At 44.0% G+C, this 144,179-nt stretch overlaps 2 protein-coding genes across 2 annotated transcripts in view; both read left to right on the top strand.

Annotated features, from left to right (window-relative positions):
- Positions 1 to 41,573, top strand: part of LOC124596399 (farnesol dehydrogenase-like) — a 60,478-nt gene extending 18,905 nt beyond the window's left edge. Inside the window, exons 3-6 of the mRNA XM_047135526.1 lie at positions 16,963 to 17,092; positions 21,113 to 21,242; positions 32,585 to 32,743; positions 41,388 to 41,573. Of these exons, the coding sequence (XP_046991482.1) occupies positions 16,963 to 17,092; positions 21,113 to 21,242; positions 32,585 to 32,743; positions 41,388 to 41,429 (461 nt within the window). The 3' untranslated portion in view covers positions 41,430 to 41,573. The remainder of the gene's footprint in view (positions 1 to 16,962; positions 17,093 to 21,112; positions 21,243 to 32,584; positions 32,744 to 41,387) is intronic.
- Positions 41,574 to 53,538: 11,965 nt separating this feature from the next.
- On the top strand, positions 53,539 to 119,477 carry LOC124594639 (farnesol dehydrogenase-like). Its single transcript, XM_047133006.1, has 6 exons — positions 53,539 to 53,676; positions 76,539 to 76,710; positions 90,876 to 91,005; positions 93,843 to 93,972; positions 109,742 to 109,906; positions 119,436 to 119,477. Exons 1-6 carry the CDS (start codon positions 53,539 to 53,541, stop codon positions 119,475 to 119,477), a joined length of 777 nt encoding a protein of 258 aa, XP_046988962.1.
- Positions 119,478 to 144,179: the final 24,702 nt, after the last annotated feature.

Raw genomic sequence — 144,179 nt, 5'->3', positions numbered from 1 at the left:
ACACCTGGCAGTAGGTGGCAGCACAATGCACCTAATATGAAAAAGTATGTTTTGGAGGTGTCAGGATACTTTTGATCACGTAGTATACTACGCACAGGGCCTTCTGGTTACCGGCGTATTGACACTCGGTGAATGGACAAACAAACTTTTAATGACTTGTTCGAATTATTTCACTTTTTAATTATGAAAATAGGCACAGTCTGTCACAGAGTGATGTACTTCTCGCAAGTGAGAGACTGTTTGTTTACTCTTAGGACAATGTATCTTTGACTTGTTATATGGTATGTTCTGTGACTATGGAATAAAGTGTTGTTGGACTGCTAATCGCTGCTCTAGTGTGATTCACGACGTAACAATTTGGTGCCAAAACCCGGGAAAGACTTTGCCCGAGACAATTCCACGATTGTTGTAGTGCACGGAATTCTGGACGCACGTCACGCGGCAATACTACGACGGGGTTTACTGCAGCGATTTGTTACACCACGCAACAAGCTCTTCGACGACAACCGCCATCATACACAGCTAAGTTCAATTGAATTATCACGCAACATGTTTTGTAATGCCATTTGTAAAGGCAACTGATTACATTAATGCCGCTGTGTACTGCTATTGTAGCTGTTCGATTAGCGATTTAACGAATTATCAGATCCTACGCTACGCCTGTAGATTGTTTATGACTAGTGCTGCCATCTAGCGACCATCAATTGAACTACTTCGACTAGCGATCCAAAGATAACGCCTTACTAGGACCAGCTGATCGCTAGCCGACACTGCTTTAAACTTTCGAGTAATCGGACGGAATGGACGTGCCAGACCACAAACCAGAAGCGCAATTACACTCTCTAAAGAGAAAACGTATGAGAGAAAGAGCAAACATTACGCGACTCGTGGCGGAAGTTGCAAGGTTGCCCGACACATCGGAAATCGCGGATTATAAATATTACAATGACAGATTGGGAAGCGCGCCCCCCTCTTCCCCCGGGCTTCCTCTCCCCCTTCCCCCCTCCCCCCTATCTCCCCTGCCCGTGGCATCTCTGCTCTCCCCTCTCGCTCTCCCACTCCCCTTCCTCCTCCTCCTCTCTTGGCAGGTCCCCGGACTCGCACACGTCTAGTGAACATTCGCGCGCCGGAGATCGTCGCCTTTTGTGTCTCGTGTGTGTGACGTCGTATAGTGTTTTTGGTGTCCGCCGTCCCACTCCTACGTTCACTTGTGCCGTCGGACTCATCAGTGTTTTGTGCGCCGTGCCAACGTGTTTTCAGTGTTGTTATCGTCACATGTGAACGACTCCGTGTTTTTTATGTCTCTGTGACCTCTCTCTTTTGCCCGTCACTTTGTTCATTGTCATTCACCATGTTTTATACTCTTGTAAAACGCTATGGCTGAAGAGCGGCGTAGTGTGCCGCTGCCAGCCTACCTGAGTTGTACAGGTTTTAAAATAACAATAAAGTAAAAAAAAAAAAAAATTGGGAAGCGTTCTGGACCGCCTCGTTAAATTACATGAGGATATTCACGAGTTGTTAGACGATGGCGAATACGAAGGAGATGTTCCTAAATGCGAAGATTATATAGACACCGCCAAACTCACAATTTCCCGATTGTCTCACGAAATAGAGAAACAGCTTGCGAAATCGGTAGCAGACATAAAGATTCCCGACAATCCGCCGGCACAATCTGTAACAATGAGTGTTCCCACAGCTTCAGTAAAACTTCCGCCGATCAAACTTGAGCCCTTTTCAGGCGATATTGAGACATGGGCGCGATTCTGGGAGCAGTTTGAGCAGTCGGTTGACAAAGATCCGACGGTAACTACAATCAATAAACACATTTTTCTTCGCGGCTATCTCTCGGGAGAACCAAAGCATTTAGTGGACGGTATTGCGGTGACGGCCGAGACGTACGCAGAAACGAAGAGGATTCTCCGAGCGCGTTATGGCAACAAGGATCGAATAATTCAAGCCCACTTAGATTATCTCGAAGCCATAAAACCAATTAAGCTGTCCACCCCAGAGGAACTTAATTCAACATTCATTGAATGCCAGCGACGTATTCAAGCTCTCCGGGCACTTGGGGAAGACGTGAACGGATACGGTCGTGTCCTTGCGCCGAAAATTTTACGCGCTTTTCCGGATGATATATGCCGCCGCTGGATAATTCACGCTAAGCGTACAGGAATATCCGAAGGGGACATTTTGCAACTGATGGAGTTTCTGAACGAGGAAGTCGACGGGGCGCTTACCACGCAGAAGATACGCGGTGAATTTTCAAGCACTTCTAATAACCTTCCCACAGCGTCCACACTTCACGTACACGCGAAATCTAAAAGATCGACTCCGAAGGATACCAGCGTAAAGGAACCATTCTGCGTCTTTTGTGAATCTGACGGTCATTGGGCGCAAGACTGTAAGAAGATCGTACGCGTTAATGATCGAATAGATAAACTGAAACTAGCAAACAGATGCTTTCTTTGTCTTCAACGTGGGCACAAAGTGTCAAATTGCAAAAAGAAAGAAAAGGCTCGGTGTGTTAACTGCAAAAGACTGCATCATAAGTCCATTTGTGAGGAACGAAAGGATATTAGGGGTCCTGCGGGTCAGACAAACGTTACTTCCGTTGGAAAGGTATCTGTCGCTCCCCACGGTTACACGTACCTTCAGACAGCCCAAGTATGCGTCTCAGGACCTACAGGATTGAGCAGGACAACGCGATGTCTACTGGATGCAGGCAGTCAGTCCAGCTTCATAGCAAAATCGCTGATTGATGATCTCAAACTGGAAACGATAGATCGACAAGAACTAACTGTTTGTTCCTTTGAATCAAACCCTACACGCCCACGCCACCGCAGGCTTGTTCAGTTTAGTATGAAGGGGCTTTGGCAGAATTCTTCAGTGCCACTTACTGCCTTCGAAAGTACTCACGTTATTTCTCACCAGCCTTTAGTTCCACAACATATAAAGAGTTTACCAGATGCCCGTAAGATTACGCTAGCAGATCCGAAAACCGATTCAACAGAAGATCTTCCCGTGGAGATTCTTGTAGGAGGCGATTTTTATTGGAAGATTGTGAAGCACAATTCGCCCATACGCATCTCTGAAACCTTAGTGTTAGTTCCTTCTCTGTTTGGCTGGATACTTAGTGGTAACAAGTCACAAGCCTGTGTGCATGCAACCGTGGTAAATTTTGCTCAGACTGACCGATCTCCTCTGCACTCTGACAATGATTTCAGACGCTTTTGGGACTTGGAAACTATAGGGATTACTGCCGATCAGGATCTACCTGTGAACAACAAGGATACGAGACTTCTTGAAGAGTTTAGAGCATCTTTCTCTATAAAGGATCAGCGAGCAGTCGTTACACTTCCCAAAATGCAACATAAAGTGCTTTCGAGTAACAGACCTATCGCGGAAAAACGATTCAAGCACCTCAGGGAAAGATTTCAACGTCAAGAGACATTTAAGCAAATGTATTTCGATCTTATGCTAGACTACATTACGAAGGGGCAAGTAGAGGTCGCTCCCATCCCACTCTCAGGAAAGGAGCTATTTTATCTCCCTCATCATGCAGTGAGGAAGGAGAAATACGGAACCACTAAGTAGAGAATAGTCTTTGACGCCTCATCTCACGAAAACAATGCACCTTCTCTGAATGAGGTATTAGAAGCAGGACCGAACCTATTACCAGAGATTCTGGAAATTTTACTGCGTTTCAGATTATATTCTACGGCTATCGTCGCGGACATCACACAAGCTTTCCTTCAATTAACCTTGAGCGAAAAGGACAAAGACTTGACCAGATTTTTCTGGTTCAAGATTAGCCAGGATCAAACAGGAAATCTTCAAACGACGGACGAACTAACAGAATACCGTTTTAACAGACTCCCATTCGGCCTGACCTGCAGCCCATTTTTACTTTCTGCAACACTAAGAGAACTTGCCGACAAGTGTATGACAGCATTTCCCACCGTAGCGCCACTTATAAACAAGACTGCATACATGGACGACTTTGTGATCTCAGTAGAAGGTGATAATTTGGTGATAACCATATACTATGAACTTGTAACCCTAATGAAATTGATCAGTCTCCCCTTATCAAAATGGGCTACCAACTGTGAACAACTCCACACTATCTGGAGGGCAGAAGGGCGAGAACTCCACACCCCGACTCAAGTTTTAGGTGTAGACTGGAACACCGCAGGTGACTACTTCTGTATCGATCCTAGCGAAATCATTAGAAGGTCGTCAGAAGAGCCAGCCACCAAACGACTCCTTTTACAATGTACGGCTAAATTCTACGACCCACTCGGACTGTTTTCCCCAGTTTCTCTTGTTGGGAAATTGCTATTCCAGGACACATGGTGCCGAGGAATTGGCTGGGATGAACTTATGCCCTGGGACTTAGGGGCACGATGGCGCGCTTGGATATCTAGCTTACCTTCATTGTCACATACACGTGTCCCTAGATGGATAGCTACAGCTCATGGAAGAGACTCTCAGCTGCACATATTCTGTGACGCCTCGGAAAAGGCATATGGAGCAGCTTTGTACATTCGTACTGTCTTAGATGATGACGTCGTAACCCATTTAGTCTGTAGCAAGAACAGACTTGCTCCTATTAAGAAGGTGACATTGCCTCGACTCGAACTTTTAGTGGCAGTAGTTGGGACCAGACTATTGTGTTACTTTTGCCGCGCAACAGACTTTAAAATTGCCCGTGCGATACTGTGGACGGATTCTACAATAACACTAAGTTGGATTCGCTGTGATCCTAACAGATGGAAGACCTTCGTTTGTAATCGTGTAACTGAGGTACAAACACACACGACTCCCACGCAATGGAAACACTGCCCAGGACCAGACAATCCTGCTGACCACCTCTCACGTGGACTCCTCGGCTACCAAATGAATTCTCTGGATATTTGGTGGCATGGGCCGCCTTGGCTTACACGCCCTCCTGAATGCTGGCCAAACAACGATACTCCAACGATGGTACGACTTCCTCCCGAAGAAAAGAGGAAGAAAACCCAGAGCCAAGTTTTGTCGATATCTACGCCAACCGGCCTTTTGAACTTACTTAAATTCAGCTCGTACTGGAAGCTCATTCGTATCACAGCATGGACTCTCCGTTTCAACATTCGTCAGAAGAATAAATCTTCAGGAGAAGTTACAGCCACCGAATTATCAGCTGCCAAAATGTATTGGATTCGAGTGGGCCAGAGAGATTCCTTCCCCAACGAATTACATGCACTTCAGAATAACTTACCACTGCCAAGAGAGTCAAAAATCGCACGATACAATCCTTTCCTAGAAGATGGACTGATACGTCTAGGAGGTCGACTGCAGTGCACTAGCCTAAATAGGGAACAAAAACATCCTGTACTCCTTGACGGTTCCCACCACTTCACACAATTGGTTATTCGAGAGACACACATCCGCCTTCATCACTTTGGTGTTCGTTCTGTACTATCCGAACTGCGAACCGAATTTTGGATCCTTAGAGCTCGTCAGGCAATCAAAAGAATCCGATACTCATGCCTCGCATGCAAGATCTTGAAGAATCCACGAGGGCAACAGATCGAAGCACCGCTGCCACCTGAACGAGTTTCACCTGCCAAACCATTTGCTGTAACCGGAATAGACTTTGCTGGCCCACTATTCATCAAAGTGGGGAAGGAAACGCACAAGTCATATATCACTCTTTTCACATGTGCTACCACACGAGCTGTCCACCTCGAACTCTGTACAGACTTGTCAACGGACAAGTTTCTTATGGCACTTCAGCGATTCGCCGGAAGACGTGGACTACCCCACACGATATATACAGATAACGCGAAAACATTCCACGCCACGAATATGGAACTAGCCCAACTTTGGAAGGCATTAACCACCACAAAATCTTATCAGTTCCTCGCCCACCACAGTATTACTTGGAAATTCATTGTCTCCCGTGCGGCTTGGTGGGGAGGATGGTGGGAAAGAATGGTGGGCACTATAAAGCGTTGCCTACGGAAGGTATTGGGACTCGCAAAGCTCACTGAGGAACAACTGAACACCACCTTGATCAGTATTGAAGCCGCGGTGAACTCCAGGAGATGATTGTGATGCACTCACACCATCCCATTTTCTGACGGGAGAAAAACTTACGACTATTCCGACGGGACCAGAGCCTTCAGCGAGCACGAATTTAACAAAGGAATTCCGACTGAGACAGCAACTCTGTGACAGTTTTTGGAACCGTTGGGTTAAAGAATACCTATTGGAGCTCCGGAACTACCATGAAGTTAAACGCCCATCGGGACGAGTCATCCCCTTTCGCCCTGGCGACATCGTGCTGATCCAAGAGGACCTTCGTCCGCGACATATGTGGAAGAAGGCCAGGATAGAAAAGGTACTACCAGGAAGAGACGGCAGGGTAAGGACGATAATACTCCGGACACCAGAAGGTCACATCATTAGTCGTCCTGTGCAGCTGGCCGTACCTTTGGAGGTCGACCAGGGTGGGGAGGATGTCACAGAGTGATGTACTTCTCGCAAGTGAGAGACTGTTTGTTTACTCTTAGGACAATGTATCTTTGACTTGTTATATGGTATGTTCTGTGACTATGGAATAAAGTGTTGTTGGACTGCTAATCGCTGCTCTAGTGTGATTCACGACGTAACACAGTCATTCAAAAATCGATTCCTGTTCCTTGGCATACCTTAGACTATGCAACTGTAAATCTGAAAGTTTTTTCTTGGTCTCCGTTGTGCGCAGAGCATACTTTATTCGGCTTCTTGATAGGTGTATAAACTGCTTATCAGTTTATTTAACATTTTAAAAATTGTACTTTATAATGTATTTAAATGACTGCACACGTTTTAACTCGTCGGCTGATGCTGTCAGCGGCATGATAATTTTACTGATGACGCACGACAAACTCTTATAGAACGAGGGCTTAGTTAAGTAGCAGAGTTTAACTTTCCTGCTGGGCAAGATATGCAAAAGACACCCTCAAAGAATAGCTCATTTAACTTGTTTAAAAAAATGTTACTTTTTGTTTTTTTACGAGCTTTTCAGTGCTGAAACTGCTCGTATGTCACTTGCAAGCACGTCGGGGTCTTCAAACCACTAAAATAAGTCGGGATATCAACGCTGACGCAAAAAGAACCGCATGTAAGTGCATACCATTCATAGCGAAATTACAACTGAATTTACATCTTAGCAAAATGCTTTATGAAGAAAATCAGAAACTCATTCCGGCCAATACTGAACATTGCTATGGTGTTTTAAAAAGTTTGCCTTACGAAACACAGTTCCTTATCACGCAGGTGTGCGAAGAGTTAGTTCTCATGAAGCCAGTATTCACGACCTAATGTAAAATAAACTGAATTCGTCATCATGTTATGAATAAGTATTCGAGATTACGTTTTAAATGAGCCTTAAAAAGCAACATACTATTTAGTTATTTCAGAATGTAATCCTGGCGTGTGCCACGCAGAAGTAATGTAAATGGGCGTTCGTTTTGTTCAGACAGAAATAATTACTGAAGAATATTTCATTGGTCTTATTCCATCTACAGTTGCAACTGTTGAGTGTTTAACCGACGTTCTCTTGAAGTAGTTGGTAATACGTCAGATTCCTTTGAAAAGCCTGAAGAGTATGATAACGGTTCGAATATGAAATGGAAAAATAAGAGTATAAAAAAGAATTGAAAACCTTAATAGTCGAACATATTTTATTCCATGTGGGTCTAATTCGTTTAATCTTATCGTGAATGATGCGGAGCTGCAGTAGCTATTCCTGTCAACATTTTGAGTACAGTTCTAGAAGTTTCCAGTTTCTTTTCTGCATCTACGGGAATTTTTAAGAGGCATATATGACCGCAAAATCTCTCAGTGGTACCCGTTGGGAAAGTTGAACAAAAGCCGTGGAGCAGTCATAAATAAAGCCACTTTCCTCGGGGGGAGTGGGGAGGAGGGGAGAGGGGGAGATATCGCGAATGATGTTGCAAGTGTTTATCAATTTCCTTCATCATATACGGAGTAAAGATAGAAAGCATATAAAGGATTTCCTATTCCTAATTCAAAATGACTCATTTAACTGCAAGATGTAGAGGTCTTCGTCGATACAAAAACACGTGTCTTGAAAATCCACTGTGACCCACACTTACCTTGTTTCTGATATTTTCGTATAAAATATGAAACACTGTATCTGCTGAGGACAACGTTCTCGCATATTTGAATATCATGCACTCGGATGTGGTTCTTTCACGAACCAGCTTTAAGTGAGCACATCTGAGACTTTTTGAATAATAAAGCGGAACAATAACGTAACAAAACTAAATTACACGAAAATTAAACATAAATATTTGTGTTGTTACGAGAACGGATGCAAGGTCCCATGTAGAATACATACAAATATCGTTCAGCGGACCATGTTTCTTTCCAGAAATATTACTTACGAGAGACTGTGTAGGTGCCCATAAGGTTTATCTGCATAGACAAACGAGATGTATTAATTCATATAGACGCCAACTGAATGGGTCAAAGATATATTACTTCGTATTACGCTGCATTAATTTAATGAGAAGGGCGGCGGAAAAATTAAAGAAGGTGTACTTTCATTTTTTTACAACTCTTTTCTTGTTTTAGTGCTAGAACATAAGTCGTCTGTTGTCCGCCGTGGTGTACGGACGTATTTTTGTTCTCCGTGAGTCTAACAATTATAAAGTGGATAGCTCTACGAGATTCATGTATACTTGCTCCCGTCTATGCGCATCATGAACGATTGCAGCAAGCCTCCGAATGCATGGGAATAATCCTCAAGAAGACGACAGCTGCATCGTCATCGGCATTGTCGTCCTATGAGAGAGAAGAGGTAGTTATCATTAATGGAAATAGTTGAAGACTCATCATTTCAAATTCAAGTTGCAGAAGGGTTGAAAGCAGTGTCTGTCGTCGTATCCTGCATGATGTTTGTGTTAAAGAATAAACTTTACCAACTGAAAGGCGCTGCTGAGAACTATACTACCACCACACCTTTCTCTCTCCGCAACATCATATCCTTACAAATACCTGAAACATTATTTAATGAGTGGGAAAATAATGGGCTACGCGACATGGATGCTCAAATAACCAAAGGGATATTACATGTTTAGCACCACTTGTTCTGACCAAGACGTGAATTCGAACGAACAGCTAGCATAACTCTCTCTCTGCTCGTTGTTGGCATAACCACGACGGCGTATGCTCCGTAATAGTTCATAATTCGCGTAAGTTTCTAATAATATATGTATATTGTCCCCACTCTATTTTACGCAAGCAGTCGTTTTTGACTGCGCTTCTTCGGGTACTGAAGACATTTTGTAATGAAAGTATAAGACACTTCCTGTAATGGCTGCCACTAGACCATGTGTCCATGTTACTACTGCGCCTCTGACGCCTGCTAATCTCAAAACTACTTGAGTTTGCTGGCTGTCAATAGCCTACTGGACGGTGAAGGCGAAGTACCACTGCACACGCGGACAATGGAGGGATAATTGAGGCGTTGTTTTCAAAAAGGGGATATGTCACTCAATTGATGTTCTGAGATATATTGGAAAAAACTGTATAATTCTGAATAGCATTTTTACCAAACCTTATAGTTAGTCCCAAAGACTCGTGAGGAAGAATGCAATGCTATACCAACAATCTGTAATCATAGGATGAAGGCAACTAATAGAAAATGGAATTAAAAAATGACTGACATATCCAGTTTTTGATTTAAACAACAGTCGTTGTGCTGAAATATTGACTTAAGCGGCACAGTGTCTCCACTCGGCGTTTTGATATGCCATGGAGGGCAATAATTAAGCTTTCTTGCATAGCATAGTTTCCTTGAAGCCAACTTTAACCTGCAGATACAAGTGAATTAGTATCATAAAACAAAAATCTACATAATCGTAATGCTGTAACTCTATTAAATATATGCTTTAAATAATGCCTTAAAGATTTTACAAAACGTGGATCAAAGATGTACATAATTCGGGAACGAAATGGTTAATAAAGTAATATTACAGTGGTCAGGCCAGTTACCTTATAATAATAATTTGCTGTCCTTCCACGATTGGTAATGGAATTTGCGCGTGGTCTCCTTGCTTTTGGAAAGATGGGAAGAATGTAAGCACTCAATTACCCATACTGTCCATCTTTGTTGGGCATATTGTTGTATTCTGTCAACAATAGTTCCTTCTGAGCAAATGAGAACTTCTCAAAACATATACGCCGGCATGTGTAAACAGGTATTAGCGTATTATTAACCTATATACTCGGCGAATAACATATTTTCACCGATTTCATATATTACAACAGAAACATAAATTTCGACTTTGTTTTCATGAAAGGAATTTATATTCACACTTTAGTACAATGTTTCTACACAACTTGCTTCTGCTACAGCATATTACATTGTATTGTTGTTTTTGTTGTGGTCTTCAGTCCTGAGAATGGTTTGATGCAGCTCTCCATGCTACTCCATCCTGTGCAAGCTTCTTCATCTCCCAGTACTTACTGCAACCTACACCCTTCTGAATCTGCTTAGTGTATTCATCACTTGGTCTCCCTCTACGATTTTTACCCTCCACGCTGCCCTCCAATACTAAATTGGTGATCCCTTGATGCCTCAGAACATGTCCTACCAACCGGTCCCTTCTTCTTGTTAAGTTGTGCCACAAATTCCTCCCCCATTCTACTCAATACCTCCTCATTAGTTATGTGAGCTACCCATCTACTCTTCAGCATTCTTCTGTAGCACCACATTTCGAAAGCTTCTATTCTCTTCTTTTCCAAACTATTTATCATCCATGTTTCACTTCCATACATGGCTACACTCCATACAAAGTGTTTCATAAACGACTTCCTGACACTTAAATCTATACTCGATGTTAACAAATTTCTCTTCTTCAGAAACGCTTTCCTTGCCATTGCCAATCTGCATCTTATATCCTCTCTACTTCGACCATCATCAGTTATTTTGCTCCCAAATAGCAAAACTCCTTTACTACTTTAAGTGTCTCATTTCCTAATCTAATTCCCTCAGCATCACCCGACTTAATTCGACTACATTCCATTACCTTCGTTTTGTTTTGTTGACGTTCCTCTTATATCCTCGTTTCAAGACACTGTCCATTCCGTTCAACTGTTCCATATTACATTATGTAGAGATAATTCAAACAATGAACATTGTATGACTATTTACCAGCAATCTGCACCTGTTTCCCTCCTAGGAACAATGTTTCCTTTCCGGTTGGTATGCTCCAAATCCTTCACCTTCTTTTATTTAATCACATTCCTCTTCCACAGTTCGGGGCGTCTTTTTTTCCTTCTAAATTCATGTAAATCGTCTTCGGACTGGTCTGACGGTTCCGTCACCGAAGTCATTCGGAAATCTCACAGCTGATTACTGCAAACCGCTGCAGTGCTGCTCTTACGCCTCACGTTCTTTCGTCCTATATAGGGACTTGTATCTGTGACAAGTCCTCTTTCTGCACAAAACGTAATTTCAGCACTGATTCTGACAGGGAAAAATCGCTCAACAGATGCCGAATCGTGTGGAAATACCAACTACAGTATTACTCCTATACCCCAAAAATGATGACACGTCCCGTTTCTGATCTCAACGCCGCAATTACTAGTACACAGTATTGGCTGGTACTGCTGGCCGCCACTGCTGTCCCTGTATGGAAAGGACTTAGCGTACCCGTTCGTCGTGCGTCTCACATTGATTTCTGCGGTTTTTTTACGCAGTGTTGCTTTTCTGTTAGCACTGACAACCCTATGCAAACACTGCTGCGCTCAGCCATTAAGTAAAGGCCGCCGGCCACTGATTTGTCCATAGTGAGAGGTAATGCCTGAAATTTGGTATCTCGGCACGTTCCCGACGCTGTGGCTCTCGAAATATTGAACTCGCCAACGATTTCCGAATTGTAATGTCCCTGCCATTCCGCGTAATCACGCCGGAAACCTTTTGTCTTGAATCACCTGTGTACAAATGACAGTTCCGCCAATACACTGCCTGTCCTTTGTATACGTGATACTACTGCCAACTGTATGTATGCACATAGCTATCCAATGACTTTTCTCACCTCTCCGTATCAGTTACGTCCCCTCCCATCCTCAGCTGTTACGGAGATTGTGCTGGCGCAGGAAAAGAGCGCACACGCTGATGACCGAATTGACTTAAGAGAGAACTGTGTGCGTGGGCACAGTGTCTTACTGGGAACACAACTACCTGACGTTATAGGAATAGCAACAGCATGACTTGAATGATCCTTTCAATGTGCCCTGAGCTGTTAAGCTTTCCCTGAACAAGCACTGGGTTATTGGACGTTACGGATTTCCCGCTCATGATTCCCAGACTTGGCCCTGTATAATAAAATTTTCACTCTACAGCGGAGTGTGCGCTGATATGAAACTTCCTGTCACATTGAAACTGTGTGGCGGACCGAGACTCGAACTCGAGACCTTTGCCTTTCGCGGGCAAGTGCTCTACCGACTGAGCTACCCAAGCACGACTCACGCCCCGTCCTCACAGCTTTAATTCCGCCAGTACCTCGTCTCCTACCTTCCAAACTTTACAGAAGCTCTCCTGCGAACCATGCAGAACTAGCGCCCCTGGAAGAAAGGATATTGCGGAGACATGGCTTGCCACAGCCTGGGGGGTGTTTCTAGAATGAAATTTTCACTCCACAGCGGAGTGTTCGCTGAGCACTTGCCCGCGGAGGGCAAAGGTCCCGAGTTCGAGTCTCGGTCCGGCACACAGTTTTAATTTGGTCCTGTATGTTTTTGCCTTGTGCTCTTTTAGAATAGGATAAAGCCATCGCACCGCAGGTAACACCAGTTTGTCGACAAGAAGCATAAACAGTAGTCACACCGCAGCCACACAGACAATCAATGCTGAGACAGTAGAAAAATATAGCCTGGACAGGTGGCGTATCACTTTCCATCCTTCATAGACAAGGGACAGACATGGAACTCCAGATTTACGTAAATGCTAAGCAGGTCATATGAAGGCAGCCAGCACCTCCACTCTCATGTACATCCTGGAGTCGAAGACACAAGGAATCAGACTATTTGAATGGCGTCAAGAAATTACCGAATCCAGCAACTGCCACTATGGACTCAGCCTTCTGCAGCATCTACTTGTTCCAGAGGACTCCATGTAAGCCGAAAATTGTCTCTGATGCTGATATCAACCGTGAACATTACTTTATATAGCCTACGTTACATACAGGGTGAGGTGTATTTTCACCTCAAAAGTAATTTTTCACTTGTTAATCATATATTTAACAGATAGTGACCAGACACATATTAAATGAAGACCAACGAGTTTTGGTAACTTCATAAATCACCCACATAAAGGATTTTACTTTTGTATTGAACGACCAGGGAACCACGACACCAGTCACGAAACGACACCCGCAGCGAGCGATTATGTGGTTTTCTAAGTCCAGTTTTAGGCAAAAAACTGCTAATGGTCGCAAATGACACACTGCATACAACACTGTCCCTAATCTCCAATGAAGTTACTTGTTTAGTTACCATGTAGGAACTGAAGTCAAATCTGATAGTTCAAAATGGTTCAAATGGCTCTGAGCATTATGGGACTTAACATCTGCGGTCATCAGTCTCCTAGACTTAGAACTACTTAAACCTAACTAACCTAAGGACATCACACACATCCATGCCCGAGGCAGGATTCGAACCTGCGACCTCATCAGCAGCGCGGTTCCGTACTGAAGCGCCTAGAACCGCTCGGCCACACTGGCCAGCTCTGAGAGTTCATTAAACACTGATGAGCCAAAACATTGCGACCACATGCTTAATAGCTTCTTTGTCCGTCTTTAGAACGAAATACGTCACTGAGTGTGCGTATCGCGGATCCGACAGTTTGTTGGTGGCTTTGTGGAGGTGTGTGACATTAGATGTCTACGTACAGGTCATGTAATTCTCGCAAATAACGGGCCCCTGATTTGCGCACGTGGTGGTGATACCCGATAGCGACCCAGATAGTTTCCATAGTATTTGCATCAGGCGAATTTGGTCGACGAGACATCAACGTGAGTTCACTATAATATTCCTCAAACCACTGTAGCACGATTCCTGCCCCGAGACACGGACACTGCTGAAAGATGACATCGCCGACGGGGGAAGACATCAACAATGAAGGGATATAACGGTTTTGCAGCTGTCAGCATGTGTTCCATTACCATCGCAGGTCCCATGCAAGACCAGGAGAATGTCTCCCAAAGCATAATACCGCTCCCACCAGCCTGCGTCTGTGGCGCACTGCACCTCGATGACGACGTTTGTGGAGACGACCAGCGACCTAATATAGCAAAAAAGTTACTCGCCCGAAGAGAAGACATGCTTCCACTGATCGACGGTGGAATACCGATGGTCCCGTTCCCACTGCAATCACAATCGACGATGTCGTTTTGGGTCAACGTGTGAACACTTACGAGAGGTCTGTTGCGGAGCGCCATGTTCAATAATCTACGATGAACAGTGTGCTCCAAAACACCTGTGCGTGCACCAGCATTGTGTTCGTTCGGCAGAAATGCCTCAGATCTCCATCTAGCCTATTTTCCAGAGTAAACAAGTCCCCGAACCCCACGTTCTATCAAGAGTCGTGGACGTCCAATCATTTAGCGCCTAGTGATAGCTTCACTGTCCTTCTACATCTTTCCGTAGATGCTCACACAGCAGTAGCACGTGGACATTCGATCAGATTCGCCGTTTTCGAGATACTTGTTCACAGGCTCTGCGTAATAATAATCTGTCCATATTTTCACTAGCGTGATCTCCCGTCATTGTCTGCTCCCCTTACATTCTTTTGTTACAGCGTCACGGGCGAGCATTGCCACCAGGCGGCGTCCAACGGCGTGACAGGCAGTGGTCATAATACTTTGTCTTACCGCTGTAATTGTTTTAACTAATTTTGGGTGCGCCTAAAAGTTCGATCCTTGTTGGAGCAACATTTATCTAAGTGTTTGTGAGGAAGGATAATCGTTAGTGGTGATAAGAATGATATGAAATTATCTCTGATGGTGGAAGAGGTGATAACAACGGAAATCGCTAACGAAGTATATCACAGCTTTCAGTGTCAGCTGGAGAGCAGCAGCAGGAGTTATCACTGCCGAGAACAGTGACGATCTTGTGCCTTTTTCTACAAAGTGGCTGGAGATTGTCTGAACTTCAGGTGCAAATCTTTCTGGACAAACGAGAAAAATAAATGCGTAAAGAAGGGAAACGACAGAAATACGGTTTCTTGTCTTCCATCGACTGTCCACACTAGGCACTTAAAACGTAGTGTTGTCTTTCTTTCCTCTCATGGGCCACTTTCTGAGAACAGAGACTTCCAGATCGAAGTGAGAACTAGGAATGGCAGCAATCTGAGATTGAACGTGCGTGGAAAAAGACCTACATAATGTGAGAGTGTCTTGTACTGTGTGTCATTATTTTCAAAAACTCGGTGTGTCATTGTTTTCAAAAGCTGTTCTTCTGATAAATAATAATCATCTTCAGATCCCTCAAGAATTATTTAAACACGAATTTCCAATAGCTTCGCAGCCCATGAAACTTGAGACGATCTTCAGTAAAGTGGAATCATTGGACCAATGACTGTGATCAAGGGACACAACTATAGATGACGCAAGGTGTGTGGAAAGAACATTTGTGAGGTGTGCGTGGAGTGTACATGTTGACCTGCAATGTCCACATGAATTGTCTGGCTGTTACAGCCACTCCACAGCATTTTTTTCGGTAGTAATGGCGAGTGGAATGGCAATCCCACCACTGGTATAGTGAAAAACAAGAAACACTCTCATACTGCGACGTTCATCCTGTTATCCTGTCTTACTACGATGCCTGCAAAAGAATTAACTGGTAGCCAAGATCGCAGGAATTCTTTTTATTCCATGATTACCGCTTTCGGCGAAACTAAAACCACCATCATCGGATCCAGGGAGGACAGAAAACACTATAAAAGTGGGCTTGGATTATACTTATATAACATGTGTACATACAAATTTAGTCACATACCTTTGGACACATACAGGTTACAATATCAAGGCAAACAATGGTGATATTAACAGTTGCCTATAACACCCAGGACTTACAAAATTGTCGCAAGGCCTGCGTGTTATTGGCAACTATTAGTATCACCATTGTTTGCTTTGATGTTGTAACCTGAATGTGTCCTAAGATCCGATGATGGCGACTTTCGTTTCGTCGAAACCGGTAATCATGGAATACAAAGAATTACTGCGGTCTTGGCTACCAGTTTATTGTTTTACAAGCATCTAGGTTGCTCCCACATGAGCACAATGTGCTCCCTACAAAATTACTACGATGCCACCTTGCATCGCCGGGTTCCTGGGTTCGATTCCCGGTGGGGTCAGGGATTTTCAATGCCTCGTGATGACTGGGTGTTGTGGGATCTCCTTAGGTTAGTTAGGTTTAAGTAGTTCTAAGTTCTAGGGGACTGATGACCATAGATGTTATGTCCCATAGTGCTCAGAGCCATCTGAACCACCTTACATCGTACTGACGGAGACCGTAGTCCGTCTATACGTGTGAAACACACTGGTCGATCAACATATCGATCCTGGCTTCTTGATTGTGCTGCATCCTGCAAACCACCTTACGAAGTGTGTCGAAGTGTGGTTGAGAATACTTTGGGTATCTCTACCATTTGCCCGACTTGATGTTCCTTTCGCAGATGGCGCACAGGAAGAACAAAGTCTGTGAGCCTCTGTATCGTTGAAATTTCTCCTCATAGGCAGTTGACAAGATTTATGTGGCAGGAAGTACCCTTCTTTGCACCTACACTCTCCGGATGTTAATAGCAAGCTTGTCTTTTAACGTCCGCCACAGCCGTTGCATGAGCTAGTTGATATGGCAAAACTTTTAAGCTAGTACAGTACAATTTCTTTTCTTTGTGGTGACCAGAGGCCAAGACGGAAACCTGGAAGCGCATCCTGGACGTGAACGTGCTGGGTCTGAGCATCTGCACCAGGGAGGCCGTGCAGGACATGCTGAGCAGGGGCGTCGACGACGGCTTCATCATCCACATCAACAGGTGGGCTTGTGATACGTCTTGTGACACAAATGTACTCTTATTTCTATTATGTTACGTATATATGTTATTTCTGAAGTTTTCAGTCTAAAATACATAGTTCTGGCACAGATTTCCGATCGTGAAGAAAACGTTTGAAGGAGTTTCTCACCCCTACTGGAAGGAAAAGCAGAAGCAATCATGGTCGATGCTTAAAAAAAAAAAAAAAAAAAAAAAAAAAAAAAAAAAAAAAAAAAAAAAAAAAAAAAAAACTAGTTGAGAAAACCGTCCCGAAACACCTATGCTACAAAATGCCAGTTTCCTGCGCAGGTACCCCGACATCAATATGGGAAATGATCACCATGCACACGTACACAGGCCGCAAAACGGGTTGGCATACTTTGGATCAGGTGGTCGAGCAGCTTCTGGAGTATAGCCTCCCATTCTTGCACCAGTGCCAGTCGGAGCTTCTGAAATGTCGTAGAGGTTTGAAGACGTGCAGCGATACGTCGACCGAGAGGATCCCAGACGTGCTCGATTGGGTTTGGGTCTGGAGAACAGGCAAGCCACTCCATTCGCCTCATATCTGCTCCACGATGGCAGCTCGGTGGGGCCGTGCGTTATCATCCATCAGGCGGAAGGTGGGACCCACTGCACCCCTGAAAAGGCGGAGATACTGGTGCAAAATGACGTCCCAATACGCCTGATCTCTTACAGTTCCTCTGTCAAAGACATGCAGGGGTGTACGTGCACCCACACCATCAAACCACGACGTCCATACAGGCCCCTTTCAAGGACATTAAAGGATTGGTATCTGGTTCCTGGTTCACGCCAGATGAAAACCTGGCGAGAATCTCTGTTCAGACTATACCTGGACACCCCCGTGAACATAACGTGGGGCCACTGTTCCATTGACCATGTACTTTTTCTTGACGCCAGGCTTTACGGGCTCTCCTGTGACCAGGGCTCAGTGGAATGCACCTTGAAGGTCTCCGGGCGAATAAACCATGACTGTTCAGTCGTCTGTAGACTGTGTGTCTGGAGACAGCTGTTCTAGTGGTAGCGGCAAGGTCTTGAGCAAAGCTACCTGCAGTACTCCGTGGCCGACTGCGGGCACTGGTGGTGGACGTCCCGTACTATAGCGCCTGGACACTTTTCCTGTCTGCTGGAATCGTTGCCATAATCTTGAGATCACACTTTGTGGCACACGGAGGGCCCGATCAACGACCTGCTGTGTTTGACGAGCCTCCAGTCGCCTTAGTATTCTACCCGTCATAACGTCATCAGTATGTGTTCTTTGAGCCATTTCCAACACATAGTCCTCATTAAGACGTCTTAAAACGACTGCACACTTACTCGCTGCACCATACTCTGACATGCTCCAACACAGCTGTGCGTATGTGGACTGTTGCCAGCGCCACCGTGCGACGACTGCAGGTCAAATGCGCCGCATGGTCATAACCAGAGGTGATTTAAACCCGCAAACCGACCACCAGAGCGTTGTTTCACCATGTATCGGCATTATCCTTAATTTATGAGCAAGAGTGTATTTAGTTTTTTGAGGCGACAGTCATTAATAAGGTTTAAAATACACTGAGGTGACCAGTAGCATGGGATACCTCCTGACGTCATTTTCCTGGCGTAGTGTAGCAACTCGACGTGGTATGGTCTCGACAAGTCGTTGGAAGCCCCTTGCAGAGATATTGATCAACATTGCCTCTATACCAATCTATAAGTGCGAAAGTGGTGCCGGTGCTGTATTTTGTGCACGAACCGACCTCTCAATTCTGCCCCCTAAATGTTCGGTGAGATTAATGTAGGGTGGTCTGGGTGGCCAAATCATTCCTTCGAATTGCCCAGAAGGAGCTTCAAACCAATCGCGAACAGCTGTGGCCCGATGACATGGCACATTCTCATCCATAAAAATTCAGTCGCTGTCTGTGAACATGAAGTCATAAGGTCCGTAAGTGGCTGCAAATAGTCTCAAAGTAGCCAAACATATCATTTCCTGTCAGTGACCTGGTCCACCCCATGTAAACACAGCCCACACCATTATAGAGCCAACCCCACACCACCATCTTGTGCAGTGGCTTATGGACGACCTGAGTCCATGACTCTGTGGGGCCTGCACCCCACTTGAACCCTACTATCAGCTCTTACCAAATGAAATCGGGACTCATCTGACCAGGCAACGGTTTTCCAGTCGTCTGGGGTCCAACCATTTTGGTTACGAGCCCAGGAGAGGCACTGCAGTGTGCTGTTACCAAAGACATTCCTGTCGGTCGTCTGCTGCCATAGCCCATTAATTTCAAATTTCGCCTCACAGTCCTAACGGATACGTTACCTCCCACGTTGATTTCTGCGTTTATTTAACGCGGAGTTGCTTGTCTGTCAGCACTGACAACTCCACGCGAATGTCGCTTCTCACAGTCGTTAATTGAAGGCTATTGGCCACTGCGTTATCTGCAGAGAGAGGTAATGCCTGAAATTTGGTGTTCCCGGCATTCACTTGACACTGTGGAGTCGGCTGGAGTGGCCGAGCGGTTCTAGGCGCTACAGTCTGGAATTTCGCGACTGCTACGGTCGCAGGTTCGAATCCTGCCTCGGGTATGGATGTGTGTGGTGTCCTTAGGTTAGATAGGCTTAAGTAGTTCTAAGTTCTAGGGGACTGATGACCTCAGAAGTTAAGTCCCATAGTGCTCAGACCCATTTGAACCATTTTTTTGACACTGTGGATTTAGAAATATTGAATTACCTAACCTTTCGAAAATGGAATGTCCCATGTATCAAGCTCTAACGACCATTCAGCGTTCAAAGTCTGTTAATTGCCGTCTTGCGGCTATAATCACTTTGGAAATGTTTTCGTATGAATCACCTAAGCACAAATGAATGACAGCTCCGCCAGTTCTCATCTGAGCGTATAAGGCAACCGACCACTTGTACGCTATGTTAAATAAGCCGAAGCTGCCCGACACCAACCGACATGATGTATTTTGTTCAGATATTGTAACTCAGTGTTTTCATCGTGCAATCTGAGGTAGATCTTTACTATTGTACTCAGAATGATAGCGTCCAGTGTCGTCACAGTCAGGTAAACTATTTAATTCCGAACTACAGCGCCTGTTTGAGTGAAAATTGTTTTCACCCTACCTACTTCGTCTTTCAATCGAGTTCATTGACATTGTATAACTGCCAGAGAGACGGGTGGTGCCTCAGTTGTAAGTGATAACGTGCTAGTGTGTAAAAATGTCATGGTCTCTTTTGTGTGAATCTTTGCTCAGAACGATATCAGAAGATGTAGCAGGTTAGCAAAGAGACCTCTCACAGTTTCTCCGATCATTGGGCCAAACCAATGAGGGCTTAACTTGAACGGTAATTATAACAACGCTATGTATGAAGTATTCACAGCCTTCTTGGCACATTAACAACCAATTACCCCTGATGGATGTGATGGCTGTAATGAACGAAAGCTCTTGATGGATCAAGAAAGTCGAAAACATCTTAAATATGATGTCATCAAAAGGAACTCTGTTCCCATAATAACACTGTGTCGTTATTATTACCTTGGAAACGTAAACCAACAATAAGCGAGGCTGAAATGTTATTAGTATATGAATATCCAAATTATGTTGCCATGTGGAGTGTAAAAATATCCATCGAAAAGAGTGGCAAAAATCGAATGTTAAGTTCACGTAATTTGTTTCTATCAGTTTTATGAATTAATATGACCATGGGTCTTATTAGTATTGCATAGAACGGGCTAAATACAATTCAGTAAATCATAAACGGTGGTTGACGTGCTGGCTCTAGATCACGAAAAGTAAGAAATTGTAGTGAGAGAGGAATAACAATCAATAGGGAAAAAGGTTTGGAAGATAAGAAAGTAGCAACTTACGAAACAGGCAGAAAAGTAGCGTCGTGCATTTCGCTGCTGTATCATTACTTTAATTAATCATCCAAGATTGAGCCTCAGGTACTGATTTCCCACGCATCTCAGATGTCGCAGATTGTTTCTGATGTGGCAACCTGTTTCCTAATTTTCAGTGTTGCGGGACACACACTACCGACATTAGAAGGTATGGCGATGTACTACGCCAGCAAGCACGCCGTAAAAATACTACTCGAAGGTCTGAGGAAAGACCTGGTCACCAAGGGCAGCAAGATACGAGTTGGGGTAAGTTATCTTTTAGATGCCGCACATGTCTAACGGACAAGAACGCGTATGCTTTTACATAACTGATAGTTGCATATCACTACTGTTATGAGTCTGTTTATCTGTCCCAGTGTTCCCGACAGAACTCTTTTTGCAAATTATCTGGGAACATGTATTCCAGCAGTCCTTTGTAATGCATCTAGTAGCATCCACTAGTTCTCATAAATCAAGAAGAAAAAGGCAGATATAACAAATAAAAATGCTATAAGACGAATTGAGTGCGCGTAACTAAAGTGTAAGACGCATCACATATGATTCATAAAACAAGAAAAGAATACCGGATGAATAATCAGTGTTTGAACACAGACTATATTGTCCACGTCCAAACTAGTGTAGGTCAATTAACATCAAAGCAGGTTTACATAACCACCAGTACACGGCGTTCGTTATGATTACTTTGTGCTCCATGTGATGGGAATGCCATTTGTCTTACATAGCTGGTCTTTGAATGACTCTGTTTTGTGCCAGCAGAAGAGCCAACACCGTGTTACGAGTGGAGGCCGAAGTGCACGCGTTTTAGCTCACGCAGGCTGGCGTGAGGAGGGAAGAACTATACTGACGTGAGGTCTGGAACATGACAAGGAATGAGAATTCAGAAAGCGGACGTAATTAGTTTCATACTTAACTTTAATCCATTGATGATGAACGTCGCTCTTGACGGTACATGATTCACAATATATCTGTACTTATAGTAACTGAATATGGCGCCTTGCTAGGTCGTAGCAAATGACGTAGCTGAAGGCTATGCTAAACTGTCGTCTCTGCAATTCAGAGCGTCTGTAGACAGTGAAGCAAAGTCTGCTGTACAACTGGTGCGAGTGCTAGGGAGTCTCTCTAGACTAGACCTGCCGTGTGGCGGCGCTCGGTCTGCAATCACTGATAGTGGCGACACGCGGTTCCGACGTATACTAACGGACCGCGGCCGATTTAAAGGCTACCACCTAGCAAGTGTGGTCTCTGGCGGTGACACCACACTCTGGGTCTGAGTTAAAATGCTGCTAGCTACAGCACGGCTATAGTGAGCATTCCAAACATAATATATGGGATCAAGTCATAAAATCAGGGTTCCCGTATTTTGTGGTGCATTTGTAACTAGATTCTTCCAGAAAGTAAAATGTTTATTATAAGTGTCGAAAAACAGAAAGGAAAGCAGTACTTGCGGAGCGAGTGAGGAAAGTTTGTAGCCCATTCCTAGTGTTTTTTTCGGTCTGCACATTCAGCATGCAGTAAAGGAAACCAAGGAGAAATTCAGGACGGGAATTGCAACTAGAGAAAAATAAATCAGAACATTTTAGTTTTGAAAGAAGCAGGACTGTAGCAGAATGAACAGTGTCTTGAGAAGAGAGCTGTAGGAAGCACATTAACAAAAGTAAAAGAAAGCAAATGAAATGTAAGTTTAAAAACTGGTCTAGGGGTAGCGTCTCTGATTCATAATAAAAACGTCTTCGGTCCTGGGTTCGATCCCCGCCACTGCCTAAATTTTGATAAATAATCAGCACTGGCGGCCGAAGACTTCCGGCATAAGAAGTCAGCCTCATTCTGCCAACGGCCTTGTCAAAGAGGTCGGAGGAGCGGATAGAGGCTCAGGGCACTCTCTTGTCCTAGGGGTGGGAAATTGCCCCTAAAGGCGGAAGAATCAGCAATGATCAACGACATGAGGATGCAGAAGGCAATGAAAACCACTGCATTAAAGACACGTAACGTGTATCCACAGGACATGTGGCCTGTAATTGAAGAAGTGTCATGATGATCTCTCCATTGGCAAAAGATTACGGAATAGTCCCCCATTCGGATCTCCGGGAGGGGACTGCCAAGGGGGGGGGGGGGTTACCATGAGAAAAAGATTGAATAAGCAACGAAAGGACGACGTTCTACGAGTCGGGGCGTGGAATGTCAGAAGCTTGAACGTGGTAGGGGAACTAGAAAATCTGAAAAGGGAAATGCAAAGGCTCAATCTAGATATAGTAGGGGTCAGTGAAGTGAAGTGGAAGGAAGACAAGGATTTCTGGTCAGATGAGTATCGGGTAATATCAACAGCAGCAGAAAATGGTATAATAGGGGTAGGATTCGCTATGAATACGAAGGTAGGGCAGAGGGTGTGTTACTGTGAACAGTTCAGTGACCGGGTTGTTCTAATCAGAATTGACAGCAGACCAACAACGACAACGATAGTTCAGGTATACATGCCGACGTCGCAAGCTGAAGATGAACAGATAGAGAAAGTGTATGAGGATATTGAAAGGGTAATGCAGTATGTAAAGGGGAACGAAAATCTAATAGTCATGGGTGACTGGAATGCAGTTGTAGGCGAAGGAGTAGAAGAAAAGGTTACAGGAGAATATGGGCTTGGGACAAGGAATGAAAGAGGAGAAAGACTAACTGAGTTCTGTAACAAGTTTCAGCTAGTAATAGCGAATACCCTGTTCAAGAATCACAAGAGGAGGAGGTATACTTGGAAAAGGCCGGGAGATACGGGAAGATTTCAATTAGATTACATCATGGTCAGACAGAGATTCCAAAATCAGATACTGGATTGTAAGGCGTACCCAGGAGCAGATATAGACTCAGATCACAATTTAGTAGTGATGAAGAGTTGGCTGAAGTTCAAGACATTAGTCAGGAAGAATGAATACGCAAAGAAGTGGGATACGGAAGTGCTAAGGAATGACGAGATACGTTTGAAGTTCTCTAACGCTATAGATACAGCAATAAGGAATAGCGCAGTAGGCAGTACAGTTGAAGAGGAATGGACATCTCTAAAAAGGGCCATCACAGAAGTTGGGAAGGAAAACATAGGTACAAAGAAGGTAGCTGCGAAGAAACCATGGGTAACAGAAGAAATACTTCAGCTGATTGATGAAAGGAAGAAGTACAAACACGTTCCGGGAAAATCGGGAATACAGAAATACAAGTCGCCGAGGAATGAAATAAATAGGAAGTGCAGGGAAGCTAAGACGAAACGGCTGCAGGAAAAATGTGAAGTCATCGAAAAAGATATGATTGTCGGAAGGACAGACTCAGCATTCAGGAAAGTCAAAACAACGTTTGGTGACATTAAAAGCAACGGTGGTAACATTAAGAGTGCGACGGGAATTCCACTGTTAAATGCAGAGGAGAGAGCAGATAGGTGGAAGGAATACATTGAAAGCCTCTATGAGGGTGAAGATTTGTCTGATGTGATAGAAGAAGAAACAGGAGTCGATTTAGAAGAGATAGGGGATCCAGTATTAGAATCGGAATTTAAAAGAGCTTTGGAGGACTTACGGTCAAATAAGGCAGAAGGGATAGATAACATTCCATCAGAATTTCTAAAATCATTGGGGGAAGTGGCAACAAATCGACTATTCACGTTCGTGTGTAAAATATATGAGTCTGGCGATGTACCATCTGACTTTCGGAAAAGCATCATCCACACAATTCCGAAGACGGCAAGAGCTGACAAGTGCGAGAATTATCGCACAATCACAATAACAGCTCATGCATCGAAGCTGCTTGCAAGAATAATATACAGAAGAATGGAAAAGAAAATTGAGAATGCGCTAGGTAACGATCAGTTTGGCTTTAGGAAAAGTAAAGGGACGAGAGAGGCAATTCTGACGTTACGGCTAATAATGGAAGCAAGGCTAAAGAAAAATCAAGACACTTTCATAGGATTTGTCGACCTGGAAAAAGCGTTCGACAATATAAAATGGTGCAAGCTGTTCGAGATTCTGAAAAACGTAGGGGTAAGCTGCAGGGAGAGACGGGTCGTATACAATATGTACAACAACCAACAGGGAATAATAAGAGTGGACGATCAAGAACGAAGTGCTCGTATTAAGAAGGATGTAAGACAAGGCTGTAGCCTTTTGCCCCTACTCTTCAATCTGTACATCGAGGAAGCAATGGTGGAAATAAAGGTTCAGGAGTGGAATTAAAATACAAGGTGAAAGGATATCAATGATACGATTCGCTGATGACATTGCTATCCTGAGTGAAAGTGAAGAAGAATTAAATGCTCTGCTGAACGGAATGAACAGTCTAATGAGTACACAGTATGGTTTGAGAGTAAATCGGAGAAAGACGAAGGTAATGAGAAGTAGTAGAAATGAGAACAGCGAGAAACTTAACATCAGGATTGATAGTCATGAAGTCAATGAAGTTAGGGAATTCTGCTACCTAGGCAGCAAAATAACCAATGACGGACGGAGCAAGGAGGACATCAAAAGCAGACTCGCTATGGCAAAAAAGGCATTTCTGGCCAAGAGAAGTCTACTAATATCAAATACCGGCCTTAATTTGAGCAAGAAATTTCTGAGGATGTACGTCTGGAGTACAGCATTGTATGGTAGTGAAACATGGGCTGTGGGAAAACCGGAACAGACGAATGTTGAAAATTAGGTGGACTGATAAGGTAAGGAATGAGGAGGTTCTACGCAGAATCGGAGAGGAAAGGAATATGTGGAAAACACTGATAAGGAGAAGGGACAGGATGATAGGACATCTGCTAGGACATGAGGGAATGACTTCCATGGTACTATAGGGAGCTGTAGAAGGCAAAAACTGTAGAGGAAGACAGAGATTGAAATTCGTCAAGCAAATAATTGAGGACGTAGGTTGCAAGTGCTACTCTGAGATGAAGAGGTTAGCACAGGAAAGGAATTCAATTCGTGGCGGGCCGCATCAAACCAGTCAGTAGACTGACGACCAAAAAAAAAAAAAAAAAAAAAAAAAAAATGAAATGTAGTAGAATTAAATCAGGGATTAGATTAGGAAAAGAGACAATAAAAGCAGAAGATCAGTTTTGCTATTTGGGGGTCAAAATAACTGATGACGGTCGAAATAGGGAGTATTCTCAAAATATTACGTAAGGTAGCTCTTCTACAATAATCTCTTTTATTGTTCACGAGTCTAGTCTAATAAATGTCGATGTATGGTGTCAGACGAGAACGGGAGGGAAATTCGCCACACTAATGGCGAAATTCCCTCCAGAAGTACGCTTTATTATACAATAAGATATCACAGCATTTTTAAGTAATTTAAAATTAATTCTTTGTCGTTTCACTCGCAGCACATATTTATACACTTCAGCAGTCAAAATAATAATTTATTTATACTTACAGTAGCGAAAACGGACCTCAAATGGTGGAGATGGAAAATTGTCCCCTGTCTCAGTGTCAGTCTTGTCACGAAATGTGTTCCACTACTGATTGTGAGGACAATAAGTAATTTTCTGTGCTACCACTAGATGGCAACATAGAATGGGCATACTTTGAATCAGGTTTTCTCATGATAGCCAACAGATGGAAGTGACTGCTATCAGATCTGTTGCAATAGAAAGGCAAATACGGCGAACTTCCCTCCCTGACAAACATCCCTCCCTCTACCCTATATAACATGCAGGTTGGCAAAAACAAGAAACGCATTGCTGAAGAAGAGGAATTTGATGACATAATGTAAACTTAAGTGTTAGTAAGTCCTTTCCGAGGTACACTGACAAAAAAAAATCGCAACGCCAAGAAGGAGGTGCGACATACACGAAAGTTGGTTGGCGTCTGAAAAATGATGTCTGTTCACATTCCGCGCCACTAGGAGCATGCCAATCACGTTTTCTTTAAATACACGCTGTAATGGTAGAGAACTTTAGTTAAGTCTGAGACTGAACGTGGCGAGTTTATTTTATTCAAGAATGCATTTAAGACTAAGTTTGAACAAGATCGTGTAACAGGGCTACGAGAAGCCGAATGTTCCTTCTGCAATATGGCAGAAAGACTTGGCCATTGTAAATGACTGCTGGCAGCGGTGGCCACGAGAATGTACACGTAAGAAGAATGGACTCCGGACAGTCACCTGATACGAATCGGTTTCTTCAAGGACACAAATTAATTAATTAATTAATTAATTTTTTTACAGTTACTACTTCATATCTAAGAATTCATCTATTGAGTAGAAGGAGTTGTCATTCAGAAAATTTTTAAATTTGATTTTAAATGTTGGTTGGCTATCTGTCAAACTTTTAATACTATTTGGCAAATGATCAAAGATTTTTGTGGCAGCATAATTCACCCCTTTCTGAGCCAAAGTGAGATTTAATACAGAATGGTGCCTATCATCCTTTCTTCTAGTGTTGTAGCTATGCACTTCGCTGTTATTTTTGAATTGGAATGAGTTATTAATGACAAATTTCATAAGTGAATAAATGTATTGCGAAGGTACTGTGAATATCCCGAGTTCCTTAAATAAATGTCCGAAAGATGATCTTGGGTGGGCTCCAGCCATTATTCTGATTACACGCTTTTGTGCAATGAATACCTTCTCTCTTAATTGTGCAATGAATACCTTCTCTCTTAATGTCGAATTGCCCCAAAATATGATGCCATATGAAAGCAGTGAATGAAAATAGGCATAGTAGGATAATTTACTGATACGTTTATTACCAAAATTTGCAATAACCCTAATAGCATAAGTAGCTGAACCTAACCAGTTCAGCATATCGTTAATGTGTTTCTTCCAATTCAATTTCTCATCAGTGCACACACCCAGAAATTTTGAGTATTCTGCCTTAGCAACAGACTTCCGTTCATAGTCTGTATTTATCAATGGTGTTATGACACTTACTGTACAGAATTGTATAAACCGTGTTTTCTCAAAATCTAGTGAGAGTCCATTTGCAGAGAACCACTTAATAATTTTCTGAAAGGCATTATTTGCAATTTCCTCGGCTGATTCTTGCTTCTTGGGTGTCATTACTATACCTGTATCATCACATAATGAACTAACTTTGCATCTTCATGAATTTAGAGTGACAAGTCGTTAATATATAGTAAGAACAATAAGGAACCCAAGACTGAACCCTGTGGGAGGCCAGTTGAGAGCCTGCAACCATCTTGTGTTTCTGCTAGACACACTGGATCTACTACTGAAATTATCACCTGGGGTGTGATTCTGTATGACAGGAACACTCTCGTGTTCATCCCACGCACCCTGACTGCAAAATTGTGCGTCAGTCTGGTGATTCGGCCTGGTGGCTGCCATTCATGAACTGCATTTCCGGGGATGGTTTCCAACAAGATACCGCAGTTGTAACTCAACATACTCTGCTGAGTGTCGACATGTTACCTTGGCCTGTGCAATCACCAGATCTGTCTCCATTCGAACATATAGGAGACATCATCGGACGATAAATCTCTCATCATCCACAAACGGCATTAACCGTCCCTGTATTGACCAACCAGTGGCAACAGGCATGGGACTCCATCCCACAAACTGACATGTGACACCTGTACAATACACTGCGTGGACGTTTCCATAGTTGTGTTCAACTTTCTGGTGGTTACATATGCTATTGATGTTACGACACTTCATATTTGCAACGGCTTTTCTCGCGCTTACACTAACCTGCGATCTTGGAATGTTAATTGTTGTGTACATAGTTCCACGTAGTCAGCGTGTACACAGCTTTCCCACTAGAGCGCGCCCCACTAAGCACAACAGCGCAGGCGCAGCGCTCGTCCGTCTCCGCACTACGAGATGGCACTGCCTTAGAGACGGACCAAATTCTGCTTCCGCCAATCGGCGTATTAATATGTAACATAGCCAATGAGATTGCTGCTAACGTAGAACCTTTTCTCCTCGCGGATCACACTCGTGCAGTGATACCTGAATGTTCGAGGTATTATAATGAGTGTACAGACCTCCGATTGGTCAGTCTGCATTTGTCTGCACCAGTCTGTACCAGTCTGCATTAGTCTGTACCAGTCTATAGTCAAGTTTCAGTCTGCACCTAAGAAGATTATCATATTCCAGTACATAGCCATGAAGATAAATGTAGACACTTTGTCAAGTATCAGAGATATGTGAGAATAAGATTCACGTACCAAGACCAAAGGAACTTCAGATTGTCAATTGTAAATTGCATCCAGAATCAAGTTATGTAATGTCTATGCTTTTCATTATTTTAATAAATGTGTGTGAAAATTAATCAAGTTCTGTTTAAAGTTGGTCACCGTCAATCTGCTACTTTAAGCATGCAAGTGGCATTTCTATCGTCTGACCTAACGGCAGAAGATAAACACGCCACGATAAGACCCCGAGACATATTGCTGATACTCGCAACTTTGTTAGTGCGACAAGTCAATCTGTTGGTGTGTGTACCGAAGGTCTTACAGTACGCGCACCACGTTAATCATTTAAATATGTTATCTAGACAAATGTATTCTGAAATTCCATTACTCTGCATCAATTACATTTTATTGTTGTCGTATATTTCCGTCATTGTATTTCTATGAAGTATAGCCTTTAACGAATGTGAAACGTGGGCGATACACAGTTTGAACAAGAGGAGAATAGAAGCTTTTGAAATCTGGTGCTACAGAAGAATACTGAAGATTTGATGGGTAGATTACGTAACTAACGAGGAGGTACTGAACGGAACTGAGTAGAAAAGAAATTTGTGGTACAACGTGACTAGAAGAAGCGATCGGTTGGTAGCACACATTCTGAGACATCAGTCGATCACCAGTTTCATACTGGAGGGTAAAAATCGTAGAGGGAGACCAAGAGATGAATACAGTAAGCAGATTCAGAAGGATTTGGGTTGCAGTAATTACTCAGGGATGAAGATGTTTGCCCAGAGTACGGCAGCATGGAGAGCTGCGTAAATATCAGTAACACGAATAAGGGGCAACAGTCATGTACACAACAGCGAATGGAAATTATTAAAATTTTCAAAATAAAAGCATATTCCTGTTTACATCTACATCTACATCTACATCTACATGATTACTCTGCAGTTCACATTTTAGTGCTTGGCAGAGGGTTCATCTAACCACAGTCATACTATCTCCCTACCATTCCACTCCCGAACAGCGCGCGGGAGAAACGAACACCTAAAACTTTCTGTTCGAGCTCTGATTTCTCTTATTTTATTTTGATGATCATTCCTATGTAGGTTGGGCTCAACAAAATATTTTCGCAATCGGAAGAGAAAGATGGTGACTGAAATTTCGTAAATAGATCTCGCCGCGACGAAAAACATCTTTGCTTTAATGACTTCCATCCCAACTCGCGTATCATATCTGCCACACTCTCTCCCCTATTACGTGATAATACAAAACGAGCTGCCCTTTTTTGCACCCTTTTGATGTCCCCCGTCAATCCCACCTGGTAAGAATCTCACACCGCACAGCAATATTCTAACAGAGGACGAACGAGTGTAGTGTAAGCTGTCTCTTTAGTGGACTTGTTGCATCTTCTAAGTGTCCTGCCAATGAAACGCAACCTTTGGCTCGCCTTCCCCACAATATTATCTATGTGGTCTTTCCAACTGAAGTTGTTCGTAATTTTAACACCCAGGTACTTAGTTGAATTGACAGCCTTGAGAATTGTACTGTTTATCGAGTAATCGAATTCCAATGGATTTCTTTTGGAACTCATGTGGATCACCTCACACTTTTCGTTATTTAGCGTCAACTGCCACCTGCCACACCATACAGCAATCTTTTCTAAATCGCTTTGCAACTGATACTGGTCTTCGGATGACCTTACTAGACGGTAAATTACAGCATCATCTGCTAACAACCTAAGAGAACTGCTCACATGGTCACCTAGGTCATTTATATAGATCAGGAACAGCAGAGGTCCCAGGACGCATCCCTGGGGAACACCTGATATCACTTCAGTTTTACCCGATGATTTGCCGTCTATTACTACGAACTGCGACCTTCCTGACAGGAAATCACGAATCCAGTCGCACAACTGAGAAGATACCCCATAGGCCCGCAGTTTGAATAGAAGTCGCTTGTGAGGAATGGTGTCAAAAGCTTTCCGGAAATCTAGAAATACGGAATCAACTTGAGATCCCCTGTCGATAGCGGCCATTACTTCGAGCGAATAAAGAGCTACCTGCGTTGCACAAGAACGATGTTTTCTGAAACCATGCTGATTACGTATCAATAGATCGTTCCCTTCGAGGTGATTCATAATGTTTGAATACAGTATATGTTCCAAAACCCTACTGCAAACCGACGTCAATGATATAGGTCTGTAGTTTAGTGATTAGTCTCTTCCTTACTAGTTTTCCCTCCTGAATCTTTGTTTTTATGCGCAACGAGATACAAAACCTGTATTACATTTATATTACATTAACATCTAAGGTTGCAAAAGGCGTGAATTAATCCGGAAATATCTTTGAAGGTTATCTGCCTTTAAAGTAATATTGCTGAATTTATTTCGCCTTTTCGTTTCTTCTGCGGTGTAATGTAATATGCGTGAAATGCACCGTAAATGACGGTTTAAACTCTTGCACCACAATTTCGTACTGGAAACCGCTCCGTGAACGGTAAGTGCCGAACCGCTCTCGCCTCTGAACACAACTCAGACTGTGACGTCACTAGAAGCAGTTGCAAGGCCCTTAAGAAAGAGAGGCCTCGGCACGTAAATTGTAGCACGTGACACTCCAGGTCTTACTAGTGCCACCAGCCATCTACGGCGGGGAGCGAGGAACTATTTCAGATCAGTTTAATAATTCGCGTTCAAATGCATGCAAGTACTCGATACCACGCGACAAAATCGAGATCTTTAGTGGGTAATTTTTCAATGAGATATTGATTTCCCATGAGACCAGCAGGGAGCCGAACGTTCCAGAAGTGTGGCGGACAAGCCTGCTAGTGTGATGTCTCGTGTTGGTTGCAGGGCCCGCATATCTCTTTGGCCCCAAAGCAGTCGAGCAGCTGCTTTCACGTATTCATCAGCACAGTCCGTGACAACACAGCCGAGTCTGCAGTTACGGTGGTGTCGCCGTAGTAATGTTAGACTCTCATAGTTCTGCTTACAAGCCCCGGGATAAAAGCGGTCAAATCCGTATTTGTGCTCAAACCACGTGCCCCATGTGTGCTATCCGTGTTAGTCTCTCTGACTGACCGAATTTCAGAAAGAGCGGAGGGGGGAGTTGGGAAAGTCGCTGCAGACAGCGCCTCTCTGTCGGGTAGGTGATGGCTACAATATATATATAAAAAAAAGAGGAGAGAAAATGTGAATATAACACAAGAACGTCTTTGAACAGCCACCTTTAACGTACAATAACGTACAAACCACACGATTAAATACTATATTACTTATAAATCAACAAATTTTTGGTCTGAACATTTAGCCAGTACAATTTCTAGATGCACTATATATATATATATATATATATATATATATATATATATATATATCTGTGTGTGTGTGTGTGTCTGTATGAAAGAAGGAAAGAGGAAATTCGAATTTTCAAAATTTTGATTCTGAACCTACACTTACTTCATGTTCAACACCTCCTGTTACAGGAAGTTTCTCCAGGATTAGTTCAAACTGAAGGAGTATCAAACGGAATGGCTACTATGCCAAAGGACTTATCCGCCATATTGAAGGATATGCCAGCCCTGGAATCGGAAGACATAGCGGAAGCCGTTGTTTACATGTTGTCCCAGCATCCTCGTGTTCAGGTGTGTTACATGCACTATAGAATGCGAATTTGTATTTATACTGTTTATGGCTTGATATCTTTGCGTAATATTAAGGTTTCCTTATATAAAATACTTTAACAGTCCAGATGGCAATATTTTAACAATTATTGATGACTAGTTTCGGCCGAACAATCAGCTATCTTCAGATCAATTAATAAATGAGTGCAGTGTCGAATCACAAAATTGGATCAAGAACACATTGTCGTCAATATAACTTTACTCTAAGAGAATACGAGATTTCGTATATCTTTTCCTAGTAATCTCGGATAGTAAGATGTTTGTATGGTAAATATCTAGTATTAAGGAATCCAAAATAACAAATCCAGGTATTTCTATGATTTTACATAAAGATTACAGTGTATTTATGATGCGTGTATGGGAAGCGTTGTAGGGGAAGTTGGGTATAATCGGGTAGCTAAGCAGAAAAGTAGATAACGTTGACAGCTTTCATTGTTGGGACTTCAAATTTATTTCAGTGAAAGATAAACAAGGCATGAACGACATATATGAACTATGTGGATATATTTTTATGGTCTAAATTATATTTAATATAACTCAGCGCTGTGCCCTATACACTTATACAACATACCTTGGGGCAAAAGAGGTACTCTGTGGAGCACAAACGGGCATTTTTTTTATATTTCTTGTCTGGGGTATAGGATACACCGATACTTACGCAAGTCATCTTCGACCCAACCTGTAGAAGCCTCATGGTCCCACGCCTACACTTTATAAATACTTTACCCAATCATCTGATTTTCTTGTTAACTATTAGGTCTCTTTGAAAAGAAGACGTTTCATTCTCATCTTTAGAAGATCTGCTTGCCTCACATGTCTTCAGACTCTTCTGACTCTTCTTTTTATGGTGTAGACCCGGAGCGTCCCGTAAACCATGGACCTTGCCGTTGGTGGGGAGGCTTGTGTGCCTCAGCAATACAGATAGCCATACTGTAGGTGCAACCATAATGGAGGGGTATCTGTTGAGAAGCCAGACAAACCATGGTTCCTGAAGAGAGGCACCAGGCGTTTCAGTACTTTCAGGGCTAACAGTCTGGATGATTGACTGATCTGGCCTCGTAACATCAACCTAAACGGCCTTGCTGTGCTGGTATGGCGAACGGCTGAAAGCAAGGAGAAACTACAGCCATAATTTTTACAGAAGACATGCAGCTTTACTGTGTAGTTAAATGAGATGGCATATTCTTGGGTCAAATATTCCGGAGGTAAAATAATCCCCCATTCGGATCTCCGAGCTGGGACTACTCAGGAGGACTAATCAAAAGAAACAAAAGCTGGCGTTATACGGATCGGAGCGTGGAATGTCAGATCCCTTAATCGGCAGGTAGGTTAGAAAATTGAAGAATGGAAACGGATAGGTTAAAGCTAGATATAGGGGGAAAGTGATGTTCTGTGGAAAAAGGAACAAGAGTTCTGGTCAGGTGAGTAAGTGGTTATAAATACAAAATCAAATAAGGGTATTGCAGGAGTGGGTTTAATAATGAATAAAAGTAGGAACACGAATAAGCTACTACGAACACCAAAGTGAACGCATTAGAAAATAGACAGGAAGCCCACGACTGCCGCCGGCCGAAGTGGCTGTGCGGTTAAAGGTGCTGCAGTCTGGAACCGCAAGACCGCTACGGTCGCAGGTTCGAATCCTGCCTCGGGCATGGATGTTTGTGATGTCCTTAGGTTAGTTAGGTTTAACTAGTTCTAAGTTCTAGGGGACTAATGACCTCAGCAGTTGAGTCCCATAGTGCTCAGAGCCATTTGAACCATTTTTGAACCCACGACTGCCACAGTAGTTCACTTTTATATGCCAACTAGCTCTGCAGATGATGAACAGACTGAAGAAATGTATGGTGCGATAAAAGAAATTATTCAGATAGGTAAGGAAGTCGAAATTGTAGTAGTTATGGGGGACTGAAATTCGATAGAGGGAAAAGAAGAGAAGGAAAAGTAGCAGGTGAATATGGAATGGGAGTAAGGAGTGAAAGAGGAAGCCGCCTGGTAGAGTTTTGCACAGAGCATAGCTTAATCTAGAGCTAACACTTGGTTCAATAATCATGAAAGAAAGCTGTATACATGGAAGAAGCCTGGAGATACTGGAAGGTTTCAGATAGGTTATATAATGGTAAGACAGAGATTTAGGAACCAAGTTTTAAATCGTAAGGCATTTCCAGGGGCATATGTGGACTCTGACCACAATTTATTGGTTATAAACACTAGACTAAAACTGAAGAAACTGAAAAAGATAGGAATTTAAAGTGATGGGACCTGGATAAACTGAAAGAACCAGAGGCTGCACAGAGTTAGAAAGCGAGCATTAGGGTACGATTTACAAGAACAGGGGAAAGAGAGAGAGAGTAGAAGAAGAATGGATAGCTTTGAGAGCAGAACTAGTGAAGGCAGCAGAGGATCAAATAGGCAAAAAGACAAGGGCTAGTAGAAATCCATGGGTAAAAGATGAGATATTCAGTTTAATTTATGAAAGGAGGAAACATAAAAACACATGGTGCTGTTTTCCTGTTGTGCTATGTTTTTACAGTGCCTGTTTTTCTATACAGTTTATCAACTTCAACCATATACAACTTGTTGTTGTTGTTGTTGTTGTTGTTGTTGTTGTCGTCTTCAGTCCTGAGACTGGTTTGATGCAGCTCTCCATCCTACTCTATCCTGTGCAAGCTTCTTCATCTCCCAGTACCTACTGCAACCTACATCCTTCTGTATCTGTTTAGTGTATTCATCTCTTGGTCTCCCTCTACAATTTTTACCCTCCACGCTGCCCTCCAATAATAAATTGGTGATCCCTTGATGCCTCAGAACATGTCCTACCAACCGATCCCTTCTTCTGGTCAAGTTGTGCCACAAACTTCTCCTCTCCCCAATCCTATTCAATACCTCCTCATTAGTTATATGATCTACCCATCTAATCTTCAGCATTCTTCTGTAGCGCCACATTTCGAAAGCTTCTATTCTTTTCTTGTTTTAACTATTTATCGTCCACGTTTCACTTCCATACATGGCTACACTCCATACAAATACTTTCAGAAACGACTTCCTGACACTTAAATCTATGCTCGATGTTAACAAATTTCTCTTCTTCAGAAACGCTTTCCTTGCCATTGCCAGTCTACATTATATATCTTCTCTACTTCGACCATCATCAGTTATTTTGTTCCCCAAATAGCAAAACTCCTTTACTACATTAAGTGTCTCATTTCCTAATCTAATTCCTTCAGCATCACCCTACTTAATTCGACTACATTCCGTTATCCTCGTTTTGCTTTGGTTGATGTTCATCTTATATCCTCCTTTCAAGACACTATCCATTCCGTTGAACTGCTCTTCCAAGTCCTTAGCTGTCTCTGACAGAATTACAATGTCATCGGAGAACCTCAAAGTTTTTATTTCTTCTCCATCGATTTAAATACCTACTTCGAATTTTTCTTTTGTTTCCTTCACTGCTTGCTCATTATACAGATTGAATAACATTGGGGAGAGGCTACAACCCTGTCTCACTCCCTTCCCAACCACTGCTTCCCTTTCATGTCCCTCGACTCTTATAATTGCCATTTGGTTTCTGTACAAATTGTAAATAGCCTTTCGATCCCTGTATTTTACCCCTGCCAACTTCAGAATTTGAAAAAGAGTATTCCAGTCAACATTGTCAAAGGTTTTCTCTAATCTACAAATGCTAGAAACGTAGGTTTGCCTTTCCTTAATGTATTTTCTAAGATATGTCGTAGGGTCAGTATTGCCTCACGCGTTCCAATATTTCTACGGAATCCAAACTGATCTTACCCGAGGTCGTCTTCTACCAGTTTTTCAATTCGTCTGTAAAGAATTCGCGTTAGTATTTTGTATCCGTGACTTATTAAACTGATTGTTCGGTAATTTTCACATCTGTCAGCACCTGCTTTCTTTGGGATTGGAATTATTATATTCTTCTTGAAGTCTGAGGGTACTTCGCCTGTCTCATACATCTTGCTCACCAGATGGTAGAGTTTTGTCAGGACTGGCTCTCCCAAGGCTGATGGAATGTTGTCTAGTCCCGGAGCTTTGTTGCGACTCAGGTCTTTCAGTGCTCTGTCAAACTCTTCACGCAGTATCGTATCTCCCATTTCATCTTCATCTACATCCTCTTCCATTTCCATAATATTGTCCTCAAGTACATCGCCCTTGTATAGACCCTCTATATACTCCTTCCACCTTTCTGCTTTCTCTTCTTTGCTTAGAACTGGATTTCCATCTGAGCTCTTGCTATTCATACAAGTGGTTCTCTTTTCTCCAAAGGTCTCTCTAATTTTCCTGTAGGCAGTATCTATCTTACCCCTAGTGAGATATGCCTCTACATCCTTACATTTGTCCTCTAGCCATCCCTGCTTAGCCATTTTGCACTTCCTGTCAATCTCATTTTTGAGACATTTGTATTCCTTTTTGCTAGCTTCATTTACTGCCAGTTTTATATTTTCTCCTTTCATCAATTAAATTCAATATTTCTTCTGTTACCCAAGGATTTCTACTAGCCCTCGTCTTTTTACCTACTTTATCCTCTGCTGCCTTCACTACTTCATCTCTCAAACCTACCCATTCTTCTTCTACTCTATTTCTTTCCCCCATTCCTGTCAATTGTTCCCTTATGCTCTCCCTGAAACTCTGTATAACCTCTGGTTTAGTCAGTTTATCCAGGTCCCATCTCCTGAAATTCCCACCTTTTTGTAGTTTCTTCAGTTTTAATCTACAGTTCATAACCAATAAATTGTGGTCAGAGTCCACATCTGCCCCTGGAAATGTTTTACAATTTAAAACCTGGTTCCTGAATCTCTGTCTTACCATTATATAATCTATCTGAAACCTGTCAGTATCTCCAGCTTTCTTCCATGTATACAACCTTCTTCTATGATTCTTGAACCAAGTGTTAGCTATGATTAAGTTGTGCTCTGTGGAAAATTCTACCAGGCGGCTTCCTCTTTCATTTCTTAGCCCCAATCCACATTCACCTACTACGTTTCCTTCTCTCCCTTTTCCTACTACGGAATTCCAGTCACCCATGACTATTAAATTTTCGTCTCCCTTCACTACCTGAATAATTTCTTTTATCTCATCATACATTTCTTCAATTTCTTCGTCATCTGCAGAGCTAGTTGGCGTATAAACTTGTACTACTGTAGTAGGCGTGGGCTTCGTGTCTATCTTGGCCATAATAACGCGTTCACTATGCTGTTTGTAGTAGTTTACCCGCACTCCTATTTTTTATTCATTATTAAACCTACTCCTGCATTACCCCTATTTGATTTTGTATTTATAACCCTGTATTCACCTGACCAAAAGCCTTGTTCCTCATGCCATCGAACTTCACTAATTCCCACTATATCTAACTTTAACCTATCCATTTCCCTTTTTAAATTTTCTAACCTACCTGCCCGATTAAGGGATCTGACATTCCGCGCTCCGATCCATAGAACGCCAGTTTTCTATCTCCTGGTAACGTCCTCTTGAGTAGTCCCCGCCCAGAGATCCGAATGGGGGACTATTTTACCTCCGGAATATTTTACCCAAGAGGACACCATCATCATTTAACCATATAGTAAAGCTGCATGCCCTCGGGAAAAATTACAGCTGTAGTTTCCCCTTGCTTTCAGCCATTCGCAGTACCAGCACAGCAAGGAACTTGATGTAAACAAAATATTTACATAAAAATTATGATTTCCATACTGTTATAGCTATGCCTGAAATTAAGTAATTTTATGTGAAAGGTTGTGTGTATGTGTGTGTGTATGAGTGTGCATGTATTTACATGATGTTTCACTTACGTTTTCTTTTTTCCTCATATTCTTCACTATCAAGTTCTGTGTATTGAGTTGTCACTGGCACTGTTTACCAATTGTAAAAACAAGATGGCGGACAGTCGAACAGTTGATGATGTTAAAACAAGATGGTGGACAGTGGAACAGTTGAAGATGTCATTGGCAGTAGTTTTGCGTAAATAGTTTGTTTACATTAAGTTGTATATGGTTGCAGATGACAAACTGTAAAGAAAAACAGGCACTGTAAGAATGTAATATAGCAGGAAAACGCACCATCTGGTAAGAAGGTATGAATACGTAATTTTATGTGCTCTTCAGGAATGTGTAATTAAGATTTAAAAACTGACGTTTAAATGTATATAAACAGTAAAGAAGTTTGCTTATGTTTAACAACCACAAAATAAAACACCCACTGATGATGCTGCAACTGCAGTGAAACATGTCTGGGACAAACAACAAAATTGTGTTTTGCTAAAGGTGGACACTACCCAAAAACATATCTATTATTAAAGCAAACACAGACGAAAGAGCTTCAACCTGAAGATGAATTTCGATCTCTAGGCAGCAAAGTAACCCATTATGGACAAAGAAGGATATAAAAAGCAAAACAGCACTGGCGAAAAGGACATTCCTGGCCAAGAGAAGTCTACCAGTATCAAAGATTGGACTTAATTTGAGGAAGAAATTTCTGAAAATGTAGTTGAACACAGTACTGTATGATAGTGAAACATGAACTGCGGGATAACCAGGAGAGAAGAGCACTGTAGCATTTGAGATGTGGTGTTACAGAAGAATGTTAAAAAATTGGGTGGGCTGTTAAGGTAAGGAGGTTCTTGGCAGAATTGGAGAGGAAAGGAACATGTGGATAACATTGAGAGGAAGAAGGGACAGGCTGACAGGACGTCGCTTAAGACATCAGGGAATAACTTCCGTAGTACTAGAAGGAGTCGTAGAAGATAAAAACTGTAGAGCAAGTCAGAGATTGGAATATATCCAGCAAGTAATTGAGGACGTATTTTGCAACTACTACCTTGAGAAGAATAGGTGAAGAGGTCGGCACAGGAGAGGAATTCGTAGCAGGCTGCATAAAACCAGACAGAAGACTGATGATACAAAAAAAAGCCCACGACAATGAGAATATGCGGAATGGATTGCAAACCTCACATTGTAGAAGGGACGAATTCTGACAAACACACACCAGTTCACTAATCTCATTCACATTAAATAAAACGCTAGGTGAGGATAATCCATTGTGGCACTGAAAGAATCACAAGGATAAACTTCTCAATTTTTTTAGAGCACTGCCAATCTCAAATCTGTTTTCAAGCTGTTTTCCAGACTGTTTACCTTTACAGTTGAAAGCGCTGCTGTGTATTTGTAGATGGAACTGACTGATCTGCAGTGTAGTTCTCTTTTCATAGACAAACCCTTTTACGTTAAAATTGTCCAGGATACCTACATTGTTTTCCTGAAGTAAAGTTTCCACATCTCCAAATTAAGTTGTAAAACTGACACCATACTTCGCTCACCATATGCATGTGAAAAGTCTTTTCTCGACTATGAAACTAAATGAATGAGAACTACGTTGCAACATGAGTGCGAAAATTCGTGAAATCGTCTGTGTCTGTCCACATGCTGAGAGTTTGTATCAGATAAAAATTATACTACGTATGCTTGGGTGTCAAAAATAATTAAATAATACCGAAAATTTGTTTTGCGGTTGAGAAATGTGAAATGCAGTCATATGCAGTGCGACTCCTTTGCCATTTACATGCAGTACGTTCACAGTTTTCCCCCTCCTGATGCTTAGAGGACGGAACGCTATTCGTTGCAGTGGTGTTTGTAGGCTCTCACAGTTCTAGTAACAAAGAGGAAGGTGCATTAGTTCGAAAATTTCGGAGTGCTAAAAAAAGATTGTCAACACTCACAGCAAGTACTGACAACCATCTAGTGAACGTAAAGACCTGACAACTGATTCCTTAGTCACGATAATGCTTGGCACAACCAATCAAATATTTGGCTTTTATATTTAGTTGTAACAGGCTCCAAAAATTCTAGGTCACACATCCTATATCCTCAGACGTTGTTATTTGTATGCATTGTTTATATAGTGACTCATCTGGAAGGTGAGTAATTTTCTATGGACAAAGGGCTACTATGGTCGTGCGATTGTTAATATGCGTACTTGCCAGAAAGCGTCTGGAGAGAAAAATGCTTTATTGAGTGGACTCCATTGATAACACATGAACTAAGTATAATGGAAGTTATTTTAAAAAACTGGGGCTGTCTTACAAATAATGTTTCCTAATTACCTCTGAATTAAGTTCATACTTAATGACACTGAGAGTCAGACAACGCCTCTTCTCAGGAAATCAAGCTATTATTTATAAAAATAATAAAAATAAAGCTCTTCTACTACTTCCTCTGCACTTTTATTATTAGGCTATTTGTGATCTGTTACGTGTTCCATCTTCCTCTTGGTCTACCTGGATCTGTTTTGCCTTCTGTTTTAAAGTTCCTATTCTTTTGCACTCCACGTTTCCAACTCCTTACGAATATCTTCATTTCGCATTTGATCTGTTCTCTTTCATTCCTTCACCTCTCTAATAAATCTCATTTTTATTCCTTGTATCTGATTTCCTTGCCTTTTGTTCAATACCGATGATTCACTTCCGATTCATTTCCATGTAATAGAGATGGCAAAGAGTTTTATAAAATTACAGTCCTGTTTCTTTTTTACATGTGTAAGCTTGTATAGGCATAAAACTAAATCACTTTCAAGACCTTAACACCATCCTCACGTCTTGTTGCAGGTGCACGATGTAATTGTGATGCCAACTGGCCAACCGATCTAAGATAAAGATAGATGCTATATCCATCTGTTAACGATCGCATAACGTTAATATTTCTCAGTGCTGATATGAGAAGAATAATGCTATATTGCTATTGTATAGTTGGAAATATTTTATACAATAAATAGTTCCTTGTTAAATAGTGTCTCTGTGTGTGTTATTTTTTTATACCCAGCTACATTTTCCATAAATCTGTCCAAGTATACTACATTTTAAAACGTTCTTCTACAGAACGCTAGCGTGTATATTGTTTTGATAACTTACGTCATTCAAAGCCGTTTCAAGGCAAGAGGACGTAGGTACTCGATAATTTCTTGCATATATTATGACATATTTGACGTTTATTCTCTCTATGGTGCTTTACCAGTAGACCCCAAAAAATGTCTGTAAGACGACAAGCGAGATTTCTAAAACAGTTGGTTCCATTTTTAGCGATATTTTAGGTTCACAACAATAACCGCAGGGTAATACTTCGCAAGTGTCATTTAGTACAACGTGCCAAAATGTGGCTACTAATTTAGCTGTAATTTCTGCACAAGTAGATACAAGGCACTAACTGAACAAGCCGTCGATTTTTCACTTTTCACACGTACACACATAGACACGGACTCGGAACTCTATATTTTTGTGTACCTTATGTTACTGTTGTTGTCCGTCTGGTCTGCAGATTGCTCTGACGTAGCTTTTCACGTTAGACTAAATTAACAAACCTGTTCATCTCTGTGTCACTACTGCAACCTCGAATAAGTATTTAAGCCTCGGTCTTCCTTTTTTATAACCCACTCACCCCTCCAGCACCAAACTGACAATTCCTTGATGTCTGAAGATGTCTTATCACTCGAACCCTTTTTTTACACAAGTTTTTCCATGAATTTCTTTTTACCCCAATTGTCTCAGTACTTCTTCATTAGTTATCGGAATCATCGATGCAACATTTGGTATTCACTTCTTATCAGATCCATTAATCGTTCACTTTTCAGTTCCTCCACGCAAACACTTTCAGGAAAGACTTCCCGTCACTTGCTGCATTCCGTGTTAACAAATTTCTTCTTCTTAGAAATGTCTTTCTTGCTTTTGCCAGACCACATTTTATATTCGCTGGCATCGTCAGTTATTTGCCGCCCAAATAGCGAACATCATCTACTACTTTTAGTGTCTCAATATCGTAGTTAATTCTATCAGCATAATCTGATTTAATTCGACTACTTTCCATTAATCTTCGTTCAGGTTTGTTGATATTCATTTTGCAACCCCTCTTCAAGCATCAGCAGTTGCTCCAAATCCTTTGCTGTCTCTCACAGAATTACAGTGCCATTGGCTAACCTAGAAATCCTTATTTCTTTTTCCTAAACTTCAATCCCTGTTCGAAATTTCTCGTTGCCATCCTGAACTGCTCGCTCATAGTACAGATAAAATAACACAAGGCGAACGCTACAACACCCTGTCTCGCACCTTTGGCCAAGTTCTACCTTCCTGTCATGTCCATCGAGTCTTATAACCGCTGTCTGGTTTCTATACAAGTTGCAGAAAATGTTTCGCTCCTCTCTCTCTTAAAAATAGCTCCACTCTTCCGGTTTGTTACCATTGTTTTCAGGATGTTGGTTCTCTGGCAACTGACAGAACTGGAAATCAGAACTGGAAATCCCCCCCACAAATAATCCTATTTCACAATCACTCTGCTCCATCTCCAGTTCATCCGGTATTTCACTGCGTCTGTATGGGTGAGAATGGCACACGTATACAAAATCGATGCTTAGCTAAGAAAATCAATCAGAATAATATCTGGAACGGTTACACGGACCTACACCTGTTTAATGGCTACCTGTACTAGCTAATATAGGAGCACTTGAAATCAGGAGAAATCGAATACTATTCAGACAATATAGTGAAATACTGTCGAACCTAACTCTTTGTAACACTAGGACCTAACCCTATGACAAATATGTGAAGGGATATTGCCCTGCGATCCAGGAAGTTAACGGAAAAGATAGTGGAATAGAAGCAAGGTCGAGAATAGAAGCCTGGGTGATGATCCAAACATATTGGAAGCGGTAACGACCGTAAAATACTTAGGAGTTACTATCCGGAGCGATCTGGAATGATCACATAAAACAAATAGTGGGAAAAGCAGGCGTCAGGTTGAGATTCATAGGAAGAATTCTAAGAAAATGTGACTCATCGACGAAAGAAGTAGCTTACAAAACGCTTGTTCGTCCGATTCTTGAGTATTGCTCATCAGTATGGGACCCTTACCAGGTTGGATTAATAGAAGAGATAGACATGATCCAGCGAAAAGCAGCGCGATTCGTCATGGGGACATTAAGTCAGCGCGAGAGCGTTACGGAGATGCTGAACAAGCTCCAGTGGCGGACACTTCAAGAAAGGCGTTACGCAATACGGAGAGGTTTATTATCGAAATTACGAGAGAGCACATTCCGGGAAGAGATGGGCAACATATTACTACCGCCCACATATATCTCGCGTAATGATCACAACGAAAAGATCCGAGAAATTAGAGCAAATACGGAGACTTACAAGCAGTCGTTCTTCCCACGCACAATTCGTGAATGGAACAGGGAAGGGGGGATCAGATAGTGGTACAATAAGTACCCTCCGCCACACACCGTAAGGTGGCTCGCGGAGTATAGATGTAGATGTAGATACTAGTCGAGAGCTTTAACCTATCGCGAAGAGTATGGACTACCGTAAACCGTGTGAAGACAGGCGTCGAAGATGGTAGGGAGATGAGGACGACATGGGGGTTCTCGAGCTGCCCTCACTGTCAGTGTGAACTCAACCAATCAATGGACCACCTGATCGAGTGCACTCTTCATGGCTTTAATGATGAACTTGAGAGCAGACATAAATTCCGGACAATGCCATCGACTGGCTTAAAAAAGTCTTATTGTGTAAAATGTTGTATTCTGTAGTGCTGAATCTGTGTTATTTTATGTTGTAATCTCCTTTTTTAGTATTCGCCTTGTAAGTGCAGAAAGAATTAATAAGGTAAAGTTCATAGGACATCACGGAATAAATTATATAGTAATCGAGGAATCTATAGAGGGAATTGATGTAGATGGGTGAAAGAGATTGTAATATACGTCAAAGAAGTGATTGAAGACGTTGTGTGTAAGTGCTACTTTGAGATGAACAGTTTATGAGTTTGGTACGGGAGACAAGTACGTGGTCGACCACATCAAACCGGTGACAAGACTGAAGGAAAAATAAAGGCAGGCGTAAAGTACCCATAAATGAACAAAATTTTCGTGCGCCAACGCTTCTCAAATAATGCGACAGGTGCTCAAAAATATCAGGTATTAGCGGGAATACTTTTGCAATTAAAGATACGAGCAACAAGAGTACAATGATAGCTCATGTGAGTGCAAATGCATTACGCAAACTTCTCTTTCCCTAACAAAAATTGTAATGAGTGTGTTACTAGATGACTCGGAATGTCTGCTAAATAAAAATTAACTGTCAATTTAGATAATTCTCTACTATTGTTCTTTCGAATTCTAAATCTGAACAAAAAGACATGCTGTTATGAAATAAAAAGCTTTGTGAAATATATGCAGTTCTGTCTTACAGTTCACCAAGTACCTAAAATTTTAGTTGTCTTCTTGACTGAATTGGCTCTACCAACATAGGAACGGTAGAATGACCAGAACAGAAAACTTAAGTAATAACTAATTGAAAATAAAGAACACTTTAACAGAGATCACAAAGACACTTGTTGTAGCTGGCATTCACACTCATACAAAACTTTTTGAAGGAGACCATCTTTACGCCAGTGACTGGTATAGGTTTTTACTACACTACTGCAATTTTGGCCTTAGGCCATTGTCAAGTGATATTATTGCTTTAAGCCATGTCATCGTAATGTAAGCTGACACATTTGTATGTCGTTGTCAATCCTGCCCTGTGTAACAACGACACGAATGTATTTAACAGGATTGAGAACGATATACAAACGTGTCAGCTTACATTACGTTGACATGGCTTAAAGCAATAATATCACTTGGTAATGGCCTAAGCCCGAAATTGAAATAGCGTAATAAGAACCTATAACAGTCACTGGCGTAAAGATGCTGTCCTTCAAAAAGAGATCACAAAGTTGAATCACAGTTAATGTGAGGCCCGTTCAATAAGTAATGCAACGCTTTTCTTTCTGAAAGCAGATTAGTTTCATTCAGGATTCCAACACATCATATTTTTGACCACCCTTTTGGCTAGAAAACCCAAATTTTCAACATTATCTCTGTTCAGTGCGACTGCCTTACGCTACCTTGCTAGGATGGCTGCATCAACAACCTTCCCATCGTCCACTTACTGCTTCTCCTGGTGTGCGTCCTTCATTGACCCAAACAGATGGAAGTCGGAAGGTGCAGACATCCGGGCTGTAGGGTTCGAAAGGAAGAACAGCCCGATGAAATTCTGTGAGCTCCTCTCAGGTGCGCATACTTGTGTGAGGCTTTGCGTTGTCATAGAGAAGGAGTTAGTTTGCATTGTTGTGGCGATGAACACGCTGAAGCCTTTTCTTAAATTTCCTGTGGGTAGCACAGTACACTTCCGATTTGATCATTGCACCATGAGGGTGGACACCAGACAGAATAATCCCTTCAGAGTTCCAGAAGACCGTAGCCATACCTCTACTTTCTGAGGGTCTGGCTTTGAAACTTTTTCTTCGGAGGAGAGGTGGTGTGCCGCCACTGGACAGTCTGCCGTTTTCTTTCTGATTCCGAGTGATGAACTCACGTTTCATCGCCTCGGTCGATACTCGACATAAACTGTCACGATCGGCCTGGTAACGCGCAAGCAATCCCGCACAGATGATCCTTCGTTGGTCTTTGTGGTCTTCTGTTAGGCCGCGAGAAGCCTAGCGGGCGCACAGCTGGGAGTACCCCAACAGGTGGACGAGTGTGTCAGTATTACCAACACAGGCGCCAGTTGAGCAGCGAGGTATTTTATTGTGATCCGTCGATGACCTCGAATGAGAATGTCCGCACATTCCATCATAGTACGGTGCGCGGCCGGACGGCACACGAGAGATAGGGCAGGTTTACGCGAGTTGCTGCGAGGATGACAGACGCCTCACCAACCGGCTCACCCTGATTTTGTTCACTGCCAAGTCTCTGTAGACATTCTGCAAGCGCCTATGAACATCTGCGATGCTCTTGTTTTCCGCCAAAGGATATCAGGTCTCTGGTGGGAATTCGCCCCCATTACAGGCGCCATTTTGAAAGCAATGTATAGCGTCGTCACCTATCAGAACTTCAAGAAACTATAGGGTCTGAAGCGACGATATTCCACGATGTCGCACAACGAATTCCGCATTTTTCAACCGAAATTGGCCGAGAAAAAAAAGTGTTGCATACATATTGAATACCTCTCGTACATTTCGTTTCTTATGAGCAACCTTTATAGATCTCCTTATAACCCAAGTAACCCAGTGATATGTAAGTCTGCAGGCTTTCGTGGCCGTTGTCACTGAATTTAAAATCTTCTGGGTTATTAGGCCGCGTCAAATTTCTTCTAAAACGATCGACGTTTCGACCCCTCTGCTGTGATCTTCCTCAGGATCTTCTGGTGGCCACTCTGCACTAGCAGTACTGGACACCAGAAGATCCTGAGGAAGATCACAGCAGAGGGGTCGAAACGTCGACCTATTTAGAAGAAACATGAAGCAGCCTAATAACCCAGAAGATTTTAACTTCAACCCAGTGATACGTCACCCCTCGTACATTTCGTTACTTATGAGAAACCTTTAAACATCTCCTTATAACCCAAGTAACCCAGTGCTATGTCACATTATGTGACGTGCAGGACAAACAATCAACACAACTTGGTATCCAAGCTGGAGTACTCCAGGGAAGCATCTTAGAGCCCATCTTGTTCAACCTGTACATTAACGGATTCACAACAACACAAAATACGACGTTAGCCATCTAAGCGGATGACACAGCCATCCTTGTGCAAGATTGGAAACCGTCGAACATTAATTCACGAATACAGACGGCACTCAGAACTGCCGAGCCTTGGTTGGAACGATGGCATATTAAAGTAAACGTCGACAAGTGCGAAGCAGTTCTGTTTACACGCAGACTGAAAATACTGCGCAAACATCAACGCAGTAGACAGATACCGCTACATACACGATAAATATGTTTCAGAGAGAAAGTCTGTTGTAACTGCGACCAGGACGGTCGCGGGGTAGCAATGACGGAAGGCGCGGCGGGACCCACGGAGACGCCCGCGAACAACAACACAACAGGAGAGGACGGACACGACCAGCGTAGGACGGAACGAATACAACAAGACCGAACAACAGAGTCACAAGGAAACATACACGTCCACTCGTACACAGAACGAGAAAGTAAGCTGTGTAGCGCGAAGCGAGGTGTACACCGACGTGAGCGAGATTAGACTGACTGGCTGAGCTTTTTTTTTTCCTTTATTGATTTTCAATTCCCCCCGAAGGGGGCGGGCTGGCAGCGGCTTAGTACGCTGCTCTACGGCCTACAGGCTTTTATTTTAAAGAACGGAAGAAGAAAAGAAACAAGAAAAACAGGCGATAAAACGGTGACGTCAAGTGTAAAATGGCGGAAAAATGCGGAAAGATAAAACAGAAAGCAAAAGGAGTTGGCAACGTTAATAAAAGACACAGGATTCAGACAAGTAACATAGAACACACACAATTAAAAAACACAGCGACAGCCTGGTTTCTGTTCGCAAGAGATAAAAGGCACACCCAGCGACAGTATGATGGCCGTTCGCAACACTTCCCAAAAAACATAACACAGAACACTCACTGTAAAACACGCACTGTAGAACACTGCACGAAAGTGGCGGCACAAAGATGACACTCCCGGGCCAAAGGCAGATGGGGGGGGGGGGGACCTGGAGGAGGGGGAAGAACAAGGAGGGAGGAAGGAAAAAAACGAAAAAGAGGGGGGGGGGAACAAGGAGGGAGAGGACCAATAAAGGGGGAGAAGGGCAGACGCGAGAGGGAATGAGAGGAGGCAGAGGAGGGAAATGTAAAAGGACTCGGGGGAGAGAAGGGGGCAAAGAGAGGGGAGGTGGGGAAGAAAGAGGATGGAAGGGGGGAGAGGGAGCCCGGGAAAAGGACAGAGGAAAGGAGGGGGAGTGAGATCAGAGTTGATAGGAGGGATAAATGGAGGGAGAGAGGGCATCATCCGGGAGGGGGAGTTGATGGAAGCCACCTTGGAAAAGGAGATGTAGGGTGTAGAGATGGAGGGTAGGGGGGAAACAACAGTGAAGACGTGGCAGGGGGTCTGGCTGAGCGAGTGGCCGGCGCTTAAGTACGCTATCGAGGGCGCCGCTATTGGCCGCTGGGACCACGTGTTCCACTGTGGCGCCCTCACACTAAAAGTGGGCCAGGAGGCGCGTGCCCTCACAGCTTAAGGCGCGATGGTGCAGAGACCTCTAGGGGTGTTCGACGTCCATGCCGTCTGGCGTGGAATCAAATTCCGCGGCGCACGGTACCAGATCCCCTCCCCCCCCCCCCCCTGAAACTTGCGCGTAGGGGCGGAAACACCCCGGACAGTGCCGATGTGGGTGGTAGTGGGAAGAGGAACTGGGCGTATCAACTGCTAGCGGCGGGGAGGAAGGGATGCCCGAGGTATCCATGACAACCGATCCAGAGTCCAGGGCGAGGGAGGGAGCAGCTGATCCACCCAGAGGCGGAAAGGGCCGGCGGCAGGCCGGCGGGGAGCCGGCAACCGGGGTCTGGGACGGCGACTCGAGGACCACGTCCGTACCCGAAGGAGGTATGGAAAGAGGTGGCGGCGCGAGGCCCGAGGCAGCAGGAGGGCGGAGCTGATTGTGATGGCAGCGTTCCAACCCTTTCGACGTCTGCACCGACGTCACCCGCCGCCCATGGGCCACGACGACCGTGGCGGGTGTCCAACCCGACTTGGGCCCGCACTCGTGGGCCCACACGGCCCTGCCACGGGCATACCGCTGCGAGGGCCGGGAGTGAGGGCGGGAGGAGGACGGCAGCAGCAAATGGAGCAGGGTCCATGGCTGTCGCCCATGAAGGAGCTCTGCCGGACTGCGTCCATCAATCGGCATAGTGCGATAGGTGCTCAAAAACAGGGTGAGGGCCACCGTGGTTGGAGATGTGTCGACAGCCTTAGCCAACTGGTGTTTAAAAGTGCGGACAAGCCTCTCTGCCACGCCATTGGATGAAGGGTGGAAAGGGGGGCTACGGATAAGCTTGATACCGTTGGCCCGGCAGAAGTCGTGGAAGGAGGATGCTGTGAATTGGGGACCATTATCGGAGACCAACGTGTGGGGCAGGCCTTCAATGGCGGAAACCCGGGCCAGGGGCGTGAGTGTAGCCTCCGTGGTGGTGGATGCCATTCGGACAACATATGGGTATTTGGAGTAGGCATCAACGATAAGTAACCACATTGACCCCAAAAATGGGCCACAAATTCGACATGGATGCGATCCCAGGGCCGGCGAGGCACAGGCCAGGGTGCAAAAGACTGAGGGGGGGGGGGGGGGGGGCGGACTTGCCTGGTGACATGCACAGACTGTATAGCAACGGACCAGGCGCTCAGTATCGCCATCGATGCCAGACCAATACACATGCCGGCGGGCCAAAAGCTTCATACGGGACATACCCCACTGCCTGCGGTGTAACAAACTGAGCACCCAAAGCCGCAATTCCGGAGGGATTACCACCTGGTGGGCATCTGACTCCGTGGCCAACAGAAGGACATCATCGACCACAGTGAGTCTGTGGGACAGGTGGCGCCAGGAGCTGAAATCGGACAGCATCCGACGAGTAAAATAGGTTGGCCACCCGTGGACCACGTAGTTCAGAACTTGCTGCAAGACAGGGTCGCGGCGGGTAGCCGCAGCAGTGTCAGCAGCCATAAGAGGAAAACCGTCCAGTGCATCCTGGAGGGCGGAATCTATGTGAAAGCAGAGGACTTCCTGTTGGTCAAAGGCAGGATCAGGGCCCGCTGGGAGACGTGACAAAGTGTCCACATTAGTGTGGTGGGCGGTGGGCTTATACCGGATGGTGTAAGCGTAATTACGTAAAAGCAGTGCCCAGAGCTGGAGACGTTGAGCCGTCTTCTTGGGAAGGTGAGAATGGGGTCCGAAAAGTTTAACCAAGGTTTATAGTCCGTCAGGAGGGTAAACTTTGCCCCAAAGAGATAGGAAAGAAATTTTTGAAAGGCGAACACGATTGCCAGGGCCTCCTTCTCAATTTAAGAGTAGTTCCGTTGCACTGGGGTCAACGTCTTAGAGGCATAAGCGATGGGCTGTTCAGAGCCATCGGCATTCCGGTGCGCGAGGACGGCCCCAATGCCGTATGCCGACGCATCAGCTGCCACAACCAAGGAGCAATCCGGAGAGAAGGGAGTAAGGCAAGGGGCGGACTTCAGCATCGCCTTTAAACGGAGAAAAGTCTGGCCACAGGCAGGAGTCCAAACAAAAGGTACCCCTTTGCGACGCAAGGGATTGAGGGGTTGTGCAACGGAGGCAGCCTGGGGCAAGAACTTTAAGTAATAAGTAACCTTGCCCAGAAACACCTGCAGTTTCGATAAGTCCTTGGGACGAGGAAGGGCCTCAATCGTTGCGACATTACGATCCGAAGGGCGAATGTCATCTTTGCTAAGCCAGTGGCCCAAGTATTCCACTTCTGATTGAAAAAAGCATCACTTGTCCAGCTGACAGTGTAGACCAGCAGACTGCAGAGCGTGAAATAAGGCGCAGAGGTTTTGCAAATGTTCCTGGCGGGAACGCCCGGTGACCAAGATGTCATCCAGATAATTCATACATGCAGGGATAGGCTGGGTAAGCTGCTCCAGGAATCGCTGGAAAAGGGCCGGCACTGCTTGTACTTATACAATCCGAAAGGCGTGTTGATAACCATGATGTTCTGAGATTCGGCATCCTAGGGCAACTGGTGGTATGCCTCGGCCAGGTCGTTCTTGGAAAAATGCTCTTCCCCGGCAAGCTTGGCAAGAAGGTCTTCCTGTCGGGGAATGGTGTGTCAACGAGGGACTAAGTATTGGCTGTAGCGCCGAAGTCCCCACACAGCCGAAGGGACCCACTGGGTTTCCGTATGACCACCAGTGGTGTCGCCCATGCACTATAGGTTACAGGTTCCAGCACGCCAGCGGCCTGGAGCCGATCAAGTTCCTGCTTGACCGCTGGCCGTAAGGCCACCGGAAGGGGCTGGGCCCGGAGAAAGCGAGGCTGTGCATCCGGCCGTAGGGTGATGCGCACCTGAAAGCCTGAAGCAAATCCGAGATCCGGTGCAAACAACGACGCAAAAGCGGAGCACAGATCGTCCAAGTCCTGAAAGGGAACAGCCGTGGAAACGACCTTAACTTCGTCCGAAATTTAAACGCCAAACAGGTGAAACGCATCCAGGCCAAAAATATTCGAAGCCGACGGATGGTCGACGACAAAGAGGGTAAGGAGCTGGGGAACATGCTTGTATGTCGCCTGGACGACGAACTGCCCACGAAGGGGAATGGAACTGTCTCCGTAGGCGACCAAACGGCGAGAGGGAGGCGACAACGCAGGAGGGCCCAGCCGTGTATATGTCACCAAATTAATCAGGGAGAAGGTGGCCCCAATGTCGACCTGAAAACTGGCATCTTCTGTGAAAATGCGGAGCGGGAGGAAAAGCTTCTGCGCTGATGGATCATCCTGTGAGACGACCGATTGCAGAGAATGGACGGTATCTTGAGGCCCAGGAGGAGCAGGACTGGATCGAGTCGAGCGACTACGACAAACCGATCGGATGTGGCCCTCCTTGTTACACAGCGTGCACGTTTTCCAGCGGTGGGAACAATCAGCCCGCGAATGAGCAGTAAAGCACTGTGGGCAAGACGGAAGGGGGCCGCGCGACCGGCGACGAGGGTCGATCGAAGGCCATAGAGACGTCGGAACACGAAGAGTCCCGACGGCGCTGCCCTCTGTCGGAGGGACCACGTCGACATCACGAGGGAGGAACCCGCTGGGACGCCACGATCGCTGCCACCTGCGGTCGCGCCGTAAGACGCTCGTTTGCCGCTTGGGCAATTTCCAAGGAGTGGGCAATGCGGAGAATGTCTTCCAAGGAGGGGTTGTCGAGTTTCAGTGCCGCAATACGGACCTAAGGATCGGGAGCCAGCTGAACCACCACATCCCGGATCAGGGAGTCCGCATACGAAGCCTTACACTGCTGATTGTGGCACGTAAAATGGCATTGACGGCTGAGACGCTGCAAGCCCGTGACCCAGGAATTATACGATTGACCATGCTGTTTATGGTACTGGTGGAACTCAAGCCAAGAGGCGACTACATGGTAGCGTTGGGAATAATAGTTTGTCAGCAAAAGGCAGATCTCCTGGAAAGAGAGAGCCACAGGATCGGACAACTTGCGGAGAAGAAAGAAGGTGTCCGGAGAGACCCAAGACAAAAACAACGACCGCTGCAAGGAGTCGTCAGTGACTTGAAAAGCCGTGAAATGTCGTTTCAGCCTATGAAAGTAGGTTTCCCAGTCCTCTTTAGCGTCATTAAAGGGTGGAAACTACGGCGGACGCGGGAAAGCTTCGGACACCCGAGGACCCTGGAGCTGGCGCGGTAACACGTCCCGGGCATCGACTTCGTCCGTTAGCAACTGCAGCGACTTTTGTAAGACGTCTGACTGGAGCTGCTGCTTCATGAGCTGCTGCTGTTGCTCCAGAAGACAGACCAACTTCGCCTCCACACCAACGACCACCATCATGCCGGTGTGGGCGTGAAGGGGCTCCACCTCTTAATAATAAAAAAAAAGGTATGTCACGTATCTGTTTGAGTTTTCAGAGTACAGGACCGTTTTGCCACCTACACACAGTTCCAGTGATAGACGGATCATTGATCTAGACGCAAGACGTAACACGCTTAACGCTTACGGCTACTCTGATAAATCGCCGATACCTAGACAGAGCTTCTGCGACAACCGGGCCCGTGGCTTTGACAGTTGACGCAATACCCTTATCGTTACTTCGGCAGATCGCCGGTACCGGCAGGAATGTTCACAGTCTCCGTGGACTCGTCTAGCTAGTCCCACAGTCGAGCCAATAAGCCAGTTCACACAGCGATGGGGATCGAGAAATACAAGGGACGCGTCGCACTGGTTACTGGCGCCAGCGGGGGCATCGGTTCTGCCATAGTGCAGGCGCTGCTGAAGCATGGACTCACCGTCGTGGGAATGGCCAGGAGGGTCGAAAAGATTAAGGTAAGAACTCTTCAGCACTGCAGTATATTCGGGACAACACATTTGTTACCCACGTAGCATCCAAATGCTCAAGGCACTGTGCTAAGGCCACTGCTAATTCATAATATTTAGTAAGAATATACTTTGTTTCATTAACAGTAATATCAGGAGTAGAGTCTAGTAATTTCATAACAGGATTGGGGCAAACAGTTGAAGTGTGATAGATGGACATATCGAGTAGATGAAATGCAAACATTCGACCGTACAACATTTGATAATCTTCGGTGCAGAGCGCAACTATCGACAATTTAAAAGAAGCCGTAGGCGTACCACGCTTATTTTACATGTCCACAGATTTTCGTGGGCGATCAAAGCAGAGCAGGTTGTAAATAGGCTGTTTAGGTTTTTATGTTGCTGACGCCACGTAGCGCTCTCTATTAAAATCACTGACTGTGCTGTGTGCAATCTGTGGATGGTTAGACTCATTGTTGCTAGTGTAGCGTTGGGCAGTTGGATGTGAACAGCGAGCAGTGGTGGGTGTCGGGAGAGTGATGCCAGAGAGTTTTGAGAGGTTACTATGAGCGGACGATCTGGACGTGAAGGTAAATAATTTGTTTGTTCTCTATCAAAATCTTTCATTTGCTAACTATGCCTTTCAGTAATTAGTGGTTTCAGTAGTTAGAGTGTTTTATTTAGCTGGCAGTATTGGCGCTCGCTGTATTACAGTAGTTTGAGTGACGAAGATTTTTGTGAGGTAAGTGATTCATGAAAGGTATAGGTTATTGTTAGTCACGGCCATTCTTTTGTAGGGATTATTGAAAGTCAGATTGCGTTGGGCTAAAAATATTGTGTGTCAGTGTAGTGATGATCAGAATAAGTAAGGAGAGAACTGTCTGAGTACGTTCAGTTTTGCTCAGCTGTTTGAATTTCAAATAACGTACAAGTTTAGCAGTACAGTCATTCTTAATTTTTCAAAGGGAAAATTTCAAGGTGTGTACCGCGCATGCCGCCAACATCAAACTGGAAGTCCTGCGCCGGCCGGTGTGGCCGAGCGGTTCGCCGGCACGGTAGCTCAGCGTGTTCGGTCAGAGGGTTTAGCTACCCTTTGTAATAAAAAAACTGAGTGAATGGATCGACGAACAACCAGAACGAGTGTCATCGGACGTCCGCCACGAAAAAAGTCAACGAACAATACAGAACAGAACCAGATTAGAAAAAAAAGCGGTTCTAGGCGCTTCAGTCCGGAACCGCGCGACCACTCCGGTCGCAAGTTCGAATCCTGCCTCGGGCATGGATGTGTGTGATGTCCTTAGGTTGGTTAGGTTTAAGTAGTTCTAAGTCCTAGGGGACTGATGACCTCAGATGTTCTATAATTCCCATAGCCATTTGAATAGCCATTTTTGGGATTGCTGCGTTACTTTCGTATAATGTTGCTTGTTAATAATTTGCGCTAATGTTGATTGTTTCAGATTGTTTCAGATTAAAAATGCTTTTTTGTTGATGACAGCAATTGTTAGTAACTGTTGCTGCTAGGAATGCAAATCGAAATACAACGAACGACGAAAAGAGACCTTTCAGAGGGCTATCTTCGCTATCATCCATGTAAGTGGCCTGTTTTCGATCAGTGCTTCCAGGCAGATAAGATTTGTGTATGACAGTCTGAGTCATTTCCTCTGAATCACACAGATCTCCAAGCGAGGTCATCGGTCCCATCAGATAAGTGAAGGATGGGGATGGAAGTCAGTCGTTCCCTTTCAAAGGAACCATCCCGGCATTTGCCTGAAACGATTTGGGGAAATCACGGACACCCTAAACCAGGATGGCCGGATGCGGGTTTCAAAAGCCGTCCTCTCGAAAAGCTAGTCCAGTGTGATAACCACAGCGCCACCTCGTTCGGTCCCGTTACGTACTCTACTGAGTTTGGGAACAAAGTATGTTCAAGACAAAAATTCCGTTTGGCATAACCAGGCATTCGGTACTTTTTGAAATACATTCATTACGACCATCACGTTGTAAGTCAGATGTACACTGCCGAGTCGTATTAATGTGGCCTTTTGCCAATAACCTGAGTAAACACTTGTTGTAGCGTGGACAGCCGCGAGACGTGCGGGGAGACAGTCAATGTTTCTGTAAGGTACCAACAGGGATGTGGAGCCATGCCGACTCCAGTGCTGTGGGCAGCTTCTCTAGGTTTCTCGGTTGAGGATCCATGGCGCTCAGGCCAAACAAAGTGATTGCACAGATTATCCACCCGGTTCAACCCAAGAGCTGGTGGTCAGAGGAGTACGGTGAATTCACCATGGTGCTAGCCGAGTGGTGTGGCCGCGCGGGTTGAAGCCCCATTGTGCACCGCCTCCCGCCGGATGTTCGACCCCTCCCTATGGCATGGTTGTGTGTGTGTGTGGGGGGGGGGGGGGGGTGGGGGGGTTGTTTTTAGCATAAGTTAGTTAATGTAGTGTGTAAGTCTAGGGACCGATGACCTCAGCAGTTTGGTCCCTTAGAAATTCACACACACACAAAAATCATCCTGGTGCCCTGCGAACCACGCACGTACGCTGCGAGCTGTGTAAGGGGCAAAACAAACTGTATGTAGGGGTGGACAAGGTGTCCGAGGATAGATCCACATTTGTGTTGATCCGATGTGTCTTCTAGAATAACGAAATCACCCAGGAGATGCCACGAAAACATTCACCTTCTGACGATTCTTGCAGGGCGTTTCCCCTCAGACGTTTAACCCCGTACTCGCCAACGACCATCTGTACAATGGAGCACAAAATGTGCTTCATCTGAAAATGTCACACGTCACCAGCCAGTTGACGTCCAGTTGGGATACTGGCGTGCAAATTCCAGTTACATTGCACACATTCATAGTTCTGGGCATCCGAATTATCATCTTTTCCCACCAAAGGCGGTTCATCTTCCACATCGGCGACCCAGGTCAGGGCTCACGATCACCGTTCGTAACCGATCACTCCTGTGTGAACTAGAGTTCATTTCCTTTACCATCTCCCCTCCGTGTCCATCCGCATATATTTCCGTGATGTACACGTAGACCGCGGCTTCGTCTGTTCCTTTCGCTTGGCCCTAAGACTCAGTTACTTCCGCAGCTCTCTGCTGTCACTTCCTCTCGATTCTTGCCATTTCCCGGGGTTCTGAAGTAGTTTACAGTGACAACTCGATAGCTGATTGTCATGTTGGCTTTGCCTATGTTCACAGAGGGCATATTGAACAGCACTCCCTGCCAGATGGCTGCACTGTGTTCACCGCCGAGCTGGTGGCCATGTCTCGTGGTCCTGAGCACAGCCGCTCATGTCCTGACGAGTAGTTTCTTCTCTGTACTGACTCCTTGAGCAGCCTCCCAGCTATCGATATTGCTACTCTTACCGTCCTTTTGTAGCAACCATCCAGGAGTCCATTTTTGCCCTGGAACGGTTCAGTCATGGTGTTTGCCTGACCCCAGGACACGTTGGCATCCCAGGAAATGAAATTGCTCACACGCTGGCCAAACAGGCTTCGCGGAAACCGCTTATGGAGATCGGCATTTCTGTAACTTACCTGCATTCCTCATTACGCCACAAGGTTTTTGGGAATTGGGAGACAAAATGGCATAACAGTACGCACAACAAACTGCGTGGCATTAGGGTGACTATGAGTGTGTGGAAGACTTCCATGCGGGCCTCTCACAGGGAGTCTGAGGTTCTCTGCCGGATCCTCAATGGCCCCGCTTGGATCACCCACGGCTATCTTCTGCGCCGTGAAGACCAACCTCAGTGTCGGTGTGGCCCCGGTTGACAGTGGCCCATATACTGTTAAACTGTCCTTCTTTGGCTGCCCTGCGTCATAATCTTCGTTTACCGGACTCGTTACCGTTAATTTCAGCTGACTTAGTTTTACGTTTGATCAGTGAGGGAGGGTTTTATCATTCTCTCTAATTTTTACCGCATGTCCTTTGTCCCTCTGTGTCCTCCACCGTAGTGGTTTTAGGCTGGAGGTTTTAACGTGTTGCAGAGTGGCTGGCTTCACTCTTTCATTCTCGTGGTCAGCCAGCGGTGGAAATCTGGTTTCTTGTTTTAATATCTTCTCCCTGTTTCTTGCGTCTCCCTGTGGTTTTCCTGTCCTCTACTGTTCTTTGTACTGTTAGTTGCCCTTCTGTGTTTCTTGTGGTTTTTCCTTCCTTTCGGTATTGTGCTATATGTCTCGTTTGTTCTCTTCTTTTTCTTGTGGGATTGTTTTAAGAGAAACAAGGGATCGATGACCAAGCATTTCGGTCCCTTCCCCCCACCCTCACCCCTTTCAAACCAACCAACCAATCTTGTTGAGGAGACACTGTTGATGGCCCCTTGGTCTACCTGGGAGATCAGATTTTCTACAGTCTTTTCGCCCATACACATCTCCGCAGTGTGCCATCTACGATCCAATTGTCCTGGCACCGTTTTGTATGGCACCAGTTTGCACGCACTGTATACTCTATACACTTCAACCACGATGGCATGTGAATAGTTTACAGACTTAGCCGTTTCGGAAATTCTTCCATACTTGGCCTGAAAGCCAATGATCATGCCCTTTTGGATATCAGATGAATCACTCCGTTTTCGCATTTAACAACGACTGCACTACTTTCCGCAGCTCCCCGACACGCTTTCTATACCCTCCACTGCTAGTGCTGCCACCTGCAGTCTGTGAGCGGTTGTTGCACACTGGTGTCGAACATAGGCGGTGGTCACAATAATCTGACTAGACCGTGTAATATATACATTATAAAACATTTCACAACTACTGCAGTACAGAAATAGAGACAAGAATAAACGCAGTTAACATTGTTTCACGACTACAACAACAGAGGCAGCATAGAGGTACTTTCAAATTATGAGCTGTAGCAGCTGTGAAAATTGGTGAAAGGGTGAAAGAAGCAGAGAAAGAAACTGGTAAAAGACACTGAATGAAGACATGGGAAAAGGAAGTGAGGTGAATGAGTGAGGAATGAAATAGGAAGAAACATGAATGGAAGAAAAGAAGAACATTTGCTTTACTGTTTGACACAAGTAAAAACCGGCGATATGCATGAATTTTGGGGGAAACGTTATGAGGATGACTGGAATAAGTGCTTTAGCTTGTTCTTAAAAGCAAGACGGCATTTGACTGTGCACAGAATGCAGGTTAGCTTGTTCGACACACACACACAGACTTCTGCAAGAGAGAAAGAGTTCGCGAAATTTTTTTCAGGGTTTGGCACTGCTACGTTAATAGATAAGTGAGATCTTGTGTTCCGAGTATGATGAGAAGACCGGTACTTAATCCCTTCTTCGAGTTGCTACCGGTGCGTGGACACTGAGGAGTCAACGAAGCAGACACAGAGTGTGGTAGTCTCGTAACTTGTCTCGCAGCAACCAACGCAGCTCTGCGTAAGAAGTACTATCATGGTCTAGTAGACAGACGTTGCAGATGTAACGCACACAACCACATTCATGGTTAGTTCTCTTCCTGAAGCTCATAATCTCGCTGTAGCGTTCTCGCTTCATGAGCACGGCGTCCCGGGTTCGATTCCCTGCGGTGTCAGGCATTTTCACCTGATCTTAGATAATTGTTTGTCGCAGTGTCGCCTTCATTATCATCATTTACACTATGGTCGGAGGAAGGCAACGACAAACCACCTCCATTAGGACCTTGCCTAGTATGGCGGCGCTTGTCTCCTGCATCGTTCCCCTACACTCTGTCAAGAAGCTTCATTACCAAGCATCTCCGTAACACTTACGAGTCATTCGGACCTACCGGTAACAAATCTAGCTGCCCGCGTCTGAATTGGTGTGAAGTCTTCCTTCAGTCTGACGTGGTACAAATCCCAAACACTAGCAGTACTGAAGAATAGCTTGCACCTGCATCCTATGTGTGGTGTCCTTAAACTCTCCCAATAAACCGAAGTCGACCATTCGGCTTCCATACCACTCCTGCCGAGGAGGAGGTTACCATGACAAAAAGATTGAATAATCAACGAAACGATAACGTTCTACGAGCCAGGGCGCGGATTGTCAGAAGCTTGAACGTGATGGGGGAAACTAGAAAATCTGGAAAGGGAAATGCAAAGGCTCAACCTAGCTATAGCAGGAGTCAGTCAAGTGAAGTGGGAAGAAGACTAGGATTTCTGGTCACATGCGTATACGGTAATAATCGGACCTTGACGCAAGACATAATACGCTTATCGCTTAAGGTTACTCTGATAATCCCCCGGAAGCTAGACAGAGCTTCTGAGACATCCGGGCCCGTGGCATTGACGTATGACTCAATACCCTTATCGTTACATCGGCAGATCGCCGGTACCAGCAGGAATCTTTCCAGTCTCCGTGGACTCAGCTAGCTAGTCCCACAGCCGAGCCAGTAAGCCAGTTCAGACAGCGATGGGCATCGAGAAATATAAGGGACGCGTCGCACTGGTTACTGGCGCCAGCGGGGGCATCGGTTCTGCCGTAGTGCAGGAGCTGCTGAAGCATGGACTCACCGTCGTGGGAATGGTCAGGGGGCCGAAAAGATTAAGGTAAGGACAACGTAGCATTCAAATGCTCAAGGCATTGTGCTAAGGCCACCCTAATTCGTAATATTTACTAAGATGAAACTTTGGTTCGTTAATAGTAATATCAGGAGCAGGATCTACAAATCTCATAACAGTATTGGGACAATCAGTACTGTGGTTTTCCGTTGAAGTGTGATAGGTGCACGCAGCGACTAGATAAAATGCAAACATTCGAGCGTACAATATCTGATAATGTTCGGTGCAGAGTGTAACTATCGACAATTTAAAAGAAGCCGTAGGTGCAGTACGCCTATTTTATATGTCCACAGATTTTCGTGGGCGAGCAAAGCAGAGCAGGTGTTTACCGCGCATGTCGCCAGCATCAAACTGGGATTGCTGCGTGACTTTCGTATAATGTTGCTTGTTTGTAACTTGCGCTAATGTTGAAAGCTTCAGATTACACGTATTTGCCCAGATTCAAAATGCTCTTTTTTGGTGACAGCAATTGTAAGTAACTGTTGCTGCCAGGAATGCAAATCGAAATACATCGAACGACGAAAAGTGACCTTTCAGAGGTCTATCTTCGTTATCATTCATGTAAGTGGCGTGTTTTCGAGCTGTCGTCCCACGCAGATAAGATCTGTGTATGACAGTCTGAGTCATTTCCTCTGAATCACACACATCTCCAAGCCATTATTCGTATCTTAAATCAGACGCAATAGGAAAGTGTACTATTAGGACCTATGACGTGGAGAGCGATGATGTGTGACTAATATTTAAGTTTTCCTATGAGCAAAAAAGTGTTACGAAGATTACCCTGTAAAGTGAAAAAGGAAGGTTTTCCTTCTTAAGTGTGTATGTGAGATAAATCGCGAATTTTCCGCACGCCACAGCTCCAAAAACGAGCGCTGCCACTTTGACGTACTACGAAGCAGTTTCGCAACGACGCCACAGCGTAATTTATTAAAACAAAGACTCCGTAACACAATGATGTGCAATGCAACATTGAAAAATCACTGGTATCCATGAGTGCTTGTCCAAAATCAAAACAAAAAATTACCGTTCCTTCAGTTGTAACACCAGTCATTACGAAACTAGACGCACTTGCGTTTATCTCTATAAAGCCCTAAGCCGCGTCAGTTGCAGACATCGAATACACTGTATTAAGATACACGTCAATTATAACTAAAAACTAAACTCCATCCAAACAGGCTGTGAAGGTCCAACGGTACCGACCGGCCGCCGTGTCATCCTCAGGCGGCTGGCGTCACTGGATATGGATATGCAGAAGATGCAAGTCAATGGCATATACAAAATCCATGATACGTTTCAACGATGTCTGTCTGGATTAACTATGGAATGATATATGCAGGGCGCTTACAGCTATACCTCATGCCGTTACGTCGTTGATTGATTTAAGGGAGGGGACCAAACAGCGAGGCCATCGGTCCCATCAGATAAGAGAAGGATGGGGATGCAAGTCAGTCGCTCCCTTTCAAAGGAACCATCCCGGCATTTGCCTGAAGCGATTTGGAGAATCACAGACACCCTAAATCACGTTGGCAGGATGCGGGTTTGAAATGTCCTCCCGAAAGCGAGTCCAGTGTGCTAACTACTGCGCCACCTCGCTCGGTCCCGTTACGTACTCTACTCGAATTTGGGAACAACGTATGTTAAAGACATACTGGGGTACCGATGACCAAGCAGTTTGGACTCCCCCCTCCCTTTTTTAAACCAACCAAACAATCTTGTTGAGGAGACACTGTTCGCAGACCTTGGTTTTCCCGGGAGTTCAGATGTTCAACTGTCTGTTCTCCCATACACATCTCCTCAGCCTGCCAGCTACCGAGACCCAATTGCCTTGACTCCGTTTCTTATGGGATCAGTTTGCACGCACTGTATACTTTATACACTGTAACCATGACGGCACGTGAACAGTTTACGGACTTAACCGTTTCGGAAGTGCTTCCATACTTGGCCTGAAAGCCAATGATCATCCCCTTTTGTACGTCAGATACCAACTGCACTATTTTCCTCGTCTCCCCGACACGCTTTCTATACCCTCCACTGCTAGTGCTGCCAACTCCCGTCTCTGAGCGGTTGTTGCACACTGGCGGCGAACATAAGCGGCGGTCACACTCATCTGACTAGACTGTGTCATACACAGGGTGTTACCAAAAGGTACGGCCAAACTTTCAGGAAACATTCCTCACACACAAATAAAAAAAAAAGAGATGTTATGTGGACATGTGTCCGGAAACGCTCAGTTTCCATGTTAGAGATCATTTTAGTTTTGTCAATATGTTCTGTACTTCCTCGATTCACCGCCAGTTGCCCCAATTGAAGGAAGGTAATGTTGACTTCGGTGCTTGTGTTGACATGCGACTCATTGCTCTACAGTACTAGCATCAAGCACATCAGTACGTAGCATCAACAGGTTAGTGTTCATCACGAACGTGGTTTTGCAGTCAGTGCAATGTTTACAAATGCGGGGTTGGCAGATGCCGATTTGATGTATGGATTAGCACGGGGCAATAGCCGTGGCGCGGTACGTTTGTATCTAGACAGATTTCCAGAACGAAGGAGTCCCGACAGGAAGGCGTTCGAAGCAATTGATCGGCGTCTTAGGGAGCACGGAACATTCCAGCCTATGACTCGTGACTGGGGAAGACCTAGAACGACGAGGACACCTGCAATGGACGAGGCAATTCTTCGTGCAGTTGACGATAACCCTAATGTCAGCGTCAGAGAAGTTGCTGCTGTACAAGGTAACGTTGACCACGTCACTGTATGGAGAGTGCTACGGGAGAACCATTTGTTTCCGTACCATGTACAGCGTGTGCAGGCACTATCAGCAGCTGATTGGCCTCCACGGGTACACTTCTGCAACTGGTTCATTCAACAATGTGTCAATCCTCATTTCAGTGCAAATGTTCTCTTTACGGATGAGGCTTCATTCCAACGTGATCAAATCGTAAATTTTCACAGTCAACATGTGTAGACTGACGAGAATCCTCACGCAATTGTGTAATCACGTCATCAACACAGATTTTCTGTGAACGTTTGGGCAGGCATTGTTGTTGATGTCTTGATTGGGCCCCATGTTCTTCCACCTACGCTCAATGGAGCACGTTATCATGATTTCACACAGGATACTCTACCTGTGCTGCTAGAATATGTGCCTTTACAAGTATGACACAACATGTGGTTCATGCACGATGGAGCTCCTGCACATTTCAGTCGAAGTGTTCGTACGCTTCTCAACAACAGATTCGGTGACCGATGGATTGGTAGAGGCGGACCAATTCCATGGCCTCCACGCTCTCCTGACCTCAACCCTCTTGACTTTCATTTATGGGGGCATTTGAAAGCTCTTGTCTACGCAACCCCGGTACCAAATGTAGAGACTCTTCGTGCTCGTATTGTGGACGGCTGTGATACAATACGCCATTCTCCAGGGCTGCATCAGCGCATCAGGGATTCCATGTGACGGAGGGTGGATGCATGTATCCCCGGTAACGGAGGACATTTCCTGTAACAAAGTGTTTGAAGTCAAGCTGGTACGTTCTGTTGCTGTGTGTTTCCATTCACGATTAATGTGATTTCAAGAGAAGTAATAAAATGAGCTCTAACATAGAAAGTAAGCGTTTCCGGACACATGTCCACGTAACATATTTTCTTTCTTTGTGTGTGAGGAATGTTTCCTGAAAGTTTGGCCGTACCTTTTTGTAACACCCAGTATACATTATAAAACGTTTCACAACTACTGTAGTACAGAAAGAGAAATAAGAATAAACGTAGTTAACATTCTTTCATGCCTACAAAATCAGAGGCAGCGTAGAGTTACTATCAAATTATGAGCTGTAGCAGCTGTGGAAATTGGTGAAAGGTGAAATAAGCAGAGAAGGGGTCTGATAAAAGACACTGAATGAAGACAGGGGAAAAGAAAGTGATGTGAATGAGTGAGGAATGAAAATAAATAGAAGAAAATGAGAACATTGGTTTTATTGTAGGACAGAAGAAAAACCGGCGATATGCATGAATTTTGGGAGAAACGTTATGAGGGTGACTGGAAGAGGTGCTTCAGGTTGTTCTTAAAAGCAAGACGGCATTTAACTGTGCGCTGAGTGCAAGTTAGCTTGTTCGACACACACACACACACACACACACACACACACACACACACAGACTTCAGCAAGAGAGAAAGAGTTTGCGAAATTTTTTTCATGGTTTGGCACTGCTACGGTAATAGATAAGTGAGATCTTGTGTTCCGATTATGATGAGATGACCGGTACTTAATCCCGTGTTCGAGTTACTACCGGTGCGTGGACGCTGAGGAGTCAACGAAGCAGATACAGAGTGTGGTAGTCACGTAACCTGTCTCACAGCAACCAACGAAGCTCTGCATAAGAAGTACTGTTGTGGTCAAATAGACAGACGTTGCAGACGTAACGCACACAACCACATTCGTGGTTAGTTCTCTTCAGGTATTTCCATTTGAGTTCCTGAAGCTCGTAGTCTCGCTGTAGAGTTCTCGCTTCCCGAACACGGCGTCCGGTTTCGATTCCCTGAGGGGTCATCATTTTCACCTGCTCTTGGATAATTGTTTGTTGCAGTGTCGCCTTCATCATCATCATCATTCATTCCCATTACGGTTGGAGGAAGGCAACGACAAAGCATCTCCATTAGGACCTTGCCTAGTATGGCGGCGCTTGCCTCCAGCATCGTTCCCCTACGCTCTGTCAAGAAGTATGGGACTTCATTACAAAGCATCTCCGTAACACTTACGAGTCATTCGAACCTACTGGTAATAAATCTAGCAGCCCGCATCTGAATTGGTGTGAAGTCTTCCTTCAGTCTGACGTGGTACAAACCCCAAACACTAGCAGTACTCAAGAATAACTAGCACCTGCATCCTATATGTGGTGTCCTTTAGAGGTGAATCACTCTTTCCTTAAATTCTCCCAATAAACCGAAGTGGACCATTCGGCTTCCCTACCACTCACTGTCAATGGGGAGGTTACCATGAGAAAAAGACTGAATAATCAACGGAAAGGATAACGTTCTACGAGTCGGGGCGTGGATTGTCAGAAGCTTGAACGTGTTAGGGAAACTAAAAAATCTGGAAAGGGAAATGCAAACGCTCAACCTAGATATAGCAGGGATCAGTGAAGTGAAGTGAAAAGAAGACAAGGATTTCTGGTCACATGCGTATAGGGTAATAATCGGACCCTTGATGTTGACGCAAGACGTAACACGCTTATCGCTTATGGCTACTCTGATAAATCGCCGGTACCTAGACAGAGCTTCTGCGATATCCGGGCCCGTGGCTTTGACATATGACGCAATACCCTTATCGTTACATCGGCAGATCGCCGGTACCGGCAGGAATGTTCTCAGTCTCCGTGGACTCGTCTAGCTAGTCCCACAGCCGAGCCAGTAAGCCAGCTCACACAGCGATGGGCATCGAGAAATACAAAGGACGCGTCGCACTGGTTACTGGCGCCAGCGGGGGCATCGGTTCTGCCACACTGCAGGCGCTGCTGAAGCATGAACTCACCGTCCAGTTTACACGTATTTGCCCAGATTCAAATTGCTTTTTGTTGGTGACAGCAATTGTGTGTAAATGTTGCTGCTAGGAATGCAAATCGAAATATATCGAACGACGGAACGTGACTTTTCAGAGGTCTATCTTCGTTACCATCCATGTAAGTGGCGTGTTTTCGAGCAGTGGTCCCACGCAGATAAGATCTGTGTATGACAGTCTGAGTCATTTCTTGTGAATCACACAGATCTCCAAGCCATTATTCGTACTTTAAACCAGTGGAAGTGGAAAGTGTACTATGACGTGGACAACGATTATGTGTTATTAATATTTAAGTTTCCCTATGAGCAACAAAATGTTAAAAAGATTATCCTGTAAAGTTGAAACGGAAGGTTTTCGTCCTTAAGTGTGTATGTGTGATAAATCGCGAATTTTCCGCATGCCACAGCTCCAAATCGAGCGCTGCCCCTTTGACGTGCTACGAAGCAGTTTCGCAACGCCGTCACAGCGGAATTTATTAAAACAAAGACTCCGTAACACAATGATGTGCAATGCAACATTGTAAAAGTACTGGTATCCATGACTTCCTGTCCTAAAGCTAAACAAAACATTACCGTTACTTCAGCTGTAACACCTGTCATTACGACACGAGACGCCCTTGCGTTTCTCTCTATAAAGCTTTAAGCCACGTCCATTTCAGATATCGAATACACTTTATTAAGATGCAGTCAACGGCATATACAAAATCCATGATACGTTTCGCCCATGTCTATCTGTCTTAACTAGGGATTGATCATGCAGCGCGCTTACAGATATACCTTATCTTTCTGTCGTTACGTAGTTGATTGATTTGCGGGAGGGGACCAAACAGCGAGGTCATCGGTCCCGTCAGATTAGGGAAGTATGGGGATGCAAGTTAGTCGTTCCCTTTCAAAGGAATCATCCCGGCATTTGCCTGAAGCTATTTAGGGAAATCACGGAAGTCCTAAATCAGGACGCCCGGTCGCGGGTTTGAACCGCCTCCTCCCGAAAGCGAGTCCAGTGTGCTAACCACTGCGCCACCTCGCTCGGTCCCGTTACGTACTCTACTGAGTTTGGGAACAGTGTATGTTACAGACAAAAATTCTGTTTCGCATAAACAGGCATTCGATACTTTTTGAAATACATTAATTACGACAAGCATCTTGTAAGTCAGGTGAACACTGTCTAGTCGCTTTAATGTGGCCTTTTGCGAAGAACCTAGGTAACCACCTGTTGTAGCGTGGACAGCCGCCAGACGTGTAAGGAGACAGTCAATGAGTTTCTGCAATGTACCAACAGGAATGTGGACCCATGCCGACTCCAATGCTGTGGCCAGCTGCTCAAGGTTTCTCGGTTGAGGATCAATGGCGCTCACCCCAAATAAATTGGTTCCATAGATTATCCACTTGGTTTAACGCAAGACGTGGTGGTCAGAGGACTACGGTAAATTTACCATGGTGCCAGCCGCGCGGGTTGAGGCGCCATGTCACGTATTGTGCGACCCTACCCGCCGGATGTTCGACCCCTCCCTCTGGCATGCTTTTGTGTGTGTGTGTGTGTGCGTGTGTGTTTGTGTGTGTGTATGTATGTGGGTGTGTATGTGTCTGTGTTGTTTTTAGCCTACATTAGTTTAAGTAGTGTCTAAGTCTAGGGACCGTTGACCTCAGCAGTTTGGTCCCTTAGGAATTCACACACACACACACACACACACACAGAAATCATCCTGCTGGTCTGCTAACCACGCACGTACACTGTGAGCTCTGTAAGAGGTAAAACACACTGTATCTAGTGGTAGACAAGGTGCCCAAGGATAGATCCACAATTGTGTTGATCCAATGTTCCCTCTAGAATAACGAGGTCACCAAGGAGATCCCACGAAAACATTCATCTTCTAGCGATTCTTGCAGGGCATTTGCATTCAGATGTTTCACCCTGTACGCGCCAACGACCATCTGAACAATGGAGCATAAAATGGTGCTTCATCTGAAAAGTCCAGACGTCACCAGTCAGTGGATGTCCAGTTGGTAGACTGGCCTGCAAATTCCATTTACATTGCACACATTCGTAGTTCCCCTGAGCATCCGAATTACCGTCTCCTTTTCCCACCCACGGCGGTTCATCTCGCACATGTGCGACCCAGGTCAGGGCTTACGATCACAGTTCGTACCCGATCACTTCCATGTGAATCAGAGTCCTTTCCTTTACCATCTCCCCTCCGGCTACTTCTGCTTATACCTCCATGGCGTATACCTAGGCCGCGGCTTCGTCTGGACCTTTCGCATGGCTCTAAGCCCTCAGTTACGCCCGCGCCTCTCGGCTGTCACTTCCTCTCGATTCTTGCCATGCCACGGGGCTCTGAAGTGGTCTACACTGACGGCTCAGTAGCTGATGGTCATGTTGTCTTCGCCTGTGTTCACAGAGGGCATATTGAACAGCATTCCTTGCCCAATGGCTGCAGTGTGTTCACTGTAGAGCTGGTAGCCATATGTCGTGCTCTTGAGCACATCCGCTCATGCCCTGGCGAGTCGATTCTTCTCTGTACTGACTCCTTGTGCAGCCTCCAAGCTATCGACCGTGCTACCCTCGCCATTCTTTTGTAGCGACCATCTATGCCCTGGAGCCGTCTACTCGTTCTGTGGTGTCTGTCTGGACCCCGGGACACGACGACATCCCAGGCAATGAACTTGCTGACAGGCTGGCCAAACAGGCTACACGGAAACCGCTTATGGAGATCGGAATTCCTGTAATTAATCAGCACTATATGATATTATGCATGATACTCAGGTAACGACCGGCCACAATAGAAGCGATCAAATGGTGACACACTTAAAATCAAAGTGCCACAATAAAACATGATGTCCAGATTGTATCGAAGCTTATGCAAGCTTTGTTTACAAAGGTAAGGAGAAAGAAGTAACAGTGAAGCCAATGCTTTTAAAAAGAGTTAAATTTAATTCTCACACAATCAAAGCAACATGAGTGATGCTATCACATGATACACACGTAGCACCTGCTGTATTATTTATATTCGGTAGAAATTCTGCCATATATCTGTTCACATAGGTTAAAGCAAATCACGATGGTCTGTGGGCATTTTGGTAACCCAGACACGGGTACAATCCATGCGCCAAATGAGCACCTTCGTTGTACTCTGTCAAGTGTCAGAATGTGCCATTGTTCTCTAGAGGTCGCCTAATGGTACATTCTAAGACTCGGCAGTGTACAAAAAGGTTTGTCATTCGGCGCATGGATTGCACCCGTGTCTCGTTCACCAAAACGTTGCGCAGACCATCGTGCTTTGCGTCAACCTGTGTGAAGAGTTAAACGGCAGACGCTCCGGCGAATATAAATTATACAGCAGACACTAGGTGTGTACCATGCGACAACATCATTCATGATGCTTTAATTGTGTGAAAAACAAAACATGCTATTTTTGACAAATATTCCTTCACAGAGTTGACAGTGGAATATTGTCCCACCATCCTGTCTATGTCTGACGTGCATATTTTCAATATTTAAGCACAAGGTTTTAGATGTGAGGCTGCAACATTTCTGTTCATTCGACGAAGTTGGGTTAGTCTCATACATGGTGAAATTTCCTAAGGTGCGTTTACGCTACAGGAGACAGCCTCTCGCCGCGCGGAGGTTTGAGTCCTCCCTCGGGCATGGGTGTGTACGGTGTTTTTAGCATAAGTTAGTTAGGTTAGTTTAAGTAGTTTGTAAGTCTAGGAACCGATGACCTCAGCAGTCTGGTCGTTTAAAAATTCACACACACACACACACACACGCATACAGCTTCTCGAAGCAGATATGACCTGGTCTCCACGGCGAAACGTATTGTGCGAGGCTGTTTCGCGTTCAGGCAGTCTCGGAAGACTTTTTGGCGCATTATCAAAGAGCTTAGCTTCCCTAATTTCGCGAGGTGTGAAAGTCGTCACTCGTTGCACGGGAGACCATGAACCAACAGGAAAGTATCTGCCTCATCAAACTCTAGAAAAACTATTCGCCTTTGTGGGATTTCAAATGAAAATTCCATCACATTCGGGGACTAATAGAGGAAAGATGATCAAGAGTTTAAGGTCCTGTCGACAGCGGCGTCAGCAGAGACGGAGCGCAAGCTCGCGTTAGGAAAGGATTGCGCATCACATCGGCTGTGCCCTTTTCAAAGGAGTAATCCCGAGATTTACTATGTGCGACTCAGGAAAATCACGGAAAACCTAAATTTGGATCACCAGATGCGGATTTGAACCGTCGCTCCCCTGAATACGTGTCCATTATGTTAACTGCTGTGCCACCTCTTTTGGTGGCAATAACTTGTAAGAGAGATTCGAAGACAGAGAACAAAGTGCTTCGATAAAGAACGTTATTAGGCAGGAATGTAGTCTCTTCTGCTGTTCAGCGTATACCTTAATGTAGCAATCATGGGAAAAAAATGAAACATTCAGGAGTAGCTTTAAAAATCAGGGTAAAAAATAATATTAACCGTAATATTCTCAGATGACATTGCTATAATCAGTTAAAGAAAGGAAGAACTGCAGGGTCTATTAAAATGGAATGAACAATCTCATGAGCAGACTTTGTGAGTTGAGACTGAACGGAAGAGAGACGAAAGTAATGAGAAATAGTAGCACTGAGGTTAGCGATAAAGTTAAAGTTGAAATTGGGGACCACGAAGAAGAAGAAATGATGGAATTTTGCTACGATGCAATCAACATGGCGGACGAGGAAGGAGTTGTAGAAAGCAGACATGAAAGGCAAAGAGGGGATGCCCACTAGAAAGAAGTCTACTAGTATCAAACATGGGACCTAAATTGAGGAATAAATTTACCCGTATGGGAATGTGTCCACCCCCTTAGCTGAGTGGTCAGTGCGTTTGACTGCCACGCAGCAGGTTCAGGTTCCATTCCCGGCCAGGTCGGAAATTTTCCTCAGTCGGGGACTGGGTGTTGTCCTGATCATCATTTCATCGCCATCGACACACAATTCGCCCTGTGTGGCATCAACTGAAAAGAGTTGCAACGCGGCGGCCGAGCTTGCCCAGGTGGGGATTTCTGGCCATCAGTGCTATATGATCATTTCATCTCATTCCTGAAAATGTACGTTTGGGGTACAGTATTCAATGAAAGTTAATCATGGACAGTGGGAAAAGGGATTCAAAGTGTTTGAGGTACGGGACCATGGAAGAATGTTGACAATTAGTTGGAGTAATAAGAAATGAAGATGTTCTCGGCAGAATCTGCTGAGTGTCCTTTAATTTACGTCTATGGTCACAATCTTTTCTGTTTAACAGATTACCGGTATCGGTCTTTAATGACCGTCATCAGATCTGCAGCAAAAATGGGAAAAATATAAATACACTCGCAAACTGTATACAGCTTAAGAACAATACATAGAACATATTGAAAAGGTAGTAGTGACAAAATTTTACTTGTGCGCTTTAAGTGTGAAGAGACATACCTGTCTCATAAAATCAAAGTCCTAATGCACTGCAGCCATAGTGGCATACTAAACTGTTAAATGCGGAATCAGCACCAGCATCGTCAAATACATATAAATCACATCACATGCACGAGTCATGTTGTCAGTAGTACTACTGTTTAAAACTAACTGTCGTACAGTAGCCACAAGATGTTTGTGTAGTAAGTTGACCAGATGTCGCTAATGTCAGCATACACTATTTTTCAATAGTTAATTGAAACAGCGAAAATAAAAGGGGGGATACAATAGTTAAAATCTGTAATAAGCTTATAAAGTATAAAAAGTGTTACAGTAGTAAAAAGTAATAAAAAGAACACGAGAAAAGTAATATTGTTAAAAAGACGAAGGGTTAAAAAACAGTGGTTGACTTGTGCTCTAGTGCCAATATTCTAGGCAATAACATAAATATTAAACACCGTTGATATGGCACCGGGTTATATAAACAACATAAAACAAATCGCTAATGGAGCCACAAATGAAAGGAAATATAGTTCTGCACATAATCAGCGCCCTCTGTTAGCGCTAACTCTAGAATTCCGCACGGGCGGGAAGTAGTTGGAGGAACGTGACCGGTAGAGGGCCCCCTCGTACCCTGCGGTACTTCGTTGCAAGTAAAGAATGATAAAATTCCATAACAGTGGGTGATTTACATTATCTGATTAATGCAGTCTATGAAATGAATAAAGAAGGAACAAGAACCTACTAGAGTCATGCGTAAAACGTATGAAAACGAAGTAAATGTGTGATATACTCAATACTAGGAGAACTTGCGAACACACTATAAATAACAGAGGCGTGGAGTGACTAGGGTAAAACATTGTCTAATAAAGCGAAGTAGGTATTGGACACAAAATCGTTCTGCCAGTTAAGCAGCTTATCCGGCTCTCTATTTTTTGCTTTATTGATTTCAAGTTCTTCCAGCAAATTAAGAGCACGGCCTTTTTCCACCCTGTGAAGAATACGCATATACACTCCTGGAAATGGAAAAAAGAACACATTGACACCGGTGTGTCAGACCCACCATACTTGCTCCGGACACTTCGAGAGGGCTGTACAAGCAATGATCACACGCACGGCACAGCGGACACACCAGGAACCGCGGTGTTGGCCGTCGAATGGCGCTAGCTGCGCAGCATTTGTGCACCGCCGCCGTCAGTGTCAGCCAGTTAGCCGTGGCATACGGAGCTCCATCGCAGTCTTTAACACTGGTAGCATGCCGCGACAGCGTGGACGTGAACCGTATGTGCAGTTGACGGACTTTGAGCGAGGGCGTATAGTGGACATGCGGGAGGCCGGGTGGACGTACCCCCGAATTGCTCAACACGTGGGGTGTGAGGTCTCCACAGTACATCGATGTTGTCGCCAGTGGTCGGCGGAAGGCGCACGTGCCCGTCGACCTGGGACCGGACCGCAGCGACACACGGATGCACGCCAAGACCGTAGGATCCTACGCAGTGCCGTAGGGGACCGCACCGCCACTTCCCAGCAAATTAGGGACACTGTTGCTCCTGGGGTATCGGCGAGGACCATTCGCAACCGTCTCCATGAAGCTGGGCTACGGTCCCGCACACCGTTAGGCCGTCTTCCGCTCACGCCCCAACATCGTGCAGCCCGCCTCCAGTGGTGTCGCGACAGGCGTGAATGGAGGGACGAATGGAGACGTGTCGTCTTCAGCGATGAGAGTCGCTTCTGCCTTGGTGCCAATGATGGTCGTATGCGTGTTTGGCGCCGTGCAGGTGAGCGCCACAATCAGGACTGCATACGACCGAGGCACACAGGGCCAACACCCGGCATCATGGTGTGGGGAGCGATCTCCTACACTGGCCATACACCACTGGTGATCGTCGAGGGGACACTGAATAGTGCACGGTACATCCAAACCGTCATCGAACCCATCGTTCTACCATTCCTAGACCGGCAAGGGAACTTGCTGTTCCAACAGGACAATGCACGTCCGCATGTATCCCGTGCCACCCAACGTGCTCTAGAAGGTGTAAGTCAACTACCCTGGCCAGCAAGATCTCCGGATCTGTCCCCCATTGAGCATGTTTGGGACTGGATGAAGCGTCGTCTCACGCGGTCTGCACGTCCAGCACGAACGCTGGTCCAACTGAGGCGCCAGGTGGAAATGGCATGGCAAGCCGTTCCACAGGACCACATCCAGCATCTCTACGATCGTCCCCATGGGAGAATAGCAGCCTGCATTGCTGCGAAAGGTGGATATACACTGTACTAGTGCCGACATTGTGCATGCTCTGTTGCCTGTGTCTATGTGCCTGTGGTTCTGTCAGTGTGATCATGTGATGTATCTGACCCCAGGAATGTGTCAATAAAGTTTCCCCTTCCTGGGACAATGAATTCACGGTGTTCTTATTTCAATTTCCAGGAGTGTAGTTTTCAATGCTCCCTATGGAATGACGGGTATCAGACAAATGCTGTCCAAAAGCCGTTTTGTTTCGTGGCTGTGAGTGTTGTTTGAACCTTAACTTAAAAGAGCGGCCTGTTTGACCTATATAATATTTGTCACAGTTACTGCAGTCGATCCTATACACTCAAGAGCCATCAAATTTATCATAGTTCCCTTTCAATTTATGTTTTATTGTAGTTTTATAGTGTTATTGACCTGAAAGCCACATCTGACATCAGACTTTTTAAAACATTTTTCTATTTGCAGGGACATTTTGCCGTTAAATTTCATGGGAATAGTGTTCATTCTATCTTTGCCGGTTCTCTTTTGCGTGTGGGTGTGGGTGTGCCTGCTCTTTGTTAAACGTTTCTTTAGCCTGTTGTACGCGCGCGTGACGCCGTTTGTAGAAAATCCGTTAGCTAATGCGATCTGCTTTACAATGCTAAGTTCTTTACGTATTTCGTTTTCGTCTAAAGGTAGACGAAGGAGCCGGTGAACCATGGAAGAGAAGAAAGATTTTTTGTATCTGGGAGGATGGCATGAACTGGCATAGATGATACTGTCTGTACAAGGTGGTTTCCTAAAAATCGAAAACTGATGTTTATTATTAACTTTCTTAATAGTGAGATCAAGGTAGTCTATAGCGCCATCTTCTTCTATTTCGGTGGTAAAAGTTATTTTAGGGTGCCCGACAAGTCTCTCACCGAAGCGTCGAGTGCAGTTCGCACAAGGCGAGGAGCAGCGACAACGAGGCATCCACCACAGAGTGGACACTGATGAATATTGCCTGTTTATAGTTCCACGAAATAAAATCATATTTTCGAAACTGTAGAACTGAGTCTGTGTTCAATTGCTTTTGTTGCCAGTAGTTTTCTCAAATAAAAAGAAATTAACTTAGTATTGTGCAAGGTTACTTAAAAATCATCTGATTCCGTTAAACTTTAAGTAGAGAAAATACAAAATGCAAACTGACAGTGGCAAGGACAGCATTTACAAAACATGGAAATTTGCTATCAAATGCAAATTTATATGATATGAACTCTGTACTGTAGATAACTGACTGGAGTGTTACATTGTACTGAAATTTGTGGTGTGTTGCTATGGGACCAAACTGCCTTGAACTGAAATGAGAGATGGAAGATAATGACTTCAGACAGGAGTAGTGCGCGAATGTTTGTTTCACGTACATCTTGAAACGCCTTGTCTACGTGCAGTAATCGCTCACAGATATCCGATGATGGATAAATTCGAAAACGATTCATATGAGCAATAAAGTCATCCCTTGCCTCATGTTTGAATTTTACCACTGCTACTCACTCAGCCTGCTTGGAGAAATGCTAATTATTATAATCGTGGTCGGCTGTCTCCTGCATGACTTTATGTCACATTAATATTACTGAAATTAAAAGTGTCTCGAAAACCTATGGATGTCTGAGACCAATATCTTGAAAGTGTCAGTGTCGATAACAGGCAGAAGTTGTAGAGATTCTATAATCCCGAGCTGAATGAACTGTCTGCATACATAATTACGTTTTGTACCGAACCCTCAATGCACGAGACCTACTGTGGATGTCTGAGACCAATATCTTGAAAGTGTCAGTGTCGATAACAGGCAGAAGTTGTAGAGATTCTATAATCCCGAGCTGAATGAACTGTCTGCATACATAATTACGTTTTGTACTGAACCCTCAATGCACGAGACCTACTCGTAGCCCGCCAGTTTTATTTCACTTTTGTCCGGTGTGATGCTGGTTAGCCGAAAGAACCTTTTTATATCTCACCCGCGTGGTATCTCGCATGCTTCTTGATAAACCTGCTGAATTTTTACAACACTGGTACGATTGTCTCATACGCAATCCAGGTATGACCTGATGGCCGGCCGGTGTGGCCGTGCGGTTCTAGGCGCTTCAGTCTGGAACCGCATGACCGCTACGGTCGCACGTTCGAATCCTGCCTCGGGCATGGATGTGTGTGATGTCCTTAGGTTAGTTAGGTTTAAGTAGTTCTAAGTTCTAGGGGACTGATGACCACAGATGTTAAGTCCCATAGTGCTCAGAGCCCTTTGAACCATTTTATGACCTGATGTTCATCTGTATGCACCTCTTTAATGTTAATGAATAATATATACTGGGTGAGGGCAAATTAAAGTGACCCAGAGAACAGAGTTCCAGCATACAAAGAAATACAGCAGAGGAAATTAAATACAGTATCAACCTGACTGCAGCACATGTTGAAAGTAACCACCATTCATGACCTTGGCCCTTTTGGGTCGTGGTCAAGAGTTGCTGAAGGCGGATCGAAGCTGGTCAGCTGGAATTGCTGCAGCCTCATCCGAAATGTTCTGCTGCAATTCTTGAAGACTTTGAGGGTTGTTGCGGTACGCCTTAGACTTTAGGGCTCCCCTCGCAAAGTAATCGCACAGTGACAGATCCGGTGACCTGGGTGGCCAGTTACGACCACGACCAGACTGACCTCTGCTAAGCACTCTGTCAGGAATGAAGACTGTGTAAATATGTTCCAAGGTTCGGCCGGCTGTATGGGCAGTTGCTCCATGCTGTTAGAAGTAACTCTAGGGCTTTTTCTCCCCCTTTAATATTGTCATTCGTTTTATTTTCCCGACCCTGTAGCATCCCTCTTAGCTCCTGTCATTTCTTGCAGAGCCTCAAGATCGGATTTTCATCCTGAAACGCGAACCGTGTGGACGATTTTATCCAAATAAACGATTTTCAAGTACAACTGTAACGGATACATGAACGTCAAAACATTACGTAAATCTGTCTTCCTACAAATTTTACATGATCATGCGGATGATCGCAATCACGTGAAGATCAAAACATTAAAAACTAAACTGCACCAGAGTGAAAGATCTCTTTTCCTTATTTCCTTCTTTCCACGTAGACAGTAACTTGTTTCTGCCTCACAACAGGAGCTGGCAGTCAAGGACGCCCCAGGGAAGCTGCACGCGATTGCCGGGGATTTGAGAGACGAAGCCAGCATCCTGGCTGCCTTCAAGTGGGTCAAGGACAACCTGGGTGGGGTCGACATCCTGATCAATAACGCTGGTGTATCGGGTACATTCCCATTTACTAGCCTCATAGGTAAGGGATACACTTTGCATTATCTTAAGCGATTTTAAGAGCATTTGAAAATACCAAATAGTTTGAAATCAATAGAATATATACACTCCTGGAAATGGAAAAAAGAACACATTGACGCCAGTGTGTCAGACCCACCATACTTGCTCCAGACACTGCGAGAGGGCTGTACAAGCAATGATCACACGCACGGCACAGCGGACACACCAGGAACCGCGGTGTTGGCCGTCGAATGGCGCTAGCTGCGCAGCATTTGTGCACCGCCGCCGTCAGTGTCAGCCAGTTTGCCATGGCATACGGGGCTCCATCGCAGTCTTTAACACTGGTAGCATGCCGCGACAGCGTGGACGTGAACCGTATGTGCAGTTGACGGACTTTGAGCGAGGGCGTATAGTGGGCATGCGGAAGGCCGGGTGGACGTACCGCCGAATTGCTCAACACGTGGGGCGTGAGGTCTCCACAGTACATCGATGTTGTCGCCAGTGGTTGGCAGAAGGTGCACGTGCCCGTCGACCTGGGACCGGACCGCAGAGACGCACGGATGCACGCCAAGACCGTAGGATCCTACGCAGTGCCGTAGGGGACCGCACCACCACTTCCCAGCAAATTAGGGACACTGTTGCTCCTGGAGTATCGGCGAGGACCATTCGCAACCGTCTCCATGCAGCTGGGCTACGGTCCCGCACACCATTAGGCCGTCTTCCGTTCACGCCCCAACATCGTGCAGCCCGCCTCCAGTGGTGTCGCGACAGGCGTGAATGGAGGGACGAATGGAGACGTGTCGTCTTCAGCGATGAGAGTCGCTTCTGCCTTGGTGCCAATGATGGTCGTATGCGTGTTTGGCGCCGTGCAGGTGAGCGCCACAATCAGGACTGCATACGACCGAGGCACACAGGACCAACACCCGACATCATGGTGTGGGGAGCGATCTCCTACACTGGCCGTACACCACTGGTGATCGTCGAGGGGACACTGAATAGTGTACGGTACATCCAAACCGTCATCGAACCCATCGTTCTACCATTCCTAGACCGGCAAGGGAACTTGCTGTTCCAACAGGACAATGCACGTCCGCATGTATCCCGTGCCACCCAACGTGCTCTAGAAGGTGTAAGTCAACTACACTGGCCAGCAGGATCTCCGGATCTGTCTCCCATTGAGCATGTTTGGGACTGGATGAAGCGTCGTCTCACGCGGTCTGCACGTCCAGCACGAACGCTGGTCCAACTGAGGCGCCAGGTGGAAATGGCATGGCAAGCCGTTCCACAGGACTACATCCAGCATCTCTACGATCGTCTCCATGGGAGAATAGCAGCCTGCATTGCTGCGAAAGGTGGATATACATTGTACTAGTGCCGACATTGTGCATGCTCTGTAGCCTGTGTCTATGTGCCTGTGGTTCTGTCAGTGTGAACATATGATGTATCTGACCCCAGGAATGTGTCAATAAAGTTTCCCCTTCCTGGGACAATGAATTCACGGTGTTCTTATTTCAATTTCCAGGAGTGTATATATAAGAATGTTATTAAATACATGTGTGTTTGGTGTGAGTCAAAATATGTTCTCAAAATGAATATCTCCACATCTAAATTGCTCCCAAGCACAATTTTGGAAGGGACAATGGTAATACATCACATTAGATATGCACTATATTAGAAAAATGTAATCTATGATATTGATAGCAGCTATTGCTATCTCATTCCAAATAACTCAGGCCTACTAGAAGTTGTGTACAAAAAAAAACTTTCGACGCACGTTGCAATATGTGTCAACTGGCTCTCTAAATTTTATAGATTCTATTTCCTACAGTCAACAGTTAAATAACACCAACATCTAATAAAAATATGTGGTGTGAAAGCACACACTTGCACACGCAACACAGCCAAAAGAGAAACAAACTGAGCTAACACCCTATTAAGAAGGAAGAAGGTTTTTGACGTTTTCATTGCGGTGTGGCACTTACACTGCATATCTTTAACCAAAGACGATGACAGAGTTGAAACACCGCCAAGGACGATGGTGCAACTAGATAGAGTCGATATCTAGAAAATGAACTCTTTGATAAAATTATTTATCATTTATCGAGGACACACACACACACACACACACACACACACACACACAAGTATGTATTACTTATGTACCGAAGTAATATGCAAGTATAATTACAGAGCTGAACAAAAATTCGATTAAAAAAATGTTATTTTTTTATTTGTTTATTTATAACACGCCCCGTTGCAGTGTTTGTAATACAACAAGTACATTGTATTATATATATATATATATATATATATATATATATATATATATATATATATATGTGTGTGTGTGTGTGTGTGTGTGTGTGTGTGTGTGTGTGTGATTTTTCGCACTTTGTAAGCAAAACGGACCTTCAAATTGAAAATTTCTACATCTAAACTTTCTGTAAAACTTATCAAAACACACACGGCTAGCCTTCTTACCGTAACATGAAAGTACAATTACAGATCTCTACGCAAATTCGAGGAAAATAGAATTGTGTTATTTCTTAAAATATGTAAGGTTTGGGACACTTTTCAAGCGCTTTGGACCCTCAAAATAAATATTTCCACAAGTAAGTTGTTTGTACTGCTAATTAAAATACATGCAGCTCGCTTATTGGCACTATTTCAATATATTGTAGTTTAGTAGATGACTTTAGTCCTATCTTTGTACCACACATTAAATTAATCTAAGTAAATGAAAACTGGTTGCAAAAATGCGCACATGAGCACTACTGCAACTCTAGCTCATAGTTCAAAATGCACCATGGATTATCAGTGTTACTGTCACGTCTAGAAGTAAACCTGATTGTTCGATATTCCTACCAAACTTGAGAAGCACAATGGACCAGCCGACATGCAGGGTCCACGGGTTCATGGTGTTGTCTCTATACATCTACATCTACATCTACATTTATACTCCGCAAGCCACCCAACGGTGTGTGGCGGAGGGCACTTTACGTGCCACTGTCATTACCTCCCTTTCCTGTTCCAGTCGCGTATGGTTCGCGGGAAGAACGACTGTCCGAAAGCCTCCGTGCGCGCTCTAATCTCTCTAATTTTACATTCGTGATCTCCTCGGGAGTTATAAGTAGGGGGAAGCAATATATTCGATACCTCTTCCAGAAACGCATCCTCTCGAAACCTGGCGAGCAAGCTACACCGCGATGCAGAGCGCCTCTCTTGCAGAGTCTGCCACTTGAGTTTATTAAACATCTCCGTAACACTATCACGGTTACCAAATAACCCTGTGACGAAACGCGCCGCTCTTCTTTGGATCTTCTCTATCTCCTCCGTCAGACCGATCTGGTACGGATCCCACACTGATGAGCAATACTCAAGTATACGAGTGTTTTGTAAGCCACCTCCTTTGTTGATGGACTACATTTTCTAAGCACTCTCCCAATGAATCTCAACCTGGTACCCGCCTTACCAACAATTAATTTTATATGATCATTCCACTTCAAATCGTTCCGCACGCATACTCCCAGATATTTTACAGAAGTAACTGCTACCAGTGTTTGTTCCGCTATCATATAATCATACAATAAAGGATCCTTCTTTCTATGTATTCGCAATACATTACATTTGTCTATGTTAAGGGTCAGTTGCCACTCCCTGCACCAAGTGCCTATCCGCTGCAGATCTTCCTGCATTTCGCTACAATTTTCTAATGCTGCAACTTCTCTGTATACTACAGCATCATCCGCGAAAAGCCGCATGGAACTTCCGACACTATCTACTAGGTCGTTTATATATATTGTGAAAAGCAATGGTCCCATAACACTCCCCTGTGGCACGCCAGAGGTTACTTTAACGTCTGTAGACGTCTCTCCATTGATAACAACATGCTGTGTTCTGTTTGCTAAAAACTCTTCAATCCAGCCACACAGCTGGTCTGATATTCCGTAGGCTCTTACTTTGTTTATCAGGCGACAGTGCGGAACTGTATCGAACGCCTTCCGGAAGTCAAGAAAAATAGCATCTACCTGGGAGCCTGTATCTAATATTTTCTGGGTCTCATGAACAAATAAAGCGAGTTGGGTCTCACACGATCGCTGTTTCCGGAATCCATGTTGATTCCTACATAGTAGATTCTGGGTTTCCAAAAACGACATGATACTCGAGCAAAAAACATGTTCTAAAATTCTACAACAGATCGACGTCAGAGATATAGGTCTATAGTTTTGCGCATCTGCTCGACGACCCTTCTTGAAGACTGGGACTATCTGTGCTCTTTTCCAATCATTTGGAACCCTCCGTTCCTCTAGAGACTTGCGGTACACGGCTGTTAGAAGGGGGGCAAGTTCTTTCGCGTACTCTGTGTAGAATCGAATTGGTATCCCGTCAGGTCCAGTGGACTTTCTTCTATTGAGTGATTCCAGTTGCTTTTCTATTCCTTGGACACCGTTCGATACAATTTGAAACGAGACTCTTCCGACCAGGCAACATGTTTCCAGTCATCAACAGGCCAATGTCGGTGTTGACGGGTCCAGGCGAGACATAAAGCTTTGTGTCGTGCAGTCATCAGGGGTATACGAATGGGCCCTCGGCTCCGAAAGCCCATATCGATGATGTTTCATTGAATGGTTCGCACGCTGACTGTTCTGGCGTAACCACGAACGCCGGAATAAAGATGAGGAACGCAAGAGAAAAGAAGGCGGTGAAACGAAATCGGCCAATAGGGCGCAGACCTGTACGTCACCACGATTGAGGTGGCATCGAGCCGAAGTGAATATAAGCGTGGCTCCTGCCAGCCTCGGACAGATATTTGTGGACAGCACTCGCAGAGTGTAAGCACGGCCTAGCACAGAGTGCAGCGAGATCAGTTATTAATGATCCATATCCACTGCTTTTTTCGACATTACAGATAGCAAAGGATTCGGATTCACGTTGCATGCCACCCGTCACGACACCATTGTTATTTCAAAGCTAAGTATTGTCAATTTCCTTATTTGAAATAAAACTACTAACGTTTCTTTTGCTTAACCCTTTGAGTCACACAAATACTTTTGGACTTTATATGCACTGAAATTTGATCTTACCCTTCTTTATTGCATTACTGGAGCACATTACAAATTTTTAAAAATCTTTCAATTTTTATAAAAAATATACATAGGTGGTTTCACTACGAAACCACTGTGACGCAAGGGGTTGTACTACGTCTTTCAAAAATCCACTAATTTTTAATTTTAATATTTTATTAATGTTACATTTTCTTTCACACGTGTTTTTTTAATAAAGTGGTGTCACAAAAAAGGAGTTTTGTTTAATGCAAAATTTCAAAGTACATAACATACAACACTTGTTTTCTGCTTTTCTTAATACTTCAAAAAATAGTTTTTTTATCTGTTAGGCACAATCCGACATCACATACTTTGCATGACCATCTGGCCCTATGAGGCTCCTTTTTTGAACTACAATTTGCACATCGTTTTCATTTGCTATGAACAGGAATATATGGTTCACTGGATTGTTTTTCATCCACAGAGACTTTCATTCTAACTGTCTTCTTAGATGATGATGGCCAGGAAATTGCTTTCCTTTTCCTGCCAGGAGAAATGCTACGTTGCACAAACAGACCCTCAACCACTGGCATTTTAAAATCTTTTAATTTCAGTGGTGTTCCTCCACTTTTTATTTTATATATGACATAGGCATTCACAACAGTGACGTCCAAGAAATGTAAACATTTTCTGTGCCACCATTTCTTGGTTTTCCTGTCTAATTCATAAGCTGATTTGAGCATGTTTGCTTTGTCAACATAACCCATTGAACTATTGTAGTCACATTTGACTTCCGGACATTTTATTGCTTCCTCAGAGAGAAATATTTTTTTCTTCACTTCACTGTGGCTTCTTGGTTTGGATTATGGAAGTTTGAGAGAAAAAGAATAGGCTGTTTGGCCAACTATTTAGTGCAGGTTACTCCCTCCCAGTTCCTCCATTCTGATTCCCCACGAGTGTCACATTTATCAGATTTAAAATCTTTTGGCAAGTATTTCCTCACACTTTTAATTGTGTCACAGCCATATATTTTATCTAATAGAATGTTTTTGAACAATCGTACTGATATTAAATAGTTGTCTACGTAGATTTCATGACCCTACCCTACCAGTGATGTTGTCAAATCAATAACAACTGTCCCACCAGATTTGAAACTCATGTATATGCCCCTTACCCACACTTTGTAACCCCTTTTTATCGCTTGTTGTTGTTGTGGTCTTCATTCCTGAGACTGGTTTGATGCAGCTCTCCATGTTACTCTATCGTGTGCAAGCTTCTTCATCTCCCAGTACTTATTGCAACCTACATCCTTCTGAATATGCTTAGTGTATTCATCTCTTTGTTTCCTTCTACGATTTTTACCCTCCACGCTGCCGTCCAATGTTAAATTTGTGACCCCTTGATGCCTCAGAACGTGTCCTACCAACCGGTCCCTTCTTCTTGTCAAGTTATGAAACAAACTCCTCTTCACCCCAATTCTATTCAAAACCTCTTTATTAGTCATGTGATCTACCCATCTAATCTTCAGCATTCTTCTGTAGCACCACATTTCGAAAGCTTCTATTTTCTACTTGTCCAAACTATTTATCGTCCATGTTTCACTTCCATACATGACTAAACTCCATACAAATACTTTCAGAAACGACTTCCTGACACTTAACTTTATACTCGAAGTTAACAAATTTCTCCTCCTCAGAAACACTTTCCTTGCCATTGCCAGTCTACATTTTATATCCTCTCTACTTCGACCATTATCAATTATTTTGCTCCCCAAATAACAAAACTCATTTACTACTTTAAGTGTCTCATTTCCTAATCTAATTCCCACAGCATCACCCGATTTAGTTCGACTACATTCGATTATCCTCGTTTTGCTTTTGTTGATGTTCATCTTACATCCTCCTTTCGAGACACTGTCCATTCCGTTCAACTGCTCTTCCAAGTCCTTTGCTGTCTCTGACAGAATTACAATACCATCGGCGAACCTCAAAGTTTTTATTTCTTCTCCATGCATTTTAATACCTACTCCGAATTTTTCTTTTGTTTCCTTTACTGCTTGCTCAATATATAGATTAAATAACACTGGGGAGTGGCTACAACCCTGTCTCACTCCCTTCCCAACCACTGCTTCCCTTTAATGCCCCTCGACTCTCGTAACTGCCATCTGGTTTCTGTACAAATTGTAAATAGCTTTTCGATCCCTGTATTTTACCACTGCCACCTTTAGAATTTGAAAGAGAGTGTTCCAGTCAACATTGTCAAAAGCTTTCTCTAAGTCTACAAATGCTAGAAACGTAGGTTTCCCTTTCCATAATCTTTCTTCTAAGATAAATCGTAGAGTAATATTGCGTCACGTGTTCCAATATTTCTACGGAATCCAAACTGATCCTCCCCGAGGTCGTCTTCTACCAATTTTTCCATTCGTCTGTAAAGAATTCGTGTTAGTATTTTGCAATTGTGACTTATATAGACTGATAGTTCGGTAATTTTCATATCTGTCAACACCTGCTTTCTTTGGGATTGGAATTATTACATTCTTCCTCAAGTCTGAGGGTATTTCGCCTGTCTCATACATCTTGCTCACCAGATGGTAGAGTTTTGTCAGGAAGGGCTCTCCCAAGGCTGTCAGTAGTTCTAATGGAATGTTGTCTACTCCCCGGGCATTGTTTCGACTCAGGTCTTTCAGTGGTCTGTCAAACTCTTCACGCAGTATCGTATCTCCCATTTCATCTTCATCTACATCCTCTTCCATTTCCATAATATTGACCTCAAGTACATCGCCCTTGTATGGACCCTCTATATACTCCTTCCACCTTTCTGCTTTCCCTTCATTGCTTAGAGCTGGGTTTGCATCTGAGTTCTTGATATTCATACAAGTGGTTCTCTTTTCTCCAAAGGTCTCTCTAATTTTCCTGTAGGCCATATCTATGTTACCCCTGGTGAGATAAGACTCTATAACCTTACATTTGTCCTCTAGCCATCCCTGCTTAGCCATTTTGCACTTCCTGTCGATCTCATTTTTGAGACGTTTGTATTCCTTTTTGACTGTTTCATTTACTGCATTTTCGTATTTTCTCCTTTCATCAATTAAATTCAATATCTCTTCTGTTGCCCGAGGATATCTACTAGCTCTCGTTTTTTCACCTACTTGATCCTCTGCTGCCTTCACTACTTCAGCCCTCAGAGCCACCCATTCTTCTTCTACAGTATATCTTTCCCCCATTCCTGTCAATTGTTCCCTTATACTCTCCCTGAAACTCTGTACAACCTCTGGTTTAGTCAGTTTGTCCAGGTCCCATCTCCTTAAATTCCCACCTTTTTGCAATTTCTTCTGTTTTAATATACTGTTCATAAGCAATAGATTGTGGTCAGAGTCCACATCTGCCCCTGGAAATGTCTTAAAATTTAAAAACTGGTTCCTAAACCTCTGTCTTACCATTAAATAATCTATATGATACCTTCTAGTATCTCCAGGCTTCTTCCATGTATACCACCTTCTTTTATGATTCTTGAACCAATTGTTAGCTATTATTAAGTTATGCTCTGTGCAATATTCTACCAGCTGGCTTCCTCTTTCATTCTTTACTCCCAGTCCATATTCACCTACTACATTGCCTTCTCTCCCTTTCCCTACTATCGAATCCAGTCACCCATAACTATTAAATTTTCATCTCCCTTCATACCTGAATAATTTCTTTTATCTCAGCATACATTTCATCAATTTCTTCATCATCTGCAGAGCTAGTTGGCATGTAAACTTGTACTACTGTAATAGGTGTGGGCTTTGTGTCTATCTTGGCCACATTAATGCGTTCTCTATGCTGTTTGTAGTAGCTTACCCGCACTCCTATTTTTTTATTCGTTATTTAACCTACTCCTGCTTTACCCCTATTTGATTTTGTATTTATAACCCTGTATTCGCCTGACCAAAAGTCTTGTTTCTCCTGCCACCGAACTTCACTAATTCCCACTATATCTAACTTTTACCTATCCATTTCCCTTTTTAAATTTTCTAACCTACCTGCCTGATTAAGAGATCTGACATTCCACGCTCCGACCCGTAGAATGCCAGTTTTCTTTCTCCTGATAACGACGTCCTCTTGAGTAGTCCCCGCCCGGAGATCCGAATGGGGGACTATTTTACCTCCGGAATATTTTACCCGAGAGGACGCCATCATCATTTAACCATACAGTAAAGCTGCATGCTCTCGGGAAAAATTATGGCTGTAGTTTCCCCTTGCTTTCAGCTGTTCGCAGTACCAGCACAGCAAGGCCATTTTGGTTAGCGTTACAAGGCCAGATCAGTCAATCATCCAGACTGTTGCCCCTGCAACTACTGAAAAGGCTGCTGCCCCTCTTCAGGAGCCACACGTTTGTCTGGCCTCTCAACAGATACCCCTCCATTGTGGTTGCACCTACGGTATGGCCATCTGTATCGCTGAGGCACGCAAGTCTTCCCACCAACGGCAAGGTCCATGGTTCTGGGGGGGGCTTTTTATCGGTATTTTCATAAATGATCGACTTTTGAACTTAATCATTGACTCCTCAATGCTTTGGTTTTTAGATGGATTATAACTACTGTTGTAGTTTGTGACAGAGAATTTAGCAATGGTCGTAGTTTATATAGTTTGTCATAACCTGCTGATGCCCTCTGTGGTTGTTTTTCGTTGCCATTTACATGTAAATTAGAAAGGAGCCACACAAATCTATTCGATGGCATTCTTTGGGCAATGTATTCATCCCGCAATGCTGGGAAAGATGACCAGTAATCTCTAAAATTAGGTTGTACTTTTACACCCATAAGTAAACTAACACCTTAAAACACTTTCATCTCATCTATATTTGTAGGGTGGGGATCGATGCCATCACCCTTTTGCATAGCTTATAAATTTGTCTGATACACTGTTTCCTCAATTGTCTGATTCGTAAAAAGTTCAAGGAAAAAGTCAATTTGGGAAGAAAGATTACTGAAATTGGTCGAAGGCCCAGTTTCCTCCACAAAATTTACATGATCATAATCACCGAACTCATGTGCCCATTTTGGTTCTGTAAGGTCTTGGATGGAAGGTAGAAGTTCACTGACATCAGCTGGAGCTTCAGAAACTGCTTTCTCAGTTGATAAAGAAGGTAGGAGTGCGGGGGCTTCCTGACCAGGGGTCTGAGTAATACCCTCCAGATAACCATCCTCATCCTCTTCAGATTCTGACAAATCGCTTGAAATATCCTCAAAAAGTATGTTGTAGATAGTAGCCTCATCTAATTCCGCCAAGGTGTGTCTCTTATACATCTAAATAGAGGTAAAAGTTAAATAACTTGCTGTATATAAGAATAGAAGCTTTGTATGGTAAAGGTATCGTATTAGCATAGTGATTTCACAGCGAATCCACCAACATTTGTGCTTCTCATTGTTTCAAATAATGTGCTATATTCAAACTATAGACATATTTTCCATCTAGAACATATATGGTAATGTGTATAAAAATTTTACTTACATTGAATAAAGTACAGCTTCTGAATAACACAAAACAACGTGTGTGAATCACAATATGTCGCGCTTGCTTGGAAGACATGAGCTGAATGCCAGTGGCCGCTCGCAGCGTTGCTCTCTCAAAGATTTGTTAGTTGGTTCATCGAAAATCCGCTAGAGTGTACCCCAAACAAGGGTGAGATAAAGAGCCTGTATAGGGAGAGAGTGGCCAACCGGACGATACGGCGGCCATTTTTCTGCCAAACTGCGGGCGGAACTTTTGAATGGCAGTAGTGGGGTACACATTCACCGAATCAAAAGCACAAGACAATATGGCGAAATTATTCGTCAAATGCCTTTGTTTATAAGAATAATGTGTTATAATAATTTTCACACGGCCAATTTACAGGTCTGTTTTCAAATTTAATTATGTGTATTGCAAGTAGTTTTATATGTATTAAAAAGCAAAAACGACTTACTTCGCATAGATAAGAGTACTTGGTTGGTTTCCACAAGGCTCCTGTTTGATTTATGTCAGCCCTGTTGACTGCGACTGCCCACAGCTTTCGTCTTTCTTCATTGCGTGGAAATGCTAACATCCGAAATCCACCTTCGCCTCTATTGGAACAACCAAATGCAGCACAACCCGGCATCGTTTACGAACGTCTGCAGAACGAATTACAGATGTCAAAAACAATACTGTGCAATTACTAACGTGTTTACTTCAAACATGTAGGCCTACCGACTTCATCACAATATTTCAACTCGTATTTAAGATCGCAAACGCTAATTACGTACTAAAAACGATATACAACTAAATGGAAAATCCATGCACAGCGCATAACAAGTCTTTCAATAACTCAAATACCTTTTAATCATTTTCAAAAGTCCTCTGAATTTCAATCAACTCAAAAGCACGGCGAACATAGGAAGCGCGAGAGCTGTTTGGCGCCATTTTTCTGCCAAAGCTAATCAACCAATCACGGGCAACTTCACCTATAGCCACTCTCTCCCTATGCAGGCTCTCTAGAGTGAGACGGTGGTTTCACAATGAGTCACCTACGTCGCAAATGGATACAATGCAGCAAAAAGTGGTTTCGCATTGAAACCACTATGACACAAAGGGTTAAATTGTTTTATACCATTCCGAGAACGCAGCATCCTTTAGGCCTCCTATACGAGACGAGTGAGCAGGACCCCACATTGACGCTTGTAGATGGCCCAGCATCGAAAGCTGCTGCAATCTGCGGAAGGGTAGCACTTCTGTCACGTTGAACGATTCTCTTCAGTCGTCGTTGGTCCGGTTCTCGCAGGATCTTTTTCCTGTGGCTTCGATGTCGGAGATCGATGTGTTACCTTATTCCTGTTATTCACGGTGTACTCGTGAAATGGTCGTACGGGAAAATCTCCACTTCATCGCTACCTCGGAGATGCTATGTCCCATCACTCGTGCGCCGACTATGATACCACGTTCAAACTCACTTGAATCTAGATAACCTGCTATCGCTTCAGTAGTAAACGACCAAACAACTGCGGCAAACACTTGGTGTCTTATAAAGGTGTTGCCGACCTGCATGTTTACACTTCACCAGTTTCTTTGGCGCTTCGGAGTGTATGTGTACTGGGTTGACACTCTTCCGACATGGCCATTGTTCTGCTGCCAATGTAGCAGCAGTAACCGATGTAACAACTGCGCCAGCAACTTGTCTTACATTGACGTTGCCAACCGCAGCGCCATATTCAGCCTGTTTACATATCTCTGTATTTGAATACGCATGCCTACACCTGCTCCCTTGGAACCTCAGTCTATGTTTTAAATATCATACTCGTCAGAAAGATGTGCGCTATAAAACGAACATATTGTTGAAAAATCGACTTTTTACATTTATGACGTCCTATCTCAAACGCACATTAGAGTTCTTGTTGCTGCTTTGGTGTCTCAAAGGTCCCCGAGCGATTAATGAAGCAGTTATGCTACTTGATCGAAGGCTTCCAATTTTTGCTGACTGAGGAGTGAAGTGAGACGCGATTGTGGAGGAAGCAAGGAAAACAATGTGCTGCTGCATGAATAGGAAAGAATTCAAGAAAAATCCTTCTGTGGCTGGGTAGTACTATTACCGGAGTCGTTAGTCGCCGTGCTTATGTACTCTGTTCATTTAAGGTGGACATTCGAATAAGAAAATGTATGCTCTGCCATTGATCATCAGCTGTACTGCTCAAGCACCTGATGTCTTAAGATCGCTCGAGGTAGGCCTTAATTACATATTAGGTATTTCGATGTTGTTCTAGTGCGCATAACACTCTGATACAAATGTAGGTGCCATAAGCAACGAGATGTAGAAGATTTATACAATAATTTGAAACTTCCTGGCAAGTTAAAACTCCGTGCCAGACAGAGACTCGAACTCAGTACCTTTGTATTTCACAAGCAAGTGCTCTAACAACTGAGCTACCCAAGGACGACTTACGACCAGTCCTCACAGCTTTCTTCCGCCAGTACCTCGTCTCCTACCTTTCATACTTTACAGAAGCTGTCTTGCGAAACTTGCAGAACTAGCGCACCTGCAAGAATGGCTTTGCCAAAGCCTGGGGGATGTTTCCAGAATGTTAGTTCTGGAAGTTTCGCAGGAGAGCTTCTGTGAAGTTTTGAAGGTTGGAGACGAGGTACTGGCGGAAAAAGGCTATGAGGACGGGTCGTGATTCGTGCTTGGGTCGCTCAGATGGTACAGCATTTGCCCGCGTTCGGGTCTCGGTCCGGCACACAGTTTTAATCTGCCAGTAAGTTTAACGTATGTGTTGTTTGCCAGGACGAAAGGAGCAGGCTGTTCAATTCAGCTGGTGTGTAGTGAGCTATGGGACAGAGAAGTGGACGCATCGTAGAGTCCATCCGGAGACAAGGACGCACGGATCTGGTGCTCTTCTTAGCAACCTATCGGGGCCCAGAGTTTGTGTTTGCTCAAGCACGACCCTCTTTCTGCACCACAGAGTCACAGGGACGACGGCTTCTTTCTGTACATCTCATGCTGAGTCTTTACGTAGAGCATTATTGGCAGCACGAGCATCGTAGCACAACACCTGGTCCGCAATTGTTCAGATCATTGTTGCTGTCTGACCCAGTCCAGCATTGCATGTCTTCCTCAGTCCAACAGTCAGGGCAACAGTCACCGTAATCATTGGCATAAGAGCTCGTGAGTAATTTTAGAACGTCAGTTGGCTCTAAAGGTCATATTCTCATTTATGCGGAGATAACGCTGAAAACCAGCAGGTTTACTTGCTATAATTCACATAAGGCACATTTTGTAATATCAGTTGAAGTTCTTTTACAATCAGACGCGGTTAATGAATGATTTTAGTTGATTAAATTAATGTATTAATGTAAAACTTGTCTCTGTTGACACGTTCCACTAACATGAAACTTAATACTGTGCACTTCTCCACTTTAGGGTCCACAGCTAGAGCCATAAATTATTATGCAAGTCACTCCGTTATCGATAATAATTTCATTTCAGACCTTAGAGATGTGTTCAGCTTTCCCAGGTCGGGGTAAATATTTTAAAGATGAGCAGGGTTCTGGACCAAGGTGACTGTCCACCAGGTTAGCTATTTAGTAACACAGATTGCATTAATGGTTTACGGAAGAAGTGTAGTGGAATTTCTCTTCGTTATTGTGACCAGATACCAAGACTGACAACTGGAAGAGTATCCTGGACGTGAACGTGCTGGGTCTGAGCATCTGCACCAGGGAGGCCGTTCAGGACATGCTGGGCAGGGGCGTCGACGACGGCTTCATCATCCACATCTGCAGGTGGGCTTCTGACACGTCCTATGTCGGCATTGTATTCATAGTTTTATTCATTTACATATTTTAATTATTTCTGAAGGCAACGGTCTAACATATATAGTTTTGGGACAGCTTTGCGATCGCGAGAAGAATGTCCGAGGAAGTTTCACGCACCTAGGGAGCAGATTTTGCAAAAGACATAAGATCGCAACAGCAATCATTCCCAGTGCTAAAAGGTTTTCTCACTGACACGTGTCAGGTAAAGCCTCTCCATACAAGCTCGTAAATATTGAGCAAACTCTTAATATGCAGAAACGTGTTAACTGATTCGCACACGAAAAGCCCCCAGAAAGACAAGAGAACTGAGCTGGCCCAAATGCCCATAACTATTTTGTTTTTTATTTGACAGTCGTTAATTAGGTATAAATATAAAACAGTTGAACATGTATACAATTAGGGAAATCAGGGTAACCAACACTAGCCGACATCATACACTCCTGGAAATTGAAATAAGAACACCGTGAATTCATTGTCCCAGGAAGGGGAAACTTTATTGACACATTCCTGGGGTCAGATACATCACATGATCACACTGACAGAACCACAGGCACATAGACACAGGCAACAGAGCATGCACAATGTCGGCACTAGTACAGTGTATATCCACCTTTCGCAACAATGCAGGCTGCTATTCTCCCATGGAGACGATCGTAGAGATGCTGGATGTAGTCCTGTGGAACGGCATGCCATGCCATTTCCACCTGGCGCCTCAGTTGCACCAGCGTTCGTGCTGGACGTGCAGACCGCGTGAGACGACGCTTCATCCAGTCCCAAACATGCTCAATGGGGGACAGATCCGGAGATCTTGCTGGCCAGGGTAGTTGACTTACACCTTCTAGAGCACGTTGGGTGGCACGGGATACATACGGACGTGCATTGCCCTGTTGGAACAGCAAGTTCCCTTGCCGGTCTAGGAATGGTAGAACGATGGGTTCGATGACGGTTTGGATGTACCGTGCACTATTCAGTGTCCCCTCGACGATCACCAGTGGTGTACGGCCAGTGTAGGAGATCGCTCCCCACACCATGATGCCGGGTGTTGGCCCTGTGTGCCTCGGTCGTATGCAGTCCTGATTGTGGCGCTCACCTGCACGGCGCCAAACACGCATACGACCATCATTGGCACCAAGGCAGAAGCGACTCTCATCGCTGAAGACGACACGTCTCCATTCGTCCCTCCATTCACGCCTGTCGCGACACCACTGGAGGCGGGCTGCACGATGTTGGGGCGTGAGCGGAAGACGGCCTAACGGTGTGCGGGACCGTAGCCCAGCTTCATGGAGACGGTTGCGAATGGTCCTCGCCGATACCCCAGGAGCAACAGTGTCCCTAATTTGCTGGGAAGTGGCGGTGCGGTCCCCTACGGCACAGCGTAGGATCCTACGGTCTTGGCGTGCATCCGTGCGTCGCTGCGGTCCGGTCCCAGGTCGACGGGCACGTGCACCTTCCGCCGACCACTGGCGACAACATCGATGTACTGTGGAGACCTCACGCCCCACGTGTTGAGCAATTCGGCGGTACGTCCACCCGGCCTCCCGCATGCCCACTATACGCCCTCGCTCAAAGTCCGTCAACTGCACATACGGTTCACGTCCACGCTGTCGCGGCATGCTACCAGTGTTAAAGACTGCGATGGAGCTCCGTATGCCACGGCAAACTGGCTGACACTGACGGCGGCGGTGCACAAATGCTGCGCAGCTAGCGCCATTCGACGGCCAACACCGCGGTTCCTGGTGTGTCCGCTGTGCCGTGCGTGTGATCATTGCTTGTACAGCCCTCTCGCAGTGCCCGGAGCAAGTATGGTGGGTCTGACACACCGGTGTCAATGTGTTCTTTTTTCCATTTCCAGGAGTGTATGTACATATTCACATATAGCTACTCAGTCTTTTATAGGTCAAAGTAAGGATGATATATAGTACAGTAGTGAACTGTTGTACTCAAAACGAATGGGTTCACAGTCATCACAATAAAACAAAGAGTGCAATGGTAGATTTTTAGTGGTTATGTTGGAGCAGTTTTTTTTATTATGTCTTTCAAGGAACTTGAAAGATAATGTGTACCAGCTAGAGAGACGGATGGCGCCTCAATTATAAGTTCCGATGTAGGAGGCGTGTAAAGACGTCATGGTCGCTTCTGTGTGGATCGTTACTTGGCACGACAACAGCCAGTTAGCTCCAGTGAAAGTCATGAGGTAAATACAGGAAGCCCGAATTCCACTCTAATTTGATGAAGCAAGAAGAGCACTAACAACTAACACAAGGACACTATCACAAGAAACTTTGTTCCCCTAACAGCACTGTCCCGGAATTATTCCTTTGGAACCAACAGACCCAGTAGTAAGTGATACTGATACTGGTCCGATACATGAACAAAGTACTTTGGCAACTGGAGTGCAAAAACATCCACCGGAAAGTTTGAGGCAAATATTGAGTGTCACGTTCACGTAATTTGTTCCTGTCAGTCGCATAGATTAATGCGATCGTGGAGCTATTAACATTGCTCAGATTGAGCTAAAGGCAATTCAGCAGTTCATCAACACAGATCTATGTACTGGCTCGAGATTATGGAAAGTAAAGAACTACAGTCTGGTAGGAAAAAGACGGAACAGGAAGAAATATTGGGAAGATGAGTAATTAAGTACCACTTTACGAAATAGGCAGGAAAATGGAAGAATTGGGTTTCACTCGTATATTAATAGTTATGATTAATGTTCCAAGATTGGGCCTCGTGTACTGATATGTTATTCGCCATGCGATGCTGCAACCTGTTTCAAATGTTGCAACTTGCTATCTAATTTTCAGTACTGCCGGACACACACCACCGAATATAGATGGTATGGCGATGTACTTCGCCAGCAAGCACGCCGTCAAAGTACTGCTCGAAGGGCTGAGGAAAGACCTTGTCGCCAAGGGCAGCAAGATACGAGTTGGGGTAAGTCATCCATTGTATGTGGCACATGTCTAACGAACGAATAGGCGCTTTCAATTCAATTCAGTTCAAGGATGCTTGCATATCACAGTTGTCACAGTAATGTACCTCACTAATAAAGAAAATTTCGCAAATAGAATAACTGAAAAGTTACGAGTCGAATAGAATGCACATAGTCCAAGTATAAGACACATCACAGTGACTAATAAAATAATATAACGCTGTTCCGGACAAAGAATCAATGCTTGAGCGTAGATTATCTTTGCCACACACAAATTAAGGCGGGCAAACAGCGATACATGGTGTTACTTATGATACATGTATGTTCCGTGGGATGTGAATGCAAACCGTCTTAAAAAGCTGATGTCTGTGGAATTTAGGGTCTGGACAGGAACTCTGCGAGCAATAACACAGCTTTAGTGATCAATGGACTGCAGCTGTAAGGTCTAAAAGATCTAGTATAAATCGCGAAGAGAAAGAGAAGGTAAAATAGCGAAATGTGGTATATTGATAGTAATGTGATATAGATAATATTACAAATGATAATGATAATGCAATTTATACTAGATTCGAGACTCGTGGCAATTTCTTTGCACATTATTGGTGCATGTCTGGCAGGCAGAGCAGAGTTTTTAACTGCGTTGCGTCGGTTCACGATTGCGTTCAGGAGGAATAATGTCTGATTACGTAAAGGTGGCTTCAGCCTGGCAGTTAACCCGGATTGCCTTCACGTAATCTGATTCTTCGATACAGAGACCTAAGGGACCTAACTGAACGTAAAAGAAGGGAAATAGATACACGAAAGTGGGTTTTGGTAATGGTTATCAAATCTGAGTTTGAATACATTAGTAGCCTCCCGAAAAGAACAGAGATACCGCTATAAAGAGCTGACCTGTAACACAGTTAGCATACATCAAAAGAACACTGATGTTACTTAAAGAAAAGAACAGAAAGAAAAAGATTTCGTTATGACTCATCAGTATATTCTAAAACAATCCATACCACTGAACATGAGTAAATATCTAAGGAACACAGAACTTTCATCTGTTGTTTTCCTTCACACATTGCGTGGTACAACAAAAATTGTTCAAATGGCTCTGAGCACTATGGGACTTAACATCTATGGTCATCAGTCCCCTAGAACTTTGAACTACTTAAACCGAACTAACCTAAGGACATCGCACAACGCCCACTCATCACGGGGCAGAGAAAATCCCCGACCCCGCCGGGAACCGAACCCGGGAACCCTGGCGCGGGAAGCGAGAACGCTACCGCACGACCACGTGGTACAACAATATCCTGTTTTGTCTGTCCAATATTTCTTGGAATTAGTTGTCCTTACTTGCGCGTCACACTGTTTTTTGAAGCGTTTGTGCGAAGATTTACATTTTTTAGTATACAGAATATAGTATAACTTGTAGCGATGCTACACTGCACTTCTTGACATGTCGGCAACAAAACAGTAAAAGGTAATCAAGTCTCTAGAACTATACGTACGAAAAGACAGCTTTTTATCATTCATATGTTTCGCATCTTATTACGATCGGGCACTGCGGCAATGATTTAAATATCTGCGCCCGGCGGGTCTTAGTGTTTATTTGAAGCAGTTAATTCTGGACGCGCGTCTTTGTGTAGACGCACATTACAAAAATATAACATTTTACCAGCTACAACTCGATGGCTGTTCTTCTCTTTTATGACAAAGAGTTTATATACTGAGCACCCGAAACCCAATAATATTACAAAGAGTCGAAGAAGATGAAAGGGAAGCAGTACTTGACAAGGGGATGAAACATATTCAGGCGTATCCTCAATGTTATTCAGTCTGTAGAGTGCGTGCAGTATGCCGGCCGTGGCCGCTAGATGCGCAGTCGGCTGGGGAAGCATGGCAAGAGTGTCAGTGGTGGGGAGTCGCTCAGAACGAAACAGAAGCATACGCTCACATTACTTTGTAAATAGTGAGGCTCCTCCACGCACACACTTACATGGTGATCACACAAAAAGATCTACCATCACCTCTGCTTTGCCCGCATCTCGTGGTCGTGCGGTAGCGTTCTCGCTTCCCACGCCCGGGTTCCCGGGTTCGATTCCCGGCGGGGTCATGGATTTTCTCTGCCTCGTGATGGCTGGGTGTTGTGTGATGTCCTTAGCTTAGTTAGGTTTAAGTAGTTCTAAGTTCTAGGGGACTGATGACCATAGATGTTAAGTCCCATAGTGCTCAGAGCCATTTGAACCATCACCTCTGCTTTCATTAGTATCTAAAAAGAATTCCGCCGAGAATGCCGCGATTTACTTTCACCTGGCTTGTTCACCATTTGTAACTTTCAGAGAAGCGTCATGAGTGGCGAATTTCGAGTACAACCTACACACTTCTCTGGTTGCCATCTTTGCTTCTTTTGCCAAAACGCAGCGGAGTTTAAACTGTCTTATCTCACTAACACACTGTGCAGACACAATTACGAGAGGATCCTGAAACATTTATTAAGTTTATTATCGGATGAAATGGCGAAAAGTAAAGTCAATATTTTAGGAAAAAGCGCATCCTCGTTACAAAAACTTGCTGTATCTTAAAACTAGTTCCAAAACCCATAGCACTTCTTATTTCGCACAGCTATCGATGCCCGTAAAAAATTACATTCTTTCACCGAAAAAGTCTGTAGTTATTGGAATAACACGGTAGATATGGTAAAATACTTTCCTCTTTGCAAGCTAACATTTGCCAAAATCTCATTTCGATCTCTGAAACCGGTTATGAAATATGAGGAATATTGTGGGTGAAACTTCCTGGCAGATTAAAACTGTGCGCCGGACCGAGACTCGAACTCAGGACCTTTGCCTTTCGCGGGCAAGTGCTCTACCATCTGAGCTACCCAAGCACGACTCACGACCTGTCCTCACAGCTTTAATTCCGCCAATACCCCGTCTCCTACCTTCCAAAGTTTACAGAAGCTCTTCTGCATACCTCCTGGACGAAAGGATATTGCGGAGACATGGCTTAGCCACAGCCTGGCGGATGTTTCCAGAATGAGATTTTCACTCTGCAGCGGAGTGTGCGCTGATATGAAACTTCTTAGCAGATTAAAACTGTGTGCCGGACCGAGACTCGAATTCGGAACGTTTGCCTTTCGCGGGCAAGTGCTCTACCATCTGAGGCACCCAAGGACGACTCACGCCCCATCCTCACAGCAAAGGTCCCGAGTTCGAGTCTCGGTCCGGCACAGTGTTACTCTGCCAGGAAGTTTCACATCAGCACACACTGCGCTACAGAGTGAAAATCTCATTCTGGAAATATTGTGGATATTTCACTCTGCCTTTATCGCTGGCGCGGCGCGATAGCAAATGAGTGTGCAACATCAGATCAATTTTTCTCGAGATTGGTGACAGATAGATACCTTTACCCAACCTGAAGAAAACTGCAATATGTTAGGTAAATTTCATACGCAACAGCATATTATCTAATACACATTAAACATAAAATCATAGCCACCTCTATTTCTCACTGCACACTTTTCCGAATTTCGCACCTCGCCTTAGCTTCTCGTAAATATCACAATAACTATTGCTTTTAACGAAATGCTGGGAACATCATCATGAACCTGACATATAAGGCTATGAGTAAAGCAAAAATAAAATTTTTTACCTAATAGTTTCCGTAAAATCGTTTGAGAAAAATTGTAGGGCGCGCGCCTGAACTCTGTCGTCGTGGACCGGCCGAAAGGTGGAAAATACTCATCGCCCTCCCATTTCGAAGAAACGAATGAACTCGCCCAGCGGTTTGAACGAAATCTGGTCACTGCTCTTTGGCCACAGTATCCTGCGCGAGTTATACACTGAGCAAGCAGCAGAGGAAACTTAGGAGAGATTTGGAATGGGAATTAAAGTTCAGTAAAAGTAAATAAAAATTTTGAGGCTTGCTAATGGTAATGTAATCGCTCAGACACTACAAAGGACTCGAACGAGCAGTTGAATGGAATGTCCTGAACCTATAAAAATCGTCAACAGTGTTAACACCGCGTGGTCCAGGTATGGGGTGCATGATTTCCATGCGTCACAGCGCCTCCGTCCAGTTTCAACTATGGCCACCAGGTGCCGTGTTCAGTCGTCGTGGTTCATAGTCTCACAAACCTGACCAGTCCCAGTGTACTTGTTAATGCGTCAACATAAGCTTGGACAAAAGGAGCGGGGAATTACTGGCGAAGCTCAGTTATACAAAAAAAAAAAAAAAATTAAAAAAAACGGTAATGCGGCAGCTGCATCTAGAGAATGTCGCCGGCTGAAAAGATTACGGAAGGGTCCTCTTTCTTCACCTGCTGTGCAGAGCATGATGAAAAAATTCGAGTCAACTAGAGAACTGGCGTCGCTCCGGGAACAGAACGACGACCGGTGGTAGATGAAATCGCTGTTGCTACGGCAGACAACGCTGTGTGGAATTCCCGATCGTCAGGCAGTGCGAGTACAGTGTCGCGACAGTTGAACATCCGGTAGTTCACTGTGTGGAACGTACTTGGAACCATTCTCAAATGATATCCGTACAAGATCCGTATCGTACAGCAGCTTGCACCACAGGACGCAGAACGACCTGTGGACTTTGTTCTCTATTATTTCGCAAGGACTGAAATTGAGAGGGCTGGCCATGGCCCATCCTATGGACAGACGAAGTTCATTTTTCTCTGGCTGGTGAGGTGAACACACAGAACTGCCGAGTCACCTCCAGTCACTGTGCATGAAGTTCCTCTGTACAGGGCTATTACAAATGATTGAAGCGATTTCATAAATTCACTGTAGCTGCATTCATTGACATATGGTCACGACACACTACAGATACGTAGAAAAACTCATAAAGTTTTGTTCTGCTGAAGCCGCACTTCAGGTTTCTGCCACCAGAGCGCTCGAGAGCACACTGAGACAAAACGGCGACAGGAGCCGAGAAAGCGTATGTCGTGCTTGAAATGCACTCACATCAGTCAGTCATAACAGTGCAACGACACTTCAGGACGAAGTTCAACAAAGATCCACCAACTGCTAACTCCATTCGGCGATGGTATGCGCAGTTTAAAGCTTCTGGATGCCTCTGTAAGGGGAAATCAACGGGTCGGTATGCAGTGAGCGAAGAAACGGTTGAACGCGTGCGGGCAAGTTTCACGCGTAGCCCGCGGAAGTCGACGAATGAAGCAAGCAGGGAGCTAAACGTACCACAGCCGACGGTTTGGAAAATCTTACGGAAAAGGCTAATGCAGAAGCCTTACCGTTTACATTTGCTACAAGCCCTGACACCCGATGACAAAGTCGAACGCTTTGAATTTTCGGCGTGGTTGCAACAGCTCATGGAAGAGGATGCGTTCAGTGCGAAACTTGTTTTCAGTGATGAAGTAACATTTTTTCTTAATGGTGAAGTGAACAGACACAATGTGCGAATCTGGGCGGTAGAGAATCCTCACGCATTCGTGCAGCAAATTCGCAATTCACCAAAAGTTAACGTATTTTGTGCAATCTCACGGTTTAAAGTTTACGGCCCCTTTTTTCTTCTGCGAAAAAAACGTTACAGGACACGTGTATCTGGACATGCTGGAAATTTGGCTCATGCCACAACTGGAGACCGACAGCGCCGACTTCATCTTTCAACAGGATGGTGCTCCACCGCACTTCCATCATGATGTTCGGCATCTCTTAAACAGGAGATTGGAAAACCGATGGATCGGTCGTGGTGGAGAGCACGATCAGCAATTCATGTCATGGCCTCCACGCTCTCCCGACTTATCCCCATGCGATTTCTTTCTGTGGGGTTATGTGAAAGATTCAGTGTTTAAACCTCCTCTACCAAGAAACGTGCCAGAACTGCGAGCTCGCATCAACGATGCTTTCGAACTCATTGATGGGGACATGCTGCGCCGAGTGTGGGAGGAACTTGATTATCGGCTTGATGTCTGCCGAATCACTAAAGGGGCACATATCGAACATTTGTGAATGCCTAAAAAAACTTTTTGAGTTTGTGTATGTGTGTGCAAAGCATTGTGAAAATATCTCAAATAATAAAGTTACTGTAGAGCTGTGAAATCGCTTCAATCATTTGTAATAACCCTGTATATTGAACGAGTCTCTGTATGCTATTGCTTCACAACTATGTTCATCATTCGCCCATTCCTGTTTTGAACAGGTTGGCGCTCGAGGACCAAAGGCATGCTGCGTGACTCGCCAGCGTTACTGCGATATGCTTCACCAGCATTTCATACCCGCCCTATAGGAGAGAGACGCAGTGAACTCAACAGTTTTCATGCAAGACTTGAAGTTCATCTGCTTCTCCGAAGCACATTTGGAAACAATTGAATTATCAACCATCGTTTCCAAATGCTTGGCCGGCATGATCACCTGATCTCACGCCATGGGATTTCTGGTTGTGGGGCTACCAGAAGAGTAGGGTTTACCAGGGGGACATTCGCACATGTACGGATCTGAAGCGCAGCGTATCAAGCGAGGTAGCTAGCATACCTACGGACATGCTTCGTTCTGCTGTGCAGAATGCAATCCTGCGCTTTCAGACTCTTCTGAACACTGATGGACGCCTTATTGAGCCCCTTTTGTAATAATAGTGGTACCAGTATGTAATGGTATGATGTACCGTAGCAGCACATTAAAAGTGTTTCAGACGAATCGATTCTGCATTATTTCTCTCTTCCATGCCCTTGACATTAATCCTACCAACTTCGGTACTCGAACGATAATTAGTTCCCGTGTTATAACGTGTTAAATAGGGAAATTTCAATTATAACTACCCGGTAGAATGTAGCGGAATTAAATCTGGTAGTGATAAGGGAGTTAGATTCGAAAGATGAAAGAAGTAGAGCTGATACAAAAAGCATGGAAATGGCGAGAAAAGTATATCTAAAAGGAGAAATTTGGTTAAATCTAATATAAAGTTCAGTATAACGAAATGTTATATTGGAGTATTCGTACGGTCTATACCTTGTTCTGAAGTGAAATGTAGACAATAATCAGTTCAGACAAGGAGAGAATAGAACCCTTTGAAATGTGTTGTTACAGAAGCATGCTGAAGATTAGACGGATGGATCGAATAACTATCGAGGATGTAGTGCAGCAAACTGCAGTACAGAGAAATTTATGGCACAACGTGACTAAAAGAAGGGATCAGCTTATAGGACAAATCCCGAGGCATCAAGGAATCGTTAATTTGGTAACGGAAAGAAACAAAAAGCAGGTTCAAATGGACTTGGGTTTCAGGATTTGTCTTGAGATGGTTCAAATGGCTCTAAGCACTATGGGACTTAACATCTGAGTTCATAAGTCCCCTAGAACTTAGAACTACTTAAACCTAACTAACCTAAGGACATCACACACATCAATACCCGAGACAGGATTCGAACCTGCGATCGTAGCGGTCACGCGGTTCCAGACTGAAGCGTCTAGAATCTCTCGGCCACACCGGCCAGCTATGTAGAGATGATGAGGCTTCCACAGAATAGACTAGTGTAGAAAATTGTATCACACCAGTCTTTGCACTGAACACCATCAGAACAACAAGAACATACTTCCACAAGACGAGCTCTGGATGATACATCCTGTATAAACTTTGCCCTGCAGAATGAAATCATCACTAGTCGAGTAAACATGCGTACATCAAATAAGCTTCAAGGATGCTTTGTCTACAGACTTACACTTGCACATATGGGAAACTAGTAGGCCTGTGCATGAAATCTATAATTTGTCAACTTGCAGAGAAGACATGATTCGTCTCAAGGCATTAATAACAGCAATTTTCGACAAGTGATGACAGATTACACTTCAATTAAAGTGCATCCCAGGCTGCTTTGTAATCAAAGCTCAAGAAGGGGAGACATTAGGGTACAATGTACTGTGTACGATATGATCGTTAGCGATATTACAAGTTCAGATTGGGAATGAATGACGAAAGATATTCTCATCAAAGGTTCAATTCATGCATTTGCTTACGCGATTATAGAGAAACCCGAGAAACCCAAATCTGCGTGGCCGCTCAGAAATTCGCACTGCCACGCACCGAATGCCACCTCGCTTGCCGACCCACCCGTGATGAGAATGGGCCTCTCTTGACCTGCGGTCCTCACAGGTTTCCCCCGAATCTTTTTCTGACGCTTTCAACATTACCTCGCATACCTCTCATCTCTGTGCTCAGTGCTCGTTGATAATTTCATTCCAACTCCTCCAATGGGTGAACAGTCTCGCTTCGTTTCTGCGGTTATAAATTGTTGCCACCACCCATGAAGTACACATATCTGATCACTTTTCCGACTCTAGAAATGACTTGTCTCCTGTCTGTCAATGGCTCAACATTGCAGAGTACTCAGCAAAGTATGCATGTGCAAACGCCATCCGACCAGCTGGTTATTACATGAGTCTTTTCTCACAGTCTGGACACAGAGCGCCTTACTTCATTCATACACACGATTGCCGTTTTTGTGGTCTTCATTCCGAAGAGCGGTTTGATGCAGCTCTCCGCGTTGCTCTACCCCGTATAATCCTTTACACCCGTGCATCTGTAAACTAGATCAATTTGAAACTACTGTATTCATCCTTTGGTCTCCCTCTATCTTCTGTATCCCACATCCCCCCCCCCCCCCGTCCCACCCCCGCCCGCACACTTCTCTCCAGTACCAACCTGATGATTATATCATACCTCAACACGTATCCAATAAACTGATGCCTTCCTTCAGGAAAGTCGTGCCATAAATTTATTTTTTACACAGTTTGGTCAAGTTTCTTCTAATTAGTTATTCTGATCTAAACATCAAATCAACTGCGTTCCTCTGTAGCACCACATGTCAAATACTTCTATTCACTTCCTGTCACAACTGTTCATCATCCACGTTTCATTTACGTTCAAGGCTTCATTATAGACAAATATCCTCACAAAAGGCTTCCTAAAACTTAAGTTCACATCAGATCTTGGCAAACATCTCTCTTTCAGAAATTCTTTTCGTGATACCTTGTCTACATTTTATATCCTTTATACTTCCGCCATTATCAGCTATTGCTGCCCAATTAATAGAACTCAAGTAGTCTTTCAACGTCTCATTTTCTAATCTAATTCTTTCAGCATCGTCTGGCTGAATTCGGTTGCATTCCATTATCCTAGTTTTACTGTTGTTGATATTCATCAGATAACCTCTTTTCAAGGCTGTTCATTCCAATTAACTGCTCTTCCAAGTTCTTTAGTGAACTACAATGTCATTAGCAAACCCCAAGGTTTTATTTCGTCTCCCAGAACTTTAATTCCCTTTCCAATTGTGTTCTTGATTACCTTCACAGAACGCTCAGTCTACAGACTGAACTCCGTCTCACTTTCTTCTCAATCACTGTTTCCCTTTCATATATTTCAACTCCTAAAAGTGCAATGTAGTTTCTGCACAAGTTGTAAAAAAACCTTCACTACCTTCATTTTATCGTTGTTATCTTCAAAATTTTAAGAAACTTATTCCAGTTAACATTGTCAAAATCTTCTTGTAAATCTAGAAATATTATAAACGTAAGTTCGTCTTGTCTATCATCTAAAATGAATCATATGGCTGTACTGTCTCGCGCGTTTCTTCATTTCTGCGAAACCCAAAGCGATCTTCACAGAGGTCGGTATCTACTAGTTTTCCCACTTTTCTATAAATAATTCATGTCAATGTTTTGCAATCGTAAAGTGTTATATTGATAGTTTGTCAATATTCACACTTTCAGAGCCTGCCTTCCTTGAAACTGGAATTACTACGGTCTTCCTGAAGTCGGAGGGTATTTCAACTGTCTCCTATATCTCGCACGCCTGGTGGAAAAGTTCTGCCATGGATGGATCTACCAAGAATCTCATTTGTTTTGAGGGGATGTCGTCTACTCCAGCGGTCTTATTTCGACTTAGGTGTTTGAATGCTCTGTTCAGTTCTTTTGACAATATCATGATCCCCACCTCATCTTATTCTATTTCTATTATACGTGGCTATTCAAAAAGATGGAACAGATTTAAAACAATTATCCCTTCCGAACTACAAAAGACAGAAACATAATTCCAACGTTCCTGGAAAGAGAAAAGTTCAAATGTTTATGCATTCAATGTGAGCACCATGTGCTACACGACAAATATTAAAACGGCCGCTCATTTTCCCCACACACGAAGTAGTTCGTCTCTCGTTATCGAATTGACAATGCGATGTCGCAGACTTTCAAGAGTGTCAGGCGTAGGGGGGATACAAACACCGTCTTTTGCGTAACACCACACATAAAAGCCTCAAGGTGTGAGGTCTGGAGATATGGGAGGCCACTCTTCCAATCCAACGTCCTGGAATGGTGTCATTCAGGTAACGTCGGACGTGCTTAGAGAAACGAAACGGGGACCATCTTGCATGAAGGTTAAGTCATTTGAATCATCTTCGAGTTGAGGAGGAATACAGTTTTGAAGCATGTCTAGATAGGTTAGTCCTGTCACAGTTTTCTCCACCAAGAAGCAAGCAACAGCGCCACTGCGGCGGTTATTCTTACGTCTACCAGAACTGTTCAAATATTAAACTGTTGTCTGTTCAGGAGCACAGGAATCACGTTGCTACCTTTTGTAATTTGGGAGATAAAAAATTTCTGAACTGAGTTCCTTGTTTTTGAATAGCCCTCTATTACCCTCAAGTTCACTTCGGTTCTATGGCCACTCTATACATTCCCTTCGCTTTTCAGATTTCCTTTCTTTGCTTAGTATGTCTTGCCATATGCCCTCTTGATATTCATACAGCTGCTTCTCGCTTTTGTAATGCTCCTGTAGGTGACACCTACCTTTTCGCTAGTAACACAAGCTTCTATATCATTACATTTCTCGTGTGGCTATTTCTGCATTGTCGTTGCTTCAATTTGTAGATGCCTGTATTCCCTTTTGCCTGTCTCATATGCTGATTTTTTTTTCAGTTTGTCCTTTGCATTCATTACCTCGTGCCTTGTCCAATAATTTGCACTGCGCTTCGTGTTTTTGCCGATTTAATCTTCTGCTGCCTGCAGTATTTTATCTCTGTCTACTGTTATGTTTCTTACCTCTCTCAAACTCTCAACAGCCTCAGGTTCTTCAATTTATGCAAGTCCACTCTCCTTAATTTCCTACCTGTCTGCATTTTTTTACTTCTGCTAATAACTTAAGGTCAGAATCCACATCTGCCCCTGGAAGTGTTTCGCACTTCAAAAGATTTCGGTATCTGTGCCTTGCCATTATGCAATATAAGTATTTAAAACCTCTCTGTGTCTCCAAGTCCCTCCCAGGTACACAATCTCCTCTCACGACTTTTAAATCGAGTATTAGCGATGATTAAATTATGCTCTGTGCATAACCCTATAAGGCAGCTGCCTCTTTGATTTCTATTCTCCGCGTTCTCCTACTAGTTTTCCTTTTCCATTTCTTACTACAGATTTCCAGTGCATCGTCATAATTAAATTTTTGTCTGCTTTAACTATCTGAATAATTTCTTTCATCTCATCATACATTCTATCAATCTCTTCATCATCTGCGGAGCTAGTTGGCATATAAACTTGTATAACTCTGGCGGGTGTGGCTTAGTGGCTAAGCTAGGATAATGCGTTGACTATCTGTTCTTAATAGCTTACCCGCATTCCTATTTTCTCATTCATTATTAGACCTACTCCTGCATTACCCTCATTTGATTTTGTCATTGAACCCCTTACTCACCTGACCAGAAGTCGTATCCTTCCTACCACAGCAGTTCACTAATTCCCACTATATCTAACCTCAACCTATCCATTTCTCCTTTTTAAATTCTCCAACCTACTTACTCGATTAATGAATCCAACATTCCAAGCTGCAACCTGTGGGATCCTACTTTTATTTTTCCTGGTGACGACACCCTTGCACTGGAGGTCACAGTGGGGGACTATTTTTACCTCCTGAATGCTATCACTATTTAACCACACGAGTTTTATCCTCTCTTTCAATATAACGGCTGTAGTTTCACTTTGCTTTCAGCAGTACGCAGTACCAGTATTGCAAGTCCATGTTGCTGATGCTCCAACGCCATATCAATAGTTACCCCTCCAACTAAACTACTGGAACGTTTGCCGCCGTTTTTTAGGAAAGATAGACTTGTCTGGTCCCTCGATAGAAACCCCTCCCCTGTGGTTGCACCTACTAATGGCACAATGATTGTAGAGTCACCGGTTTGCATATGATGACTTGTGTAGGGCTGACATAGTACTAGCATAATTCACGTCATTGTTAACTGCTTTACTTTTTAGCCAATTAATATTTTTTGATTTCTTTACCTAACTGAAAATCGACGAGCATATACGAGGAGAGTTTAATAAGTAATACAACACTTAATTTTTGGCCAATTTCGGTTGATGAAATTCAGGATTTCTTCTGGGGTATCGCGAAATATTCCCGCTTCAGGCTCTCCAGTTTCATGAACTCCCGATTGGTGGGGGCGCCTCACGAAGCCTTCAAAATGGCGTCTGCAAAGGAAGTGTCTTCAGCCAGAGAGGTGTCATTGAGTTTCTTTTTGCGGAAAAGCAAAGTATCGCAGACATTCATAGGCGCTTGCAGGATGTCTGAGGCAACCTGGCAGTGAACAAAAGCGCGGTGAGTCGTTGGGCGAGGCGTCTGTCATCATTGCAACAAGGTCGTGCAGGTCTGTTCGATCTCCCGCGTGTCGGCCGTTCACATACGGCTGTGACTCCGGCAGTGTCAGAACGTGTGGACACTCTCATTAGAGGTAATGGAGGAATCACAATTAAACACCTCGCTTCTCATCCGGACGTCACTGTTGGTAGTGCTGAGACACTCGTACACTAGTTGGGGTACTCAAAGGTGTGTCCCGCTGGGTTCCTAGGAAAATTTAAGAATCAACTTCAGCGTGTTCGGCTTCACAAAAAATGCAAACAAACTTGTCCTTCACCATGACAACACATGGCCTCAGACAAGTCCCAGTACCTGAAAGGAGCTCACAAAAATTTATTGCACTGTTCTTCCTCACCCACCCTTTACCCCGTTCTCGCACGATCCTACTTAACATCTGTTTGGCCCGAAGAGGGACGCACTCCGTGGAAAACAGTACGCGGATGATGGTGAATTATGGATACAACAGTAAAAATTGGTTAAAATGGCTCTGAGCACTATGGGACTTAACATCTGAGGTCATCAGTACCCTAGAACTTAGAACTACGTAAACCCAACTAACCTAAGGACATCACACACATCGATTCCCGAGGCAGCATTCGAACCTGCGACCGTAGCAGTCGCGTGGTTCCAGACTGATGCGCCTAGAACCGCTCGGCCACGCCGGCCGGCAGATGCAACAATACTTTGGCTCCTAGGTCGACAAGTAGAGCGGTACCATTCGGGTCACGTGTCGTAAAACCTTCACCATTGAACGGAGATTATGTTGAAAAACGCGATTTTGTAGCGAAAAGAGTGGAGGATAATATGATATATTGGAATCCTGAGCCAAACCAAGCTGCTTTCGAGAAAAAATGTGTTGCCTTACTTAAGGGGATGTTTACTATCTTTGATCCGGAAAAAGCATGGTCTTTGAGAATTTTTTTCTCGGAATGTGTTACAGATATCACTCTCAAATTTGGTCAAAATGTTTATTGATATTGCCTCTACAAATTGGAATTTTTGCGACCGGATATGTCGAAGAGCAAAGGTAGAAGTGCCGTCGGAACGAAACAAAATTTCGATGTAGACCTCCACGCGCGGTATGTCACAGGTCAGCCTGCTCGTCTGAAAACAAAATTGAGTTGACGGCAGCGAGGTATATAAGTTTCTTTAGGAGTTGTACCTCGCTTAAGTTATTTGGACCATGAGAAACAAATTGGCGGCCATTTGAAAAAAGTTAGGATTTTTTTCATCCATTTTTGACCAAGTAAAAATATTTATAGTTGAAGGATCGAAATAAAAATGGTACAATTCCTAGACAATTTAGTTAGCATCCTCGGAAACAAAGAACCATGTCAATCGGTTCAGTAGATTTCAAGTTACCGCACCGCGCGATAAAAAAGAGTCATTTCGAGAAAAACGCGTTAGAGGTTTTGACTACATATAAATGCAATGCTATTCCGGGTCCATAAACTAGTCCTTCCTCTTCCTCACAGAGGGCATTTTGCTCGATCTGGACCATCCTGCGCTCCTCCAGAGTCGCTCGTGCGGCCAGTGACAAGAGGTTTTCTGCCGCTTGAATCCGGCGGTCGTCCGAATGTTGGCGAACTGCGTCGAATAGAGTCCCAGGGTGACTTCCATCGTTGTCATGGTCTTCAGAATTGCTGAATACCCTTTGTTGAAGCTGCTCACTGTCAGGAAAGTCGCAATCTCCACAGTCTTCGCACCAGAATGCAAATGCTTGGAGGCTAACTTCCAAACATACGCGTTCAAACTTTCATTTGAGTTTTGTGTTTTTCCTCCCAAGCACCGGTACAATAACTCGTCCTCCGAAATAAAAAAAAAGTGGTTCGTGAAAAAGGCCGATTTCAGGCAGGTGCATTTTTTTTTTTTTTGTTCAAAAGCGAATAACAAACATTTCCGTTTCATATTAGGAAATACCGTTTCAGGGGTGGATTCTAAACACTTTTATGGAGCCAAAAATGCAACTTAAAAAAATCGATTTTTTGAACCAAAAGGTAGTAAACCTCCCCTTAATGAACGTTCCTCGTAATTCAGTTTTTGTTCATTAATGTTGCGTAAAATCTATTTTAGTCGTGTAATACATTATGTATGATCAAAAAATACCTCATAAATATCGAAGCAGAAACTGTAGCGGGACTGTTGCTGCACAAAGGACGACTCTGAATGTGGAGGCAGCAACGACTTCAGCAGTCCACTGCAGCTGTAGCTTTCGTAATACTGGGCACAGTCCGAAAAAAGAAGAAGACAGACGAACTGTAGTTCTTGCGGTGTCGTAGTGAATTTAATTTTACATATGGCATAAATACACGAATTCTTGGCTTAGACCACCTTTTAGATGAACACTAGTAATGATCCCAGAGCCGGCTGCGGTGGCCGAGCTGTTCTAGGCGCGCCAGTCCGGAACTGCGAGACTGCTATGGTCGCAGGTTCGAATCCTGCTTCGGGCACGAATGTGTGTGATGTCCTTAGGTTAGTTAGGTTTAAGTAGTTCTAAGTTCCAGGGGCTGATGACCTCAGATGTTAAGTCCCATAGTGCTCAGAGACATTTGAACCATTTTGAATGATCCCAGAATGAGATTTTGACTCTGCAGCATAGTGTGCGCTGATATGAAACTTCCTGGCAGATTAAAACTGTGTGCCGGACTGAGACTCGAACTCGGGACCCTTGCGTTTTCGCGGTCAAGTGCTCTGTGAGAACGGTTACCATGTCTCCGCAATATCCTTTCTTCCGGGAGTGCTAGCTCTGCAAGGTTCGCAGAAGAGCTTCTGTGAGGTTTGGAAGGTGGGAGACGAGGTACTGGCAGAATTGAAGCTGTGAGGACGGGTCGTGACTCGTGCTTCGGTAGCTCAGTTGGTAGAGCACTTGACCGCGAAAGGCAAAGGTCGGGAGTTCGAGTCTCGGTCCGGCACAGAGTTTTAATCTACCAGGAAGTTTCACTAGCAATGATAATCTATAATTCGAATGGTCAATGTGTTTATATATTAAGTCATGTGTGTGTGTTGTGTGTCCGTGTGTGTGTATGTGACAGAGAGAGAGAGAGAGAAAGAGGGAAGAACAGAAACAGAGACTTTGGATTTTCAAAATTTGATTTCTGTTACTGTACTTACATTTTAGTGCAATATGTCTTCTTGCAGGAAATTTCTCCAGGGCCAGTACGATCTCAGACAGTACCAAACTTGGCAGCTGCTCCTCCAGAGTTACTTGAATTTTTCGCCAAACTGAATAATACACCTTTCCTGGAAACGGAAGACATAGCAGAAGCCGTTGTCTACATGCTGTCGCAGCACCCTCGGGTACAGGTGTGTAATATGCAGTACCGAATCGGCAGACTACAAATGTGTGTTCATACGTTGTAGATTGGTAGCATTACTCTAAAATAGTCCATTGCACGTATCCTTACCTAGTAACCTTGGAAATAAGATGATTATATGGTGACTACCTGGTATTAAGAAACCTAATAGTTTAAAACCAGGCACTTCTATGGTTTTGCATAAAAACTGTTATGTGTTCATGGTGCGGGGCTACGTAGCATTATGCGTGAGTTGTTTGTAGCGGCTTCAGGTAGTCCGCATCACGTGCTTACCAATAGACTCATCACTTTGCTTCGGCTTCTTTTAAGCAACGGAGCGAGTCTGTAGCAAATTCCAGAACACCAAACATATTAACACTTGAAACTCTAAAGAGAAGCCACGAGACACTGTGTGGACGTAATATTAACTGAAGGCAGCTGGGAGACACGGTTCATCAAATAAGTGGACGTCACATATATCTATATCTACATAAATATTATCTGCGTTCCTACATATTCGTGATAAAATTAACAACAAAAGTATGATTTTTTGAATAAACACATATTCACACTGACAATATGTAGGTCAGACTAACAAAGTCATTGTCAGCCAGTTACCTGAAGAACAGCTGCCACAACAAGAACAAAATTCAGTCACATACATATATATCTACATAAATATTATCTGCGTTCCTACATATACATGATAAAATTAACAACAAAAGTATGGTTTTTGAATAAACACATATTCACACTGACAAGATGTAGGTCAGACTACAAAGTCATTGTCAGCCAGTTACTTGAAGAACAGCTGCCACAACAAGACCAAAATACTGTTCGACAAGTCTTTTGTTCGCCGTCGCCGTATTGGTCTCATACCTTGGGCGCTTATTGAGACGGGCAATTGCGGGTGGTAGTTGAGGACTCTAATTTAACTGTTGTGATTCGTTTCTGTTGATCATGTTGTTTCTCCGTGTGACATATTTACTCTACGCAACATAGTGTCTGGAGCTAGCCGCGAGAGGCCGCACATAGATGATACAGCTGGTCCTGTGAAGCGAACTGCCCATTACAGGATGGCGAGTAAATGCACCTAGTACGGAATCACACAGCTGTTGCTGTCACAATGATAAGGACTGTTTGGTCATCACCCAGTTACATTACTGAACAGCGTCTCGTATTCTTGGCGTTTCAAATATACGCCACCTGATCAAAAGTATCTGAACACCTATTAATAGACATTAACATGGAATGTGCCCGTCCTTCTGCTTTATGAGGCCTAGAACTTTGCTAGGGAACATGCATTGAGTTGTCTAAATGTCTGTGAAGTAATGTAAGCCCTTTCTTCCTCAAGAGCCGAAATCGGAGAAGCTACTGACGTAGGACTCTGGGGTCTGAAGCGAAGTCGACGTCCTGAGTCATCGCAAAGTTTTTCCACTGGGTTCAGATGTGGACTCTGGAACGGCCACTCCATTAGGGGACTGTATTTTCCCATAAATCGCGCCTCTTACAGATGATATTTCATGACAGTGTGTTGTCGGACTGATGCAGACGATCATAATCTCCGAACTGTTCATCTACTGCTGTCGGTACACAACGCTGTAAACTGCATTGATATCCTTCCACATTTAACTTTTTCTTGAACGCAATTAGGGGACAACACACTAACCAGGAAAAACACCCCCTACACTGTAACACTGCCTCGTCCATACGTCCACTACACGTGATAGCAGGCACATGATACGCCCGCTAAACCCGCTGAGCAGAACAGGTAATAGGATTGTGGAAAGGGCCAAGGGTTGAGATCAGTTTCTACTTCTAATTGTCATTTATTGTAATTTAATAACCTTTACAACCAGAACGGCACATAGCCAAATCTTTACCGAATGCAGCTCTTTCACGGCTGAAGGCCTCCAACAAGAAATCTTAACAAGATAAAAATCCAATTAAGATAGCAATAAAATAATTCAAAAAACAGCATACGCAAAGTGCAATATTAATGGCTGAGGGCCACAACTAAATTCCAAAATTTTAGAATATATTTCCATAGACCTCTAAAGGCAGAAGACCAACAAGAAATCTTGAAAAAATCAAGATTCAATTAAGATAGCAATAAAATAATTAAAACCCAAAAAGTAACATATGCAAAGTGCAACATAAATGGCTGAGGGTAACAATTAAATTTCAAAACTTCAAAATATATTACCACAGACTCTTAAAGGCAGAAGGCCAGCGTGTTTAACAACAAGAAATCTTAAAATCCAATTAAGATAGCAATAACGTAATTGAAAGAAGCAACATATGCAAGGTTCAATACTAATGGCTGAAAGCCACAATTAAACTTCAAAATTTTTTAAATGTATGACCATAATCTTTAAAGGCAGAAGGCTGCAGTTTTTAAGCTTGAAAGATAAACTTAAAAATTAATTTTGTAAAATTTTTAGAAAACAAAACAAATAACCATAACCCTAAAAAATAAAATAGCTGACAACAGATAATTAAACACCAGTAGCACTCAGAAAGCCTCCAGGGAGGTCGGTCTGCCCTCGTTCACTTAGGTGAGACAGGTGTGAGCCCAGATATACTTGATCCGTCGGAACCCAACCAGGGGACAGCCGTGGACAGACCGACACAACGACTTGCTTCCCGTCAATCAGTACATGAGAACTCAAACCGGCAGTGTTACAAACGTGATAATCCACAATGGAGTACGTATTAGGTGTCAAAATTACACACCATGTTGGGCAGCGACAACAGGTGAGGAAAGGACACTGCCTGAAATTACGTTAGTGGCCAGGGCTGGTAACCGGAACACTAACGGCCACTAGGCAGAAAATTCCGCTGGTACACTTGAATTTGAAACACGGTAGTAGTTAACTTCGCTCAAAAGAACACTGCCTGAATTTACGTCAGTGCCCAGGGCAAGAAACCAGAACACTAACGGCCACAAGACAGAAAATTCCACTGGTGCACTCAAATCGTAGTCGACCAAAATAGCCAATTGCACCGCACGGCGGCTAAATCTCAGCAGTAGAACCACCCGCTCACCGGAAAACCTCCCCAACAGTAAACCATCGAAGCGAACCATCACCCCAAGAATGGACGTGGCTTGGTCAGTTGAAACCACTACTCAACTTTGACGTCCTGGCTCGGTGAACCACGAAGCTCGTAGCGATCGGACAGCTCCACACACGCTCCGACACTGCGCAGGGGCTGCCAGTGGCCGCAGCCGACTGCACCGCGCGGAGATAACTTCCCTCGTCTGGAACAGCCGACCGGCTGACTCCTGACCCCCTTGCCGGAAACTATTTGCACCATACCAAAGATGGTACACGGCGTAAATATCGATACACATCACTGCTGCCACATGTAGAAGGAAGAAGAACCAAACCAAGGAAGAAACCAAACACAGATAGACAGTGAAGTTCACGAAAAGGCATAGTTGGGAGAGAGCATGGCTCAGTAAAGTCCACCATACATTCGCGAAACCAAAACCCTTCCATTGGATTGCCATACTGTATATCGTGATTCATCACAACAAATCACTCGTTTGCAGTTATGCACTGTCCAGTGTGGTCGCTGTTATACCTTCTCACGCGTCGGCTAGTGTTGACTTTTGAACTGACTGCTTTATGAGAAGCTGCTCGACCATTTTATCTTTCTTCTACCTCACTAAGCACAGGCATTGTAGTAGCTGAACTTCCTGTAGCACTTAGGCACTCACGAGTCATTCCTTCCGCTGACTTAGTGCAATTTTATACAACCACCCTCCGCAATGCTCCACGGTCGCTGACCGTCAGTAGATCAGGTCGGCCTCGTCTTGATTTACTTGTGGTTTACACCACCATTGGACCAGGGCAGCATTAGAAGGGTTGAAGTGTTTCTGATGAATTTCTTACTCAGATTATATCCAGTGATTAGCCAAGGTTCGAAGTCTCGGAGCTCTCGTGAACGACCCATTGTCCTGTTACTGCTTCTCCACTGACAACACAGTACTCCCACCCTCCCTTTATACATTCCATATTGGTGTCCGGATACTTTGATCAGATAGTGTAAGCTTTACAGAATAGACATTAGGTAGTGGTTAAGCAACTACTCGACTAGCTGTTCTGACGGCCACCGTGGCAGTCAGCACCGACACAAACAAGGAATGAGAGATATCCATCTTTTTGATTTGCAGCTCCTTGTATAGGCCGTGTTTGCAGTTAAAATTTTTTGGATTTGAGGTCCGCCAGTTATGCAAAACACCAAATGATGTTGATGAGAAAGTTTTTTTTTTTTTTTTTTTTTTTTTTTTTTTTTTTTTTTTTTTGCTGAAAGTTAACCTATCTTCTAGAGTGTAATTTAGTTTTTCGCGATGTTTTCGCGCCTATTTTCGTGTTTACTTACGTTTTCGTGTGGCAAGCACTTCCATTCTCCGCATCATGCTGAGATGTTGTGATGCATACGTAGCTATTTCCACAAATAACGTAGTAAAACGCTTTTCACTACACCAGAACACAGTGTGATTGTGGTTTGTTGTGTGTCCCAGCCCCGTCAGTGTTCATTTGTTCACCAGAGTTCGGCGCCAAATTTGAATTTTATATCCATTTTATCTTTTGTGTGTGTGTGTGTGTGTGTGTGTGCGTGTGTGTGTGTGTGTGTGTGTGCGCAGACACACACGAAAAATAAATACACTAAAATCTGCAAAGATGCAACATTTACACACAAATAGGAACACCATATAATAGACAACACACACAGCTAAGAAGCACACAGAAAACACACACACAGATGCGCACATACGCACACACACACACACACACAAAGATAAAATGCAAATAAAATTGAAATTTGGCGCCGAACTCTCTGGTGAAAAAATAACACTGACTGGGCTGGGACACATAACAAACCACAATCACACTGTGTTCTGGTGTAATGAAAAGCGTTTTACTACGTTATTTGTGGAAATAGCTACGTATGCATCACAACATCTCAGCATGATGCGGGGAATGGAAGTGCGTGCCACACGAAAACGTAAGTAAACACGAAAATAGGCGCGAAAACATTGCTAAAAACTAAATTACACTCTAGAAGATAGGATAACTCTCAGCAAAAAAAAAAAAAAAAAAAAAAAAAAGAACTTTCTCATCAACATAATTTGGTTGCAGATGACAAGCTACCTGTAATAATTAACACAAAAGTGGTTCAGAAAATTCATGCTCACCAAATGTAAAGGTATTTACAATAACAAACGACCTGTTGTTTGAACTAAAAATGCACATAATTTTATAATCATGTAACAAAAATGTTCACATTGCACAATAAATAAAAACGAAAAGTCACTGATAATGGCACAGTGATGCCGAAACATGGTTGGGTACTGAGAAAAAGGGTGTTTTGCATAACTGGCGGACCTCAAATCCAAAAAAAGGAATGAGAGAACTTGCGATGGCAGGTGACAGGAATCCAAAAATAACGTGTACATTAAACTTTCAAATTATTACAGTACTTTACTGCTAATAAAATATAAGTATAACCTAACTTGAGGTGCTGCTTGTGCCTCCTACAAGCAATTACTGTTCACTATAACTCCCCTCAGAACCCAGGCTATGTATCGTCTTTCTTATACTCAGCAGTGATGTTCTCGAAGTCTGGGATCGAACTGGGGGCCGACCAGTGATGGGAGACCCGTTAAACCAGCGTTGACAGGGGGCGCTGAACTCTGTCTTACTGGAGGTGTGGCGCTGTCCGCTCTTTCCATTGGCTGGCGCGTCGGCGCCTTCTCGATGACGTTCCGTGGCACTGGGTTGGTCGATGTGCAGTCGGTGCTTTAGCGCTGCACACCAGTTGCAGCTTCCTATAGTTCTCAGTTACTACACGCTACTTATCTGAAAGCATAGTTCAGTCAGACTACCTACAAATTTTAACAGACAAGTCGTGTAACGAGAGCTACAGGTCAGAACTTTACAGTCTGGTTCTGTTCTTAGTTTCGACCTGCATATGCACGCTATCGAAGGTCCATTTGCTAACAGTTTAAACTCCACAAACATGTGTCACAAATACAATCATGCAAAATTTTTCTCGGTGGTCGATTGTAGTAAAACTCACTGGGGTGAAATACAAGTCCACCCCTTTATAAAGCACACGAGTCGCTTTCGATCGCTTTAGACGACGTAGAATTGTGACCAGGTAGTGGTGCGATCTTCCACGTTGGAGTAAGTCATGGCAGTGAAGTGGTGTTTATGTACCAGTCAGCTGTATAGAATGAGTGCTGTAAAATGGGTCGACGTGAAGGAGGCAGAATGGCAGAAATGAGCCACCGTATTTGGACAAGCTGAGACTACACCGAGGATGAAGTTACCCGAGTCGTCGGTGTATCAGTGAGGACTGTCTAACGTATACGCAAGGAATGGTACCACCAGCAACCTTGTAACAAGGACTTTGAACAGCAGTCGCAAAAAAGTCTAACTAGCAGGGACCAGGTACCAGTGTCACGTCTTGTCAATGACAATCAGTTTCAAACTCGACAGGAATTTCTACTGAGTGAGTACAGCTCCACTTACATTTCAGAGCCAACATTGTGAATCGACTTGCATGTAATACACACTCATGTTCACAAAAAATAGAACACCTTGAACGACTAGAGATATGACGTTCATATTCACAGGACATATGCATCGTATGTACCCCAGAAATGATTAACATTTTACTGACCTCATTTCAGCATGCCTAGTAAGCACAAGATCTACAAGGGGCCCTGATAAGTTTTTCCATGCGTGATGACATCGACGCATACATGAATGGCGCCATGTGGTATAGCCATCCATGCTGCACTCACTTGGTTCCAAAGTTCATCTGTGGTGGTTGGCATTGAGTCACAGAGCTTCACATGTCGTTTCACCCTATCCCACACACATTCGACTGGCGACAAGTCTGGCGGTCGGGCGGGGCCAGAGCAAAAGGCTGACATCCTGTGAAATTCAGATTCGATTCATACTGCGCATAATAAAAGCTCATGGCCAGAGGTGTAATGTGGCAAAGCACCAAGATGCACTTCTCAGCCGTAGTCAAGAAAATCGGCAGTTAAAAGAAACCGTTGCGGTGAAATGCTCTCTACGATGAGTAATTTGCTACAGTGTCGTGGCGCAGAGGTAAGCGGTTGGGTTCGTAATCCGAAGGTCGCCGGATCGAATCCCGCACCATGCAACGTTTTTTCATTATTAGTTTTTTGTAATTCAAATATATATATATATATATATATATATATATATATATATATATATATATATATATATATATATATATATATATAAACTATTAATGAATTGCTTATGCATGTTGGAAAAGGCGGATCGCTCTCCAATTGTACCGCCTCCAATTTTCCGTTTGTTTAACAGGGTGTACCAAAACTCTCACGTCCGCACTGATTTTCAACGATGTTATAAGTTGCGCTAGGGACCGCATCTACCTTCTTTCGAAGTTAGCGTGCAACAACGCTGTTATGCGGCGGCTCGTTTCGGCCCATTCAACATCTGTCCTTCAAGTGTAACGAGCGAGTAACGGAGTTTATATTTCATACCTGCCACAGCAAATTTGTGTTCGTGGGGTCTCTATTCTAATTCGAACGTTTTACTTACGCTATACGTATTCGTTTCGGAATATCGTTTCTACGTCTTCCGTTAACTATACGTGGTAAACATTATGAAAACCATTAATAACATTTATGAAATACAACTTTGTTTGCGGAAAACATAATGATGTTCGAAGTCGCCAGTTTTTCCACGACAAACGACTTTCAACAACTTATTATATGCATAATTGTTGCAACTGATTGCCGGGAATTATATATATATATATATATATATATATATATATATATATATATATATATATATTTGAATTACAAAAAACAAATACTAAAAAAAAAGGTTGCATGGCGCGAGATTCGATCCGGCGACCTTCGGATTACAAACCCGAGCACTTACCGCTGCGCCACGACGCTGTGGAAAAGTATTAATCGTAGAGAGTATTTCACCGGAACGGTTTCTTTTAACTCGGTTTTCTCGACAACGGCTGAGAAGTGCATCTTGGTGCTTTGCCACATTACACCTGTGGCCATGAGCTTTTATTATGCGCAGTATGAATCGAATCTGAATTTCACAATTGGCGGCCTCCCCTTGTAAGTCTAGGAGACTGATGACCTCAGATGTTTAGTCCCATAGTGCTCATAGCCATTTGAGCCGTAAATTATTCACCTGCACACATCCACTGCACTGCCAAAACAATTCATCTCACACGAGCAGCAGTTTCCCGGATGGACGCATCATATGCTCTCATGGCAATAATGCATCTTCTTTCAAACTCACTGATTTGACGGTACGGTTCGGGCATACGTCAGCGAGGTATCCTGGACGTCTGCTCAAGTCACACTCATCCACCACCTTCGCTTTATAGCAACAGCGAGAGCCGCCGGCACATTTTACCGGTAGGTGGTGTTGAGCCGCGATATCGATGTTGACCTTGAACACGCTGCCCGACATGGTTCAAATTCTAATCATTTTTGCAGAAGATACATATCTGTTGAATGTGAACGTCCTATCTCTAGTCGTTCAAGATGTTCTGTCTGTTCATAACATTAGTGTACGCTTGCAGTCGGTTACCTCAGAAAAGGACATTCTCACAGTGTCACATACATTTGCACGTCTTTAACGGACGAAACATGAGAGCAATTGGATCGTAACTCACTGTATGTCTATAGTCTAATCTAGTGAGTCATTACATTGCCTCTTTTCGAATGATGCAACGCCTTGAGTGCACTGACAGCCAATGAGTCATTTAATGCAAGTTTATGGAGGGTGGGCTCTACTGTGCGTATCATTACCTAGCGGAAAACCAGAAATTGATTTCACTGTGCTCTGAATGACGGAACTGCTGATCGTTACAGCGGAATTCATAAGTAGTCCCAGTTTGAGCAGGGAAGATAAACGTCCATCAAATGGAAAATTTTGGAGTGCCAAAAAGAGATAGCCAACACCCACAGGGTATGCTAAAAGTTGTCTATTCAATAGAAAGTCCTGGCAGCTGGTTTCTTATCACTCCAGTGGTCGGAGGTACCACTCAAGTATTTGTCTTTTCTGTATATCTTAAGCAGGCTTCCAAAATTCTTGGGCAATCAACCTGTATCCTACAGCATTACTGCTTAAGTCTTGTTTAAACAATGACTTATTTGGAACTTAAATAGTTTTCTATGGACGAAGGGCTAACACGGTCGTGAGATACGGAGTACGCCTTACTACCAGGAAATACCTGCAGCAAGAAATTGTTTTTGACACGGATTCCAATAATAAACGAATGAATTGAATGTAAAGGAAGTTATTTTAAAAAGTTGAGGTTATATTGCAAAATGTTTCTACTCGTGTCTTAATTATATTCATATCTAATGTTATTGGGAGTGAGGCGTTCCCCCAACCCAAAAAAACAGGGTCTATCTTAAAATACAGTTATGTAGCTCAATTATTTGCAAGCTCTTACCCATAATGTCTCAATTCTTGTTGCAGGTGCACGATATAATTGTGATGCCAACTGGCCAGCCGTTCTAAGGTAAAGTGAGATCATGCATCCCTCTGCCAACGATTGTCTCACGTTCAGTATTTCTATTACAGAATTATTGATGAGGGATCGGTAATGCTGTGGTACAGCTGTGTAATAGGAAATGTTTTCTGGAATAAACAGTTTCTTATTAAATTGTGTATCTGTGTTTTATTTTTTATACCTAGGATATTTTGTAATGAAACATTCAGAATGACAGGACGACCCGCGAGGTTAGCTGTGAGCGCTGCTTCCTGGACTCGGGTAGGGCGCTGGCCCCGGTTCGAACCAGCCTGGCGGATTAACGACGAGGACTGGTGTGCCAGTTAGCCTGGATGTGATTTTCAGGTGGTTTTCCACATCCCACTAGGTGAGTACTGGGCTGGTCCCCACATTCCGCCTCAGTTACCCATCTCGCGGACATTTGAAACACGTTCGCCCTATTTCATAGTTTACACTAGGTGCAGGCAGCTGGGCTACACTCATGCCATCTTGGGAGGTATGGGGCGGTGGCAGGTAGGGCATCCAGCCACCCCTTAACATTCACCACTCCAAATCCGACTTAACCATGCCGACCCTGCTCAAAGATACGGGACAAGGCGCTTTCAAAAGAAAGAAAGAAAGAAACACTCAGAATGACAGTACGTTTCAAAACGTTCGTTAATGGTGTGCGATTCTGAACCTCGTAGTTGGTAGCGTATTGATTGAACTTCATTTCTAGGAAAGACGACGAAATTAATCGATGAATTTCAAGCATCATTTATGATATATTAAACTTCCATTCTCTCTGTGGCAAAGCTTGACAGATGGCTAACAGCTGATTCACCAGCAGTCCCAAAAAGGTTATTATCCAGTGACTTATAAGACGACAGATCACTAAACCAGCTGGTTTCATATCCTGGTGTCATGCTTGGATCACAACCATGACCGTAGAGCAACGCCTTGACAGTGATATTTCCGCCAATCACAGCGCTCATTGTCAAGCACGAACCGTTCCCCACTGCCAGACTGCCACAACCGCTTTTCAGTTCACTTCCAGATCCTTTTCCGGCATTCTTCCTTGATGTGTTTGGGTCCTGAATCGTGGATCTGTCCATTTTATTTTGTATTTGAACGCACATGATAACCACACCAAACACACACACACACACACACACACACACACACACACAGAGAGAGAGAGAGAGAGAGAGAGAGAGAGAGAGAGAGACAACAATGCTAACGAAATACAAATGTTACATAACAACACTAGCCAAACACTATTGGATACTTCCACTCAAGATGGAGTTCAGCATCACAGATACAGTTATTTACAGGAATTAGTTGACTTGTGTGAGCGGATGTGGTGTCAGCTCCCTCCAGCGACCTATCAACTCCTCATTGCTTCCATGCAACGACGCGCCGTGACTGTTATCCGTGCCAAAGCTGGACATACCGACTATCAGATAAGTTCTGGCTGTTCGGTGTATTAGGGCGTGCTGACCCCTCAATGGACACATCGGAGCCTGGAAATCGGAAAAATATGAATGATACGATTACAGAAAATAGCGGAGAATAACACGTGAACAAAATTAAGAGCGATGAAACTGCTGGTAAAAGAAAATAGACGAGGATTACGTCGGCGTTACTGATAGTGCACGTGTAAGGAACACCATAAGGGACCTATGGAAGTGGAAGAGCATGTGAAGATACCAACAAGCGTTAACGAAAGCAAATAACAACTGAAAAACAGTGTAAATCTCTATTCTGAATAAGCAGGAAGCAAATGTGATTACCAATCTATGACCAATGAAAGCACACAGACCACAACAGTACTTTGTTCACAACAGACACGAAAAGCAAGGAAGAAGCTGAGAATTGAAATCTCAACTCCAGTTTCGATAGTGAAGAAACACAAAAGAGAAAAGAAAGACAATGAAATCACGCTAGTCTCTGCCTTGCATCACAAAGAATTCCATGAGCTGCATAAAAAGGCTGCGGAGCAAAACGTTGTATTCTGGGCAGATGACCCATCACATCCACCAAATGAAGCCGAACTTCAAGAGAAGAGTAGTAAGTAATGATGATCTGTCACAGAATGACATATACATTGTGAAAACATATGCAACGGAAAGAAGCGCTAAACTTACTGCAGCAACGCACAAAAATTCCATTACCACTGAGGGAAAGAAAGATGGAAAATACTGACAAATACGAAACTAAGTGCAAAATATGATCCATGTATATACGCAGACGTGTAGAACCAAGAACAAAGATGGCAGTCCTAAAATTCTGCAGAAACCTTGTTTCAACTAATTTCTAAAATTCTTTAACACTTACATGAAAATCACCTGAGCACAAAAGACATTTTAGTTTAACTGCCTAAAAACACTAACAGTGATAAACGCAATTTATTCTTACGTTAGAAGATTCAGTTAACTTTTACAGTTTCTATTCTTAAAATGTTTAAATCAACTGCACTAAATATATAACAAAAAGATGAGAGAACTCAGCTCTACAAAAGAACGTTAATGGTACACTTTCTTTCCCTTTAAATTTTTTTCAACTTTAGGGATTATTTGTCTTAGTAGGACGGGAAAAACGTTATAACTTTTTGGTACTGAAGAATAAAGCTGTAAGTCTAACAAGAAGGAGAACTATAATTTTATCAAGATATGTTGCATTTAATTTACTTCACGAAGATCTATCCCTTTTCTTTGTTATTCCCGTTTCTAAAAGGCAGCAGCCAATTAAAAGTAAAAAGTACTGACAATACATGACGGGTTTCTTTTCAGGAACATATAGTGGAGAAGTTCACCGATGAAAGCATAACCGGAGAGAAGAAAGATAGGGACAGAGAGAGAGTGAGACAGAACTATTAGCTCTGTTGCACTCTGATAGTGTACTTGGAGCTCTGAAGAAAAACATTCATTGCCGTCGATTTGCTTTGGTGGTGCAAATCTGGGTACCACCATTGTTCCGCAGGCAACCGGAAATACTTTTACATGAAGGCACTGAAGGTCTTGTCTCACAATTTTAACACTTGTGGTGATTGCTTTTAAAATAATAAACTGTTTAGTTACTTTTTTCTATCTTCCTCGTTACATTTGATTGCCCCTTATGAACACACCAACCAACCCCCCCCCCTCCTCTCCCCCCCTCCCCCCCTTCCCCGTTTCCCATACAGTGTGCTCTGTTCTGTTCGTCAGATTTCAGGCCTGTCTCATTTACTATCTTACAGAACCCTAATGAAAATGAGAGATCGAATTTAAGTTTGGCACGGCGGTACTTATCAGATGAATCGGACATTCAATACCTAATGTTGTGCGTTCAACTCTGTACCATAGTAAATTCCAGCCCAATGTCGTGTGCCGAAGTAATGCGAAGAGAGTAGATCGATTAGTCTGTAATACCATTGTTTATTTGGTGTGCATTCAATTAGGTGTATACGTCAGTGATTAAAACAATGGATTCTCTCATAACGTACACAGAGATTATTGAAAGAAAAGAAAACGAAGTAATAAAATATGGAAACACAAAACATCAAGATGAAAATTATTATGAATGTAGAAAATAAAGTTTATGAGGAAGTATTACAATTCGCAAGAAATAACAGGCAAGAAAGTGGGTAGTTACAGATCATGGATTTCTAGCAGCAACTATCAGTTCATTTGCCAGGAATGATAGGACACTACCACAGAAAACCCATGTAAGGATCGTTCGATCAGGCAGACAAGCCAGTATTCTCTTTACATGGCCATCTTTCATACTTTCCAAAGCATTTCAGTTATTGAGAGTGCTAGTAATTCCTTGGGAATTTCCAAAATCATTGGGGGATGTAGCAACCGTACCAACAAACGTAGCAGAAAAACGTCATCAAGACTCTCATGATAATTGCAAGGATAGACAAATAGGAGAACTGTTACAGTCAGCTTAACAGCTTCTGCACGCAAGTTACTGACAAAAATAATGTGCAGACGGATTGAAACAACACGGGGAAAACTTTAGATGACGATCAGTTTGGCTGTCGGAAAGATAAAGACACTAGGGGGGGCCATTCCGACGTTGTGCTTGATAATGGAAGCACGACCCCAAAAGGGTTCGAAAATTTAAAATGACGTCAAATGTTCAAAATTCTAAGGAAAAGAAGTGTAAGCTACAGGGAAAGACGGGTCATACACATACGTACAAGAACTAAGAGAGAAAAATAATAGTGGAAGGCCAAGAATAAAGTGTTCGGATTACAAAGAATATGAGACAGATATGTACTCTTTGGCCCGTTTAGAGATGGTTCGAGATTGGGAGTGAACTGCGGAGTGATGGGATATAACGATAAGATTCGTTGATGGCATTGTTGCAATCTCTGAATGTCAGGAAGAATTGCAGGACCTGTCAAATGCAATGAACAGCATAATTTGTCTGTCGGCTTTCCGCCGCTACAAACGGTTCGTATGTAGTCCTTGTTGCTAGTCATTGTTGTGCCGGCTCGCGTTGCCGCGAATTATTGCTTGGGTTGGGTGGTCTGATCTCTACATTGTCGCCACGCTCTGAATTGAAATTTCTGCGATCCTGCCAATTTTGATTTGTCCTCTCATCATAACTGTTTTGGTTCTCATAATTGTTATGACCATAATTATCACGTGGGCTCGATGCTCTGTATTCTGCATGAGCACCGCGTTCCGAATTGTAATTTGAGTGTCCGCGCCAATTTCGGTTGTCTCTACCACTACCATTCCTTCTAAAATAATTCTCATTTCCATAACGCCTTTGCTCTCGCAGTCTGCGACCTCTATTACTGAACTGAGAGATCCTATGGTCATAAAAATCATTTCTCTGGCGTCTATGACCTGTGTTATACGGTTGATGCCGCATATCGCGCCTATCTTCTTCCTGTTAAGCTACTGTCGTTAATTGAGTTTCTATCTTTGAAACTTCATTGGTGGTCTGTAATTGCAATGACTCGACATTTTTCGCTAATTCCTCTACTTGCAGTTCTTGTTGTGACGTCTGTCGTTTCACTTCAACAATATCAACGTTTTGTACGTGATCAAGTCGGGATACAAGACTATTAAGATCTGATTTGAATTCTTCACGTACCTGACTTTTCAACTGACTGGTCGTTTCTTCAAATTTACAGTTTAACTTGTCATTCACCTCACCCCGAAACAATGTGAGATTCTCGTTAATTTCGTTCTGAAGCTATTTGAAATTCTTTGCATTATTGTTAAGTTCAGTGAGTTTACTCAGTAATAATTGTAAAACATCATTACTGGGGCAGGGAGTACAACGTTACTTTTCTCTGTTAAAGCAGAAGCAGTACCTGCATTTCCACTAACAGAAGGAAAGGCAAAATTACTCCGCTCTATCGGAGTGCCAACGAGGCCTGAATTTCCACCGAAAGTGGGGAAAGCAAAATTACTTTGCACTTTTGAGGCGGAAGCAACGCTGGAATTTCTCATAATGAGTTTGGTTTGCGTCACTGTATTGTCATGTCCTAAGTTGCGTGTAGCAGACAGTTGTTCATCACGCATTGTTGGCAAATGGTCGCCTACATTCCAATTCTCCACAGTATTGTGCGAAAATTCCCCCGATCTCAATACTCTCAAAAGAATTTTCTACTCTCTGTTCCGAATTTTCGGAAACTGCGTTTGAAACCGCTTCTACATTCATGTTCGGAACCGTATCTACGTTCACGTTTGCAGTAGCATCTGCATTCTTTTCCATTTTCTTTTGTGCTCGCATCATCATTGTCGCAACACGAATGAAAACATGTCACTAAAATACACCGCTATCCTAAAAATACCACTGTTCAATTAACTATTACACAATGCACCAACAAATTCAAAGACAAAACTGCTGAAGTAAAATTTTGTGTTAATACAAAGCAGTGCACAAGCGATCAAAATGCTGTGCCACCACTAATGATTACTGTTGCGTAAGCTTGCAGTTGGCAGTAGAAAGACGAAGCATATCTAACTACAACTCATCCACAAAAAAAAAAAAAAAAGGATCCTGACAGGGTCGCCAGGTAAAAGTCGCGAGCTCTATCTTCTTGTCTCATGTTTTCCACAGAAAATTTCGTGCTTGTACCCTTGTTAACTTTACTATTACAGAGATCGCCTAGACTCTATTTTTTTATTGGTCCTGTGCGCAACAAATAACTTACTTGGTCTTTCTGCTGCCACTGCTTGATCTGCTGCATTCCATTATTTAACAAAAACATAAAAGAACTTATTATTCATGCTGAGTGCAATGCTTGTTCTGTATGGCGGCTCCTGCTGTTGCTGCTGCTGCTTACTACAACTACATATAATTAAAGAGAAAGGGTTTGGTCAAATCTAAACTCGATAAATGATAACCCAAACAAGTAATTCCTTTTTTAAAAAAATATTCTGAAAGCGATTCTTTCTCATTCAATTAACAAAACACTAGAAGTTCCTTGAGCAATCGCTTTGTATGTAAATCTGCCTTCAGTGGCATTACAAATTAATCAAACTCTTGAGACAGACTGAAATACTTCTCAATTAAATACATAGTGAAACAATTCCCTGACAATCACAAAAGAAATCAATGACAAAAATCAATACTTAATCTATTCGCCTAACAATGGTTTCCCTTAAGAATTCAACTCCTATCATTATCAAAATCACCGTCTGCTGCTACGCACATACGCAAACCCCTTTCTTTAAACTGATAAGCGCGATGCAAATTATAAAAAATATCGACTCACTACCAAACCCTGCGTCGCTGCTGGCGGACACGGCGGTACGGCAGCTCGGCGACGACCCCTCGCCCAACACACGTGCGCACCACAGCAGGCGGGCTCCTACACTGGCTTCCAAACTGCCACTTCTTAATCCGTGCGCTGCGAAGAGCGACAACAATATCTTAGATTCCAGAGCTTGTGTATGCGCGCTGTAGTCAACCTTTAAATCCCAAGAGAGTATTGCCAATTCTCACGTTAATCATGTATATAGACAGTTTACCCATTCCGGGAAACGACGTGTGCCGTGAAAACTTGTTTCTTGCGAAATTTCATGAATTTATGTCAGTCGGAAGTACCCTTTAGGTTTTGATGTGTGAGTTTTCGAGTGTCAAAATACGTGAAATGAATGATCGTATCTATGATTGAATTGTCTTAGAAGCTCAAAATTTTTCCACAGCCGAGGTACCATAGTTCTCAGTACGTAATATAAATTTGAACTTAACACGGCGATCTATTCCAGAGAAAAAGGATCGTAACCGTCGGACAGACAAACAGGGAGGCGGTTAAAAAATGACAAAAAATATTTTTTCGTGTTATATAATTAGGAATTAAGATAGTTCGGAATTTTTCCTTTACTTGTATGTGAAAGCTTACTTCTTGCCGATTTTCATGGTTCTGGGTCAACGGAAAGCACCCTGTAAGTTTTGATGAGAGAGTTTTCGATTACAAAAATATGTAACACAAATGGCCGCATCTTTTGATTGAATTTGTTGTGTCTAGGAATCCTACATACTCGGTTCGCTAGACAAACAATCATACAAGTCGTATTAATGAGGTTTATTACAATAAGAAAATTAAAAATACTTAACTTTGATAAATGTGTCGTAAGCAAAGGGCGACATACAAAATAATCGGTCTTCTTCAGATCAGACAAACCCAAGTCTGTGGTACATAGAGGTTCCTAACGAAGTCGCTAATGTTGACACTGGTATCCAGGTGCCTAACGTCGAAGCTGCTAACGAAATGCCCCGCCACCAAGTGAGGCGCGGGGCTTATGTCCTCTTTACCTAGGGGCCTCTGGCGTCGCGTTGTCATCCTGGAAGGGAGGTCGGTCAGCGAGCGATTGGCTGACTTATTCTCACAGCCTTCTCTTCTCTGTCGGTCCCGACCGGCATGCCGACGCTGACTTTGAGCCGTAACAGAATTGACTTACAAGCTTACAAATTTTCACCAACAAGCGACCATATACCTCTGATCTTCATACGTCCACTCGTTTCTGAGAAAAAGGGTTCTTAACAGTCTGGCAGAAAGGCAGACAGTCAGATGGACAACAAAACGGTCCAGTAACGGCTCCGTTTTCAGAGACTGAGGCATGGAATCCTGAAAACGACACTAATGAGGAACGACTCCGTTACTAAATTTCATTTTCCACTGCACACAGCATCAACGACGTAGCACTTGTGGCATGGTAACTGCCCGTTCTACGTGTGTTACTGAAAATCTTCTGTCTGCCACACTTAAACGTGAACGCCCTGGGATGCGTTTTCATGAAACGTTGTTAGTTTCGTGCGTCATTTCTACCATGGCACTTGACTGGTAGGCGTGGTAGAAAATCGTAGCAATGTGGGGCTCAGAGGGAAACTTATATCATGTGAGTATGTCTACTTCCTTTTACCTCTCTTGATGGCTACGTGTGCACATGACTTCTCGTGCGCAACTATGGCAGATTACCTTTCAAGATTATATGAAGTTTCAATGGCCCCCTTGAATAATTAAGATTAAACGTCAGTACTTCAATTTTAGTGTTCACATAGTAATGTTATGATGTTTCATTGACTTTGGGAAAGCCAGAGAAGACTATAATGGAAGCGTTTGAGATTGAGGTTAGAGAAAGATGTCGAAAATTAGGTGGACAGGTAAGGTAACCGGTTCTCCGCAGAATAGGTCAGGAAAGGAATTTATCGAGAACACTGAAAAAGAAGAAACAGAATTTTGATGATTAGTTGTAGAACTTTCCCTACCGATAAAGCAAGCAGGTTTTAGGCCTAAAAGAAATTGCTGCGATCGAGTCCTTGCTCTTACAACTCTTATCGAAAATGGCTAAGAGCATAAGAAGAAAACAGGCATCGTCCTGGTGGATAGAACATCAGCATACGTGGAGGAATGGCCTACTTTATAAACTGACAGAAAAAACTCAATGCAACCAGGTTTATAAACTCGTGAAGAACATTTGAAGTGGAACAAAGATAACAGCAACGCTTAATGGTCAGACTAACACATGCATGGTGCCCAATAATGGACTCCCGCAGGGCTCAGTACTGGCACCCTTATTATTTAACTTGTACACTGCGCATGTTACAAATACAACGTCCCGTAAGTTAATATTCGCGGTAGATATGTCAATAACTTATCAAAGTAAATCATTTGAAAAAACAGAGCAGAAACCGAACGGATATCTACACCACCTTAGCCTATATTACACTAAATTGCATCTTCAAATCAAACCAGACAAGACAGACAGTGTAAACATACACCTTAATAAAAGAGAAGCCAAAAGAACTTTGAACATCTGAGTGAATAACCAGATCATTAAACATGAAGGTAACCCTCTCTGCCTTGGAGTAAGGCTTGACCGGCCTACAACATACAAAGCCCATAGGAGATGGATACAGAACAACAACTGAAATATAGAAATACCATCATTTCCAAACTCACTGGAACAAACTGGGGGTGTGATGTAAATGCAATGTGAACTTCTGCCTTGGTACTGTATATTGGGTGACCGAGTACTGTGCACCTGTTTGGGCTGGAAGTACATAAGTGTCAAAAATCCATACTTACCTAAGACAAGCACTGAGAATAATACTGGAACGTTTATACCTACACTTGTTGATTGTCTACCTGTACAGAAACCAGAAGAAATTAGACAATATTCAGACAATATAGTACAATACTGTCAAGCTCAAAGCTTCCTCTACACCAGGATGTGACAGCAAAACACCGCTTAAAATCAATGTCACACTATGGTAAACAAGCGAAGAGATGTTGCCCAACCAACCAGGAAAGGACTGGAAAAGATTGTGGGGCAGAAGCAAAGTCAAGAATAGAACGTCGAAATATAGATGATCCATATATATAACCTTCGAGAAGAGTATGGGTCACCCTAAAACGTGTGAGGCAAGGCATCGGATGATGTTGGGAGATGATGATAACATGGGTCGTCTCGAACGATCTTCAGTGCGAGTGTGGACTCAGCCAATCGATGAACCAGTCTTGTGTGGCAGGTGAAGAAAGCAAAATGAAAGTCGAAGTTCACGTTCAATAAATCGTTCACACCGGAGAATCCTACAAACATACCGTCATTTGACCACTGGACAGACTTCTGTATGGACGACATAGTAATAAGCATCCCTGGTGTAGAGAAACAACTGAAAGATTCCAAAAGCAAATAAATCACCAGGTCCGGATGGAATCCCAGTTCGATTTTGCATCGAGTACTCTACGGTATTGGCCCCTTATCTAGTTTGCATTTCTCGCGAATCTCTCGTCCAGCACGAAGTCCCACGCGACTGGAAGAAGTCGCATGTGACTCCAATATACAAGAAGCGTAAAAGAACAGACCCGCAAAATTACGGACCAATATTCCTAAATTCTGCTTGAAACCTTGAACATATTTTCAGTTAGAATATCATAAACTTTCATGAGACTGAATATCTTATGTCAACGAACCAGCAAGGTTTTAGAAAGTATCGCTAGTGCGAAATTCAGCTTGCCCTTTTCTCACATGATATATCACAGACTGTGGATGAAGGGCATCAGGCAGATTCCATATTTATAGAATTCAGGAAGGCATTTGACACGGTGCCCCATTGCAGGCTGTTGACGAAGTACAGGAATATGGAATAAGCTCACAGATATGTGAGTGGCTCGAAGACATCTTAAGTAATAGAACGCAGTATGTTGTCATCGACGGTGTGTGTTGATTGGAGGCAAGGGTATGGTTAGGAGCTCCCCAAGGAAGTGTGATAGGGCCACTGTTGTTCTCTACATACATAAATGTTTTGGCAGACAGGGTGGGTAGCAATCTGCGGTTGTTTGTTGATAATGCCTTGGTGTAGGTAAAATGTCGAAGTTGACTGACTGTTGGAACATACAAGACGACTCAGACAAAATTTCCAGTTGGAGTGATGAATGGCAGCTAGTTCTAAACGCGATAAAATGTTAGTTAGTGCAGGTGAGTAGGAAGAACAAACCTGTAATGTTTGGATATAGTTTTACTAGTGACCTGCTTGACACAGTCAAGTCCTTTAAATATCTGTGATTAACGCTGCAAGGTGTTATGAGATGGAATGAGCATGTGAGAACTGTGGTAGGGAAGGTTGATGGTCGAATTCGGTTTATTTGGAGAATTTTTGAAAACAGTGGTTCACCTGTAAAGAAGACCGCATCTAAGACGCTGGTGCGACCTATTCTTGAGTACAGCTCGAGTGTTTGGCGATCTGTACCAGGTCGGATTGAAGGAAGACATCGAAGCAATTCAGAGGCGGGCTGCCACATTTGTTACCGATAGGTTTGAACAACATGTAAGTGTTATGGAGATGCTTTGGGAACTCAAATGGGAATCCATGGAGGGGAGACGACATACTTTTCGAGAAACACTGTTGAGAAGCTTTAGAGAACCGGTATCTGAAGCTAACTACAGAACTATTCTGATACCGCCAATATACACTACTGGCCATTAAAATTGCTACACCACGAAGATGACGTACTACAGACGCGAAATTTAACCGACGGGAAGAAGATGCAGTGATATGCAAATGATTAGCTTTTCAGAGCATTCATACAAGGTTGGCGCCGGTGGCGACACCTACAATGTACAGATATAAGGAAAGTTTCCAACCGATTTCTGACACACAAATAGCAGTTGACCGGCGTTGCCTGGTGATACGTTGTTGTGATGCCTCGTGTAAGGAGGAGAAATGCGTACCATCACGTTTCCGACTTTGATAAAGGTCGGATTGTAGCCTATCGCGATAACGGTTAATCGTATCGCGACATTGCTGCTCGCGTTGGTCAAGATCTAATGACTGTTAGCAGAATAGGGAATCGGTGGGTTCAGGAGGGTAATACGGAACGCCGTGCTGGATCCCAACGGCCTCCTATCACTAGCAGTCCAGATGACAGGCATCTTATCCGCATGGCTGTAACGGATCGTGCAGCAACGTCTCGATCCCTGAGTCAACAGATGGGGACGTCTGCAAGACAACAACTATCTGCACGAACAGTTCGACGACGCTTGCAGCAGCATGGACTATCAGCTCGGAGACCATGGCTGCGGTTACCCTTGACGCTGCATCACAGACAGGAGCGCCTGTGATGGTGAACTCAACGACGAACCTGGGTGCACGAATGGCAAAACGTCATTTTTTCGGATGGATCGAGGTGCTATTTAAAGCATTATGATGGTCGCATCCGTGTTTGGCTACATCGTGGTGAACGCACGTTGGAAGCGTGTATTCGTCATCGCCACACTGGCGTATCACCCGGCGTGATGGTATGGGGTGCCATTGGTTACACGCCTCGGTCACCTCTTGTTCGCACTGACGGCACATTGAACAGTGGACGTTACATTTCAGATGTGTTGCGGCCCGTGGCTCTACCCTTCATTCGATACCTGCGAAACCCTACATTTCAGTAGGATAATGCACGACCGCATGTTGCAGGTCCTGTGCGGGCTTCCTGGATACAGAAAATGTTCGACTGCTGCCCTGGCCAGCACATTCTCCAGATCTCTCACCAATTGAAAACGTCTGGTCAATGGTGGCCGAGCAACTGGCTCGTCACAATACGCCAGTCACTACTCTCGATGAACTGTGGTATCTTGTTGAAGCTGCATGGGCAGCTGTACCTGTACACGCCATCCTAGCTCTATTCTGACTCAATTCCCAGGTGTATGAAGGCCGTCATTACGGCCAGAGGTGGTTGTTCTGGGTACTGATTTCTCAGGATGTATGCACCCAAATTGCGTGAAAATGTCATCACAAGCCAGTTCTAGTATAGTAATGCCCAATGAAAACGCGTTTATGATCTGCATTTCTTCTTGGTGTAGCAATTTTAATGGCCAGTAGTGTACGTTGCGCGCAAGGACCAAGAAGATAACATACGAAAAATTATGACTTATACGAACGCATACAGATAATCGTTGTTGCCTCGCTCTATTTGCGAATGGTACAGGAAAGGAAATGACGAGTAGTGGTGCAGGGTACCATCTGCCACCCACCGTACGGTTGCTTGCAGAGTATCTATGTAGATGTAGATGTCCCACCTTATCGAGTGCGCCGTGAATGGCTTTAGCAGTGAACTTGAGGACATAACACATGAACAATGCCGCTAACTGCCTTAAAAAAATAAGTCTTGTAGTGTAAAATTTAGCATTATGTAGCTCTGAATCCGTCTTATTTTAAGTTGTAGTCTTCTTTTTTTAATATTCGCTTTGTTAATTCCGAACGACAAATAAAAAAGGACGATATAACATCAGAAATAAATTCTGTGATACCTGAGGCAGCCGTAGAGGGAATAAACTGAAGTAAACACAAGGGATTGTAATACATCCAAGAAATAACTGAAGATCCTCTGTGTAAGTACTACTCTGAGATGAAGAGCTTAAGAGTTGGTACGAGAGAGAAGTAGGTAAGAAAGGCAAGCGTAAATGACTTAAATGAACAAAATTTTCGTTTCGTGCGCCAACACTTCTCTATTAATGGGACAACTGCTGAACTGTGTCTCCTGGGGTGGTCATGAATTTTAAGTTTGTAAAAGCCAAGTAGTGATAATTATTGTATGAATAGCTGGCGATAGTGCCAAAGATTAAACAAATGCATTGTGTTGCAATATATTCCATGGACATTCGAGATTCTGTGTCTGAACTTTCTACTTTTTTTTAATCTTCTTCTGTTGTTGGACTCGAAGAGGAAAGAAAGATTTCTGAGGTTCATCTTGCTGTAATAGTCTATGTAAGTCGTAAACGGAACTAAAACATAGTCGTTCATGACCTAAAATTTGTGTAAGGTACGTAATTATTTGTAAACCTAAACCTTGCTTGTCCTGAGTAGACGTGGCCTTAATCAAATATTGAGCACTGTTAGGCGCTATACTAGAAAATAATTAGTAGTTTTCTTTCAGCTCATCTTCGAGGCACGCCACCGGTTAGGACACTAAACTTTCTTTCAGATTCCACGAGAGCTATGCGGCCGCTACGAATGACTTAATATATTTCACTTCCAGATTTTCTCAACTTTGCGAGATAACATCCCAGGCAGAAAGGCCTGGTCACAGGATTCTAGTTCTAGTATAAGATTTTATCTGCAAAAGATTATGGTTGTTATCTTACATTGGTATTCAAGACGAATTACTTATTTATTATTCCGTAACCACACTGAGTACTGAGTTAGTTTGCTGACTGCTGATGTGCGTCGGGCTTAATTAACATTGCACTGTTCATAGTATAATTAGAGTTATTTCTCTTTTGTTTTGACGTCACTTTATTAAAAGCTATCAAAGCATATATAAATTACATGACACTGCTCAAAAATGTCAGATACTGTGTTACCAGGAGTATTATTGTACACTACTGACCATTAAAATTGCTACACCACGAAGATGACGTGCTACAGACGCGAAATTTAACCGACAGGAAGAAGATGCTACGATAAGCAAATGATTAGCTTTTCAGAGCATTCACACAAGGTTGGCGCCGGTGGCGACACCTACAACGTGCTCACATGAGGAAAGTTTCCAACCGATTTCTCATACACAAACAGCAGTTGACCGGCGTTGCCTGGTGAAACGTTGTTGTGATGCCTCGTGTAAGGAGGAGAAATGCGTACCATCACGTTTCCGACTTTGATAAAGGTCGGATTGTAGCCTATCGCGATAGCGGTTTATTGTATCGCGACATTGCTGCTCGCGTTGGTCGAGATCCAATGACTGTTAGCAGAATATGGAATCGGCGGGTTCAGGAGGGTAATACGGAACGTCGTGCTGGATCCCACCCGCCTTGTATCACTAGCAGTCGAGACGACAGGCAGCTTATCCGCATGGCTGTAACGGATCGTGCATCCACGTCTCGATCCCTGAGTCAACAGATGGGGACGTTTCCAAGACAACAAGCATCTGCACGAACAGGTCGACGACGTTTGCAGCAGCATGGACTATCAGCTCGGAGACCATGGCTGCGGTTACACTTGACGCTGCATCACAGACAGGAGCGCCTGCGATGGTGTACTCAACGATGAACCTGGGTGCACGAATGGCATAACGCCATTTTTTTCGGATGAATCCAGTTTCTGTTTACAGCATCATGATGGTAGCATCCGTGATTGGCGACATCGCGGTGAACGCACACTGGATGCGTGTATTCGTAATCGCCATACTGGCGTATCACCCGGCGTGATGGAATGGGGTGCCATTGGTTACACGCCTCGGTCACCTCTTGTTTGCATTGACGGCACTTTGAACAGTGGACGTTACATTTCAGGTGTGTTACGACCCGTGGCTCTACCCTTCATTCGATCCCTGCGAAACCCTACATTTCAGCAGGATATTGCACGACTGCATGTTGGAGATCCTGTAGGGGCCTTTCTGAATATAGAAAATGTTCGACTGCTGCCCTGGCCAGCACATTCTCCAGATCTCCCACCAATTGTAAACGTCTGGTCAATGATGCCCGAGCAACTGGGTCTTTACAATACGCCAGTCACTACTCCTGATGAACTGTGGTACCGTGTTGAAGCTGCATGGGCAGCTGTACCTGTACACGCCATCCAAGCTCTGTTTGACTCAATAATGCCGAGGCGTATCAAGGCCCTTATTACGGCCAGAGGTGGTTGTTCTGGGTACTGATTTCTCAGGATCTGTGCACCCAAACTGCGTGCACATGTAATCACATGTCAGTTCTAGTATAATATATTTGTCCAATGAATACCGGTTTATCACCTGCATTTCTTCTTGGTGTAGCAATTTTAATGGCCAGTAGTGTATTATATTCAGTTCATACCGAATGCTGCGCAAATAGCAGCGTCATTGCATCGGTTGCGTCGCAAGAATGTCCCCTTTATTTGGACAGATGAGTGCCAAGTAGCTTTCCAAAAACTTAAAGATTCATTGCTCAGTGATCGACGCTTAGTTCACTTTGATCCTGACAAACCAGTTGTACGCTTACGGAATCGGTGCAGTGCTTTCGCACAGAACTGGTGATAAAGACTGGCCTATTACTTTCGCGTCGAAAGCGTTGTCCAAAGCTCAGTGTAACTATTCACAAATCGAGAAGGAGGCTTTGTCTATTGTGTACGGTGTCACCAAATTCCACCACTATTTGAATGGCAGAAAATTCTACTTAGTAACGGATGACAAGCCTTTGCAGTCCTTGTTTCATCCGACGGAACCGGTTCCTGTACGAACTGCCCAAGAATTGCAAAGACGGGCTTTGTTGTTGTCTCAGTACACCAGTACGAGCTTGTGTATCGTCCGACGGCCTAACATGGTAATGCGGATGCGCTTACACGTTTCCTGATCAACCCTGGTGCAGACTTTGACGCTTCTGCTATATATTGTTGTCACATCGATGCTCAGGATTCTGAATTGCTTCAGTCTTTTCGGCTGAACTATAAGAAAATTTGCACAGGCCACGGAAGCTGATCCAGATTTGAACATATATTCGCACATCTTGGCCTTGCTTCTTGCCTAGCATAAAGAACTGTGTAGTGCGCTGATACTTTGCCCGTCGGCATAGTCTCGCTGTACAGAAAGGTGTAGTTCTTGTTCAAAATGACAGTGCACAGTCACGTGTGTTGATCCCTAAGACTTTGCAAAGAGAAATGTAGTAGTTACTTCTTCAAGGACACTGGGGGACTGTTCTTACGAAACAGATAGCGCGTCGACACTGTACTTGGGTGTGGACGCCCAAATAGAACAGATGACGTCACAATGTCACGCATGTGCGAAAAATCAGTCCGCTCCGCCATAAAAATTCTCTGCTTGGCCTAAGCTGCAGTTACCATGGCAACGTGTGTAAACAGACTTTGTGGGACCTTTTTGGAACACTCACTGGTTGATTGTGATTGTCTCGTATATCAAGTTCCGTTTTGCTGTGCCAATGAACTTCACGTAGCACAATTCAGGTGTCGTCTATTTTATGCCTAGAAGGTTTACCTGAAGCAATAGTGTCAGACAAAGGATCTCATTTCACGTTAAATGAATCTGAAACATTCTGTGAATACCATGGCATACAACATGTAACCGGTGCACTGTTCCATCCACAGTGAAACGGCGAAGCGGAAGGTTTTGTCAGAACCTTCAAGCAGCAGACGGACAAAGTTCGCGCCGCATACACCAGGGATCAAGCACTAGAACTGTTTCTTGCTTCACATCGTTCGCACCCACGAGTGGGCCATCGCCGCTTCACTGCCGCTGCTATTGGACACTCCTCCACCTGTTCCACTCTCCTCAGCGTCCGGCGCCGAAAGAAGGCCGTAAGTACCGCTTCGCGCCACTTGATATTGTCTTTTACGGGGTTTATAGCGGCAGAAAACGGTGGGGGTGATGCGAGCTAAATCGTCAACTTGGCGCTTGCATGTATCTCATTTCAGGTCCAGATGGCTTGCAGCGTCGACATCAAAATCAACTTCACCTCTGTCATGCGCACGATGGTCTTGCAGTGTCTCTTCCGCCATATTCACGGGTCCTGAGGACATCGCGGCCAAAGCAGCCGCCGGAGGGTGTCCTCACGACACCGTGGGACAACTCCATGGAGAGGGAGCCTTCGCCCCCTCCGCCTCGTCCAACCGATGGAGCTGCACCCTCCCACACCGCAGCAATCACCGCCTTCTTCATATGATTCCTGGTATCAGGATTCGGATGCGTACCCTTCTGTTTGTTTTCTGGGAGACGTTTCCGCCAGAGCGCAGGCCGGATGGCGGGGCACGACCGGAAGCTTGACGTCCCCTGCAGCCACAGCTTCCGGTCCAGCGAGGTGCCCACACTTCTGCCTTCCCCGCCGTGGTCGCGCTCCCTACACGACGACGGTTCGTCGCTTTGGGGCGGGGGGCGGAGGGGAAGGAATGTTCCGGCATATCGACAAGCCCCGGCACTAATATGAAGAACGTAAGAGCAATGAAGGCTGTGAGACGATGTCAGCCAATGGCTCTCTGACTGGGACCATGCCACGACAGGAGCAGCCTCTACAAGAAGAGAATATAAGCGCCGCTCCTGCCAGCCTCGGACACAGTACTAGACGGGCGCTAGGAGAGCACTACGACAGCAGTTATTAGTGACCCACATCCATTGCTTGTATGGACACAGTATATAGAGAAGGACACTGACTGTTTGCTGTCGCCCATCGCTTGCGACACGTTCTTGTAATACAAAGTTAAGTGTTGTCTACTGTGGCCGAGCGGTTCTAGGCGCTTCAGACCAGAACCGCGCTGCTGCTACGGGAGCAGGTTCGAATCCTGCCTAGGGCATGGATGTGTGTGATGTCCTTAGGTTAGTTTGGTTTAAGTAGTCCTAAGTCTAGGGGACAGATGAGCTCAGACGTTGTCCCATAGTGCTTAGAGCCATCTGAACCATCTATCTACCTTCTTCATTGTAATAAAAACAAGGCATGAGTAGTGAAAACAAAAGACGGCTAGAACTAACCATGAATGCCTGTGTGCGTTACACCTGCAACATTCGCCGACTCCTCGTCGCGCAAGCACCCCAGTATCTTGCTTCAGAGATTAAAAACCTGTCATGCCATCATAATCTAAACACGACGTCACTCTTATTTGGCATCCTAACTGTGCCTACTCAAAAAACAAAAACTTTTGCAAACACCTCCTCAGTTGCCGCTGTCCGCCTCTGGAACAAACTGCCCCTTACCTTGCGCCAAATTCAATCCACTACCGCTTTTAAGAAGAAGTTGAAGCATTTCCTACTATCATCCTCATAATGTTTTCCACAAAATTAATGTACAAGGCCAATATTCTCATCTGTCAAATGGCAAATCTAGCATCTCCTATCTTGCTCCTAAGATGCCTTCCTCTTCATGTATCTCTATTAGCCACACAATCTTCTTTTCCTTTATATTTCCTTAATTATGTTTCATCATGTCTCTATTCTTCTCCTCCCTTCACCATCAGCCCCCCTCATACTCCCTGCTGCTAGCACTCCTATCTAAAATCTGTCTCTTCAATAATGTCTAATTATAACACTACTTATGATGTGTCCGCAGCTCGTGGTCGTGCGGTAGCGTTCTCTCTTCACGCGTCCGGGTTCCCGGGTGCGATTCCCGGCGGGGTCAGGGATTTTCTCTGCCTCGTGATGACTGGGTGTTGTGTGACGTCCTTAGGTTAGTTAGGTTTAAGTAGTTCTAAGTTCTAGGGGACTGATGACCATAGCTGTTAAGTCCCATGGTGCTCAGAGCCATTTGAACCATTTGAACTCATGATCTACGAATATAAACTCTATATGTATGTATTTTTCCAGGTGTGCCTTTGTAATGGTTTATTTCATTTTTTGTACTAGATGTAATTTAACATGCCTACTAAAACATATGAATGTAAAATAAGTAGAATGCCTGGTTAGACGTAAGAGAGGGCCTGCTGGCCCTAATCTTGCCAGGTTAAATAAATAAATAAAGTGATTTGCTTGAACTATTGTATAGCATTCCGAGAACGCAGCATCCTTTAGGATACCTATATCAGACGAGTGGGCAGGACCCCACACTTTTATTGAGGATTCCAATACCCCATATTACTCCTTAGTCTCATGGCTACAGAAGCCTATTTCTCAACAGTATCGCCGTTCAATGCGACGGCCTTACGCCACCTTACTGGCAGGACTGCACATCCGCGTGATACCCACTCTGGTTGTCGACGTCGGAGTCAAGCCTTGCTGCATGGGTAACCTCCCCATCATCCACATGCTGCTCCCCATGGAGTTCATCTTTCATCGGGCAGAGAGATAGAATTTGAGAGGTACGAGATGCGGGCTGTAGGGTGGGCGAGGAAGAACAGTCCAATCAAGTTTTGTGAGTTCCTCTCGGGTGCGCAGACTTGTGTGAGGCCTTTCGTTGTCATGGAGATGAAGTTAATTTGCATTTTTGTTGCGATGGAAACGCTGATACCGTTTCTTCAGTTTCGTGAGGGTAGCACAATACGTTTCGGAGTTGCAGGTTGCACCATGGGAGAGGGCATCAAACAGAATATCCCAGTCAGAGTCTCATAAGACCGTCGCTACGACTTTACCGTTTGAGGTTCCGGCTTTGAAAATTTTCTTCGGAGGAGAGGTGGTATCGTTTTGTTTACAGTTCGGAGTGATTAACTCATGTTTCATCGCCCTGGACAATGTTCGACAAAAATTGTCACAATGAGCCTCCTGAAACACAAACAATCAAGCACCGATGGGCCTCCGTTGCTCCTTATCGTCTTCTGTGAGGGGGCGAAGAACCCAGGGGGGGAACACACCTTTTTGAATACCCCAGCTAGTGACAGTATGTCAGGACTACCATCAGAGGCAAACAGCGAGATGCTTGATTGTGATCCGTCGATCACCTCGAATGAGAGTGTCCGCTCATTCCAACATTGCAAGTGTCACAGTCCTGTGTGCGGACAGCCGGCACGCGGTAGATGAGACAGCTCTGCTCGACTTCGTTGCGATGACGACAGACGCAACGCCCAACGACTCACCGTGCTTTTGTCGCTACCGGGTCTCCGTATTCCTTCTGAAAGCCCCTATGAATATATGCGATGCTCTGTTTTTCCAGCTAAATAGACTCAATTACAACTCTCTGCTTGAAACTCGCCTCCGTGACAGACGCCATTTTGAAGGCTATGTAAAGCGCCGCCACCTATAGGAACTTAAAGAATCTGGTCTGAAACGGCAATATTCCACGATGTCCCACAGCAAATGCCGCATTTTTTTCAGCTGAAATTTGCCGGGAAAAAAAGTGTTGCATTACTTATTGCTTGCCCCTGGTACATTTCGTTATTTATTTATTTATTTATTGTTCCGTGGGACCAAATTAAGGAGAAGTCTCCATGGTCATGGAACGAGTCAATACATGAAATTATAACACGATATCAGAAACAGATAAAATGAAATATAAAGAAACATATTCAGGTGACAAGTCGTAAGTTTAAATAAAGAAAATCAACAATGTAACACTGGAATTTGCTTAATTTTGTAGCTCTTCCAGGAGCTCCTCGACAGAATAGAAGGAGTGAGCCATGAGGAAAGTCTTCAGTTTAGACTTAAAAGAGTTTGGGCTACTGCTAAGATTTTTGAGTTCTTGTGGTAGCTTATTGAAAATGGATGCAGCAGAATACTGCATTCCTTTCTGCACAAGAGTCAAGGAAGTGCATTCCACATGCAGATTGGATTTCTGCCTAGTATTAACTGAGTGAAAACTGCTAACTCTTGGAAATAGTCTAATATTGCTAACAACAAACGACATAAAAAAATATATACTGTGAGAGCAATGTCAGAATTCCCAGACTATTGAATAGGGGTCGACAAGATGTTCTCGAACTTACACCACATATAGCTCGAACAGCCCGTTTCTGAGCCAAAAATACCCTTTTTGAATCAGAAGAATTACCCAAAAAAATAATACCATACGACATAAACGTATGAAAATATGCAATGTAGACTACTTTTCGTGTTGAAGTGTCACTTACTTCAGATACTGTTCTAATGGTAAATAAAGCAGTATTTAGTTTCTGAACAAGATCCTGGACATGGGCTTTCCACAACAGCTTACTATCTATCCGAACGCCTAGGAATTTGAACTGTTCCGTCTCGCTTATAATACGCCCATTCTGTCTGATCAAAATATCGGTTCTTGTTGAATTGTGAGTTAGAAACTGTAAAAACTGAGTCTTACTGTGATTTTGCATCACATTATTTTCCACAAGCCATGAACTTATTTCATGAACTACATTATTTGATACTGTTTCAATATTACATACAAGATCCTTCACTACCAAGCTGGTGTCATCAGCAAACAGAAATATTTTTGAATCACCTGTAATACTAGAAGGCATATCATTTATACACTCCTGGAAATGGAAAAAAGAACACATTGACACCGGTGTGTCAGACCCACCATACTTGCTCCGGACACTGCGAGAGGGCTGTACAAGCAATGATCACACGCACGGCACAGCGGACACACCAGGAACCGCGGTGTTGGCCGTCGAATGGCGCTAGCTGCGCAGCATTTGTGCACCGCCGCCGTCAGTGTCAGCCAGTTTGCCGTGGCATACGGAGCTCCATCGCAGTCTTTAACACTGGTAGCATGCCGCGACAGCGTGGACGTGAACCGTATGTGCAGTTGACGGACTTTGAGCGAGGGCGAATAGTGGGCATGCGGGAGGCCGGGTGGACGTACCGCCGAATTGCTCAACACGTGGGGCGTGAGGTCTCCACAGTACATCGATGTTGTCGCCAGTGGTCGGCGGAAGGTGCACGTGCCCGTCGACCTGGGACCGGACCGCAGCGACGCACGGATGCACGCCAAGACCGTAGGATCCTACGCAGTGCCGTAGGGGACCGCACCGCCACTTCCCAGCAAATTAGGGACACTGTTGCTCCTGGGGTATCGGCGAGGACCATTCGCAACCGTCTCCATGAAGCTGGGCTACGGTCCCGCACACCGTTAGGCCGTCTTCCGCTCACGACCCAACATCGTGCAGCCCGCCTCCAGTGGTGTCGCGACAGGCGTGAATGGAGGGACGAATGGAGACGTGTCGTCTTCAGCGATGAGAGTCGCTTCTGCCTTGGTGCCAATCATGGTCGTATGCGTGTTTGGCGCCGTGCAGGTGAGCGCCACAATCAGGACTGCATACGACCGAGGCACACAGGGCCAACACCTAGCATCATGGTGTGGGGAGCGATCTCCTACACTGGCCGTACACCACTGGTGATCGTCGAGGGGACACTGAATAGTGCACGGTACATCCAAACCGTCATCGAACCCATCGTTCTACCATTCCTAGACCGGCAAGGGAACTTGCTGTTCCAACAGGACAATGCACGTCCGCATGTATCCCGTGCCACCCAACGTGCTCTAGAAGGTGTAAGTCAACTACCCTGGCCAGCAAGATCTCCGGATCTGTCCCCCATTGAGCATGTTTGGGACTGGATGAAGCGTCGTCTCACGCGGTCTGCATGTCCAGCACGAACGCTGGTCCAACTGAGGCGCCAGGTGGAAATGGCATGGCAAGCCGTTCCACAGGACTACATCCAGCATCTCTACGATCGTCTCCATGGGAGAATAGCAGCCTGCATTGCTGCGAAAGGTGGATATACACTGTACTAGTGCCGACATTGTGCATGCTCTGTTGCCTATGTCTATGTGCCTGTGGTTCTGTCAGTGTGATCATGTGATGTATCTCACCCCAGGAATGTGTCAATAAAGTTTCCCCTTCCTGGGACAATGAATTCACGGTGTTCTTATTTCAATTTCCAGGAGTGTATAAATAAGAAACAGCAGTGGCCCCAGCACCGACCCTTGGGGAACGCCCCACTTAACAGTGCCCCATTGGGACGGAACATCACTACCACTCTCAATATTGCAGAGAATTACCTTCCGCTTTCTGTTCTTAAAGTAAGAGGCGAACCAATTGTAAGTTACTCCTCTTACTCCATAATGGTCCAACTTCTGCAGTAATATTTTGTGGTCAACACAGACAAAAGACTTCGTTACATCAAAGAAAACACCTAGCGTTCGCAACCTTTTATTTAATCCGTCCAAAACCTCACAGAGAAAAGAGAATATAGCATTTTCAGTTGTTAAACCATTTCTAAAACCAAACTGAACATGTGACAGCAAATTATGTGAATTTAAATGCTCCAGTAACCTTGTATATAACAACCTTCTCGAAAACTTTAGCAAACACCGATGGCATAGAAATAGGTCTAAAATTGTCAACATTATCAATGTCTCCCTTTTTATAAAGTGGCTTCACTACCGAGTACTTTAATCGGTCTGGAAACCGACCACTCCTAAAGGAAAAGTTACAGATATGGCTAAGTACTGGGCTAACATACATAAGAAAACACTTCAGTATTCTTCTAGATACCCCGTCATATCCATGAGAGTTCTTGGTCTTTAGTTATTTAATTATTAACTCAATCTCCCTGTTGTCAGTATCATGGAGGAACATTTCAGGTAACAGTCTCGGAACACCTTTTTCTAAGAGCGCTATATGATTCCCTGTTGGGACTAGGTTTCTATTTAGTTCACCTGCTATATTCAGAAAGTGATTATTAAATACTGTACATGTACGCGACTTATCAGTAACACGGACATTCCCACTACGCACTGATTCTTTATCCTCGACCTGTCTCTGCAGACCAGCCACTTCCTGTACGACTGACCATATGGTTTTAATTTTATCCTGAGACTTAGCTATTCTGTCTGCATACCACATACTTTTTGCCTTCCTAATAACATTTTTAAGCACCTTACAATACTGTGTGTAGTGGGCTACTGCATTTAGTTGTTTCTAACGTTTTGATATAATTGCCACTTTGTTCTACAAGATATTCTTATCCCTCTAGTCAGCCACCCAGGCTGCCTGTTTGTGCTAGTACCCTGTTTTGAACGTTCTAACGGAAAGCAACTTTCAAAGAGCACGAGAAAAATCTTGAGAAAAGCATTATATTTTTCGTCTACTGTATCAGCGCTATAAACATCTTGCCACTCTTGTTCCTTGATAAGGTTTACAAAGGTCTCTACAGCAACTGGATCAGCTTTCCTAAACAGCTGATGACTATATTTAAACACATGTTGCAGCACAAAAATCTTTTAAAGTTAAAATTTGTGCATCATGATCTGAAAGGCCGTTCACCTTTTTGCTAACAGAATGCCCTTGTAGTAAAGAGGAAGGAACAAAAATGTTATCTATGGTTGTTCTACTGTTCCCTTGCACTCTCGTTGGAAAGAATACGGTTTGCATAAGATTATATGAATTAAGGAGGTCTACCA

This window comes from Schistocerca americana, chromosome 2 (assembly GCF_021461395.2).
Source record: "Schistocerca americana isolate TAMUIC-IGC-003095 chromosome 2, iqSchAmer2.1, whole genome shotgun sequence".
Taxonomy (NCBI): domain Eukaryota; kingdom Metazoa; phylum Arthropoda; class Insecta; order Orthoptera; family Acrididae; genus Schistocerca; species Schistocerca americana.
This window is presented reverse-complemented; position numbering and strand designations above follow the sequence as displayed.

Coding starts and splice junctions, on each gene's coding strand:
- LOC124594639 (XM_047133006.1), top strand. CDS start 53,539: ATGGGGATCGAGAAATACAAGGGACGCGTCGCACTGGTTACTGGCGCC. Junction 53,677..76,538: donor GGAGGGTCGAAAAGATTAAG/GTAAGAACTCTT, acceptor GCCTCACAACAG/GAGCTGGCAGTCAAGGACGC. Junction 76,711..90,875: donor CCCATTTACTAGCCTCATAG/GTAAGGGATACA, acceptor TATTGTGACCAG/ATACCAAGACTGACAACTGG.